General features: G+C 46.7%; 1 protein-coding gene across 1 annotated transcript; it reads right to left on the bottom strand.

Annotated features, from left to right (window-relative positions):
• Positions 1-43,407: 43,407 nt before the first annotated feature.
• Positions 43,408-107,403, bottom strand: GNG5 (G protein subunit gamma 5). Its single transcript, XM_078659273.1, has 3 exons — positions 107,209-107,403; positions 90,693-90,850; positions 43,408-43,544 (listed from the first exon to the last, which is right to left on the bottom strand). Exons 1-2 carry the CDS (start codon positions 107,287-107,289, stop codon positions 90,725-90,727), a joined length of 207 nt encoding a protein of 68 aa, XP_078515399.1. The 5' UTR covers positions 107,290-107,403; the 3' UTR covers positions 43,408-43,544; positions 90,693-90,724.
• Positions 107,404-144,179: the final 36,776 nt, after the last annotated feature.

Genomic DNA, 144,179 nt, shown 5'->3' with positions numbered 1-144,179 from the left:
CTGAAAATCAAATGTAAGAGTTTTTCAAAACCAGGAAATGTAAAATTTAAAAGTACATATCCTGCTTTTTAAATACATTTAACTTTGCTCTTAGGGTAGTCAAAGTCCTACCCTAGGAGTGACTTATATGTTTTAAAAAGGAAGATTTCATCTGGAAGAAGGCTTATTTTGCCAGGTTGAAATGGCAGTTTAAGCTGCACACACCTATTCTGCAATGGGAGGCCTGACAAAGGGCTACTTAAGTGGCTGGCACAATCTGTGATGCAGGCCCACTAGTAGCATTTAATTTACAGACCCTGAGCACATGTACTAGAGGAACTGTGCACTGTACTTGATGTTTATAAGTAAAAATGCCAATTGGATATAAACCAATACTACTATGTTCAAAGAAGCATAGTTCACATTTTCTGTCTGTAAATATATTTCCACTAGTTTTAATTAGGTTTTGTTATTATCATATTCAAGGTAACTCACTTTGATTTTGGAACCTATACATCTGAGGTGTTTTCTTGTTTTAGCTTGCCGTATAATGTTGGGCCTATTACTATATCTTTACTTAAAACTGTAACTATGTGTTATGTAAAACATGTGTAATCTATAGTGGCATGCTCATGGTCCTGCATCTATTTAGGGGCATAAATACACCACACATTATTATTAAATCCTTACATAAGAGCTATCCCTTTTATAAACGATTCCCCCAAAATGGTCATACTTTCTCCTGCATTCTATTTTTTTGTTCCCTGCTGGTGCACATATTGGCCTCAGGCTATATATTGTCAGCATCTCTGAAGTAGCTACTCTAGCCAGAAATGGATACCTTCCTTCATGTCCGTCACAACTGTCTCCAGGAATAACTATCGACCATCATATTTAACTAGTAAGTAAATAAGTAAGTAATTTTTATTTGCATAGTAAATTAAAACCTGTGCAATGCAACCAAGTTTTAAAAAATAAATATAATGCATAAAGTACATAAAACCACATTTAAAATAAATACATATTGAGCAGCCGTTGCGTAGCAAGGGCGCCAATTTATCAGTGTTCCGACTTGGTTGCGTAATGAAAAGTGTAAGAATGCGGTGCATACATAAGAGCAATTGGTGTATTTCCTGTCGACCTGTCTGTTGAGTGTTTATGGTTTTAAGCACCTGGGCAAGGGATATAAAGTACAGTGGTTAGGAGACCAGTTTGTAAATTGCGGATTAGAGGCCGCTTGCTTCCGTGGTGACTACAAACTCTGATGGTGGAGTGTGTTTGCTAGCTCTTGGCATTTTTTTTTTTTACCAGCTCACGAAACTTTGAGCTGTGGAACCTCTGGGTTGAAGCAAGCCAGTACTGCCTGTCTCTGCAAATCCCTCTTGAGTGGAACTGTGATTTTTAGCAGTCAGAACCATTCTACCTTCAGTTGGTTGCAAATTAAGAGCAGGTCTTCAGTGGCTGAGCCGCATAGTTCACAGCAGTTTGAGAACTGATCCCTCTGCCATGGTGGAAGGTGCGGAGCTGAAGGGAGAATCCCCATGCAATGTTTAATGAAATTTCTTTAAATAGCCTAGGCTGGAATATTTTTGAGGGGAGAGTGAGCAGTAGCCGTTGATGGTCTTCCAGGCAGGACTGTGGCCTGAAAATGTGCCCTTGCCGTCTACCAGTGAGAGGCTTTTAATTGATTTCCAAACTTGCTTTTTGAAGGCTGCGTGATTGGTTGGCATATCCCAGGCCTGGGACAGCCCAGTGTTTGTGAGGGATTCCTGGAGGAAATGTTTGGCATGCGATGTGCTACGATGCTGCAACTCTTGCCATAGAAGTTGATTCAGGGTGTTAGGAGGAGCGTGCCTAATCGTATGCCAGCAGACAATGAATGAACCTTGCCTTGCCAAGGACTGTTTTGTTAGGCCAAACTCCAACCGGATCTGTGCCGCCGAGGCATAGTTTGGGATATTAAAGATGAGTCTGTAAACCTTGACTAGTGTACTGTACAGAGTCTTAGAGCCCCTGCTTCTCAGGGCTTAATTTCCATAGGTGATTGTTGGTAGTATTTTTAATAGCGCTACCTGGAGGAGAGTACAGTGTCACTCCTGTCAGCTTCAATTTGAGTTTCCTTAGCGTCACTACCAGTGCCATCCCCTTCCTTTTGATTGCTTCCTTCTGCATGGACAATTTGCCCCCCTCGTCAATTACGATGCCTAGGTAGTTTTTTTTCCTGCCGCCATTGATGGTCATGGTTTTTGTTTTCTTGAGGTTTACTTCCAGGAAACTCTCTGCTCTATATGTCTGCAATGCATTGAGTAGATTTCGCATACCCACCTGTGTGTGGCTCAGCAGGACCACAATGTCCGCATATAGGAAACTGGATAGCGTTGCTCTCCACAGCCTGGGGGCGTGCGAGTTGCAGGAGTTGAGTATCTATGTCAGATCCACCCTATAGAGGTTGAATAGCATGGGGGCAAGCACACACCCCTGTTTTAACACTTTGGTGGTTGGAACTCGCCTGGAGAGGTGAATGCCCTCGCCCAGCTTCACCTGCACCTAGGTGTCTGTGTGAAGTAGGATTAACATGTTCAGCAGTGACTGCGGAATGTTCCAGTCAGCCAATTTCCTCCAGAGCTTAATCCAGTCTATGTTGTCGAATGCTGCTCTGAAATATATGAAGCAAAGATGTAGGGGCTGCTTAGAGCGTCTGTCTTGCCTAGTCTATGAGCATTATCATGGTCAGGATGTTGGTAGTTGTGCCCATAAATTGAAAATCCAGTTTGAGTGGAATGATGGTGTTTGCGGTGCCCAGGATTGGAGTTCCTCTAATAAAGTATGTGTGAAGTATTTTGCCTCATTGTCAATCAGAGCGACCAGGCGGTAGGTATGGGTGTAGATTTATCTCTGCGTTTATGAATTGGAGAAATAACTTAACCTTTCCAGAAGGCTGGGAGTTTCCCCAGGGATCTAATTTCTCGGAATAGAGGGTCCAGGGTCTCTGCCCAGTAATCCCTGTCCTGTCCGAAGAGGGCAGGAGGGATCCATTTGGGTCCCAGGGCCCCTTCTCTCTTACCTTTGGTGTTTTGTTGCTTGATAGTGGTAATATGTGAAGCCTTCGAGTGATGCTGGTTGTGGTTGGTTAGAGAGGGGGTGATGCTGCGCTGTGGGTCAGTGATCGGGGATCTTTCCTCACCATGCTAGTTGGCTTCCTCAAAGATAGCTGATTGAAGGGAGCACTAACAAAGCCGGCCCAAATGTCTTTAGAGCTGTGAGATGTCATACCCTTCTGGGCTGGACACTTTATTTTATGTACCTTTCCCCAGAATCAAGTGCTATTGCTAGAGTGTATGTCTGAGAATAGTTTAGCCCAGAAGTCATCTTCTCGAGTTATGTTGGCATTCCATTTAAATTTTGTCAACAAGCTTCTTTGTTGGTGGAGAAGAGATTGGAGGTAGAAGTCCCCAGATTTGTATCTTAGCAGAGACTCTGTGAAAAAATGGAAGTGAGATAAATTTATAGTCATGAGTTGAGCAGGTGGATGCAAAGTAAAGGAAAGCCACTGGCAGGGAGTTCTCTGGGAATGTTCCATTGTGCGCCCTAAAGTTGATGGGCTACAAATCCTCCATCAGGTTTGTTGTGCCATAGGGACTCCTGCTTTGTTCTCGAATATTCCAGTGTGAGGACTGTCTCTTTCTCCTCCTCAGAGGAGCCTAGAATATGTCAATTCCGATCCCAGAGAGGATGAGGTTAGGAGTATTCAGATTGTTTATATGTGCCAGAAGCTTATCCTCAAGGTGTTCCGAAATTTGTTTTATGTATTTTGGGTGTATGTAGGTGTTGAAAATTATAAGCTACTCATTGTTCCCATCAAATATAAGGCTGATCTTGACTGCTATAATGGCTGCTGAAGGAGATGGGACTTCCTCTGCTTTGGTTGTGCAGGTTAATGACACGTACGTTGCCAGCCCCCTAATGGGTGGCCGTATTGAGACTGCTGGTGTGGAAAAGCACATAAAGACCTGTAGTTGGGCCGGGTTGGCCAGCCAGGTTTCCTGAAACAGGATTATATCAAAGGATTGATGCAGAGCAGAAACTCTGGATCCATGACTTTGCTTGTCAGACCACTGATGTTCCATGCACACCAGCGTAGGGTAGGTTTTGTCTTTTTGAGTGGAGCTCTTGTCATTGGGTGTGGATAGAGCCATTGATGGTTCTGGATATCCATCTGAGATTCAAGTGCAGTTTTAATTTCTGTGGTGGGTGCTGCTTTCGAGATTGACTGTGGTTGGGCCCCCACCTCCGTGTGGGCAACTCACCCCGGACTCTGCTGAGAACCAAACAGGTATTTTTTGCTGCGGTGTGGGATATGTTTACATTGTTGGGAAGTAGTGGGGATGGGTAGCCCATGTTGCAGTGGAGATCAATGTTTATGCTCCACACCTTGAAGGTTTGTTGTTCTGTGAACACTTATTTGACAATTGATGAGCTGCAGGTGGTCTTGGTGACTTCACATCGCGAGGTGGCTTATGGTTCGATGAACTCGATGGAGAGCAAGTCAGTAGACCTTATGTCAGCTCGAGTAGGAATGGTTGACAGCAGCAGTAAAATGTTGCCCCTATTTAGCACATCACAGTTGCCTCTTGACTTGAAAGTAGGATGCAGGAGAATGCCTGCAAGTTGGAAACGGGGTGTATTGTGTATCCTTTCCCCCCTCGGGTGCTGGCTGGCTGGCTGAGATGGGCTCTTTTAGCGAAATGTGTTCCCCCTTAAGTTAGAACGATTTGCCCTACTGGCAGGGTGACGTGGTTGACTTGAGTAGGCCCGGCACCAGCGAACTCTCAGCCATTCAAATCATCTGTGCTGGCGACCCTCGCTAGAAGGCTCCATGTGCTCCCGGGCAGTATATAGGGGCCGGAGACGTGGAGGTCTTCTACAGAAGTAGGGGGTGCTTGGTGCAGACTTTCTGTGCTGTCTGTGGCTCACTGCTGGGCACACCCGCTGCACTGATTGTTCCTTTGGCTGCTACCTGGTTCCTTTCTGGACTCCCCTCCTGTGTTGGTTAATTTGGGAGGGGCGCCAGGGATGTCGTCATGCCACAGGGCTTATGAGAGCTGTTGGCGATCCCGGAGGAGTGACTTGAGGAACTCGAGAACCCTCTATTTGTGTGTGAGGTGATATTTTTGTTCTCCGATTATGTGGTTTCTGTTTCTTCCTGTGTGACTGCACTCCCATGGTTGTGGCTAGGAGAGAGAGATTTTTCTGGGGAGGCTGCCTGGGGGCTGGTATGTTGTGCAGTGGTTGGGGTGCTGGACAGAAGGCGTTGTCTTGTATGTGAATAAACCATTTAGGAAATAGGTAAAAAGTAGACCCATGATAAACAAAGACAATATGTGACCAGAAAAGGGAAGGTATAAAAAAATACACGTTTTATTATTTTTAGAAACCAAGTATGTGTAAGAAATATTTTTATATATTTTATCTTTTTAAATAATAGGTAAAGAGACAACAAATAACATCAATAACAATTTTGAAAAATATACCATTTCTGTCTTGGCCTATGTATTGAGTACAAAAGAAATATATGATTGTTACTAATGATATTCACACATACTTATCCATTCATACATGGCCTAATAATACAGCATATTGAAGCATGTCAAACATGATGTAATTGTAGACATAAACTTATATGATTAAATAAAATTACGACAAAGAATTCAATGCATATATTATTTTAGACAACCAAACAATGTGGTCATGGCTAACATAATTTGTGTCTGTCAGAAGGCGTTGTCCTCCAAATGGGTTTGATGTGGATGGAAGAGGGGATACATAGCTAAATGGTTCATGACTGTTCTTTTGTTCCAGCCCTTCCTCATTTGCATCCGCCTTTGCTTTGAGTTTTGCTTTTCATTTTGCGCTGGGCAGCCTCTGGCGGTGGGAGTACTGTGACGCGGGTTCCTTCAGTGTCTGTCATAAGGAGATCAGCAGCTCCCACGGACAGGCTGCCGGTATTCGGTATCTGAGTGTTGGTCAAAGCTGGTGCCTCCAAGCAAGTCACCCTGTGATCTGAGGCTCTTGAGTCAGATACCCTCCTTGGTGGTGTGCTCTTTCTTGAGCTCTTTTAAGACATTGTTGAGCGTAGAAGGGAGAGTGGACAGCCTATCCACAATTGGGTCATAGCTGCAAGTCAGCTTTGCTCCCACTGTGTATGCTTAATTATTGAGTGTAGGCCCCCCAGCTTCTCATCTGGGCCAGCGACATAGAAAGCTAAGTTGTTTAGTAAGGTCAACTGAATGTCCATCTTGTTGAACTGGTACTGGAGGGCCTCCACAGACAGTTGCATGATGTTTAGCTGGGATGACTATACGTTGTCCGTCTGTGGCGCAGCCGTCCCGCCCGAATTGGCTCTTTTCCTAGTGTCTGATTCCAACCCTGTTCGGAGGTCCTAAGCACAGGCTGAGGGGGAAGCTTCTTTGGTGAATCCAATGTGTAGGAGGTCAGCATTTCTGCCCACTCCAGGGTGCCCAAATATGATAACCCCCTGCTCATCCGCCTGGTGATCCTGGACCTCTGGGTGTTTTTGGTGTTCTAGTTATCATAAGGTAGATCTTGACAGTTTTGGAGCAGTTGGACTGACGTCTAGGTTGGTGAAGGCCTCCTGTGCCTTGGCCATGCTGTCGTTCTGCGACGATGTGAGCGGATCTTCTGAATAGTGTATCTGGCCCATTTTGTTGACTCCTGTGCCGCCCCTGGTTTCCTGTGGTGTGGCTAGCCTCTTGACATTCTTGGCACTCTTGGGTTAACTGCATAGGCTGGGGGATAGCTTGTGCTGATGCTAGCAAACTGCTCTCCCTGGTGGGCGCCTCCAGTTTGTTAATGGATGTAGGGTTCACAAGAGCCTCGCCTGCCTATTTGCAAGCCCTTTGAGAGTGTAGGTGCTTAAGTGGTGGCTGTAAGACTTAGAATTCGCTGCTGGATGTGAAGCCTGTGTCTTTCAAGAACCAAAACTTTGATGAGATTTTTGTTTGAAAGGAATGGATGAGGAGTCTCTTGATGTGGGTTGCCGACTCATCCTGTGTGTCATGTGGCCCGAGTTAGTTGTTGCTAGGGGGCCTGGTGGTTCCATTTGTCCCCTTCCTTTTGCAGCAACCATCTTCTTTCTCTTTGCCCTCCCCACACTGGGGGGTCGTCCCCTTGTCTTCCCTGACCTCATGGAGCTTGGTTTGTCTGTCCCCTTACACCAAGGGACAGCTTGTTGTGTGTCATAAATCTGCGTTTTGACCGTTTTGCTGTTCACTTGAATTGTCCGTTATGGACAAAGGGGTCCCAGACTAGAGAGAATAACTAGTGTAAAGTATATACAAATTGATGGTAGTAAATAGAAATGAAAAAGAATCAGAAGAGAATCAAAGAAAGTGCAGTGTTTTATTCACAGCGCACTGGTATCACCATTTCATGGTTGAACATATTACATCAAAGACTTGACTTAGATATCATTCTCATCGTTTGTTTATGTGCCCATATAGGAAAAGGAGGAAGGAGATTACAGGGTAAAGTTAAGGGTAAGGTAATTGTGACTTCATAAATCTGTAACATTAAACATACATTGAAATTCATGTATTTGTTGTTGTTCGATGGTCCCCATCAGTCAGGGCCTCATAGGATATGCAAAAGTCAAAAACATTATTTTTATACAATCAAAGCTCCTAAAAGGCTGTATAAATCACGCTGATCATAGGAGTTGAAAGGGTAGATAACAGTCTACGTTTCGACCCAATGGTAGGTAGGATGGTTGGTCCTTACATAGCGGGTCTTCGTCAGGACAAAACAGGGAAAGGGCAAACCTCCTAGGGTTAAAGAGGGATGTGAAAACTAATTAGAATTATGGGCTCAAAAAAGTCCTACAAAACCATAGCGGAGAACCACTCGGTATAAAACATTAAAAAACCACTGAGGGCTATATACACACACAGAGAGCCGCATGCTGTGCTCTGGACAATCAGTAAAGCATGATTACCTGCCGCAGTTGCAGGTCAGAAAGCAACAAATATGGGCAAATTAATCCGTTGATAATCTGAAGGAGCGAAAGAACTTAGTAAGGATCAATTACATTACACTGCGTAGCATACAATGCATAGTTTTGGAGCGTGACAGTAAAGTTACCTTATATTCAAAAAAAGGCTCGGAGTATTCAGCAACCCGTATCTAAAAGGGAAGTGAAATGGAAGGACCAGTGAATCTCAGGACGACACCGCGTCAAATAACATTTCCATACTACCTCATATTAACACGGAGTCCCCATTAGAAGCTTACCTGAAAAAATCAGATTTTCTGGACTTAAGGGGAGTCCTCGAGGCTATTGCTCATCTCGAAACCCGTAACCAGGAAGTAAGGGGAGAAGGGGCGTGGTAACATTAAAAACAGTGTGATAGAGAAGGAAAACAGACTAATCTGTAGCGGTTGCCTGGTAACCAATAGCCTTTTGGAAGAAAAGGTCTAGTGTGGTTGGGGTGCATGACTCAGAAATAATTCACAAAGAAAGAAGTCTGGTGCATATCTACCTACTGTCCAAATGACGAAGAAATGCGGAATAAGATTAAATAAATGAAAGCAACACGCTTCTCAATTTCAAATAAACATACATAAATTCGCTCCTAACACAATTTTCTTGAAATGCAAAGAGGCCAGATGAATGCGTGAACCTACCAACAGGGTGGTTTAGACGCCACATGTATCATACATTCCATGGTCGCCCGTCTGCGTGAACCTGCCGACAAGGCGGTTAGACGCACACCATTGCGCAAAATAGAGAGTCAGGACTTAAGGTTAGGATAGAATAGGGTGACAGAGTAGAATTCAAAGGATAGCCAGCTTAGCAAAACTGCTATCAGATTCGTTCAGGCCATTTCGTACAGAATCAAAGTAATCAATCCATTTCAGTTCCCTGATATTAAGAATAGATACTATGTTACCACCCCTAGGACCCAGTTTAAACTGTTCTAGTATGACCCATTTAAGGCTTTCAGGTGAATGATTTTCTTTGTTACAGTGTTCCACAATGGGAGCTCCTGGGACTTTGCACCGGACACGGCTACAGTGTTGTAGGAATCGCATTTTTGCACGTTGTTGTGTCTGTCCGACATAGATTAGATCACACGGACAGATGATGCAGGCAGCTTGAGGAAGGAATCAGCTACAAAAAACTACCGGGTGATCCATCAAAAGGTATAGCTGTAGAGATCTTAAAGGTTACACAAGAGGGTTTGGAACAAGGATTTCTATCGGATCAAGAATTCAGATATTTAAACCAAAAAAGCCCACGGATTCCAACAATATATACTTTACCTAAAGTACACAAGGATCTACAGAAACCCCCAGGAAGACCCATCGTGTCCGGCTGCGGTTCAATACTGGAACCCTTATGTAGATACATAGATTTTTTTCTAAAAACTCTGGCTGAAGAAACTGCAACCTATTTACGTGATACCACTCATACAATCAACATGATAGATGGACGTCCATTTGATTCTGAGCAAGAAATATTGGTGACTTGCGACATTGTGTCGCTCTATACTAGTATACCCCAAGATGAAGCCCTGGTGGTGGCCACACTTGCGCTGGACAAACGAGAAGCACCCGTTCAGGTACCCACGTCATTCATCATCTTACTTCTAAAGATTGCTATGATGCAAAAAAAATTCTTGTTTCAAAAATATTTCTACCTCCAGACCAAAGGCGTGGCAATGGGGGCGGCCTTTGCCCCCGATCTGGCTATAATCTTCTTGTCCACGTATGAAGAGACATTCATACTAAATGATATAAATCCATTCAGATCCAACATACATATGTGGATGAGGTATATAGATGATATCCTCCTCATCTGGGCAGGAACTGAAACTGAACTCACAGACTTCTTCACTTGGCTCAACATGAGGTCACAGGATATTCAATTCACTATTCATTTTGACAAGAAAACAATAAACTTCCTGGATATCTCTATCATTGCGGAAGACGATGTACTGCACACTACTCTGTTCAGAAAGTCGACAGAGAGAAATTCACTATTGCAATACTCTAGCCATCACCCGAGAGGTCTAAGGGACAATTTGCCCTTTGGGCAATTTTTGCGAATCCACCGCAATTGTAGCAAAAAAGAGGACTACATGGAGCAATCAGGGTACCTCATGGAACGACTGATAGAACGTGGTTATCCTAAACGCCTGATCAAGAGAGCCAGAAAGAGAGCGTGGTTTAACCCTCGAGAAGTTCTGTTACAACCAAATGAGCGAACACCTAGCCATGAAAAACGCCTGATTTGTGTAACAACATTTTCTACTCAGAGTAATGCGATTAGGAAAGTTATAAACAAACATTGGAACTTAATCTCAGAAGATCTTGACATCAGTAATCTACCTTCACACTCCTTCAAGAAGGCCAAAAACATCCGCGACCACGTAGTGTGTTCATTCCTTGATATGGACCAGGAACCAACAATCACTTCAATGTGGGACCGTCCACCGATTGTGGGACACTTCAGATGTGGCAGTTGTAAGGCCTGCCCATCGACTATACAAACTAAAGAATTTGTTTACAAACAGCTACGTGTAACACTAAAAACCCACACAAACTGTAACACCACAAATGTGGTATATTGCATCATCTGTCCGTGTGATCTAATCTATGTCGGACAGACACAACAACGTGCAAAAATGAGATTCCTACAACACTGTAGCCGTGTCCGGTGCAAAGTCCCAGGAGCTCCCATTGTGGAACACTGTAACAAAGAAAATCATTCACCTGAAAGCCTTAAATGGGTCATACTAGAACAGGTTAAACTGGGACCTAGGGGTGGTAACATAGTATCTATTCTTAATATCAGGGAACTGAAATGGATTGATTACTTTGATTCTGTACGAAATGGCCTGAACGAATCTGATAGCAGTTTTGCTCAGCTGGCTATCCTTTGAATTCTACTCTGTCACCCTATTCTACCCTAACCTTAAGTCCTGACTCTCTATTTTGCGCAATGGTGTGCGTCTAACCGCCTTGTCGGCAGGTTCACGCAGACGGGCGACCATGGAATGTATGATACATGTGGCGTCTAAACCACCCTGTTGGTAGGTTCACGCATTCATCTGGCCTCTTTGCATTTCAAGAAAATTGTGTTAGGAGCGAATTTATGTATGTTTATTTGAAATTGAGAAGCGTGTAGAACTTGTTGCTTTCATTTATTTAATCTTATTCCGCATTTCTTCGTCATTTGGACAGTAGGTAGATATGCACCAGACTTCTTTCTTTGTGAATTATTTCTGAGTCATGCACCCTAACCACACTAGACCTTTTCTTCCAAAACGCTATTGGTTACCAGGCAACCGCTACAGATTAGTCTGTTTTCCTTCTCTATCACACTGTTTTTAATGTTACCACGCCCCTTCTCGCCTTACTTCCTGGTTACGGGTTTCGAGATGAGCAATAGCCTCGAGGACTCCCCTTAAGTCCAGAAAATCTGTTTTTTTCAGGTAAGCTTCTAATGGGGACTCCGTGTTAATACGAGGTAGGGTGGAAATGTTATTTGACGCGGTGTCGTCCTGAGATTCACTGGTCCTTCCATTTCACTTCCCTTTTAGATACGGGTTGCTGAATACTCCGAGCCTTTTTTGAATATAAGGTAACTTTACTGTCACGCTCCAAAACTACCGGTATGCACTGTATGCTACGCAGTGTAATGTAATTGATCCTTACTAAGTTCTTTCGCTCCTTCAGATTATCGACGGATTAATTTGCCCACATTTGTTGCTTTCTGACCTGCAACTGCGGCAGGTAATCATGCTTTACTGATTGTCCAGAGCACAGCATGCGGCTCTCTGTGTGTGTATATAGCCTCGCGTTTTTTTTAATGTTTTATACCGAGTGGTTCTCCGCTACGGTTTTGTAGGACTTTTTTGAGCCCATAATTCTAATTAGTTTTCACATCCCTCTTTAACCCTAGGAGGTTTGCCCTTTCCCCGTTTTGTCCTGACGAAGACCCGCTATGTAAGGACCAACCATCCTACCTACCATTGGGTCGAAACGTAGACTGTTATCTACCCTTTCAACTCCTATGATCAGCGTGATTTATACAGCCTTTTAGGAGCTTTGATTGTATAAAAATAATGTTTTTGATTTTTGCATATCCTATGAGGCCCTGCCTGATGGGGACCATCGAACAACAACATATACATGAATTTCAATGTATGTTTAATGTTACAGATTTATGAAGTCACAATTACCTTACCCTTAACTTTACCCTGTAATCTCCTTCCTCCTTTTCCTATATGGGCACATAAACAAACAATGAGAATGATATCTAAGTCAAGTCTTTGATGTAATATGTTCAACCATGAAATGGTGATACCAGTGCGCTGTGAATAAAACACTGCACTTTCTTTGATTCTTTTTCATTTCTATTTACTACCATCAATTTGTATATACTTTACACTATTTATTCTCTCTAGTCTGGGACCCCTTTGTCCATAACAAATATTTACCCAGGTCCCCTTGACTCTATGGGTACAACCCTGTTGTTTGTAATATATGTTCACTTGAATTGGCTCACTTGCTTGCACCTTTCCTCACATGTTTTTTTCGATGTGGTCTTAACTTTTCTTTGCTTTTTGTTATGATTATTATTAATATATCCTCGATTTGCCGTGATCACTGGGGAGACCGCCTGCTGTTGAGTCTGTACTGAAATACCAATCGTGGTGAGCTTCAGAGCTGTGGGCAATGCGGGCTCCTTTCGCCCGCTTGTCACTTAAGGCTGCGGTTACTGCCTCTTAGTGTAGGTCTCTCCCTTCCCTATAGGTTACTATAGAGTCTAGGAGCCATTTCTTACTACCATTTTGCAGTGGGAGGGAGGTAAAAGCACGCCCTTCTTGTTTCTGGCCTGGAGGGGCCAGAGGTGATGCGAGGGTGCTGGGCGAACGGGCGAGCTAAGACGCGGAGGGCCCAAACAGCGGTGGTGTGTGGAGTGGATGGTGGATTGGACTTTAATTCGGGGAGAATCCAAGTTGGAGGCAGCTTAGGAGAACATGGGATAGCTGGCTGCATCAAGACCTGGCTCAGCCACCTCCACTGCCACTGTGAAACCCCCTGACAGAGGCCTCCCCTACCTGGTGATCTCATCATGTGGTTTGCCTCCCCTGAACTCCCCCAGCACCTCACCAGCCCTCCCGCAAGATGACCAGTTCTGACCCTCCCGCTCTGCTCCGGTGTTCCTACAGCTGTGGTTTGGTAGTTTGGTGCAGTTAAAACCTGCTCCATGCGCAGAATACTTCTAAACATTTTTTTTTCTTTGGGCCACCGTCAGATGGGTGCTTTTCGCTGCTCTCGCCTCAGGCTGCCTGCTATTGGGACAGAGCTGGGTGGGAAGCAGGACTAAAGCTAGGTCTGGGTGCAAGTCTGGCAGAGTGCCGCGTTGAACAGCTGCCCCATTAATCAGACTTTTGCTGGTCCTCTACCTCACCTTGGGCCGGCTCCCTGCCGCAGCTCAGCAACCACACTGTTGAAGCTCCGCCCCCCTCTGCTGCCATGCAACAATCCTCGCTTCGATTCACTCAGACCGCTCTCTGCACACTGATTCATTTACCTAAAGTACTGCCTTTTTGTACATAAACAAGTCTTAACACTTGAACACTTTCTGTAACTTCTATTGTACAACTACTCAGCAAGCTACAACTTACAAAAACTTACAAAAAAAAACAGGTCATTTATCACATAGGCGAAACCTAGTGCATTTACCAATGCTTGCTTTTTTTTTTTTTATTACTACTTGTGGAAGTGAAACTTTTCCAGAAAAATTAAAAAAAATCTAAGAGCTCTAATACTTATGTCTTGCGTTTGGGTGGGCAAGTTCACCCACTGTTAACCATCTATACATATCCTTTTGAGAAGCTTTGCAAGAAGATTGACTTCAGGCAGCAAGTCATGCTATATTAACTGCATTGTTCACAAAGTAAGACCAGTCCGAATGTCCTGCTGTTTCCCTTTCTCCAAAGATCTTGGCTAGGTCTGCAAGTAATATTTCCTACTCTTTCCTTGCTATTATCTGGCCCCGACTTCTTGATCCTAGCTTGTGGTACCTCCCCCCTTAATCTGCGTTTCATGGCTTTGATTTCTATAATGTATTATGCCTCTTGAATTAACCCTTTTGCATTGTGGCTGTTGCAGCTGGAACCAGGATATCTCTCCAACACCAACTCCAAGACTGACTAGCACAGAAGAAATTCAGATCATCGCATGTTTTGCAGACAAATGGCAGGAACAAAACAGCAGTTTCAGAAGAGAAAAGCACCCATACTCCCATCTCTAATATTCGGCACCACAGAAATAAAATGCAACCTTAAACGTTTCAGTAGTTGTTTTTTCAGTTTCACTTATGAAAAGCATGTACAAGATGGGAGGTGGCCCGCGAGTGAATTGTGGTTTTGGAAATCATCCAAGTTCTCTCTGTACTTCACTTGTTTTTTGCCGCTCAGCGCACAAAATCCGTGTTCATAAAATGTGTCGCTGGCGTCTCAGAAATTAATATTGTTACTTAAGTCTCTGGTCTATGCTTCTTGTGGCAGAGTGCGGAGGTGAATTACAATCCATGCACAAACAGCAGTACGCACAGATTGGAAACTCCGCCTTGTCTAACAATCATTTCACCGCCACTGCTTTTCCTTGACCGATTTCGCTAGGTTAAGCCAGCTGAACTTCATCGCGAAAAAGACAAAACATGCAGAATTTAGGGCCAGATACACGACCATTGGAATTTGCAACTCACAAATAGCGACTCGCAATTTGTGAGTCACAAAATCCAATTTACAACTGTCTGAAACACTGTTTGAGATTCCCAATAGGGTCGCAAATGGCATGCCTCATGCATGTTAATAAGGCTGCCACAATTAGCTACCCCATTGGTAATGGCTGGCACTCTCAGGGAGGGTGGCCTGCTAAGGTCAGCAGACCTCCATGTCTGGGACTGCTCTTAAATAAAGCAGTTTTTTTAATGCAGCCCGTTTTCCTTAACCACTTGGATGCTAAGGTACCTGATATTCTCCCATGTAATTTCCATTGAAATCAATGGAAACTCCATGACGAGTTACCCTTGTCATTAGCATCCAAGTGGTAAAAGGAAAGTGGGATGCATTTTAAAAAAAAAACAAAAAAAACTTTTCAGTCTCATTTTTAAGGGTAGGCACTGGTCCCTGGTACCACTGCCTGCCCTTAACAAATATTTGCACATGCATTCACAAAGGGGGCAGGTTCCCCTGGCGACCCTTCTCATTTGAGAGTGCTTAACCACCCTTCTCTGCGAGTGTTTTTAAACCCGGCCATGAAGAAATTAGCAACAAGAAAAAGCATGGTAGTAGATCTGTTCTGCTCAATTGGTTGCAAGTCTGCATTTTAAGATATTTTATGGGGTTAAGGCATCTTCTGCAGAGGTGACCAGTAAACCTCCAGGAATAATAATAATGGTGCGATAACTCTGGAGGTTAACTCATTTGTTGGAGAGATCTATGTTTTGTGTATTCCCAAATTTGAATCAAAGTATTATAGAAGATTAAGTAGTCTCCTGCAAAACAATCACACAGGGTGGGGGGGGGGGTTCTTACAGGGAATTGTTGAACCTCTATTTTGCTGCTACCCTCTTCAGGTTTGTTATTCATAAAAACACATGGTGTGCATCTTATACAATGTTGTGAGCATAAATGTACCACTTCATTGTGCAACAGTGCTCTGATATGTGTATGTTATAACGTATGTCAACTGAAAATGCAATAAAATAGGTTTTAAAAAAGTGGTCTGCAGCAAAGCACATCATGGAACATGCACAAATCATGTAACATGCAGCTCACAGACTTATTTTATCGAGATAGGTAAGAGCTATGAAGGGTATTTGACTCCTACTCCTTGTAACCCGGACTGTCTCGTAACATCTTGTACATTGATTTGCACACGTACATGATTTATTTTTAATGGATAATGTGTATGGTATGTAAAGCACTCCAACACTCTGCATTGGGATTAGTAGCGCTATAAAAGAAATGAAATAGCTATTTAAATTGTTATTTGTGTAAATACTGGGACAGACCAACCCATCTGATATCATTACAGTGCATGTGCTTATACAAAGGGACTGAACAAAGTAATAAGAATGCATCTCCAAAGCACCCGTGAATGGATAACAAGCACTGTGCTTTTTTTCTCCTCCTTTGCATTTAAGTAGGAGGTTCCAGACCGCTTCCAATCGGACACTAGATCAAAAGGAGGACTGATGGCTCCTTAACTTCGGCTCAGAAGGGGGTGGAAAGAAAAGGCCCCTCGCTGCCTGCCCGTTGCTGCTGGGAATGGAAAGCAGACAACATACAGGCGCTGCAGAGCAGGTCCCGGTGCCGGGACAAGTTCAACATATTCCTGTGGGGCCCAACTTCTTGGCAGGTGGGACGGCGTCCACAATGTGAAAATAGTGGGGGGAATGCCGTGTACCCAGACTCGTGCCCAGGGCTAAACCAAATAACCCAGAAGGTTGAGGTTACGTAGTTTTAGCCTCGCTTTGCTACAGTCTCCATTTTACGTTCAGTCGCCATTTTATGTTGCCTCACTCAGGCAGCACGGCTAACGTAAGGAAAATGGTCTTTTCTGCCACTTTCAGCTGCGCGGTGTTTTTCTTGTCGACAAGCAACCTTTGTCCTTGTGTGCAATACTGATGTCAGGGTCCGGCCGAGTTCGTAAAGCCATGTCTAGACTGATTAATCCATGTCTCTACTCCACTGTTTGGGTCCCACCATTCTTCTCTTCCTTATCTTATTTAACTGGCCTTCACTATTCTCTCCGTGTGTTCTCTTGTTACATAGCTCTCCTTTTGAAGCATTCTACACATGTTTAACGACCTGCAAACTGGATTATGGTCACCTGTGTTGATTAACCTGATGGGAGGGGAGCACACGGGGTCTGAAAGGAGGGTGTGTTTTAGACATCTGATACTTGTTTTCGAACAATTCCTATTCGTTAGTTTTGTGTATTTTGGGAGTTGTCATTGTAAACTTGTGTTGTATAATAGACTGTGCGCCACAGATTGAAGTGGCAGTCTCTTGAGAACCTACCTGTTGGTACTTCTTAGACAACTGTGCTTAGCTGCAGCTAATAAAACTACTTTTCTACGCCTAACGGAGTGTCCAGTGTCTCTGTCGGTCAAGGCAGGTGAACTCGGGGATCTTAGGCGTGCCCTGCGCCGCTTGGCCCGTAAGGCCAGGTTCTCCAATTGGCGGCCCAACGTGTGGGCGACTTCAGCGGTAGTAGTTTTGCCCGAGAGTCGTTAGCTTCGCAGGAAAATTCCGGAGGATTTCGCGAACCACGTGAGTGACCCCTGCATGTCGAAGTGGACCGAAGGTCTTTTGAAGCGTGGCTACTCCTTCCCGACGGCTGCTGACGACTGCTGCCCTGACTGTCGCCCTGCCTTGGCCCCTGGTGATGATTGGTATCGCGAGACGATAGACGGACATCCGTTAGCGTGAGAAAAGCATTTAGTTAAGTATTTGTGGGTAGCGCCCACTCTCTTTGTTTTGTATTTTTGTTATTCGGGTAGCGCGCTAACCGAAGCCAAGGGGTAAGTACGTTTGTGCTGTGACTACATTGTCTAAATAGATCCCTTGACGTTTGTAAGGTTAAAATGCCTGGATTTAGTAAATTTAAGAGATTTTGTTGTTGTGCTTGTTCTGCGGACTCCCGGTTGGAGGATTCGTGTCCGATTCCTCCAGTTGGAACTCCTAATTATGAGTTGTACTCAAAGCACGGTGTGGGTCCTATAGTTTTTAATGACATATGGACCCGTTACACTAAAAAAGACGGTGTTTTACAATGGCCACAACACGGGTCATTTGAAACTGAGATTTTAGACAATCTGGAAGCGATTTTATTCAAGAGAAAAGCCCGGCCGGCAAGGTTTGACTCTTTTCGCCTATGGCGCAAGGAAGCCAAACAGAAAGAAATTAAGCAAATGAAGAAAGATAAGAAAGAGCAGAGTGTGACGATTCTTCAGGCTGCCCAGCAATTTAAAAATGACGAAACTGATCAGATGATTCAGGTGTCGGAAAGACAACATCGTATGGCAGCGGATAGATGCTACCCTGTATTGCCTACCGTTACAAAGAGTAAAAATCCTGATGACGATTCTTTCATGTCCCATTTGTTGACATTACCTCCGCCTTACGTGGTAGGAGCCAATGCACCACCATTACAGCCTGCTGCCAATGCGGCCTCTGTCCTTCCTGCACAAATACCTGTCCCTGTCATTTTGCCTCAGCCTCCTTCGCCGACAATGTCTGTACCCCAATCTCCTTTGCCTCAGCCTTCTCCATCTGTCGTTTTTCGCTACAGATTCTTCTTCCACTTTACAGAATACACTGTCTCCTGTCTTAGTTTCAGATTCTCCTACAGCTAGACGGCGTTTAGTTGATACTGTCGCAGGTCTGTTATCGCCTTTGCTTGGCCCTCTTTTCTTCTCTCCTGCTTCGTCTAGGAGACAATCTCGTAGTCAGTTTCCAGATTTTGAAGAACGAACTAAATTGGATTCCCTTGCTTCTAATTGGATCACGAGTCGTGTACCGTATGACACACGTGACATATTAGATACTTTTCTTCAATGAAACGCGCCCACACAGAGATACGTATTTTGATGTGATGTGCAATACTTTGATTAAAGCGTGGGAAGACGTAGATCTAGACTCGCCTCCTCGGGATTTATTTGACATCCAGGATCAATTTGATAAGGGATTGATCGTGGGTCCTGCTGTGGAACGTGCTGTTCAACAACTTGTTGCTTTTAGGTCTACCTTTTTCTCTCAAAATTCTCCTGAATCTGATTTTGTGGTTCGTTGCAAGACAACACAATATTCTATGCGAGAAGTTCCTCCAATATGGAGAGATGCAGTTCCTCAAGCAGGTAATAATCCAGGTGTTCCTGCTCATTTTCAGCGCATATGGGTACATGACCCGTGGAAAAGAACGGAAGTATTGGCTCTTAAACAGTCTTTACCGGACCCTCGTAAGAATCCTGCTGGATATTATAAGGAGCTGTCCCAGACTGTTGACGCCTGTATTATGAATTTGGCTGATATTGACTTACTCATGGGGAATGTAGTGCCACAAGCTATATGGGCTAAGATTCGTAGGCAGGATCATGCGGCAGCTTTAGGTGGCGATTGGGCTGCCATTGCGGCTGCAGACGTAGGTCAAGTAGGTGGGGCTAAACCAGACGCTTTGATTACAGAATTACCTGGAAGAATCATAGATTTGATGAAGACTCTAATGCCTGCGATGCGTGTTAACTGGGATAAGTTGGCGGCATGTAAGCAAAAGACGGATGAAAGTGTCTCCGACTTCTTTACTCGTTTTGAGGAGACTTTCATCGATCATAGTGGGCAAGACATGAGCACTGGAGGGAGACAGCGATTATTCGTAGACAAATTTGTTTTTAACTTACTTCCAGAATTATCAAACAAACTGAAACAGTCGGAGAGTTCGTGGGCTGTCTCTTCCACTGCCCAGATATTGGCTACTGCTCAATATTATGAGAATAGGGAAAAGGAAGATAAGGAGAAAGCGGAGAAAAAGACTAAAGACTTGAAAACGAAGGTTCTTCTGCAACAGGCTTATCCACCTCGTTCTGCTCAACCTCTATTTTCCCAGCCCCCACAGTTTCAGAGGTTGTTGCAAAAGCCAGTTCCCTCGGGCTCCATTGGACCCCAACCAGTGTGCTTACTGTAAGGAGGATGGTCACTTTAAGAACACTTGTCCGATTCTATTACAACGGTATGGTGGATCGTTAGCGCCACGAGGTCGTGGTGATTCTCGATCCATGTCTAGAGGTAGAGGTCGTGGTGCTCCTCCTCAGGAACAACGTCCCTCTCCTCCTCAAACCTCTGCGAATTATTTTGACCAGCAGACTTCTCAATCTGCACAATACTACAATAATGACTATTGTTACGACAATGAGAATGTTGCTTTCCATACTAGCTAGGACAGCCAGAGACAAAGTGAGGGAGTCATATCAGTTCCAGTAGATCAGGAAGGACCTTATGTTAATGTTATGGCATTAGGTGTTACAGAACCATTTCTCTTGGATACTGGCGCTATGAGAAGTTCTATAATGCGTTCTAAACTCCCTGGGGCACCTTTGTCCGGCTTAACAAATGTTTCTGTAGGATTCTGTGGCGCCCCAGTTTCAAATCCTATTTCTTGTCCCTTGCCCATTTCCATTGGTCCATATGATTTGGAAGCTCCACTCCTTCTAACAACAGTTTGCGGAGAGAATTTGTTGGGTTTAGACCTTTTGAAACGTTTATATGCCACGTTGTATTGTTCGCCTTCTGGTGTACATCTTACATTGGGTGATAAAATGACTTCTCCAATATATGTTTCTAAGGAACAACTGCCACCCGAGTTGCAATCTCTTCCAGCTAAACTTTGGGCTGTGGGTCCAAATGATGTTGGTTTGTTACAGATTCCACCGTATGTCATTACTATCAAAGATAATGTTAAGATGCCACGTGTTCCTCAATATAAGATCTCCAGTGATGGTGAGCGAGCCTTGTTGGCCATTGTTCATGATCTGGTTCAGAAGGGTGTGGTTGAAGAGACTAGAGGAAACGTCTGCAATAGTCCTGTTTTGCCTATTCTTAAACGTACTGATCCTTCTCAGCCACCTGTTTATCGTTTTGTCATTGATCTTCGAGAGGTCAACAAAATCGTTGTCCCTCAATTTCCTGTTGTGCCAGATATCACGACTTTGCTTACTATGATTCCTGCTTCAGCAGTCTGGTTCTCAGTGATCGATCTTAAGAATGCTTTCTTTAGCATTCCCATTGCTGCAGAAAGTCGGGATCTTTTCGGCTTCTCTCTCGGAGGTCGAAGCTTCCGGTTCAAACGCGCACCTCAAGGCTATTGTGAGTCCTTCAATATACAGTCAAGCTTTAAAGTCGCAACTTGATACATTTTCTTTGCCCTCAGGTGCCACTCTTATCCAGTATGTGGACGATCTATTGATTGCGGCTGATTCTGAGACTGCTTGTAAAGCAGCGACTGTATCGCTCTTACAGCATTTGTCTGATTTAAATCATAAAGTATCGTCTTCCAAGTTGCAATATTGCCGACAAGAAGTTACCTACTTAGGTCTCTCTTGTCGAAGGAGGGAAGGCGATTGACTCCAGAACGTATTCATGCAATTGCACGAATGCCTGTACCATTGTCACAGAAAGAAGTGCGTGCTTTCTTAGGTATTACCTCTTATTGTAGGCAATGGATTCCTAATTTTTCCCTTCTTGCTAAACCTTTGTTGGCACTTACACTTAAAGATACGCCTCAGCCTTTGCCTTGGACTGATGAATGCCAAAAGAGTTTTACAGACTTACGTACTGCTTTGTGTTCTGCTCCTGTGCTAGGTACTCCAGATTACAGTAAACCTTTCACACTATATGTGCATGAAAGGGAAGGTTGCGCATTATCAGTCTTAACGCAACGATTTGGTGACAAACAAAGGCCGTGTGCCTATTTTTCTGCAACATTAGATCCAGTAGCGAAGGCATTACCTAGTTGCCTTAGAGCAACAGCAGCAGCGGCCATTTCTATTCGTCAGTCTGCTGGACTAGTGTTAGATCATACTCTTAATGTGATGGTTCCACATGCAGTGGATACTCTTCTGAATAGAACAAAAACTCAGCATTTAACGAGTGCTCGTTTGTCTGGATATGAGTTGACGCTTCTAGCTAGTCATATACATATAAGAAGGTGTAATGTCTTGAACCCAGCCACATTGTTGTCTGTTCTGGATGTTAATAATGTACAAGATCAGCATGATTGTTTTCTTCGCACTGAAGAAGAAACGAAGGGTCGGATAGACCTTAAGGATACACCGCTTGTGGATCCAGATGGTACCCTATGGGTGGATGGGTCATGTTTCAAGCTCCCTAATGGCGAAACAACGGCTGCTTATGCAGTCACGACGTTGTACACAGTGGTAGAAACTGCACGTATTTTGCATAACTCAGCGCAAGCTGCAGAACTGATTGCGTTGACAAGAGCATGTGTGTTGGCGAAAGGGAAAAGAGTGACTGTCTATACTGACAGTCAATATGCGTTCGGCGTTGCCCATAGTTTTGGTCGTTTGTGGAGGGAAAGAGGATTCTTTACCTCCCACGGCACTAAAATACAGCATGGTCAATTGGTAACGGATCTTCTTGATTCACTTGCCTTGCCTATTCAGATAGCGATTGTAAAGTGCAGTGCGCACAAGAAGATTACTGATGACGTGGGTAGAGGGAATGCATTTGCAGACGAGGTGGCGAAGGGAACAGCGAGGAATGTTGAAAGTCGCATGTATGTTGCAGGGCTTGCTAGATGGGTTGCAGAAGCTGGTATGTGTGAAAACACAGTGGAAAGTGTGAAAGCAATTCAGAAGGAGGCTACTGAGAAAGAATTGAGTACGTGGAAAGAAAGTACGGGAATGTTGGATGATACGGGTTGTTGGACGGAATTGTCAGAGTATCAGCGATGGTTGCTACCTAATGCGCATGTACTGCCGGTAGTTACTATGGCTCATGGACCAGCTCATATTAATGCTCGTGGTATATGCAAACTTTTAGCTCCAGTATGGCAGAATGAGGGTATTCCAAAACGTGCAGAAAATGTGGTGAAACACTGCATTGTTTGTTTGATGCACAATCCAGGAAAAGGAACTCCAACAGGTCACTTTGCACCCCCTACATACCCATTTGAAGTACTGCAGATAGATTACATCCATATGGAGCGTTCCAATAATCTCAAGTACGTCCTGGTGGTGGTTTGTGCCTTTTCCAGATGGATAGAGGCCTACCCCCTAAAGGACAATACTGCTTTGTCCACTGCTAAAATACTCTTGAAAGAATTCTTTCCGAGGTTTGGTTTACCGCGCATTGTCTGGAGTGACAATGGAAGTGAATTTGTAGGTCAAATTATGCAAAAGGTGTGTATAGGTTTAGGCATCAAACAAAAATTCCATGCAGCAAACCATCCTCAGTCAGCGGGTCTGGTAGAGGGTTACAATGGTACTCTCAAACTTAAGCTAGCAAAGATTCAGGCCAGCACGGGCCTTTCTTGGCCTGATGCATTACCTTTAGCACTCCTTTCTACTAGAATGACTGTTCATTCTCGTTTGGGGCTTAGCCCATACGAGATTGTGTTTGGACGTCCAGCTAATGTCTGGGGAGTCCCCAGACCCAAGGAGTATTCAGATATCCCCTATCCACTGTTGATTGACTATTTGCATGATCTCACCACTAAATTGCATGTCATTCATCAACAGGTTCAAAACGCTTTACCAGAGGCCTCTTCAGATCCCGGACACACCATCCAGCCTGGAGATTGGGTGTGTCTGAAGAACTTCCAGAGGAAAAAGAATTTGGAACCTCGCTGGGGGCCTCCTAGACAAGTCCTGCTCACCACTCGTACGGCTGTCAAGGTCCTGGGAAAAAGACATTGGATTCATGGTGTGCACTGTAAAAGGGTACCATTGCCTTTGCCTTATGACCAGTGGGTCAGAGAAGGCGTTGGTGATAGTGAGTGCGAAAAGGTACCCAAGTTTATTCCATTTAGCAGTGCACACCTGGATTGGACTAGTTCAGAGAAAGAGGACAATGATGTTTTGCAGGAAGCTGTACCTTCTCATCTGAGACTTAATACAACAGATCCCGAACATTTGTTCCAGGACCAAACAACACCCGGAAAGAGACGATACAATTTAAGAAAAAGATCCTCTTAAGAAAAAGATCCTCTGAAGACAATTAATTCTAACTTTCCTTTTCTTTACATTCTGCTAATAAAGAAAAGTTTTTCCTTCCCTTATCCATCAAGTTGCAGGGTCGCGGTAGGAGTCTTGAGCTGTGACCTGAATAGTGACTAGGTCAACAGGACTTGCAGTGTCATAGGACGGCTAACAATCACAGCCAAGTGATCTAGGAAGATTATCGTGAGCAACGCTTTTAGAGTAATGGATAGTACAGGGAAAGGAAGTGATGCGAAAATATTGAAGAGAGCTCATTATAAGAAGTTATTATTTGGTCGATGTGGCGTAGCCTTATGTGTTTTAGTAGGTCTGAGTAGTTTATTAGCATGCATTGGATGGCTTATTCATGTTCTACAGTTAGTACCTGTTCCTATTTCTGCCCCTTTGACTCCATCTACTACTGTTTCACCCCATAAATTTTACTCACTCCCAGATCACGAGCAAATGAGAAGAATGGAATATCTTAACAATTCGTTCATTCAACTGTTACACCAGCATCAATTGATTGTAAATATTACTGATTGTTGGGTATGTGGCCTCATACCACATAATACACAAAGAGGAATGCCGTATCTAGTTCTCCCTTTTTCATACGAAGGTTCTGCTTGGGCTTATCTGGCCATGTTTTCCAATACATACCAGAATCTACTCGGATATCCTTCTGGTGGATCCTATAATGGTGGAGTGGATTTCAGTCACAGTTCGTTGATAAAGGGCATTGTAACTATGGCAAAGATTGCTGACATCATCAAGATTCCCAAAGATGAAAAGAGAGCGTATGATGGGTGGAATATAACTCGTTATACTCTTAGTCTCACTGACAAGCTTAAACAGCGGAATTCTGCACCTATTTGGGTACTACCCCAGAAAGGTCATTTATGCTTACAAATAAATGGCCAGAATACGAAAACCAAGCAAGAGAGGAGCAACTGTTCCCACACTTATGTCTATACTCCTTCTACTCCCGTACCGTTAGTGGCATCACAAGGTACATATTTTATCTGTTACGATAAAGCTTATACATGGCTTCCCACACACTTTTCGGGAACATGTTATATAGCCTTTCTCCTCCCTCCTACATATACTGCTCCTGCTGATTATCACAAGAAGAGAGTTACTAGAGGAGTAGTAGATTCGGAAGACACAGCAGGGCAAGAAGGAGGGGATTTTCTGAAAGGATTCCTTCCCTTTTGGGGTCCGATGGCCAATAGTAAAAATATCAGACAGTTGGTCCGTGTGGTTGATGCCACAATTAATGTCACTTCTGGAGCATTAAAGAATTTAACTGCTGAGCTTCAGGCGGACCGACTTATGACTTTGCAGAACAGGATGGTGTTAGACATAGTGCTTGCAGACAAAGGAGGAGTTTGCAAATTGATTGGGTCTAGTTGCTGTATTTACATTCCTGATAACGCCCCTACGGTATACCAAGCCATCTCTAAGCTACATGTCATCTCTGAATCCATACACCAAGATACTGGAGATTGGTCTGTGATGGGATGGTTTTGGGGACTATTGTCCACTTGGGGATGGAAAGTACTAACTTTCCTTGGAATGATTCTAGCACTCGTCTTTTCTTGCTGTCTCTGTCTTCAGTGTGGTCCAGCTGTTTGTGGACTTTGTGCCACGATCTGTGTTTCTAAACAAGTAACACAACAGACTGAACATATTAAGAGGATGGTGCAACAGCATCTTAGTGACCTCATGACCATTGACCTCGACTCAGATTGACATGGGTTCCTTTTGCTTTGCCTGAGTATGGCAAAAGGAGGGTCTGAGGTTACGTAGTTTTAGCCTCGCTTTGCTACAGTCTCCATTTTACGTTCAGTCGCCATTTTATGTTGCCTCACTCAGGCAGCACGGCTAACGTAAGGAAAATGGTCTTTTCTGCCACTTTCAGCTGCGCGGTGTTTTTCTGGTCGACAAGCAACCTTTGTCCTTGTGTGCAATACTGATGTCAGGGTCCGGCCGAGTTCGTAAAGCCATGTCTAGACTGATTAATCCATGTCTCTACTCCACTGTTTGGGTCCCACCATTCTTCTCTTCCTTATCTTATTTAACTGGCCTTCACTATTCTCTCCGTGTGTTCTCTTGTTACATAGCTCTCCTTTTGAAGCATTCTACACATGTTTTACCACCTGCAAACTGGATTATGGTCACCTGTGTTGATTAACCTGATGGGAGGGGAGCACACGAATCTGAAAGGAGGGTGTGTTTTAGACATCTGATACTTGTTTTCGAACTATTCCTATTCGTTAGTTTTGTGTATTTTGGGAGTTGTCATTGTAAACTTGTGTTGTATAATAGACTGTGCGCCACAGATTGAAGTGGCAGTCTCTTGAGAACCTACCTGTTGGTACTTCTTAGACAACTGTGCTTAGCTGCAGCTAATAAAACTACTTTTCTACGCCTAACAGAGTGTCCAGTGTCTGTCGGTCAAGGCAGGTGAACTCGGGGATCTTAGGCGTGCCCTGCGCCGCTTGGCCCGTAAGGCCAGGTTCTGGAACTTTGGCTACTACATCAACTACACTTCTTATCTCGACAACCTATCAGTTATTTAAACGCACCTATCGTGAACGGCGATAAAACCACAAATAGGTAACTATTTAACCAAAATATGCTCAGACAGGTCCATCAAAATTACGGCGAGAAAATGCATTACCTCATTAGCGCAGTGAGGCCCTATTGTTGGTAGGACTATGTAGATATGTATCATAAACAGACAATGACAATAGCAACTCGTTTCTAATTAGCTTAGGATTTCCACAGCAAATTTTGTTTTCGATTTGATAACTCTGGCATAGTTGGATAGATCTGCACACAAATGGGCATAAACTTGGCCTTTCCAGCGCATGTTCTTCATTTCAGATTTCGTGAAGATCTGTCAACTGGGAGAAAGCGATTCAGAGTTGTAAGGGAGTTGATCTATGGGGCAAGCTAATATACATAGATGGGACAGCACTCAGTCAGAGACCTTGGTGGGCTAGTCGGACCGGAAGTCCTGTGCGACTCCGGCCCATTTATTATAGCCTTCTGGCCAGAAGGTGATACATTGGTGTACGTGTTTCCGGCTGCAGCCAGGACTTGGGGGGCAAACACTAGAACGCTACATTCCTTCCCAAATCAGACTTTTGAAAAATCAAAACAAAAGACTTAGCATGCAAAATCTGCCAGTCTCTGGCTCGGCCTGGGGTTGGGCCTTAAGTTATATTGTCGCTGTCCCTTCATTGGTACATCCGCTGGGCTGGTTCGCTGTGGTGTTCTTATTGACACAGGTGTCGTGGCAGGTGAGGGTGCCGGTGACTGAGTGAGGAAACTCTGCTGGATCATTTGCAGTGCTGCACCCCGCCAGGGGCTCACTCGGTTGCTCCGTACAGATAGGAGTAGATGGTATTCATTTGAACCACAAGATGTTCCTCGTCACTTCTTCACCTTCACGCTGTACCGTGATGGCAGTACCCTTGGTTGTTCGAATAGTCCATGGGACTGCTTCATATGGGGTTCTGACTGTTCCACCTGGTGTTCTCTCTCAGGTGAGTACAGAATCTCCGGGAACTAGTGCTCGGTTGTGAGCTCTCCGTCTCTTGCTGGCCCTGTCGTTGATCCTCGTCCGCCGGGCCTGAGTGTCTTCTGGGAGATAATGATCCGGTGCCCATTTCTCCGCCATGGGGAGCAGATCACGCCTTGGGCCTGATAGCATGAGCGACCAGGGGGACCTCTGGGTCGTACTGTGGGGTGTGCTCCTGTATTCATGGAGGAAATGTTGGAGGGCCTCTTCTGGGTTGGTGCCCTCCGCTGTAGCTATTCTTAAGATCTTGTTAATTGTTCGCATGAACCGCTCTACTTCTCCTTTGGCCTGGGGCCATTGCGGTGTGATACGATGATGCTTCACTCCTAGCTTTTGCAGGAATTCCTTGAATTCACTCCCTTGAAAAGGAGGGCCATTATACGTTTTCAGTCTGTGAAGGTCTTGCTCAAAATGGGTTGGAGGTTAGTGAAACTGGTGGACTGTGCCAGTTCTACTATGGGATATTTCGTATAACTGTCCATCAAAACTACTGTCGCTCTCCCATCCGGGAAGTTACCAAAGTCCAGACTGACCCACGACCATGGTGATGGGGCGGGGTCTTCCGTGATGATTGGTGCGGGAGCTTCTGCAGTGCTGGTTATTGGACATGCTCTGCAATTTTGTACGACTGTATCAACACTGCTCTCAAGATTGGGAAACTATACTTTTCCGCGCATTCTGGCCTTCATCCTTCGAGTGCCTTGATGTCCTTCATGGGATAGCATTGTTGCTTGGAGCTGTAGTGCAAGAGGAATTACCACTCGATGTCCTCTTAATATGAGTCCATTCTTTGCGAGGCTTAGTTCGTTGTGTACTTTCCAGAGTTGACCTAAACGCAGCCAGTCATCTTCACTCCATCCCTGGACATTGCGTAGAAAAACTTCCCAGGATCCTGTCTGTATAGCATCTATGACTCTCCTCAGGACTACATCACTATCATATTGGGCCATGATTGTCTCTGCTGACATAGCTTGTGGACAGGCCCACTGCGACACCATGTTCACAAACTCTTCCGTTTGCCTGTCCTGGTCGAACTCAAGCGCGGTATCCACGGGTGGGTGCCTAGATAGAAAGTCCGCGGGGTTCTTTGATCCAGGTCTGTATACAAGGTCCATTTGGTTCTGTTGTATTTGAATGGCCCACCGCTCGATTTGTGGCGGTGGATGAGGAGCAGTGCCTTTAAACAGAGGTATCAGTGGCTGGTGGTCTGTCACCATTCGAAACAGTTGTCCAGTTATGTAGAGGTGAAAATAATTACAGGGCCACTTTACAGCTAATGCTTCTCGTTCAATTTGAGAGTATCGCGCCTCAGTCACAGTGAGCGCTTTGCTCGCAAATGCGAGTGGAGCCCACACCCACGGTTCGGTTTCTTGTGTGAGCAGGGCTCCTAGCCAGACCGGGCTGGCATCCACTAGTATTTCGGTGTGTCGCGAGGTTTTGAAGAAGGCCATGGTGTTCCCATCTAGTAGTGCGGTCTTCACTTTGGTGAAAGCTTCTTCTTCAGAGTCTGTCCATTTCCATGGGTTCTCTTTTTTCGTCAGATTCCGTAGGGGTTCTGCGATGGTGGCCAAATTAGGGATGAATATGGCACAGTATTGGGCCATTCCCAGGAAACTTCTCACCTCAGAGGCTGTTGTCGGGGCAGGGGCATGTTTGATCGCCTGCGACTTTCGGGGATCCACTTGGACTCAGTCTGCATTGAATACATATCCAAAGAATTCTATTGACTTCTGGAAAAAATTTACATCTGTCCTTGTGTAACGTTACTCCGTGTTCAGCCAGCCTTTTGAGTGTTGACTTCAGCCGTCGATGGTGTTCCTCACTGGTCTTGGAGTGTATTAATAGGTCATCGCCGACGTTCAGTACTCCTTGCAGCCCTGAGAATATTTCCTTTATGGTATTTTGGAATATTTCGGCCACTGAGGATATTCCGAAATGTAACCTCTTGTACCGTCGAAGGCCTAAATGGGTCGAGAACGTTGTTATGTATCTGCTTTCTTCAGCAAGCCTCAGTTGGTGGTATCCTACATTCAAATCCAGTTTCGAAAACCACTGGGCTCCGTTTAAATCCGTTAATATATCATCGACTGTGGGTGTGATGTGCCTTTCCCTCTTTATTGCTCTGTTGCGCATTCGCAGGTCTATGCAGATACTTATCTTCCCTGGCTGTCGGGGTTTCTCTGCTATCACCATGGGTGACACCCACGGTGTTGGGCCTGTCACTTTTTCAATGACGCCTTGTCTTTCTAGCTGCGCTAGTTCTTGTTCGACAGCAGCTCTGAGATGGAACGGGATTCTCCTGTGTTTCATCGCGATGGGTTGCACAGCTTTGTCAATGTGTAGTTTCACAGGTTGTCGTTTGATTGTCTCTAACCCTTCGAACAGCGATGGGAATAGTTGCAGGATATCTGAGTACTTTGACCGCGTTGGCGAATGCAATGAGGTTGAGATCCTCTGCAGTGTGGCTCCCGACCAGCAGGTCAGCTTCTTTGTCAACAACGTGAAATGTCGTTGTTACTTCCCAGTCTTCGGCTTGGACTTGTACCAGCATCTTACCTCGTAGAGGGAGGGGCGTTTGACTGCCATACGTCAGGATTTGGATCTTGGACGGTACCAGTTTTGGTCTAGTGTTGAGGGTCTTGTAGTGTTGTATGCCCATCACATTTACTGTGGCGCCAGTATCTATTACTCCAGTGACCGATGACCCATCGATTTGTATTTGGCACTTAAAGAGGAGGCGGAGGCCCCAACCTAAGTCTTTTGTGAAGGATACGAAATAGCATTCGTCATCCTCTTCTGTGGATGAATCGTCTAGACGGGGGTGTCGTTGGTGTCGGGTCATCGTCGGACGTGATGGTTGATCTTCCTCAAGGGCTAGTTGTCTGACTGTACTCGTGAGTGTCTTTCTTCCTGTTGGATTCCTTCCACGGAACCCTCGCCGGCACACACTTGCAAAGTGGTTCAGCACACCACACTTGGAGCAGGTTTTCCCTCATGCCGGGCAGCCATCTTGGTTGTGTTCATCTCGTCCACAGTAGCCACATGGCTGTCGTCACAGCATTCTAGTCGGCCATCTTCCTTGCCCACTCCTACCTGGAGTGCTAGCGGCGTCCACTCTCTGTTTTTATATTGCTCCCAGTGTCTGCTTGGGGATTTAGGGCGGCTTCCATCACTGTGGATCAGACATCCGATAGCTCATGCGAACGCGCAAGGATTAATATCTCATCTAGTGTGATGCGTGGTTGACGCAAGATTAGTGTTCTCAGTGTCTTGTTTCTGCATCCTTGTATTAGCTATGCGGTGACTTCTTTTGTTTGGTCATCCTCTGTACATGTACTTGCTAATTCTCTCAGACGTGCATGGAATGCATCCATCGTCTCTCCTTCTCTTTGCCTTGACTGACTGAATTTGAAACGTTCATAATGTGGGTTGAGCTGAGGGTCAAAGTGCGCATTTAGTGCCCGCACAGCAGCGTCATAGTCATTGGCAGCTCCGGTATTTGGAAGTTGACCGAACAATTTGTAAATTTCAGTGCCTCCAAAATGCAGTAGCAACGATCTCTTGACCTCATCGTCTTTCTCTCTGGTGGCTACAAAGTAGTTGTTTAGTTGCCCAACCCAGACTGCCCACCTCTGTGCTGCTGTTGCCGGATCAACTAGCTCGCTAAATGGTGGCAGTGCTTGGATTTGCGAGTGTGCCGACAACAGCATTGGTGGTCCAGCAGGCTGCGCTGGGAGTGCTGCTTGTTGTTGCGCCGGGACTGCGGCTTGTTGCGCCAGGACTGCGGCTTGTTGTTGCGCCGGGACTGCGGCTTGTTGTTGATTTCCTGCCGCGGCGCCTGGTTGGTTTGACATTGTGAGGTACTTGTTGTTAGAGTATCCTTCTCATACTTCTTGGCGTCTGGTGCTCAGTCATGCAACAGCTCTGAGACCTTGGTTCTGGATCTTGTCACTGCTTGTTATGTGGCTTCACTGTTTGCTTTGCCAGTGCTTTCTCTTTTTTGTAAACTGCCTGCTATACTGTCCCACCGTGTGTGGCTGTTTGCCTTGTCAAAGTTTATTTGTTGGGCTACTTGTTGGGTGCCTCCCTTGTTCTGCAGTGACTCTTGCAAGTGCTTGTTTATTTTTTAGGGCGCTCTTGGGCCGTCACTTTCATGCCTCTCTGATCGGGGCTTCTTCCCTTCCTTCTCCGGTCGGGTCTCTGGCGCTCGCGCTGGGCCTCTCCCCTTCTTACCGGGCATTGAATCTTCTGCGCATGCGCGCCACCTGCACTCGGCCGTCAGGCCTTCTAGCGAGCAGGCACGCTTCTCTGTGCACGCGTCTTCCTGCGTTCGCTGCACCGGTGCCCCTACGCAGCTCTTGCTTCTCGCTGCTCACCGGTGTGGTCGACGACGCCGCCGCCGCTTGCTTCCTTTCGCCCACCTGTGCAGTCCTAACGGCGGCAGGCGCCTCGCCGCGTCGCACTGCTTCACGAGGCCCTCAGGTACGGTCACGCTGCTCTCTGAGATATTCACAGATATCCCACCCTCGTCGCCAGTTTAAGGGAGGTGATCTATGGGGCAAGCTTTATATATATATATATATATATAGAGATAGATGATGCGTACAGCACTCAGAGACCTTGGTGGGCTAGTCGGGCCGGAAGTCCCGTGCGACTCCGGCCCATTTATTTATAGCCTTCTGGCCAGAAGGTGATACATTGGTGTACGTGTTTCCAGCTGCAGCCAGGACTTGTGGTGGTGGGGGTGGGGGGGGGGGGGGGGGGGGGGGGGGGGGGGGGGGTTGGCAAACACTAGAACGCTACAGGTGGGATATAAAAGTACGACTCATTCTGTAGGAATCGTTTCTCCAGCAAACCCTGCTGGACGTCGTTACACACAACCTGACATTTCAATTAACTGTACTCCAAATAGGCCCCTTTCATGGTTTATTCTAAATCAATAAAGTAACTTGAGAAAATATGTGGCAGAATAACTTTGAAGGTTTATTCGCTTTTTCTTTGTTTTTTTAAACAAATCCGATTGGCATTTTCATAGCATTACAGTCACATAGGTGGGCCGGCAACATGGGACGAGGCAGACATCAGGTCTCCTGGCTTGCAGACTCGCTCCACTCCCATACCAGCCCAGGCCACTCCAGCGCAGCTCGGAGGAAGCACTGGCTCGTCCCTGTACCGACAAGGGATGGGAAGCACTGCTGCAGGGTCCGATCCAAGTCTCCCACAACGCCAGATTCCTCCTTATACAGTACTATATCATGCATAGGGCATCTGTGACTTATGTAAAAATAAAACGATGTTTCCAGCGAACGGCCACTACCTGTAGATGCAGACCTCCTGCCCATGCTTTGGGGGTGCCCACGCATGCAGCATTACTCGCAGAGGGTCACTACCCAGCTGCCCACCTGCACAGAATGCTTGGAGCTAAACACCTGGGAGATGTGCATCCTCGGTCTCTATCGAAGGACTAAGTAAAATAAGGTCAGATATCACTTCTTTGATCTAGGGAATAACAGCCAAACGCCTCATCACTCGTCGATACAAGGCAAAGGCGCCCCTGATGCTTGCGACTTGGACACAACCTCTTGACTTGGGCTCAGAAGGAAAGTGTTGCCTTGCACAGGGAAGACAGTTTAGGACTACACAAATAACTCCTAGTGATCAACTTGGATGCTATCCTGGTTGACCTGCGGGCCAGTGATCGTTCGGCTTCTGGCATTAACTCCCACCACAGCAGACAACATAGTTCATCAACTGGTTTAAAAGCAGCTGGGGCTGTTTGGGGTATGCACCACCTGCGCTACACAGGGTTCACAGCTAACATCTGGTTACAGCACCTCCAATCGTAATCTCTTATTATGCATCAAACCGCATTACTACAGGGAGGGCCAAGACGGGCAAAATGACTTTTTTGTTGTAGTTTCTGTTCACCTGTTTATTGCTGGGTACGCAACTTGCCTCATTGCCGTGAAGTATTGGTTGTAGCACATTGTCCAGAATAGTAAACTAAATTAACATCTTCATAAACGTTATTACCTGTACATCTCATTGGATGTAACGATCACCTGATTATTGTAACTCACTGTACAACAGGTGCCTACGGCTTGTAATACCGTGCTCATGTATACTATGAAAATTGTTATACCAAATGTGCAAATCACATAGGATTGTAAAACAAAATTTCAATATACTGATTCAAACAAACAAAAAACGGTAACAGGCAAGGTAACCATTGTCAAATGTTCACATAAGACACCATCAAGCAATTACCCTCCTCCAGTTAAGGACGAGCAACCCTGGGCTGCCCCCGGGTTGGATGGACAATTTGGTGCAACCCTACCCAATGCCATTGGTCACACCAATGTCCCAACTACCCACCCACCCACCCACCCACCCCATTAGCTGTAACCCCCACAACCACCCCACCTCGTCCCAGTCTATTCAGCTTGGTGCCCAGCAGTGGTGCAAGACAATGGAGCTAGAGCAGTTCTGTCAGCGAACTGTGGCATGACTCTCAAAAGTAGGCATGCGCGGCGTCCATGGAGCTCAGGCGTGCAGCCAGGCAGCCTCCACAATCTCCAACCCAGGCGAGTACTCTCCAGACGTTCGAACCCAATGCCCCAGTTCTTTGAAGGTTTATTCTTGTGTGCATTTTGGCAATTCATTCACATATAAGAAAATCTGGATTGGAAGATAAACGTTTACAAATAGTCTAATGTTTCGTCAACAAACCTTTTTTCCTTCAACCATTTCGGTATTTGCAATTTCTGCATAGATATGCCTAGGTGAGCTATCTTATTTCCGTACTAACTTCGGGAAATGTTGCAATAGGATGCAAGGAATCCGCAAATATATATGGATCCTGCATTGCAGAAATTGTGGAGGACAAAGAGCAACCAGCAGTCAAAAAAAATAATAATCTGGAACCAAGAAATCATGGCAAGTGCCATCATGGATCTGGACGGAAAGATGAAGAAGAAAAAAACAAAGTGCGGAGAGGGGCACCGAGAGCAAGAACAAGCCACTCCAATTTCCATTTACAGCGTTTTCAGGAGCAATATACATAACCTGCAGCACCTATCAGATTACCATGCACAGGCTGGGGACTGGGCATAGGGGATTGGCCCGAAAGCATGCCCTGTGACCATTTACTGCTCATGACATTTACAGCAGAGATGGCAGGCAGAAGTTCATACTTATATCATCACTCATAGCCAATCAGGGCACCGTCCAGAGGCATCAGCAGATTGGACTCCACCAAATTCCCCAATGGCAGCACTCAGGTTTTCAGAAGGTGGCTCAGGTCTGGCGTTAGATCCGCTACATGCCAGGCAGTTTATCTTCTTCCTCCTTTACAGACAGCAGCAACATCGTCTTCTGCTGAGTACAAGGGTATATTCCCTACTGCTCCCATGAACACCGCTAAAGTTCCTGACTCTGGTCTCACCATCCCTTTGCAGGGAGGCCTTTCAAATAAAATATGAACTCTGAACAACAAGGGTGTAGTTTATATCAAGAAACTGGCCATCTCATTCAACATGTAGACGGCATTCGACTGTCAAGTGGGGCTCTCTTCAGAATGTCAGAGAGACAGGCTCAGCCACGCTTTTATTGTCAAAGTGGCTATATACCAGTCCATGAATCTACTGTAAAGGCTTCCTCTCTGATGCCTTCACTTTGGTAAGACAGGGCTATCCTCTCTCCCAGCTATTGATCCTACTTGCTCTGGAGCCTTTACCAGCAACTATTTGACAAAAGCAAATACTTTAAGGGGTGTGGATAGTGTCCCGGTGCTCCACGATTTTACTAAATGCGGATACCAGTTCTAATCAATCCCAAACTTCAGCTCCCTAACTCGATAACTCATTACCAGTTCTCAACCTTTACATTCTATAGGATTAATTGGGACACAAGTCTAGTACCATCTCTTTCCAGGGGGACTACGAGAGTGGTGATAGATGGTTTCAATTTTACATGGCATTCCTCAAACCGAATATACCTGCTAAGTATTGGTCAACAGAGGTCTACTTAACATGGCCTCTGACAATTTGCTAGCCTCCACCTCCCAATTGTGATACACAAATAATTATGCTAGATAGTCCTCTTCGCAATTGTAAGGCAAGTGAGAATGTCAAGATGGTTGTGGCACCACATTACAACTTTGCTCAGCATGCTTCACCTCCTGGTTCCCATATCCACACTACAAACAGATGACAGCTAGATTAGAGCATTTTTGGCAAATTCAAGCCTTCCAACTTCATAAACACCTCTGCTACTTCATAAGTGCCAAACTTATGAGACACATGCTTTTATCACCTAGCGCACAGTTTCACAACTGATTTATATGTCAGGTCTACCAGGCACATCGTTTTGGACAGCTATTCAATGCTTTTATCTTGGGGAATAACTAGTCTTGATGTATTGTGAAAGACTCTTACATGACGAGCCACTGATAAACTATGAGGGGCGTGATGGATATTCTTGGGCTGCTGTCCAAACTAGTGTGAAGGAGTGTAGACACATGAAAAAGCCCACCATTTGTTACAATACTGGCCTTTCAATCAGAGGTACATTTCGTTGGCCTGCCATGTTTTCCATTGGGGTTAACAGATGGAGGACATCCCAGGAGTGGAAGTATCCACAACTTTCAGTCGTAAGAAAGAGTTTGTCTCAGTTCTTGGTTTTCTTCATCCCAAATTCTCTTTCAGCCAATGGCAGGCTAAGTGAAGGAGTGGATTCAGCTATATACAACATGCTGATTACGAAGCTGTGATTGGTGACTGTAGAACTACGGGTTTAAGAATAAACACTTGCTTCAAAGCTACACAAAAGAGCATTGTTGCATTCCCACAATCTGGATCAGGGAGGCAAAGCTCAAGTTTGCATATTTTAAGATTTTACTTAACTGGTACTGGACACTGGTTGCTATGCAAAATCCAGTTTACTTGTGAAAGACCAGTGCTGGAGAGGGGGGGCTTTAAACTGCAGTTTGAAGCACATATTGTGTTCATGTTCCATACTGACAATACTAGTCGAATGTATGGCAGCTGCCGAGACCAACTAGTGACACAAGTTACTTACTTTCGGTAACGATATACCTGTAAGAAACCTAGGTTAGTTATAGATTCCTTACCTTAGAATAACCCATAGGCATCAGACTGGATCGGGAAAGTTTGGCAGCAGTACCTCTGCGCGTCAGAGGGTGGCATCGGTCAGCTCCACGTCAGTCATTGGTGTTGTGTCGCCGAAGTGACGTCGCAGTAGCTACTTAGACGCCGCCCTCGCACATCAGTTCTGTACACTACTTTCCACGCCAGAAACAGAGCCATGCAAGACACAGAGCAATGGTGCACAAAACTAGGGCACTGAAAAGAGATCCTTAACCCTAGAAATCAGTTTGCAGAACGGGGAGGATGGGTGGGGCTGTAAGGAATCTAGAACTAACCTAAGTTTCTTACAGATATATAGCTACCAAAGCTAAGTAACTTGTGCATCTGAAAGAAACAGTTAAGTTATAAATTACTTACCATAGAATAGATACCCCAGCAATACCAACCCCGGAGGTGGGTCTGCGAACCAAGTTTACACCAGAAAGTCCTGGAGAACAGAACGGCCAAAGAAGTAGTCTCTCCGGAATTGGCTGTCAAGGCAGTAGTCCCATAAACGTGCGCAGCGATGCCCACGTAGCTGCCCGACAAAGGTCATTAAGAGGAACTCCTCGTCCCAAAGCAGTAGTGGCTGCTGTCACCCTGGTGGAGTGAGTGTGCAGCCCCACTGGAGGCTCCTTCTTTGCTAGAGAATAGCAGGCTTTGTTACACAAAACGACCCATCTGGAGTTAGTCCGCTTGTGTACGGCCCGACCTTTCTTGGCACCCACGTAGCCAACAAAGAGCTAGTTATCCACCTGGAACTGTTTGATGCGATCCATATAAAAAAAGTGCACGTTTTGGGTACAGATGGTGGAGCCTCTCTTCCTTTCGAAGGATGCAGAGGCGGAAAAAAGGTGGGCAAAGTGATGGTTTGCCCAGTGTGAAAGGCAGTGACAACCTTGGGAAGGAAGGTTGGATGAGTCCGGAGGACAACTTTATCCAGATGTACAGACAAAAAAGGAGGCTTGGCTGAAAGGGCCTGGAGCTCACTCACTCTTCTGGCAGATGTGATGGCCACCAGGAATGCAGTCTTAAGAGTTAAAAGCCTTAAAGGACAGTTGTGAAGTGGCTCAAGGGAGTGCACATTAAATAGGTCAAGACCAGATTCAAGTCCCACTGAGGCATAACGAAGGGAATAGGAGGAGAGTTATGCCTTTTAAGAAACTATTTACAACCGGGGACTTGGAGAGAAGGCTGATCAGGAAGCCGAAGAAAGGCAGAAAGATAGCCCTTGATAATGCTCACAGCAAAGCCCTGCTGGGACAAAGAGAGAAAGAGCAAGAGAACCTCAGAAAGAGGCTCCTGAGATCTAAGATCAAAAAGTAGTGGAATAACCACCACAATCTACTTCTGGGACAGGAACGCGCTCGATGGCTCCCTTGACCAGGAGAGCCATAACTTCCTATTGGAGAAGGCCCAGGTGATCCTCCGACATACGGCGGTCCTGGGTTGGCATGGCTGGAGGGGTAGCCTCGAAGGGGAGGGAGCAGGCCCTTCGGACTATCTTCAAAATCCACCTGTCCGACCTGATGGTGCACCAGGGGGGGGGGGGGGAGGGGGGGGGAGGGGAGGGAGATGAGGTCGAATCCTGCCACCCACAGGCATTTGATAGGCCTGAAATATTGGACTAGGAAGGCTGAGAGGCTGCTGGGGAGGAGGAAGGGGGAGGGGGGGGGGGGGGGGTTGGTGGACTGGCCTACCCGCTAGCCCCCTAAAACACGACGGTGGTTCCCATGTCCACGGCCACGCGAAGGTTGGGGGAACTGGTCAGCCTACGAAAGGGGCAAAAAGCAGACTGCGCAGGGCGGCTGGAGAGGCCCAAGGACTTGGCTGTAGCCCGCGAGTACTAGAAACGCTCTAGAGCTTTGTCACCAAAAAGGCGACAGCCATCAAAGGGCATGTCCACAAGGGTATTCTGAACATCCCCAGTCTATCTCATCCAGGCGTATCGTTGAAGGGCTACAGGTGCAGCGTTGAAGGGCTACAGACGTGCCTAGAGAGTCGGCGGTATGCAGCCCACAACAGACTGTAAGCTTCGCCTCATTCCTCCCGGTGGCCATAGCCTGGGAGAGCACTGTCTGGGTCTCCTCCGGACACTGAGGCAGCACCTGCGCAACCGTATCCCACACAGAGTGGGAAAACAGCCCAATAGACATACAGTGTTTACCAACCGCAGCCCTAAGCTGGCTGAAGAGAAAATCTTCCAAAGATGATCCAGCTTCTTGGATTCACTCTGGTGGAGCGGGACAGAATGCACTCTTGGAGGTAGAGGCTTGAAACACCAAGCTCTCAGGGTTGGGGTGTTGGGAGAGGAAAGTGGGGTCGCCCAGAGCCAGGCGGCGTCGAGCAATCATCCTATCCACGGGAGTCCCCGTGTTGGGCCTGGACCAGGTGCCCAAAAGGACGTCGGTGAGGGCTTCATTAAACGGCAACAGGGGCTCCGAATAGCTCGCTTGTGGTTGAAGCACCTCCGTCAGGAGGTTAGTCCTGACCTCCACTGTAGGGCGCTAGAGGTTGAGAGCCTCGGCCGCCCTACACAACACCACTGCGTATGACACGCCCTCCTCCGTAGCCACGGTAGTAGGAGACAACATGCCAAGGTCAGTGGCGGTGTTCACACCACTGGCACCCCCCCAGTTCCTCTCTCCAGTCCTGTTCACTGTCCAACTGGTCAGTCAGAAGTCACCTGACCCCTCCCAGTCCTCATCCTCATCCTCATCCTCTGGGTGCCAATCTGACCTACAAAGGGGCCCCAGGAGTGAACAGGGGCAAATAAACCCCTCTTGGTGCTTGATCCGGCGTTGGATGATGCCGGACTGGCACAGAGTCCACATCAGAATGGAGGCCGGGGTCAACGCCGGCTGGGGGCTCGACAGACGTCTAAAGCAGTAGCTGTGCTGGAGGAAGTAGCGCCAGTGAAGGCATAATAAGGTCAACCAGCGCCGATCCGGATCCAGGCCTGAATCCAAGGGGGGCCTGCAGCGCCGGAGCCACCAGCGGAGAAGGCCTAGGTCCCCCAACCGAGTCCGCAGGCCCGACGGCACACCGACGGGTTCAGGCTGCCCAAAGATGGCGTGCATCACCTTGTTCTACTTACGAAGCTGGGCAGGAGTCGCTCCAGGTCCCGGGAACAGAGGGATACTCAGTCGACTCTTCAGGCTACGCACACGGAGCCCAAGGAGGGGCACCGGCCACATCCCTCGTCGAGACAGCCGACCGACAGGGAGAAGTCGAAGAGTGACGATGCTTCTTAGACTTCTTGTGCTTAGACTTACCTGACCCAGAGTGCTAAGAAGACTTAGAAGAGAGGTGATGGCTCAAGCGACCAGTCCTTCGACCTCCCTCGCGACTGGGACCTCGAACGGCACGGACCGCTCCCGCAAAGACTTCAGACCCATGGACCGGCAGTCAGAGCATGACTTTGGGTCATGGTCGCGCTCCAGGCAAAAGAGGCACATGCGTTTCGGATCCGTAACAGACATCAGTTGAGAACATAATCTGCAAGCCTTGAAGCCGGGCATCCCTTCGTGGACCAGGAGTCGTAGGACTCAAATGCCGTTGACAAAAGTCGCTCAAAAAGTTCAGTCAAAAAGTGACTGGAGGTACCGCTCTCGGGATCTGCGCTGGCTGGTGCCGAAAAAGAAAAGAGTGGACGAAAGCACGCGAGGGGGTGTCTAAGTAGCAACTGCGACGTCATCCCTGCGACAACGCCAACGACGTTTGCGGAGCCGACCGACACGCAGAGGTACTGCAGACAAAAAAACTTTCAAGATAAAGTCTGACACCTGGGGGTAATTCTAAGGTAAGGACTCTATACCCAACTGTCTCTTTCGGATTGACTGTTTCAACCCTCTTCCAACCTAGCTATGGATACCGTGGATGTTTGTGATCTCTCCTCACACTGGCAGAGATGGGTGCCTATATTAGTGTCCTGGCAAAGATGTCCTTTGACCATGCAAATACAATCTCTTTTGGTTCTTTTCCTATTGGCATCATGCATATTATGTACAAACTACTTGATCAGATACAACTTTTTGATCACATCTTGGTCCCTCAGCCAGATCTCTATGTAAAAAGATACCCTCATCAGGTTATGAGAAGTGCTTCAGTTGGATATTGTTCTCGCACCATCATGCATACCACATTGCACTTTAGTTCCCGCTTACTTCTATACTCTCCCTGAATCCACAATACGAGATGGCCTCAGAATGATGGTCATGTGAGATCGTCCCGCATTTTGCCTGCCCATGATGGAGAGATGTGTGCCTAATGCTTTCCAACACTCCCACTTGTGTGGAATGCTGCTGGTCATCTATTTCACATGTCAATCTATCCAACACCGTGAATTTACAACCCATCTACATATACCCACCTCTCAACCCCACGCATAGTTGCTCCAATACAGATATTAGTGCTCTACCCACACACCAATGTTAGCAACAAGTTTGCTGCAGATTCAGGTAATGAGGACTTTGTTGGAACTTGCAAGAAGTACATGAGAAGTGGGGTAATACGGTCAAACCACGTATAATGCACACATTACATGAAATCAGAGGACGCAGTCAAGACAGACTACTCAAGTTTACACTGATTGAGTAGGCATCTTCCTATTGGGGCACAGATATTAACCCAGAACCAACTGTTAGTTTCGTTGTGGCCTAGTCATGGGGACAATGATAACATGATAAAAGTAACATCACTTTTATGGTAACCCTATTGTCTACAGTTAACATCCAAAACATAGTAGCGTACCTGTCGGGGAACTTATGACTGGAGTCTCTTTGCTAATAAAAATGTACCCAGTCAGAAAGATAAAATGAGCAAGCAGGTTATTAAACTGAATCAGACTTTGGACACAAATGTCACTCAATGGGAATAATCTGAGAGAAAGGATTTAAAAAACACAGCAAGCCAAGATCATGAATTATACTGATGTTCTGGGTGGTGTCTTGGTCAACTGTGTCAAAGGCAGCAGAGAGATCCAAGAGAATTAAACTGACTATGCCACAATATGCCTCTTACATCGTTCAGCAATGCAATTAACAAAGACTCGGAACCCCAGTTGGGTGGGGTTGACAGAAGGATAATCTTAAAGAAATTTAAAATGTATTTGCTTTAGTGATGTCAATTTTTTAATTCTATTGAAGAAAGGTGAGGATTAAGCGATCTATTTTACTTTCTTCACTCCAACAGAGTCAGAAAACTTTATTCTGACAATGAAAGGCTTTGAAAGTTAACTACAAATCCCGAGAGACAAAAACATTCACATTATCCACCAATCAGAGATCATCTCTCCAAGGCCTCTTAGTTATTCAACAGGTCCTGGAAAACTTCCAGGCAGTCTTGCTTAGAGTCCAAGCTGTTAAGGCAAAGCCAAAAGATTGGACCTGCACAAGAAATAAATAACCATTTACAAGAACAAATCCAGGTTCCCACCAGAGTCCAGTGGGAATAATCCTCTCCCCCATGTCCTAAATAAATGTATCCAGTCTAAGGTGCACTGCTGTTTTGAATTTTGTTTGGCACTTTGCCGTTGTAAAATGCTCAGGGCATCATTCACTAATGGCTATGTGTATTTAGATGTGCACAGTTTCTTAAAGATGCAACAAAAAATCTGGGTCCTTGTCTAAAGTCTTTACAATGCAATATTTTTGGGCGTATGCATTTTAAGTTCACAAAATTGATCTCCTGACTCATTAACCTCATCTTTGAGTACATTTGGACTCTGCTAATGCAGTCTGTTCTGGAATGGTTCTTGCTGCTGGCTTCCGCATTGTAGCATCCAAAGATGTTGCTACATTATCGTTTTCTTTCTGGTACAGCTGGGGAACACATACAGTCGCCCAACTACTACAAAGAATTGCCCCCAACAGAGAATAGACTGCTTTGCCAGTATTTATCCTTTCTTTGTCTTTTTCGACCCAGTAACTAGTTGTTCCTTCAATACATTCATTTAGCTTTTCAATTTCAAAAGTCTTTCAAGTTGAAGGATGGTGAATCGCTTCTGAAACTGGCACAGATTTTACAAAAAGGATATATCACATGGGCACCAAAAGAGGTAGTCACATTTTCGATGTCTTCTTCCTCTTCAGATTCTAAGCATTGAGTTTGTTCATCCAAGCTACTAATCTCAAAGCAGTACACGTCTCAGTCAACACATACCTCTAATCTTCAGCAAGCCCAACATTAAATTTGTGTCCATCCATACCTCGAACTTACACAGGCTTTCAGTTCTCGGCTTATGGTCATCACTAAGAGTCTTACTTCACTTATGGTCAAAGCCCAAAGCTGAAAGTCCATTGGTAACATACATTGTTCCAGATCCCAACCTCCGGATGGTGAATATAGAATAGGTTCCCACTGTATAAATAATAACTGCCATTCAAGCCGCTGCGAGGAAGCTGGTAAACAATTATCTAACAATAATCGCAGCTTTGCCAGCAGCACGATCCGAGAAGAAGGCTAACATAGGCTCCTCATGAGGAGGAGAAGAGAATGGTGTTGCTTTGTGTACTACCCTGTATTTGGAGGGGGGGGGGGGGGGGGGGGGGGGGGGGGGGGGGCGGCTTAGAGAAGAAAAGGAACCAGCGACAGAAGTAAGCATTTAAATGTAGTGTACACACGTTACGAGCCTAATAAAAGGATCTAGGACTACAGACTCTGGATATCAGTTAGAGAGGAAAATCCACATTAGCAAACAGCTAGGTCACAAAATTCAGTAATTACACTCAAGGAAGCAAAGATAAAACCAAATATTTTATTGTGGCTTTCAAATACCAGTGTATAAAACAGTCCCTTGTGTAATAAGGAAACAGTATTGCAAATACCACACAATTCACTGAAAAGGGAGAGGTAGATGTTAAAAAGGTTTGACAACAGTCGCAAGTTATCAGATGAAATTGGCACATCATTTCAATGCTGAGCTTCTGTACAGGTTTCAAACCTGGCCACCCCTTGAAAAGTCACCATTTGTGACGGCACACGTCGGCAGATATGAATATTAGTAAACAGAGACCTAAAAAAAGGAAACAAAAAAAGTGATTGTAAAACAATTTGTGAAACTATACTGCTTCAAATGCAATTGGAGGGGTAACACAGAAAAGGAGAAAATAAACAAGGTAGTTTGTTAAGAATTTAGTCCCTAGATTCTTTCCAAGTACAGGAACAGCTACCACCCAAGATAATACTCATACGATCTGAACCCTAAATACACACTATTACAGAACCAATTCCGCAGCAATTGAACGAGTTACTTACCTTCGGTAACGATGTATCTGGTAGAGACACAGTCTAGCCGCAGATTCGTTAACTTTTAATATCCCCAGGCGTCAAGACTGGATCCCGAAAACTTTCCGCAGCAGCACCACTGCGTGCCGGGGCGGGGCCGCATGGCTCCGCCCTGACCTCGTCCACGGACATATCAGCGGAGCCATATATGCCCCTCCCGGCGCTCTGACTTCAGTTTTCGTTGGAGAAACTTTTCCGCGCCACAACGCAGAGCCACCACCAAAAACTGAGAATATGGAACAGTGTGCAAAAATGATGAAAGAAATTGAAAGGTGAATAACAGCACCATAAAGTACAGTGCCAGGCACTATTTTGAAAAGTCAAAAAGGGAAAGACCAGAGCACCGCTCCGAGAAGCAACCCCACAAAAGTTTAGGCCAAACCACCTTCGGAGGTAGATGAAGTGAAAAAACAGCATGGCAGACAACAAAGTCTGCAACCATAATGTAGAACTGTGAAGGATAACATGTTCGGAACACACGATCAAGCTTACCAGAAGACGTCACCAGAAAGAGAAGTCGTAACCCCAATAAGAGACCTATAGAATGTGGCAGAGCCAATAGACTTGAACCAATGGGTCGCAGGGGTAAGAGACCCCAAGGCGATAGAGAAGGGGAGAGCGGGGGTGGGAAACATGAATAGATTTCACACTTTACAATCCAGGCATTGGGTTGGAAAGGACACATGACATGAGCATACTTCCCAATACCGAGAATGGGCGGAGTAGAGCAATGAAAACATAATGAAGCATTCTGTGTCGGAGTGAAGAGAAAATGTCACCCTGTAGAAGGGTCAAGCCACCCGGAGGGAGGAGAGTATAGAAATCCCAACCTGAACAGGTCCTCGCAGAACGGGGAGGACGGGCGGGCATTAAGGAAACTGCGGCTAGACTGTCTCTACCAGGTACATCGTTACCAAAGGTAAGTAACTTGTTCATCTGATAGAGACATCTAGCCGCAGATTCCATAACTGAGAATAGATACCAAAGCCATACCCATAGAGGATGCGGGTCTGCGATTGAACCCAATCAAGTTCCCTGAGGGAACGTAGGCGTCAACAAGGCGACGAAACACGGTGAGGACCGCAAGCCAGCGCAGCGACACCGAACCATGAAGCTCAGAAAATAGCGGAAAACATTGGGAGGCAAAGGCACTACAAGCCGTCCAAGAACAGCATGAAAACCCCTGTATGTATACCGGGTGAGAGGAAGAAAATATACTAGATATGTAGGTGTGAAAAGGAAAGTTCATGACTTCGCAAAGAAGTGGAACTGAACGTAGGGTCGGACAGATCCGCAGGATCAGGCGTCCTGGCCTTAAGTAAGACCCAGAGAGATGGCAACTGGTATGACAGAGTCAGCAAATACTGGTCCAGTATGCAGAACAGCGGAAAGAAGCACTGTTGAAACCTGCACCAGCTAAAATACGTGTAACAGCATTGGCCCAATGCCAACCCAAGGCCAGAAAGTGCCGGTAGTACTAGAAACAGAAGACACACCAATATATAGTTTGTCAGACATGTGAAAGATCCGACGGCAACCAGAAGAAGTGCCCAAAATAGGTACAGTAATAATAGTCAAGCGGAAGACTGGAAGGTACATAAGCATACTTTGTGGACGCTAGAACAACACAAAGTATAGCAAAGACCCTCCTGTAGGGTAGTGTGAGCAACCCAGATGCGAGAGACGCAACAGCAAGAAGACAACCAGCAATTAGGGCACCAGGCAAGCCGGATACCCCCATAAAATTGCAAAAAACACAGTTGATGGACAGAATGTAGAACAATGTCATACATTCACCCCAGTACAAGGATCTGGGCCTAAATCCATCGTTTTTTTGCACTCCACACCACCCTGGGCTAGACACTGGCTATATGCAAATCAGCTCTGACCCTGTGCCTCATGGGAACAGTCCAGTCCGAACTACCAAGCCATGTCTTTCCCAGACCGGAATCAAGCATCCAAGGACTGGTTTCTGGCTATCAGCCTTCATCAGCCTGGATAACTTGACTCCAGTAGTGTGGAGAGCCTGTCCATCACCTGTTTTGCATACCCCCATAAAAGCTCGTAGTACAAGCAGACCGGGTCAAGGACCAAGGACACCGCATGAAGGAACGTTGCCTGCACGATTCCCCTGTTTCAGAGCACAGAGAAGATATAGAAGAAGAAGAAAGATGCTCAAAAATAAAGTGTAACAATAATGGATGGTTACGGGTAAAGTACCAACAATCGTTTGGAAGCAGAACTGGACAGGACAATATCCAGGCCCGTAAGCAACATCCACCCCTCGCCCGGGAGGAGCACGGTCCCCTGAAAGACAGATGAGGGGGTGGAGCTATGCACAATAGTGGAAAAAGTAAGGACCAACCTAAAGGTCCCGGAACCCAAGAAGCGAGTACCAGAGAACAGAACACTCCCCTTGAGAGTGTTACAGTATGAACCCAAAGCAGAAGCGTAGAAAACGCCTGTGTGGAATCAGCAGAGAATGTGGAAAAACTGCTGTTGGGAAAGTGGCCAGATAACGAGGCCATAAGAATGTACAGCAGATACGTACATGGTAAATCTGCTACTTTGAAAGACAAGCCCAATAAGGGCTGACCATAGAAGCACCAACACAAACACCATATGATGGCAGACATACCAGGGTGCACCCAAGTTTGCGCTAATTGTACTAAGTACAGAGGCTTTTGTCCCTGGTGCAAAACGAGGACAGGGCATCAGCCCTGAAAAAACTGTGCCTGAACGGAAGAGAATAAGGGCCCAAGAGACAGTGACCGTTAAAAGAAGAGCAGCCATCATAGACCACAGGAGCAGTGCAACGCTGAAAAAACAAAGACCTCATCAAGGCAGGCGAGGTAGAGGCCGCACGGCAAGGAACCCATGCCGCGGCCTAGAAGCACAACAGAACTGGAGCAAATTGCAACAGAAGTGCATAGAGCAATGCGAACGTCAGGATTGCAGCAGAAATATAGGACAGCCTGACCCCCAGAAGGACGTCCGTAAGGAAGCCTCCATAGGAGCGTGCTAAGGCAGTTACCTAATAGCCAACAAATACCCCACATATGGTACGTCTCAACCCCTGCAAGGGGGGTCCTCTTGGGCAAAACACATTCAGAGGACTGGAAGGAAGACAGAACCAGCCATCCGGCTGTACTGAATGGATACTGAAATGGCAGAACAAACGCTTACAGTATCCGGGCACTATGCAAGAAACCGGGTTTGTGGTTTTTTTGAGAAATCAAACCAACAAGGCAACATCGCCTATGCAGAAGAAAAATATATCACAAGGCAGAAAGTAGTGCCGCAAGATTTACGGTAGCCCAGACAAGAGACGGATAACTGCAGAATCAGCATGGTGGTCAAAAAGGTCCACGCCATTGTATGGCAGGTCTCTAAGAGCATCCCGAACATTGTCTGGGAAACAGCTGTCGCACAGCCATGCATGGCGGTGCAAAGCCACAGACCGAGCAAGAGCCCGTCCCACCGAGTCCGTTGAATCAAGGGTAGATCAGAGGGAAAATTGTGCCATTCCCCTGCCATCAAGCAGAAGGCGAAGTAATTCTGCCTGCGGCCCTTCTGGAACAGAAGTAAGAAGGTTCTCGACCAAGTCCCAAAGGGCAGAGGATGCACGTGCGAACACACAAGCCGCATTTGATGCGCGGATGCAAGCACCGACTGAGGCGAAAAGCTGGCGAACACATGTTTCCAACCACCTAGACTCCCTGGTGGGAGTTAATAATGGCAAGGTGAAGGAAGTCTGAAAGTCAAAAGCCGCCTGAACATCTAGGCCCAGAGCTCTAGGGTGAAGGGACAGGCAGAGTGGATCATCCGGGGCAGGACGGTGTCGACGAGCAATCGCCCGAACAACCAGAGGAGGGCCTTGCCCATGTGCCAAGCATCATGTCAAACAAAGATGCCCCAAAGGGCAGCAAAGGCTCCACCTCAATATGTGGAGAAGATCCAGTAAAGGATCATAAGGCAGGGAAACCACAGGAGGCTGAAAATCGAACAACTGCCGCCTTGTGAATAGCCCATGCGTAGGCAGCACTAGCCTCAGTTGCCATCCGAGGAGGAGACCATAAACCATCGGTAGGAGACGGTTGGAGACTAACCCGTCCACTAGACAGCAAAAGTGGAGGAGCCGGAGGCTGATCCGAAGGCCACGCAACACTTGGTACCTGTATCGTGGACTGAAACAAGCTCAGATCTAGGGAGTCCAGAGAAACGTCAACTCCTTGCAAAAGAGGAGGCGTAGGCGTCGACCGAAGCCGTGTGGGAGTCGCATCGACGTCCGAGAAGTCAGGAGGAACAACCTCATGCAAGAGAAGGCATGGACGTCGGCACGGGTATTGACTGACTCAGAGTCTGAGTCGTCTCGACCTCCAGAGGGGACACGGCATGGGCGCTGTCCGACGTTTATCCCACCACAATATGCAGGGAGGAAAGAAGTAGACAAGGTGTCGAGCTAGGCGCCGCCTCAGACGTCAGTGCAGGAAGCCGCGCAAGGCTATGCAGTGACTGAAGGTAAGGTAAGGTAAATTTATTGTGCATAATTAAAACCAGTGCAAACATTTTACAAAAAAGGTTTTAAAATATCATAAAAAAATTTCTTAAGCATCATTAAAAAGGGCATACAATATAAAGGCCGATCTAATGTCCAGGAACAGCTCTCTTAAGGCAGGAGAGCAGGTTTCCTTAAGTTCTGATTAGCGCCTACATATTTCCTGTGTCAATGGTCGGAATGTTTTTTTAACAGTTTTTGCTCGATTATCGCAAGGAACTTTACAAATCTGCAGTTCAGTTCCGTATTTGCAGGGTTCAGGCTAGCCAGCACCGCTTGCCTTCTAGTGAGAGTTCCTATCTGCTTGAGCTGGTCCTTTAAGAGCTGTTGGCAGGCTGGTCGAAGCTCTTGACAGAGACAGGTCATATGAAGTATGTCACCCTTCTCTGTATTGCAAAAGGGGCAGGCATTATGGCCATCGCTCCTGAGCCATGGTGGAAAATGCTCTGATGGGCAAGACCCCTAGTCTGTGTTTCAAGAACTTCAGTTTTGTTGCCTTGGGATAGCCCTGACTGAAATATGGTTGTGGTGTCAGGGATTTGTAGGAATTTAGAATCATCCATGCATGATTTCTTTTGGCAAACGTCTTTGTCCTCTAATAGTGAAAGGGCTTTGACGGTTTTCCAAACCAATTTTTTTTTAAACACATTATGCCTGAGTTGCATGTCCCAAATCGCTGATAGGTTAGTGGCCCCCAAGGCTGTCTTCAGATAAGATCTTGCCTGAGATACGTCCCTGCTTTGAATGTCTTGCCATAGAAGCGAATTTAGAGTGTTAGTAGTAGCAGAACGAAGTTTGTGGCAGCAGATAATATAAGCACCCGTCTGGCAAGAACTTGTTTTTGTAATCCAAATTCCAACCTGAGTTGGGCGGGCTATGTGTAGGATGGGAGCGAAAACCTTGATCAGAAGGCTTTTGTCTGGATTATGTCCAGGTTCTTGGAGTCTCTCCCGCGTAGTGCCTCACTGCCATAGCAAATGGAAGGTAGTAACTTAGCCTGGATGACTTTCAGATAAGGAGTCAGAATTGGTCCCGTCAGTTGGTTGGCTATACTATGTGGCGGCAATGCAAGACCCTCTCCTTTTTGCTTCCTGCTTTTGCTGTGAGAATGAACCGTCTCTGTCAAAAATGACTACCAGATATTTATAAACGGATGCTGGCTCTATTTTTTGGCTGCCCAGTGTCCAAGACTTCTGAAGCTTTTTTGTATATTTATCGACATGGTGCGTGTTTTGCTCAAATTTATTTTTAGTTTATTTTCCGTGGTATACCTATGCATTTGATTCAGAAGCTGCTGGAGGCCGATGTAGGTATGGCTAAGTAACATCACATCTGCGTACAGAAGGTTACTCAGATTTCCCTCCCAGCCTCGGGGAGTTATGTTATGTTAAATGAGTTTTGTAAAGCGCGCTGACACCGAAGCTTCCTGGCGCTGATAGACAGAATAGATGAGGGGGGAGCAGAGATGGCGAGATCTAACCAGAGGTGGGGAAGAGGTGGGTTTTCAACATTTTCTTAAAGTTCAGGAGGGAAAGGGAGGATTTGATGGGGAGAGGGAGAAGGTTCCAGAGTACGGGAGCCAGGTGAGAAGCGGCGGCCGCCGAATCTCTTGGTTTTGCTCTTGGGGGTGATCAGCAGATCGCGGTGAGCTGATCGAAGATTGCGTATGGGACAGTGAGGGCGAATGAAGGATTTTAAGAAAGCGGGACCAGGGCAGTGAAGTGCTTTAAAGGTGAGGCATGCCACCTTGAAGGCGACCCTTCGATTGACTGGGAGCCAATCAAGGCGCATGAGCAGAGGCTTAGCTGATTGCCATCTGGGGGTTCCATGATCAGCCTGGTTCTGGACAACTTGGAGGCGTTGTATAAGAAATTGCGGTAGGCCGTGGTAGATGGCATTAGAAAAATCCAGGCGGGAGAGTACCAATGAGATAACGGTTTGGGTGAGTGCCGCCGGGGGAAGAAGGTGACTGACTTTGCGAATCCTCCGGAGTTGGTACATACAAGAGGAAACCACCGCTCCAACTTGAGCTCTGAGAGAGAGCTCGGTGTTAATGGTGACACCCAGACTCTTTACTGTTTTTACAGGGGTGGGGGGGGGTCCGAACTCTGGCGGCCAGAACTGTGGACCCCAGTAAGCGTGACTGAGCCCAGGAAGAAGGAGCTCAGTTTTACCGGGGTTCAACTTCAGTTTGTTCTGGTTCATCCAGAGTTGGATGAGAATCATGGCTCCGTGAAAGGTTGACAGCGTGTGGTGAGTTGAGGGAGAAAAGGATTTGTAGATCGTCAGCATAGTTGTAGGTGACGATATCCCATTTCGAGAGTGACTGAATGAGTGGCCGGAGATAAATATTGAAGAGGAGTGGGGAAAGGGAAGATCCCTGGGGGACACCGCAGGACGTGGGGGTTTGTTTGGCGGTGTAGGGGCCCAGACGGACCGCCTGTGTTCTTCCCGTAAGGAAGGATTTGATCCACTCAAGAGCAACGCCCTGGATGCCTGCCTGCTCGACACGGTGGAGGAGGATGTTATGATCCACCGTGTCGAACGCGGCCGGCAGATCCAGTAGGACGAGGGCCTGGGGGATTACCGCGTCCGCGCCGCTCCTGAGTGTCAAGGACTGCCAAAATAACGGCTTCAATGGAGTGGGCAGGTCTGAAGCCGGCCTGATTCGGCTCGAGATAGCAGGAGGATTCTATGAAGCTGGACAGGCAGCGGGTAACATGGGCTTCCATAAGTTTGGAGAAATAGGGAAGGAGTGAGATGGGGCGATAATTGGACGGCTCCGACATGTCCGCCCCTGGTTTTTTTTAGGCGAGGTACCAGAATGGCATCCTTAAAGGCGGTAGGACAGATGCCGCTGCAGAGAGATCTGTTCATTAGATGTAAGACACTATCTGGTAGATTGAGACAGATACTCCGCAGGACGGAAGGTGGGCAGCAATCATTCGGAGAACCAGATTTCACACGAATGGCTAGTTCTGACAGGGAGGTGGAATCTAGAGCAGGGAAGGAAGTGAGGGTCGAAGGGTTGTAGGAGGAATTATCCTGTAGTAGCGATTGGGAAAGTGGAGGGATAGATTTTTTGATTTGAGATTTTTTCTACGAAGGAGTTCAGAGTGTCACAGGCCTCCTGAGTGGGGGTCTGGGCTGGAAGGGTTCTGTCATCCGTGGTTAACTCATTCAGAACTCTGAATACCTCCTTGGATTTATCAGTTGCCTGGAAGATCCTGTTGGCAAAGTGTTCCATTTTGGCAGAACGGATAGCGGTTTTGAAATCTTTACGTGCGGCCAGATAGGATTGTTTGGCTGAGTCCGAATAGTCATGTCTCCAGGTGCGTTCTAACTGGCGTGTTATTAATTTCCGGGCTTTAAGATCGTCGGAGAACCACCTATGAGAATTCCGATGTCTAGTACAGAGAAATTTGACGAAGGGGGCAAATCGGTCGCTAGCCGACTCTAGCCAGGAGGCAGTATCTCGTTCTAGTCCGTCGATGTCGTTAGGATCGTGGATGACTGGGCATGAGTCAGCCAGGGCGGCAAGGAAGCCCTGGGAGTCGTATGAGCTCCATTTACGGGAAAGCCATCAAAGGGGCGGGAGTCTGACCGTCAACTGTGATGATGGTATCCACTAAGTAGTGATCAGACCAGGCACATGGCGATATGTCTGGTGGGGACAGTGCCAGATTGCAGGTCCAAATCTGGCCCAAAATATGTCCCTTGATATGGGTGGGTTGGGAGACCTGTTGGACGAGGTTCAAATCTCCAAGAACTCGGTGGCATGAGGGCCAGCGTTGGTGTCGCCGAACCAGTAGTTTAGGTCCCCAAAGATAGCGAAGCGGGAGTGCAATGTGAGGAGAGAAGACAGTTGTTCACTCAGTGGTGGAAAAGGATGGCATAGGGTGTGGGGGCCGATATAATAGGAGGAAGGTAAGAGGGCCGGTATTCGTTTGCACACTCATGAGGAGATTCTCCACCTCAGGGAGGGGGAGAGAATAGGAGGAAATGGCATTCAGGCGTTTGGATATGATGGCCGCGACCCCACCCCCGGGCCGGTCGCCAGGTCGGTCGGCGTGAAGAATGTAATAGTCGGGGGGAGAGCCGCCAGAATGTCTGGCAAAGATTCAGAAGTGAGCCACGTCTCCGTGAGTAGAAGGATATCGGGATTGGAACTGGAGAGCAGAATGAAAATGTCCTCAGAAGGTTTTGCTAACGAGCGAGTATTCAGGTATGATACCCTAATGGATGTGGAGTTCCTAGTCGACGTGGTTGGAGGTAGGCATCCGCCGACAAGGGATTGGTCAAGGCGCGAGATACCAGCAGCAGAGATGTGTTGCAAGACCGTAGAAGAAGGTAGTGTGACAGAATTCTGTAAATCTCTAAGTGCTTGGGGGGGAATATCTGATGAAAAGGTCAGCATGGCGTGCCCTGTGGCCCGTCCTGGCGCAGACGGGCTTGCCTTTGGCGCGCCGCCGGCACGCCCGCTGCGCGGACGTGGAAGACACATGATAGAAGTAGGAAAAAGCAGGGGGCGTGGCCTATTGTCGGGGCGTGGCCTATTGTCAGGGGCGTGGCCTGACCAGGCTTCCCCACAGTGATGATGTCACCAGGAATGGCGGCCCGCGACAGCGTTTAGATCGGCTGTGCAGGGGAAGTGCTAGCGAGGGTAGGTGAATACAGTTAAAATCACAAGAAAAATAAAAATTTTAAATGAAAGCTCGTTGCTCCCGGCTTTCCGCCTCAGTAGTTCTTTCTGGGAATTGCATGTATTTAGTATGCCTGATAGATCCGCCATGTACAGATTGAACTTGGCTGAAGGGGTGGGCTAGACGGGAGACTGGGAGGGCTCCCTGGGCCGTGTCCCGTCAACATCGTATCGGCTCCAGAACCGGAGTCGATGCACACAGCCGGCACGGACGACGAATCTGCCGGCGAGGACCAAGCATGAGTGACTTCCACCTCTGTGGGGCCCGAAAGCGCAACAGGGGGAGGGGGTGACCCAAAGTAAGAGTGGAGTTTTTGGACTTGGCCCTTTTGGCAAGTTCACCTCTAAACTTTTAGCTTTTTATATGTGACCTGGTGTTGGTTGTTTTTGGCTTCTGCGCACTTTAACACTGTGTCCCAGTGTAAAGTGCGTGCGCACTCGGAGTGCATGTGGTGAGATTGGCCTGCCCTCCCATAGGAATTCATGGGGATATGTGTCTCCATGGTAGTTCCTGATGTGTGGGGAGTGCAGGGGCGAGTTTGGTATGTGCAAACTCGTGAGATTAAATGCTGCGTGACGGTGTGCACAGATTTAATGTATCTAGTGTGGAAGCGCCACTTCTAGAAGTTGGCATATCTGTGTAGTAAATGTGAATTGACTGTCTGGCTTGTGATTGGCTGGAGCTGGCTGGTGTGCCTGGCTCCAGGAGTCAGGATGGGTCTGCCCCGGTGGTGAATGGAGAGATTTGCATGTTGATGACAGGGAGGAGTGCACCTGGGACGTGAATAGGGCTGGGCCTTCCCTACACAATGCTGACTCCGCCCCCTGTGGTGCGACTGATGTCCCTAACCTGTCCTGTGAATGGGGAGAGGGGCTGAGCACAACAAAGTGCTCAGGAACCAGCAGAGTCTGGTTTTCCCCCTACCCTGCACCCTCCAGAAAAAGGAAATCGGTGTACAGAAAGGGGCTCAGACCCCATGCAATTGTTCTCTGGATCCTGACTTAAAGGGGGGGGGGGGGGGGAGCGCTTTATTTCTACTTGCCTGGGCGCGCTTCATTTCTCCCTTTTTCCAGGAGCCCTGTATTTCTGGCCCCCAGAAGAAGTGGAGCGTGTGGGGGCATCGGAGCTGCATTTCCTCCAGAGGGAATCCCGGGCGCTTATTTGTGGAATTGTGGTGCCCAGGTGCCCACCACGCCAGGGACCTCGTATCAAAACAGGTGCCTACCCCGTATCACCGCCGCTGGCCCCAGAATCCCCGGACTTACTGGCGCCGACGTCACGAGGCCGCCACGCTGGGATTGGTCCCAGCCGTGGGCGTTGCCTCGCAACCAAAGTGCTCGCCAGAAACCGGAAGCCAGCGCCGGCTCGAACAGGGCTCCCCTGAGGGAAGGGAGAGCCCCGCGTGGCACATAGTGGCCGGTGGCAGAGTGAAGACCCAGGCGGGAGCCTACCCCGTGCTGAGCCGTACCGGAAGGAAGTCGCGCAGCTGCCGGGTCGGGAGCAGAAAGCAGATGAGTCGACCCCGCGCTCCTGTGTGTGCCCGGGCGGACGTGCGGGAAGGACTACAGCTGAGCTCCTGGGCTCCTGTCTTAAAAGGAGAGCCCCGGGTGGCGCATGTGGACCGGTGCCGGAAAGGAGTCAGCCCGCAACCCAGGAGCGAGACGCCGCCCAGGAGTCCCGGTGAGTGGGGCTCTGTGTGAGGCGGTTGGGGGTGTGTCGGGGAATGCTTTCGGTGCCCGCCCCCTAGACCTGGCGCTCCTTCCCTCACTGCCCCGCTGAACAGTGGGCAGCGGCAGCACCTTGGGAACAGTGCTGCATCTCCCTGTTGGCAGTGATTCCTGGAGTCCCGGAGGGGATCTCTAAAGTCACAGCTGTGCCAGTTCTCTGTTCTTGTGAGGGGCCCCGAGATAGAGCAGCCCCGGTTGCCAGTGGGCCGCTCCAGCGTGGCCAGGAATATTTAAAAGGGGCCAAAGAGGCCCATGTTCTGCACGTGGGAGGCCTCAGTGAAGGGGGCACATTAGAGTAACAGTGCCCCCAAAACAACGTGGGAGCCTCGCAGGCTCTAATTCACACTTAGGCGCCACTGTGCCCCAAAGCCCCTCTGGTACTGTTATTTCTTTAGGAGCCCCAGAGGAGAGCCAGGAGGCACACTGGTGCCAGGCTCAGTTTCCTCAGCTGCCCAGCACTTCGTGGGCAGCTGCAATGTTTAGGTGGTGCCCCTGCGCCCTGCGCATTGCGCATTGCTGCATTTGCAGATTGTAGCCCCGACTATTGCTGGACATAGTGCATTTGAGCCCCATGAGAGGCCAGTTGGCCTGGGGACAGTTTTTATGTGTTGTGCCCTTGCTTAGGTTACATGGTTCTTCCTAATGTGACTTATGCGTAATGTGCAATGCTTTATGCCTGTGATACCTCTAAATGTGTTTTCATGCTTAGGAGGTTGTTTTGCCTAGTAGAGTTATGCTAGCCAGTTTATATGTCCCTGCGTGATCTATGCCTATGGGGATTAGTATTGCGTAGTGTGTTCCTACCTTTTACCAGTGGTTGTGTTCTACACTTGTTATTTGGTGCTACAATTATTCTATGTTCTACAAAGTGCTATTTTCTACTAAGTGCTATTTCTGACGGTGGCCCATGTGGCCCTGTCCTGTGTAAATAATCCCCTGTAAATACTGCCCAGTGCCAGTTGGCACAGTGTATCTGTCTGATTATGATCTAATGTGTTTATGGTAATACAAAGGCTATTTTTTATATAATCTTGTGTGGAGTTCCTTTCTGTGGTGTGCCTAGTGTGTTGCTGCTTTGTGTGTTGCGCAAACCCTTTACACATTGCCTCCCGGATAAGCCTTACTGATCGGGTCACGCTACCAAGGGGGTGAGCAGGGCTTATCTTGCCGTGCAGCTCCCTTGCCCTGACTATAGTGGTGGTTTCTGCCTTAGCTCTGGCGCAAGCCTCAGCCAACCAGAAATCCCATTTCTAAAAGGAGTGCTTTGGAATAAGCCTCCATTTGGGCCAGAGTCGCTCCAACTCCCGGAAAGGGAGGGTACGGAGAAGACTGCCGGTCGCCTGTGCCTGGCAGGGAGTGAGAGGAACAGGCGCCAGTGTCATACGTATGGGAGGAAGACCTCCGAGACTTACGCTTGTGCTTTCCCGCCTCTGAACGGCGTCTGTGGGAACGACCTTGGGAACTGGGCCAATCCCGAGAGGGAGAGCGGCGACGCGAAGGTGCAGGACCGGACAGCCGTGCGGCCAGCAATTTGATACGACGCTCCCTCAAGGACTTAGGTTTCACTTGTGGACAGGCGTCGCCCTCTTTGGAGTTATGGTGCACTCCTAGGCACCGCATACAGATGGCGTGCAGGTCCATGACAGACACCTGACGCGCACAGGTCTCACACGCCTCAAAGCCCGAAGGCATTGCACACTGTTCCTTGACGCCAAAGGCGTTGAGATGGCCCGAAAAACAGGCAAAGGAACAGCTGGTTTTCCAGGCTCTGCGTTTGGGATGCGGTAAAGAAGAAATCGGACATTAGCGGTGGGAGGGTCATATATAGCTCCCCTGACGTAATGTCTGTGCAACGTCAGGGCGAAGCCATGCAGCGCCGCCCCCCATGCGCAGAGGTGCTGCTGCGGAAAGTTCCCAGGATCCAGTCTGATGCCTGGGGATATTCAAAGTTAAGGAATATGCGGCTAGATGTCTATCAGATACACAAATCAATAAAAATACTAATTACGTAATATTTAATTTAATTCACAAAGGAACTAAGACAAAAATTCTATATTTTAATTTTATTGGGAAGGTTGGAGCTTTAATATTGGATATTTTCAAAAGACGATGTGACGTGCTAGACTTATCCCCATCTTTATTGATCTTATTACAATATCTTTTTATTGGTACATACCAGTGATTCTTTTGAACCACTAACTGCCCAAATATGTATTTTTTTTCTGTACTTGTGTTGCCTTCAAGAATAAAGCCAAGAATGCCAACTTTATTTTTAGGTGCCAATTTTAAAGTTCATTCACATATTCAGAGAATTAAAAAATATATATTTTGCTTTATTTACACATATATTCTTTATTAGGCTACAAAAATTATTTCATTTTCTAAACAGTTGCGAACTCTCATACCAGGTGTTGCAAACCTTCAGACCATCACACCTGGACACCCCCCTCGAGTCCACAAAATGCAGGTTAAGATCAAACACGTGCTTAATTTGGGCCGGCTATAGCAACACAAAAGTGAAGGACGGAATGCTGATCATATTCACCCCAGTCACAGATCTGGGTTATATCCATCCTTTTCTTCTCCCCAGGTCACCCCAGTTTGGACCTAGCCTTATGCAAATCAGACTTGACCCTGCTCCCGATGGGAGTCTAGCCGAAACAGACAGGCCATGTCCTCCCTGAACCGGAAAACAAGCATCCTGGGACCGGTTTCGGGGTATCGTCCCTCTTCAGCCATGCTAACTTGAATCCAGTGGTATATTGAGCACGAGAGCCACAACTGGGCATACCCTTCCCATTAGAGCGACTATAGCAAAACAAAAAGATGATAGATTGAATGCTGAGCATGGTCTAACATTCACCCCCCAGTCAAAGATTTTAGTTACATCGATAGTTTTTGGCTTGGTAGTTCAAACTAAGGATTTAGGCACAGATCTCTGTACTGGAGGTGAATGTTGGACAATGTTAAGCATTCCGTCCATCTTTTTGTATTGCCATAATTTGGGCCGGCGGAACTCATTTCTGGGGACTGGTCTTAATCAGATGGAAAAAAATGTCACAAAGGGAGACCGTAGTAACCTGCAAGAGTGAGACCTAACAGCTGAGAAGTGAAACGTGCCGAGAGGGTCGATGCCTGCGCTGTTGGGGCCAGGCACAAGTCAAATCCAATAGAATACCTGGCGGCTGAGGACAAGAGAGGCTATACACCTGCATGGCAGAAATTTGCTGGTGACTTGTGGATGGCCAATGTTGCAGGTGGTGCGGCCGGACATGAACTAATAGAATAGGGCTGGCAGAAGTGAGTGCAGCCCAGTTTAACTGCAGCGCAAGACTGCACAACTATAGCGAGCCTCAGCAGGGTCATAGAAAGTGGTTCCTTGAGGCCCCCTGGGCCAGGTGCGCTGGGCACAGAAATAATTGCTAGTGTGGGCATGGGCTCTGCGAACACAGACCGTAAGCATATGTTGATGGGCAGCAGGCCAGGCTGCAAGTTGGTGAGAGATGGGAGCCCAATACCTAAAGAAAGAGTGTTCTGCCGCATTAGACAAGGGAAGAGAGGCCAAAAGATATGTCTAACCAGAGCCACAGAGCAGACAGGGTATGGGGAGCACTGGAATACTACAGGCCCAGAAGTGTATGTATGCAGATCCTACCCAGAGATCTTATGGTGCAGCCTATGAACTGCAGAAAGAATCATATGGCTGGTGAAACTTCCAGACCTGGGAGGTGTAGGCACTGATACTAGGAGGGCGGCGACAGGCCCATTAATGCTGACTGGATGGTAGGGGCTATAGAACTGTACAACAGCCTATCATAGGTCTACCCTGAATGAGTTGAACAAGGGTTGCAAAGAACCCGAGATATCTGGGACTGCGCCACACGAGGCCTTCCTGACCTACCCGCTGTGGGGGATAGGCACTGCGATTGCCAACGCCTCCCCAGGGGTGCCTTCTAGGATAGTAGGGGGCTGGAATAGCAGGGGTCGGCAGAGGACCAGCACTATATGTGGAAGAAGTGTGGCGCAGCCGCCAGGTTGCCCGACTCCGGATCACAGGGTTCACGGTTCCATGCCCGGCACCAGGTTAGCCCAGCACCATGCGACTCTGGGCAATAGCTTACTTAATCTTCGACAGCCCCAAGTGCTGGGACACCTCTCCGGAGGTAGCTGCGCACTTAAGAATGCTGTTATTTCATTTAGGTTAGTAGACCAAAGCACAGTAGTAGAAGGGTCAAACCACTTAAAGTAAGGCCATCCAAAATGGAAAGCAGCAATCATGGCTCACCTCCGAATCCAGATGTACTGCAAGGCCCCAGCAACATGTATTATCGGATTCAGAGCTGGAATTAACATCTCAAGGCGCTAAGACTTTGAGGAACACCTTGAGAGCCATTCAAGAGAGTTTGCAATCCAGGTCAAAATTGACCCGCTAAACTCAGGGATGGATTACATTGTGGCTAATATGGACAAGCAGGTGATGCGTCTTGGTGAGGCAGAGCAGCGCATTTCGATTGCGAAAGGTGGATTGCAGTCTGTCACTGCTAAGTGCTTAAATATGGAAAAGGATTTAGCGATGATCCAAGCTATAAATGAGGACTTGGAGGTGTGCTCCAGATGCAACAATCTTTGTATTACTGGCACACCGAAGTCCACCAATACGGGCACACTAGATCAGCATGTGGAAACCATGCTCAAGGGGCTATTTGGGGCCGAGCACTTATCTGCAATTTTGATTGTTGAACGAGCATATTGGTCCCCAATGGGTCGTTTGTCCCAGGGGGGCACCACTACACCCAATTATCGCCAAGCTGCTAAATAACAGCGACAGGGACACAATGCTCCGCTTGGCACGTGAGAAGCAGACATTTGGCTATCACAGCAATGATAAAGCCTTTTATCCAGACTTCACGGCAGTTCAACCAGCGCACAGAGAATTCCTTTAAGTGAAGAAGCTACAAGAAGTGGACATACCATATGCAATGTTATATCTGACTCGCTTGTGGATCAGTCAGAGGCACACAGAGGATAGTCACAACACCCAAAGCCGCAATGACTAGTAAAACAACTGCCCATATCAGCATGAATCAACAGGAGACAGTGTCGGCCAATAGTCTGCTCTGAGCTGCATGGTGATGGGGCTTGTGCCTGTCTGGGGGAGAGAGAACTTAGGCGCTAGGAAATGATGCAGCTTTGGTGCTCTGGCACAATCCTGCCTGAAGACAGCTGTACAGAACAGATATAATCCAAATAACCAACAAGGTCCATATCTGCTGCTCGCAATACTGCACATGAGCAGATTGCTTATTAATAGCCATATGTGCTCTGTATTGATTGCTGTGAGGGAATGTGCATGGGGACTAGTGGCTGACAATGATGAATCCCCTATTCAAAATGATGGAATTTAAGAGTCTACTGATCGGATGCCTGGCCACCTCTAACCACAGGAAGTTTGAGTCTGCCTCTAGCAGACCTCAGAGGGTACACCCCTAATGTCCCTACATTGCGTTATTACAACTATAGTGATGTGCTATGTTGTATTGCACATGTTTGATTGTTTTCACTTTTCAGTTCTGGGATGGGTTTAGCATGGTTGGGATGCTAAAGTGGGTGGAAGGAGGGTCTTTGTTGCTTAAATGGTATGCTATCAATGTATCTCTATATTGGATGTTATTTACTCCGATCGAAAGAATACGGTTTATCACATCTATGACTGAGGAACTATGCACTACTCCGACAACGGACTGCATACACATCCTTTACATGGAATGTTAGAGAGCTAAACAACCCTTCCAAAAGAAAAAAAAACACGCCTGGTTCTTACTATTTAGATCGACATCAGGTGCAACTCGCACTAATACAACAAACAGCTCATGCAAACCACGGAACAGGCCATAGGATTTAAGTGGGCAAGTGTCAAAGTAGCTGCTTCATACTCCTCGTATTCACGCAGGGTAATCCTGATCAAAAGGGATGGGCTCTTTGTGCTTGCCCACTCCAAGACTGATGACCAAGTCCTGTACGATAGTACAGGGATGCCTACGCAGCACACTAGTACCTATTGTTAATACTTATGGCCCCAATATAGATGACCCCAAGTTTTATATGCAAATTTGGAGCCGCCTACACCCTCCACGATTATATCAGGAGGCAATCTAATTACATACTTTGACCCTTATTTGGACTATTTGGAGAGTGGAGTGTTAAGCAGGCTGCCAAATTGCTGGGGGAGAGTATGACAGATTATGATTGATCCTTAGAGGCTGAGCAACCCGGAGAGCCGGGGGAGCACTTTTACCTCTTCAGTATAAGGTTCATGGACTAGACATGGTAATTGGCTGGTGATGCTGCAGGTAAATGATTGGAAGGTGACATGCCAGGAACATTATCGGATTATGCACCAGGACTGCCCTTGGTTATTAAACCACCCATATCAATGAAGGTTGCAGGCCACCTCACTACTAGACCAGGTATTTAGGGAGGGAGTGAGGACAGAGATACTGGAGTTCTTCGGGGGGGGGAAAAAATGTAGGAATCATGGAGGGAGCGGACACTTTATGGGAAGCGTTTAAAGTGACCATTCGGGGGTGTGTGCATAGGACTTCAGGCAGGTGTATTGGGGTCCACATGCGCTCAGCTTTGATCCATAGACAGCACCCTAGGACAGCTGGGGTCCGAGTACGCAGCTAACCGTAGGGGCCAAGCTCGCAGAAATGTATGAGCAGGTCACCAACTAGAACAGCAGCGGATCAGGAGGTCAGACATCTTTCCCAGAGGAGGGTCACGAGGGTGTATGGCGAGGGAGGGAGGAAGGTGCAGCCGCAGCATGGCTGCCACACTAAAGGAATCCTGGGCACAAGCACACATGTAGTTGAGGTGCTGGCCGAGGATGGTGCGGCGTGCCATAACACCGGCAATACATGCAGCTTTCATAGACTTCTAGGCATGATTATCCAGTAATCGTGCCTTAGCTGACGTGGCTATCCTTAGGACAAATTGAATTTCTAGTACAGCAGATCACTATTGAAGAGATAAAGGAGGCTATACGTACACTCCCTAACGGTAAAGCATCTGGCATGAATGGCTTGCCGAGAAAATTCTACAAAGAATTTGCAGACCATGTAGCCCTACACCTACATGCTATGCATCAGGAGGCATATGTGAATTCTATCGCCCGCTGTCCCTCATTAATTTGGCCACCAAATTAACATACTGGCTCACCAGGCTCTAATCCCACTCGCATTTTTGGTCCTGCCAGACCAGTCAGGCATTGTGCCCACTCGTTCCACTGCTCAGAATCTGGGTATGCTCTTCATCAGTTGAACCCCTCTATCTCAGCGGCGGTCCTTTTGGATGCCACCAAAGCATTGGATTCTACACAATGACCATATAGGTTTGCAGTATTCCATCGTATGGGAATCCCGCAGGCTTTCCTGCGTTGGGTACAGATATTGTATGCTGCTTCAGCAGGGACGATGAGAATTAATGGGCACACTTCTGACACATTGCAACTCTATAGGGGCACCAGCCAGGGGTACCTGCAGTTGCGATACCATTTCCCCTCGGCCTTGGAACCTCTGGCATTTCTGATCTGGCAGCAGCACCAGATGCATAGCTAGGCTTTTACCAACTCCCCTTGGCTGTCTCACTATACACAGACGACATGGGGCTATATATCCACACCCAGTCTTCGCATTTGGTGTCGCTTATACGTGAATAGGTCTTCAGGGCTTAGTATCAATTGGTCATGGAGTGTAGTATGGAACCTATCAAATATCTGGGGATATATGGGTGCAGAGAACCTGCAACTAGTCGTCAGATATAATTATGGCAGAGCAGCCTCGGAACTCTGGGATCAAGTGGCCCGATGGTCCAGGTTGCCCCAATCTCTGACAGAGTGGCTATTATGAAAATGGTAAAATTCCCAAAGCTTCTTCACCTGGTCATAAACATCCCCATTACATTGGGCACAGGCTTCTTTTCAGAACCGTATGCTCATACAGGATCATGCCAACCTGGACCAGCAAGAGGCCTACAATTAACTGGGACGCACTCATGCTGCCGTATACCGAGGGGGGATTTGGTGCCCCAGACTTGCACCATCATCACCTGTGCGCGCAAACCTGGTTTGCACCCTATTGGTTTTTCCCACCAAAATACATGCCACAAGTGTGATAATGTCTACCCAAAACCACTTACGGCCATGATACCGCATGCATGTACAGAACTAGGACATTAGCACAGTATATTGCACCAGTTGGGCATGGAGGCAGCTAAGTGGTCAGGCGGCAGCAGAACCTGTATATGCACATGCATAGCCACTGTTACACAGGAGTCTAGGTCACGGACTATACTGGAAGAAGCGAGTTTGGGTAAACAACTCCCCCATTTCCTCAGAGGGAAACTTCACACCCCTTGCTGAAGTACAGCAGAATAGACTGCAGACTCCACTGTGGACCTTTACATATAACCAGCTACGTGCGGCCCTTACAACCAGTTCCAAACCACGCCACAGACACTAGGGATGCTTCAAACACTGCTCATAAGCATCATACATAAGTATCTGGATTACTATGCGGAGGAACTCCTCCGAGCATCGCAACAAAGGGGCATATGGGGTTCACATATGTCCTACCGGTTGTCACTTCCAGGTGCACTCTAATGGACTGTACCCACCCATGCCCTGATCAGGTAATGAGATTTTGCAACTTGTAGGGATCATTCTATGCGATAATGCACAGCAACGTTCATATAGAACACTATATTTGACAACAGATGGCACTGCATGTTACATTGTTGTACAAGATCGAAAATTCAATAAAACAAATCGCAATGAAGTGGATTAAAAACTACGCACTCAGTGTGCCAACATTTAATATCACTGGCCACATGCTTCGGAGCAGAGCTTTTAGCATAAGCACATTTTTTTTTTTTTTTTTTTTTTTTTTTTTTTTTTTTACAAATGAAGCACTCCACCGGACCTAGATAAATGGTGGTAAGACACTCAAAGGGTGATGCTTAATTTTTAGCTTTGTACCGGCACAAGCAACAACTGGAAATCTACCATCTGAACATGCTTCTGGAAGGGAACAAGAACGCAAATGTCAGACCAGTTTAAGGGGGGGCAGAGACGACCTACTGGGCCTCAACCATGGAGGTTGTTTGCCACTAGTTTTTCTTGAGTCCATCCCAATACGACTCTGCAAACGGGACAAAGAATAATTTCTTCCACACTTGACTGAGTAGTGAGGATTGAGCAGTCAAAGGCTTATTGGGGACGAAGTGAGGGGTGCATGAGCTCAGCACTCAAGGAACCAATAATTCTTTTGTTCATTTTTAGTAATACAAAAACTATTAGAGATAAAAACAAGGGGGGTGAAAAAGCAATAATCAAGTAAAATATCAGCAGGTGTAGGCAATTTGGTAGGAGTTTCGACAAGGGATTATAGTTTGAGGTTACAAAGCTTGTGTGTGGGAGGGATGTAGCAATAGGCTGTACCTGATATGGTTAGTCTCAAGGGGAGCATTGGTAGCATATGAGAATCTTACACATCATTGTAGGTGTGGTCTGGTTCAAGAACTAAGAGGAGGGAGAGGAGAGGAGAATCTGCCATGTGATTTGATAGGAAGGATAGATAACATTTTTATTGTATCAAGTTAATTGAAACCGTCACACTATACAAAAAAGCAATCTAAAAGAAAAACGAGCATCAGACGAATCATAGTTTGATCAATCGGTACTTGTAGCAACACTCAACTTCATTAAGAACCAGATCCACTAAAGTGCAAGGTTTGATTGGCTGAAAGCTGCAGTTTCACACCCGTCAGATATGAAGAAATAGCAGTGTTGTATTGTCTTAGGCACAGTTTGCGGAACAAGTATTTCAGCCAGTAACATTTAAAACAAGCATTTACAATGCAACGGTTTCGCCTTTGGAAAACTTTGAGCTATTGGCATTGTAAATGACAAAATTTGTATTTATGTGTTGGTTTTGAAAACAGATAAATAAATGGCATTGTCATTTACAATGGCAATAGCTCTAACTTTTCCAAAGGCGTGCCTTTAGCCAACAATTTGTGCAGAGTGATACATGCAGGCACGGGGTAAAAGATGATAGGGAAATAACGGAATGGGACTCTTCCCAGTAACATTGCAGGTTTACGTATTGGCATGGGGTTTTGTGGCTAGGTTAGCATGTTTGAACAGGAATCAGACTATCACAAGCAAAAGGGGCCGAGAAGATATTCCATGACCAGCAGGATCAAGCGCTTAGTCTAGTAAGGCAGTGAAGTTCTTGAGAGCTTGTAAACCAAAGTGGGGGCCGAGGCAGTCAGTAAGGCACAGCAGCTGTAACAAAGTGCATGGGAGTCATGAATGTATGGCCACTAATGTCAGGGTAGGAAGAAAGAGGAGCTAAAAATCTTCAAATGAAGAACGGTTTATCTTATTAAGTGGTTTTCCAGGTGGCGTAATATAGGGTGGCCCTTTTTGAGGAAGAGATGCAACACTGCATATCAGAAGGGTTCCACCGGAGAAAATTGGAAGGTATCCAGCTTGCAGGCAAGAACATAGGAAATCCAGCAACCTTGCAGAAAGTCACAGTGTTTGGCTCTATAGTGTCGGCTTATGCTTTTTCTGTGTACAGATAACGAATCAAATCATCCTGTTAGGGCAATGTAGACAGTTGTCACTTCTGCAATATCCATGCATTTGTTGGGAAATAAATGCATGACTTCTGTGCCAACAACATAACTTGTGTTTTCCATTTTGCTTCTCTCATGTCGGCCTCTAAAAGGAAGGTAGGACTGGGGAAGTAGTCAGTCACATAACAGCCAAGTGTCTCCATGTACATACCGTGTGTAGTGGTAACCAAGCCCTGGTTTCTCTGTACAAAAGCACTTTTCATGCGGAGACTTTGAAGCACAATCGTATTATGGAAAAAGCAAACCTGCAAGTTCCACTAGACATGCTGCTGGTAGAAAAGCACGAACTGGCTGAAGGTGTCACCCAAGACATGGGACAACTTGGAGGCTCCACAGAAATGTGTCAGGATCGTCTCCGGAAGGTAGGCAGAGTATGAAGAGCGCAAATCAAAAGGTGAAAGGATGGAGAAACAGTACCTGTGAATTACACACCAAGTCCACCAGTAAAAGGACAGTAGGAATGGGTAAAGTTAGTCACATGAGAGACTTTGCTCGTAAAGTCAGATTCAGGTTCAACCAAATAACAGAACACTGACATCACTTTGAAATGGCCGACTGGATTTTTGAAGATACATAAGTCAATGATGCATGTGAATGAGGACTGAGCTGGGGGTAAAGGCAGACAAACACCAAGCATCCTCTTACATCGAACTGACTCTTCCACATCACTATTGTATCGCATGGTGAAAATTAAAGTATGTAATACTATTGACAAACTGAACTACACTTCTGGGTCAGAACGAATCACGGGTGGAAGATGTGGGAAGGGTGCTTTCAGCTCAGAAAACTGGGACTGTTTAGCAGAAAAATTGGGCCGACCAGGGCCTATCGTATTATGGGTCAAGAAAGAATGCCGAGGTACATCAAGGGGAAGAATAAAGGAAAGCTTGTGTTACTAGGCCCATCTCACGTGTCTTTGATGAACAGTAGGTGAACTAGGACAGTTATTGTGGCGGCATAAATGGTGCCTTGTGAGGCCCGGCGGCTCCCGAGTGATCGGACCTGCGGTGCTGCGGGGGAGACTCTGGAGGGCATCCCAGAAGTGTGAGCACCCCGGGCCAGTCGTCTGCTTGTGTCCGCACCCAACATCCAGCACAATGGCTGCGGAGGGGTTGGGGGGGGATTTAGTGGGGAAGCGCTGGAATGAGAGGCCGGGGGCATTAAAAAGAAAAGTAAAAAAAAAAAAAAGAAAACTTACCTGACTGCCGACTTCAGAGTCTCTCTCTTGCCTGTTTTCGCTGATGGGCACAGCTGACTCGAGTTGCACGAACGGGAGGGGGGCGGGAGAGAACACGGACGACGGGAGGGGACACGGACGACGGGAGGGGGGCGGGAGAGGACACGGACGACGGGAGGGGGGCGGGAGAGGACACGGACGACGGGAGGGGGGCGGGAGAGGACACGGACGACGGGAGGGGGGCGGGAGAGCACACGGACGGCGGGAGAGGACACGGACGACGGGAGAGGGGCGGGAGAGGACATGGACGGCGGGAAAGGGGAGGGAACAGGAAAAAACGTAACTCCGCCCTGGGAAAAAATGTCGGGAACGCCCCCGAATCTGGTCCGGCCTTGACGGACAGATCCGGCACTCAATGGCTAGCCTCCATTTATGGAGCTAGCCAATGAGAGCTGGGGGACGTTCCCGAAGTGCTTATTGGGGACATAGGATTTCACCTGCGCTGAAAGGCTGCGCAGCAGCCTTCGGCAGGCGAAACCCAAAAAAGCTTCATCTGTTTTCACAATTGTATATGTTCAGAAATATGTGATCCGCAAAAAAATAATCACCAGCAGAAAATTCTGAAAAAACGCCTTACATTTTAACTAAACTTCCAGCCTCCAAAGTACTGCAGAGGAGTGTAAGGGCCACAGTCCCATGGCGCAGGTGTCTCGGGGCTATAGCTCTCAAACACAGAGAAAAACGTCCAATGGTCTTAGCTCTTGGTCACAGCGACAGAGGACCTAGATCTAAGTCGCAGAGGCCAGGACATAGCTCTTGTCCAGACAAACAACATTTCTTAGTACTCGCCTCAAAGGAAGGAGAGCCAGGAATGCAAACATGCCACCAACCTTTGCAAAGGATGTTTCTTTTTTTTTTTCGTTTAAATGACGTAAATGACAAATCTACGCACAAGCATCTTCAGAAACCACTCAATACAACAAGGCACATCTACCTACCGAGCAGCAGACCAAGCCTCCTCAACGTACCTTCCTCAGAAGAGCTAGGTACCTCTCCAGCTACAGCCCAGCAAACTCAGGCCTCAAAACCAACCTCATTGCAAGCCAAGGGTCGCACATCCTTGTCTCTCAAAAAGTATTAAGAAATTTGTCAGACGTGCTGCTCAACTGCCATGCCAAGACTTTGGACGAATAATATAACGCAGCATAAACGTTTTAGGTTCAAAATGGGTACGAGTCCACCCATCTGATGAGGCTTAGCAGGGGAGTATCTCTCTCAGGGGCAGGGTAAATCAGATGCCTGAAGCAGTTTGACAGGGAACTGAACTTATGACATTTCTCATTACTTTCATCATAGAATAATAAGGAAAGGCAATAAAACTATAGATGCGAGGACCAGTAATTTAAGTGGTAAGAATGTCCATTGTAGGACAGAGAATGCCAGGGTAAGTTAGTGATGATTCTAAAACTGAAGTGTTTCGCTTCTCTCCTAACTGATTGACTGCTCACCCTTCACCACACCAAAATCCTTTTGCACCACCTATCAGGCTCAGCCGCACAACAGGCATCCCAGTATGAACTCTGTATAACGACCTTGTGTCTTGCCTATTACATTAATCACCCACCAAAGCATAGGAAATGTAGTAACTAGTTACCATCCCAAACAAGGCCTTGGGGTCCTTTGACACCTCAAGTGACCCCTCCCCCCCAACTGACTCTGGTTAGGCAGAGGGTCACGTACCTGCCCCCCCTTATGATACACCCCGGAGAGGCAAACCAACCATATATCACAGGTTAGGATGACAGATGGCAAAACCAACCTTCTCCCCTGTGGACCAAGAGAGCAATTTGTGAAAGCGATGTACAAACAAGCATTTTCAATGCAATAGGTCTCACATTTATGAGAGTTTGAGCTATAGGCATTATAAATTACAATGCCTTTTATTAAAGTGCTGTTTTTAAAACAAATAAATAAAAGGCATTGTCATTTGCAATGCCAGTAGCTGAAACTCTCGCAAATGCAAGACCTATTGCATTGCAAATGGGTGCTATAACATTTTTTTTAAGTGTTAGGAGAGAGCGTGCCCTGCCTGCAACAGCAGGCAGGATAAAGCTATTTAAGAAAATAGTGCTTGGAGGCTGTAATTAAAGCCTATCAAGCAACAACACATGTAACGGGGGTGCTACCATGGGAGGTTACAAAGTGAGACAAGGTGATACTAAGGAGTGACTACTAAGCCTTTTGACCTAGGATCAGACACAGTTTACAGTGGACAATGACATAAGTCAATTAAAAATGTGGACGGAGAGTGGGCAGAGCCTCAAGTCCCAACCTCAATACAGCATGCCTCGACCTACAAAGAACTGTACTGTTGTGAAAGAGGAAAATTGTACCAGAAAATTTCTGCTAGGTCTCAGAGTCATCTCCTGACTATGTTATTGGGTTTGATGCCTTTGGGTTGGTCTGCGCTTTACAAATTTCAAATCAAATCAAATATAGTAAAGTTCCTTTTCGGTGGAGAAATAACAATGCTACATTCTCTTGTAACGCCCTATTTCAAGTTTGGGGACATAGTTGTGGGAAAGTGAACACAGCTTGCATTGAACCAACTTGTTGATTATTTCAGATAAAATGGGACATTTCCATTTCCATTCACTGTCCGAAACTGAAGCTTAAAGGTGGAGTTTAAAGCTGAATGGCGAAGATGGGCAGTAATATTGATGGGAGAGAAGGGGTGCATATTGTTCCAGCACATGCCCTATGAAACACGGCCAGAAGATATTGATAGAACAATCTGTAGGTTTACCTTAAAAGGGTGAATGTACTTAATGAAACTTAGCCCCAACCCTCAAGTAAGGGGTGTCCGTCACCCAGGTGTTGACTGGCAGAGTGTCTTTATTTCGTTAGATAGCTCAGCTGGCTGAGTGCTTCCAATGGATTTCCGTTAACAGGCAGAGCCTGGAGTTTTCATGTCAACTAGAGGCTGGAGATTTGAATATCTGCAGCGCCGACACAAGGTTTCATCTGTCTGTGTTTTTACTTACCGCCTGGGGTTCTACATGAAGATCTTTTGCATGAATAAATAACGGGAGGCAGATTTTATGCGCTAGAAAAGTATTGAAAAACATCCTTTAACAATAAGTAAAAACGTATACTGTTAAGAGGCTGAGACTCCGATAATATACAGCCCTAGGTCGGTGATGGTCTTGTAAAAACCTCAGGCCAAACACTGCCAGTGTAATAAAACAGACCGCAGCTGTAGAATCTGCCCAGGGCAGTTGGCTACCACCGTCCAGAGGATGACTCCCAACCACAAACCAAGCAGCACTTAATTAATTAGGCACTGAAATGCCCTGTGAGCCAGCAGGTCAGATGTCAAACTTGCTAAGTGAGGTCAGGCACGTGTCGCAGTAACGCACACCAATGACCCCCGGGTCAGCCGAGAAGCACAGGTCATCAGGAAGGAAAAAGAGAGTAAAGTAAAATATCCCACTTGCGAGGCACGGCAGGGTGAGGTAGCACCTGCAGGCACGGCCAATCGCTTTCTTGAAATGTACACAGAAAGCATTTTTCTGCACACAGGGGACCTGGGGGATTGTGGGGAGCATACATACCGATTCTGCAGGTCTGTGGGCCTAGTTAGGAAAGATGATTCTGCGTGGCGACTGGGGACGTCTGGGTGTGAGCAACTTTAAGCAGCTGGCATGGTTGTGCGTGGCTGGTGTTGTGGGAGGTTGACGTGGCTGATTCTGGGCAACTGGTTGAGAGTGCCCTTCTGATAGGCAAATGAGCGCGAGTGGCTGTTTAAGGACGTCTGGTTGTGCATTTCCCTGCTAACAATTGCCGTTGGTGAGCACGCTGCAGCCTAGAATTTCCACTAAATACCACACAAATAAATTTGCAGGACCAGTGCACATAATAGTTTGTCTGTCACATAGTAACACGGGGGCTCCACTGTAGCAGTAGCGAACATAAATAAGGCTTTCTGATCGGATGGCATGTAATAGGCTTATCAAAAATTGCAACGCAAGGCCAAAGTGCCTTGTACCTGGCACAGGCTGCAACCGCTCGCTGTCTCCAAGGGTGTGTGTCGGGCAAGCACAATGAAAGGAGCCCAGTTAACCAAAGTGCAGTACGTCACGGGTCCGTTGATATGGAAGGGCAGTACAGAGCAACATCACACTACGTCTGACACAGGCATCCAGCCAATCAGGCAAGGACGGTGCTTTAAGTAGAATGAAAAAACGTGGGGGGTTCAAAGGGGCGTCGTCAATGTAATTAAGGGCGTGTCATAAAACACGCAAGCTAAAAATGTGTGCTTAGCATACATAGTGTGCCGCCCGTCTTGTAGTTTGCTGCTTGTCATTGCATCCAAATATGATACAACACGTAAAATCCTACCTACAACAACTCAGGAGCATTTCGTTTTCGCGATGGTTGTTAGCTGAATAAGATAAATAAGCAGCAACTATGGCTGGTTTATAATATTGAAAAAGCTTCCACTTACAGCCCTGGTGACACCACGACAATGTTGCTGCTCCACACTTTCAAAAAGAGAAGGGAAATACAGAGAGAAAATGACTCTCTTTAAAAGGGTTTCCCTTCCCCTAGAACGCTAACCTGGCATGACGTACCTTCTCCAGAAGTGAGTTGTGAGCACGCGCACATGGATGTGCCTGCTGTCACTGAAGTCTGGGGAAAAACGGGCGCCTGTGCCAGGGCACAAAACAGAGCCCGATAGAGGCCCGTTTCGAGGCCTCCTTTAAAAAACTTCCGGTGCGCAGCACCGGTGATACCCGGCCCGCTTAAAGCCCTGGGCATGGACATGTGGGGCAGGCTGCCAGCACGAGTCGGGCACCGTAGACCTGCACGCACCTCATTAAAGATTCCCGCCCCAAAGTAGGGTTACAGACCCGTGGAAGGAGGGTGTGAGGGACAGTTGCGCACCATGGCAGGGGCAGCGCATCAGCAGACCATAAAGTGCTGAGCAGAGGGGGGTCAGATAGATGGCGCCAGCAGCTCCGACACAACGTGCAACAACAAAGCTTAATGTACGAAGAGGCAGTCAGGAACAGTTGAAAGTACCTGGGCTCCGAAAGACCAGGGCACCACAGCAACTACGTCTGTAGAACTCATTCAGGGGAGGAAATATTCAGAAAACACAAAAACGCACAGCTTTAAGTGCTAAAATTAGGCCGACCGTGGGACGGCGCTTCTGTCGTTGCAGAGACTAAAAACAAGTCTGTGTCAGTATATTTACCAGAAAGAGACGCATATTAATGTGTGATTCATATAATGGGAACAAAGCGATCCCGAGCCATGGCTGCACGCCGAATCCACAAAAAGGCAGAGAAGCCTTGCTAAAGAACACCTCAAAGGGCAGCGGGGCCTAGCGGAGGATCTCGGGAAGATCCAAGTAAGAAGAGCCTCACCGAGCTGAACCTCAAATGGTAGGGGATCTAGCTGGTAATCACGCCGGGGGCATTAAAAAGAAAAGTTAAAAAAAAAAAAAAGAAAACTTACCTGACTGCCGACTTCAGAGTCTCTCTCTTGCCTGTTTTCGCTGATGGGCACAGCTGACTTGAGTTGCACGACGGGAGGGGGGCGGGAGAGAACACGGACGACGGGAGGGGGGCGGGAGAGAACACGGACGACGGGAGGGGACACGGACGACGGGAGGGGGGGCGGGAGAGGACACGGACGACGGGAGGGGGGCGGGAGAGGACATGGACGGCGGGAAAGGGGAGGGAACAGGAAAAAACGTAACTCCGCCCTGGGAAAAAATGTCGGGAACGCCCCCGAATCTGGTCCGGCCTTGACGGACAGATCCGGCACTCAATGGCTAGCCTCCATTTATGGAGCTAGCCAATGAGAGCCGGGGGACGTTCCCGAAGAGCTTATTGGGGACATAGGATTTCACCTGCGCTGAAAGGCTGCGCAGCAGCCTTCGGCAGGCGAAACCCAAAAATTCAAGACTGGGCGCAGGCATACTACATGGGAGGGATTTTCCTTCTTATAGTTACATAAGCGGCAGTGCTGTTCCATAGACCCGGTTAGCCACCTACAATAGCCTTTTAAATAAATTAGCCCTCATTTCAGCCTCAGCAAATCCTTTTTTGAAGTCCAGTTTTATAGAGCAGGTTAAGTACGCCGCTTTCCCCGGCTCCTGGTAAAGTGAGTCATAGAGGATTGAAGAGCTGTGTGTCAAGGTCTCTCAGCGCAAGCCACATGGGATTGTTTTTTTCGGCCGTGCACAGTGAGCAGCCCAGCGTTCGGGCATAACACTATCAAAGCAGAAAGTGCAGCTCACCGGATGAACATAGCACGATGGTCCAGTGTCGCTGAAAGGGCAAGGGTCCACAGTGCCCGCTCGATAATCTTTAAGGGAAGGCATGCGGGTGCCTCATGCATGCTCCGGTCAGGACGCTGGTCAAGTAGAAGACGCCGCCATTATAGCAGGCGCAGCCTTCATAATCTGGTGTGGGGCCTCACAGCAGGATGTCTAGAAAGTGGTCATGGCCAGTGGGATAAGGCAGCACAGCGGGAGCTCCAAACGAAGCCACCATCTTGCCAGGCCCGCCAGAAGACAATAATTCTAAAGTCCAGCCAAGGACTTATCTTTTCAAAGAAAGCACTTTTAATTACAATTTTACTGAATACAATGCAATGAGTTACACAGGTTAGTGTCCCCGGGTGCAAATCAACTTTGTAGCGCTTCACTCTCCCCAATCAACCCCTCACCATGTCGTTCCTTTTACTCTGCCCACCCCGCCCCTTTCAGGGAAATCAGCAAATAAATGAAAACAATGTGCTGGTGCAGCCTTTCCTTGCTCACGAACACTCCGCGTTTAGTGGGACCCAGAGACTGTATTAAGGCACATTCACATTGTTCGTAGCTCTTTGCTGGTTTGGGGAGCCATTCTGTGTCACTGAGGAGGAGGAGCTCAACTCCACCCTCAACCACGATGCCCCCACCAATTCGACCAACGCGAACCTCGCAGCCAAAGAACTACACAGATGGCTCTCCAACTGCGCAGACAAGCTTGCGCCCCTACGTAACCCCGACAGACAGCACCCCAGGAAGGACACCTGGTTCACCGCCGACCTCCAAGAGTCAGGACGCACCTGCAGACACCTCGAACCGGAGAAACAGTAAAACGGACGAAGACTGCACCACCAACAAGAAAGCCATGACGGAATATCTCTAACGCATCATATCCACCAAAGGGCTTCATGCAAAATGATATACTCGCCAACTCCAAGGAACTATTCAGTGTCATCCAGAAATTGACCAAGCCCTCTAGTGAAGCCAAGGCCATCACCCCTTTCCAGGACCTCTGAACTAAGCTCGGAACCTACTTCCATCTGAAAATCAAGAGCCTTTACGACAACTTAAACGTCCAGACACTCCTCCGAAACCACTACCCTCTCCAGCAACGCCAGCCAGCCCACCATCGCCTCCTTGACCCCAGTCACCACCAAGCACAGTAAACCATGAAAGGCATTCACCCAGGGGCTCCCACAGACCCCTGCCCACCACACATCTTCCAAAGAGCCAACACCCCCCCCCCTCGCTCCAAAACTAGGACGCACCATAAATGCCACCTTCAAGACCGGCATCTCAATTTCCAGGAAGGAATGAAGGATGTTGTACCCTGGAGGACCAGCAGCTGCCTGAAGCTCAACTCTGAGAAGACAGAGGTCCTCCTCCTTGGACCCTCCCCCTCTGCCTGGGACAAACACCTGCTGGCGCACTGCCCTCGGCAGCCCGCTCACCCCCATCGACCACGCCTGGAACCTCAGCATCATTCTCGACTCCTCCTTCTCCATAACCCGACAGGTCAACACCGTCACCTCAAGCTGCTTCAACACCCTCCACCTCCTCCGAAAGACCTTCAAATGGATTCCCCCTAATCAAGAAAGACCATCACCCACGGACTCCTAACTAGCAGACTCGACTACAGCAACGCCCTCTATGCCGGGATCAACAAGTCTCTGCTCCGCAAGCTTCAGACCATACAGAACACCGCAGCCTGACTCGTACTAGGCATCCTGTGACACGAACACATCACCAAACACCTGCGGAACCTCCACTGGCTCCCAGTCGAGGAGTCACCTTCAAGATACTCACCCACGCCTACAAAATGCCTCCAGAACACCCGACCCCAATACCTTAAAAAAAACTATCTCCTTCCACCTACCCAAAAGAAACCTCTGATTCACCAACCTTGCCCTAACCCCTCACATCTGAAGAGCCAGAATAGGTGAGAGCCTTCTCCTACATCGCTGTAAAGACCTGGAATGAGCCCCCAATCGAAATCAGACGCTCCCCCTTCCCTGAACATTTTTAAGAAGACACGAGACCTGGCTCTTCAACTAAACATAGCTGCTCACTGGAGAGGTCCACAACCTCCGATAGTCAGTGACAGACTTTGGGCTCTGCGCCTAAGGCCTGTCGCAGCCTTAGAAGCATGGCCAAAATAAAAGTCAGATATTCATGCAATTGGGGTTACAGCACCTTCTGACAGATTGTACAGCAAAAAAAGGTATGCAGCAGAAAAGGTATGCAGCAGAAAAGGTATGCAGCAGAAAAGGTATGCAGCAGAAAAGGTTAAGAGTTTGCGGTCACTAAAAGCTATGGTGCTAAATTGTAAATTGGCAATTTTGGAATTCTACTGCAGTCGAAATTAGTTTGCAAAACAATGCTGAACTGTCTTCATACAGGGACACTTACTTTTGTAGGTCCTAGTGGCAGATATGTGACACCGAGGAAGGCAAGATTAGGTTATGACTGCAATTGTTCCTGAACCGAACAAAGCATAAAAGCACTTGGCAACCAGCCCATCAATTAGACACACATTCCTACCAATGTACAGGGTGCTAAGACCCTGAGACAATGTTCTGGACTTGTGACACTCTAGTAAGAAGGACACCAAATTTTGAGGGGCTAAGTTTAACTCATGTTCGTGACAGGCTACTGCTAAATAAATCTCACCATAGCTTTTGTTTTTATAAACAAGAAGGTGGATAGTCAAATTGCTAGTGTTCACTACAACCAATATCCTTTAGAAGGCTAGGAAAATTACTTTGAGTGAAAAGAAAACACTTTAGTTACACAAGTTAATGTACCGCTTCTGGTAGTCTCAGTGGTGACAGGATGTGCATAATCAGATGTCACAGTAGGTTTTCTAACTAAAGTCGGGGATGGTTGTCCAAGATTAAGAAGTCGCTGAATGATGCCCATTCTGAAGATTCAACATCTTAGAGTCTTCTCTACTCCACCTGTCCCATCCTGCCCCCCGAGGTACACGGTCCAAATCTGCGAGAATACTTTCATACTTCCATACAATCGGAGTGAATGCATCAGAAGCAAAGCCTTTCTTTGAACCAGCAAACACCCTCCCTCAACCTGGAGAATAGTCCCTTGATTATTCAAAATCTTCTCCGATTGGCATGCCTTTACCCCAAGTTTAACCCCAATCTATGGGCTACATACCCCCAGATACTACTACTTTTTAGTAAAAGTACAGTATCAGTTTTGATTGACAAATGAAAACTCCAGATTTACATGGGTCTGTTTTACTAAAGAGTGGAAATGGCTTGGTCAAGGGAGGGGGTTGTAAAAAAAAAAACAACAACAAAAAACAAATACACCCTTTAGGTGTTTAAAACACTGCCAAATCTTGAGGAGAGTTTGTTAATTACAGAATGGCAACCTGCACCATCACAACAGTCTGCACCCCTAATATGATGCATGTAGTTGTGAAATTTTATTTTGGAAGATGGTTAAGAGCACGAAAAAAAAAAAATCACCCAACAAGGGGAGTTTTGATAACCGTTTATCAGCAAAAAACTGAAAAAGAAAAACATCCACACTTACAGAATACCACCTGGTCTACACCTACATACATAGCAGTAGGACTGTTCAAACAGGTTGTAGAGTTTTTATGAAAACTCTGGGTAGATGAAGGTCCAATGGATCAATTTAAGTCAAAATAGCGCACTGAAATCAAAGCTGGCAAAGGTGCCAACATATAATCAGGTTTGGATTGGAAATAGAAGCATGTAGAAACTCTTATTAGCACCATACCAACATGTTTACCGAGTGGCCAGTTCCAGCTTCCCAGCAACGCTGAAATCTCACTCGTTATTCAGCCATAGTTTTGTTCCTTTGTCAGTTTGCTTATCATTAACACTGCCCTTTCACCTGTGTTCCTTGTATTCTTGATACTCTGTTAACGTTACGTTTTAGCCCCTCGTAGTTTCCTTTTACACTTCTGCAATGTTTAATTTTGTGGTTCTTCTTTGTAGTGTATGTTCTGTTACTCTAACAGTCTGCAAGAGTGCTGTCCCAGTGTTTTCCGCCACTCACTCCCTTATCCTGCCGTTTAGCCCGACCCTTCCCGCCTCATGTCTGCCCCGCCACGCACCACCTCCAAGGACCCACTTACGGAGGCCGCAGCACCGCCCCATTGAGCAGGTTCTCGGTGCCAGCTCCTCCACGCTTCTGCTGTCTCGCTTGCTATCCAGTCCTGGTTTACTTATCGTTAACATGGTCTCCCCCGAATAGCCTTTTCACCTATGTTCCGTGTACCGATTATTGTGACGGTTTAACTCCCCCTCCTAGACCTTATTTTTACACTTCTGTGTCGTGCAATGTTGTGGTTCTACTTTGTAATTGCTGTAGTGTAGTTATGTTACCAAAACAGTTTGCAAGTGTGCAGTCTCTGCGTTTTCCGCCGTTCAATTTTCCCGCCGTTTGCTCAGACCCTTCCCTCCCACCTGCCCCCACCCGCCACCTCCCAGGACCTACACTGCAGACACTTGCACTCCACTCCGCCTTCCTCCTCCTAGCTCACGCCCTCTGCATCCGCCGTAGCAACAGTGGAGGACACTTCACAGACCTCGCTGTGAAGTCCTGAAAGACCTCCCCATTCACTTCCTGGCCTCTCTGCTGGAATTCAGGAATGGACTTAAGACCTGGCTGATCAACTAAACCTCCTCTACATCAATGTTCGCAGCACCTGGATATCTTCACAGGTGATCAGCCACAAATCTGGATTGAGTGCAAATTATACAAAGGGGCTAAACTCTGCTTACATCTGTTTAACCCAGTATTCTCACAAAGCAAGCAAATACTTTAAATACGTATTGCTGCATAGCAAAACGGACTTTTAGTAACAGTCACGCAATAACATTTAAAAGTCCAAGGATAAGGAGGAATTGTGCTTTCTGCTTATAGAAAAGTTCCCGCTACCCAAGTGTTGGTCCAATATGTAAAAGGCTTTCTAGTTTCAGGACTGCAGTATAATTACAACCAAAGTTGCCATGCCTCCATTTCTGACATCTTGGAAGGTTATGGATCCAATAAACAGAGTGAGCAGGCGTGACTTTGTGTCCTCTATCCCTACTTGCGGAAGCACAACTAGAGATATTGGGTTTTTCATGGTCTTAAAATACGTGACATGATGAATAGTAAGAAGAACTTACTGAGGTCGAGATATACTACACGTTTTTGTCAGAGTACACCAGTTATTTTATCTGTCATATTTTGGCCTATACAGATTCTAGCAAAGGCAACTTCATAGCATCAAGTCTCGCCTAAAAAATGGGCAATACACTGGCCCATGAGAGGCTAAAGAGAAGGTATTAACCAAATTGTGGCCTAAACTAGATCCCATAAACGTTTCTGGAACAGTTGATATATATATATATACACAGAGACCTGAGAGTGTGAGGGACTTAGGCAAAAAGAGCTTATTAAATTGACAACATTAAAATCAGGGAGTCAATGTATTTTCAGGACCGATTTCATACTTTGCTATCTCAAGCTGCAACAGCAGTCATATAATGCTCTTTTAACTAACATGCACAGTATAGCTTGTAGCCTTAACACAACTTTCTGCCCAAGTGCATCCTAATATTTTTGACAGAATGTGCACATCTGTCAATGTATGATCACACTTAGAGTTAAAAATAACAAAAATATACAAACCCTAGACTTTAACCCATTTGAAAACGGAATGCCTCAATATCAGGATGGACACAATTAGGTTTGATTTAGGCAAGTGAAAGCAATCAACTTCAGATATTTAATCAGATTTTTATTTGCGGAATCCACGGTTGTCTACCCAGGCTCCAGAACTTTTTTCTCCCAAGTTCCTCATCTATATTTCTGGTGGCATCAGCACATTTAATAATCCACAAATGGCTCTCATACCATTGGGGAAAAAACTTATATAGAATGAATTATACTGGAGAAGAAGTCAAGGACAGAGATTGTGATGTAGATAAACAGGGTTCATTACTGGTTTATCTCGGACTAGCCAACGTAGTCATGTCTGAAATAATCAGTGTTGGACGCTCAGGATGATAGAGCCCAACAGAGCCATCAAAGAAGAACATCAACCCTGAGTTTTCACGAGGGCCCAGTACAGACTTACGTTTTTGGGGTCTGCGGGTGGGAGGGAAGGTTTATCACAAGATGGAAAATGATTTAACTTCTGGGTTCAGAGTCGGCCTCTTTGGCCTTCTCGTTTAAAATTAAGACATACTAGTTTCAAATGAGGGTATCTAAGGAGGCATGCATGAGACCAATACTTCCAATTAATCTTTGCTGCTCGCTGGTTTGCATGAAGCTGAAGACTGCTTTGTCTTTTCTTAATTAACTTTGCCAGCTCCACTGCTATTATATGAATACAATTAAGGGTCCTCTACTGAGTGAGCCCTTAGGGAGACACTCCTTTTCCTCCACAACCCTTGGTCCGACTGATAGTTCTCCTTGATCCCCTCAGAAGAGGCCCGGGTTAGCAGCAGCTTTTTATAGCATTGAGGGTGGGTAGGTGAACGCAGAGGAGATGCACAATGACGTCCTAGTGTCAGACTGTCCAGCAGCTCTGGCCCATTGTCATCCCTTTATTTTAAATACATTTAAACACAATGTTCATTTACGTTAAGTAATTTTGGCATAACTCACTGCAAATAGTAGGAGTGAAGTATTGGCAGGCAGCTTACAATTTTAACTAAAGGTCATCAAATGTTCGCCAACATCTGTTACGCCCCTCACAGAAAGCATCAGTGACTTAAATGGGCTGCCTGAGAGGTGGAGATTCAGAAAGACTAGCACTTGTTCCAGGTTAACATTAGGAAAAGGGAGTCATCTACCCTCACTAGCTGTTTCTTGGATCATAAAACCACCCCGAAGCTGGAATCTTACTGGGACATAATAACTAAACCATTGGACCAAAAGTTGTTCTTCCAGTTCAGGGTGGGAACGCTCCCGGTGAGATCATTTACTGCAAAATGGTCAGCTCAAGAAGTATTAACACAGCCCGGGTTGTGGAACCTGTAACGACTCCCTGGCCCACATCTTTTTGTCTGCATTGCTTATGCTGCCCCGCGTCGGGCATGGTTGCTCCCAATGTGCAGGCTCCTGGGCTCGAGGCGCGCAGCAGAAGCAGAACGCAATCTGCGGACCGACAGCTCACCGCCCATTGAAATAGCCATGGCAACATTTCTAGGGTGGTCATGGACTTTGAGGGCTCACCTAATAACCCAGAGCGAGAGTAAAAACTGAGAGGCTCTAAATTAATGATTATATCACGGAGTAGGTTCTGGCGGAATATAGCGAGTGATCCACTGTGCTCGATTTAGTTGCACATTGCAGAAACAAATTAATTTATAATGGTACAGTATTTAGTGAGGAGTCTTGTATATATTTTAATTTTTTTTCTGTTGCCCTCTAATGAGAGTTCAATAACCAGGACAAGAGAACTCATTATACTCGAAACACAACTAGCCCACAAAAGAGGTTTGCTTAAGAGTGTAATCTACAATTTTAATCATGAAACAAAAACTGGAATGTGAAGTAGTTTTATTTATGTGTTTTAACGTATGTCTTTTATGATTCATGTTTTTATTTAATTAATTCCATTTGTATTTTTGCTAAATATTTTATGACTGTAAATTGTCGAATAAAGCTTTTGAAATGGAAGTGGACTAGCACACTCCTATCAGTGCCAAATTTGATTTTTTGATTAATTTCTTTATTGCTCCCTTTACCTTGCTGGTCAAACACTTGGCTGGCCAACCAGCTTGCCAAATTCAGTGACCTTTGTATCGCAGCCTCAGCGCAGTAGCCCATTTGGTGCATGACACGCAGAGTTGAGAATACTCTGTTGCTAACCAAGTCCACACAAACACACACACTCCTCATCCCTTACTTTACCGGTACCCGTGTCATTACTTTGCAAATGTAAGGTCACAAACCTTAAGTGATGGCAAAAACGCGAAGGAATAATTTTGTGGGAAGATGGTTATCTTTCATTTTAACAGTCTTTGATAAGCAGTGAAACAAATTGTAAAAATATAGCAGTTTTTTTTATCAGTATGCTACTGAATTAATACTTTGTCATTTCGTTTCTATATCTGTTCCAACCTTTGCAAACACTGAAACTCTGCAAGCATTAGCCGACTGCAAAGAGTATATTTAGCCAGGAGCCTTTCATTCTTTACTGTACAGTGCTTACACAGCTGCTGAACTGCTGCATGCTACACACACAATGTAAAAAGAATGGGTAATCTGAGCAGAAATTATATACCTGTGTTGCATTATTGTATTGTGCCTTCTGCTGATCTGAACATAAATACGTTCAAGATAGGAGATATGTGAGAACACAAACTTGGCTGAACACCGTTTATTACTGTGCTTGAAAGCCGTGATGCAATGTATGGACAAAACCCACATACCTTGTTAAACTTAGGACTGCTCACTGAATTGTTCTCCTCCTCCAGATTACCTTGAGCACCGAAATCGGAGTTTATTCCCATTTGTAGAAGACAGCCCCACCCCTTATAATTATTCACTGCAGGGAATCAGGTATGAGAATAGACAATTGGAGGAGAAGACACGAGCAAAGTATACCAAAACTTGGTCTATATAGAGAAGAAATGGCTTTTGCACTGGTGCCCACTTGTACACCGGGCATAGGAAAGTACCATCATCGAGCACTGCAACTCTCCTCCCCCCCCACTTTCCACAGGCCAGAGCCTACATCCTAAACTGGCACTAAACAGATGCACTTTCTCCCAGCTGTTGCTGTTCTAACTCAATAACTATGTTATGCAGGGGCGCAATTAGACCCCAACTTCACACCTTCATACTCACACTATTATCTCAAACATTTAAATGTTGGCACATTGCTTAACTGGATTCAAATTAAGGTCCTCAAAGCTCAGGAATAGATCGAATCTCCTTCCTTAGTTGATGTACTGGAACTTTCAAAAAAGCTCTAATCATTCAATTTTATCACACCATGTGAGCTCTCATGTTCTACTGATGTTTTAACATAGCCATTAGGACGTATTCCTCATGCTGTCTAGTGAGTGAACCCAATGCAAATTGTGGCATTTAGGGTTTATACATGGGGTAGTACCTAAATGAGTTGTTACCTAAACGAGTTGCCTCTTGTTTAAGGTTGAGTTGTATCAATCTGCATTTACACAATGGTTTGAAGTAAAGTACATACAGAGCATGCATAATGGGTAACTGTGTAATGTGTTCCAGTATTACCATTGAGTGGTTCTGGTGATATCTTTGGCTTTGCAGTTTATAACGGTCACCAGAAGTCTGAGATGGCAATCTATTTTTTATATTCCAAGCCATTTTATTCAAAGTGTGTGAGAAAGTGCCCTCTTTCTGCATGGTTGCCCCCACATTTTGCTGAACTGCTGATTTATTTAGACTGAGTGCGCCCTGGGCTCCTGCTAATTAGGTACCAACGGCCTATGTTCTTTCCCTAAAACTGTATTGAAGCCTAAACCCAAATAGCATCTCTGGCCACAGGTCAGCCCCTGATAAATGGTCCCACAGAGGTACCCAGGACACTGACCAGAGAAGGCCTTTAAGGGCTGTAGCACTTATTGCATCACCCTTAAAGGTCCTGAACCCTAACACTCATACACTGCCTTTGCAGGCTGCATGTCTTGGCGCAGAACAAAGTGAAGGGTCGACATGGCACACATTGTGCCAGGTCTACAATCCACTACCCTGGCACAGATCAGTCACTCCTCTAGCTGGGTGCCCTATGCCAGTGGTGAGGGTACAGGTGCATGAGCCCTGTACCCCTACATTGTCCAAGTCCATTCTTAGACTTGGTAAGTTCAGTGCTGCCATTAAGAGTATATGGTGCTGGTAGTTTGTCATTACGAACTCCACAGCGCCATAATGGCTACACTGAAAACTGAGAAGTTTGGTATCAAACTTCTCAACACATTAGACCCACACTGATGCCAGTGTGGGGTTGAATGAAAAATGCACACAGAGGGCATCTTAGAGATGCCTCCTGAAAACTAACCTACCACAAGTGTCCAGGCCAAGTTTTCAGCTGCCAACACCAGACATGTTTCTGGACCCCTGGGTCCTGGGTCGAGAGCCTGCTGCTCTCTGGGGCCTGAAACAATGCACAGCTTGGGACGAAGTGCCAAGCCTCCTCCCCCAGGATGGGCAGGGTTAACAAAGGGGAAGCTTCAAAGGCTTGCCGCCTTTGTGAGGTTCTCTCAGCAACTGATCCCCACTGGTTAGGCAGGAGAACCAGCGGGACAAACAACAACTGAGGAAGAGAGGTGTGCCCACCTCTGCCAACTCCACCCCTCAGGTAGGAGAGGCGAGGTGAAGCACAACTCTCAGTCCACGCCATCTTGAAGATGGGGGGGGAGGAACTCAGCCAACCAGGGACAGGCTCATGCCCCCCTCCCACTGGAGGGTGGCAGAATAGGGGGTGTACCCACCCCAAGGAAGGAACCCATTGGCCTCTGCCTTTTACCTACCTGTAAGGTCCCTAAATCTAGTATTTAGAGACATCCCTGAACTTTGCTTCCTCAGACAAGAACCTGCAAAAAGATGGACCGAACAGCCGTGCAGCAGCTAACAAGAGGAAGATGCCCACTGACTTGACCCCAGTCCTACCGGCCTGTCTCCACCTCAAACCTGCTCCTGCGAAATCCTGGTGTGTCCTGCAGCCAGCAACCTCGAAAACCCCGGAGGACCTGCCTGCCTTCAACCACAAAGACTGTATCCTGTGAACACCGGATTTGTTAATCTGAAACCTCTGGCTCCGGCCAGGCACCGCGTATCCTCCGTCCAAGGCCCGAGCTTGAGTGGGCAAACACCACGAGGAGGTCACCAAAGCGATCCGGACCAGAGATCTGGCGACCCCAGACCTGCCTCAAGCTTCCAGCCAACGCCTGCAGTCTAAAGCCAGAAGGCTCCCCCCAACCGCCACCAGGAGCTTATAAGATCATCCGATCACAAAAGGCACCCCTGCACCAGACACCCCACGGCCTTGTGTGCCCAGACCGACGGTGCCTAACCAACCACTAACTTTCCTCTCTGAGTGGTCGCACCCAGAAGACCGTAGTCTCCCTACCTGCAGTGCTTTTGCAAACCGGAGGTTCTCCATTGAAACCAACAGGGTGCCCGACATCGAAACAGCACTCTGCACCCGGCCGCCCTAGTGCCGCTGAGGGTGCACCTTTGGTGCTAATTTGTTTCGCCATATGCCCTGAGCTAAAGTCCAGGAGCTTTGATCCCACAACCCAGTGGCCTGCTGGTCAGCAGCCACCAACCAGAGGCCCCTTATCCCCCATTGGATAACATTGGGCCTCAGCACCCAGCCACCCTAGTGCTGCTGAGGGTGTAACAAGAGTGCATCCTCGACCCGGGGAACCTCCGAGTCTACCCACAGAACCTCAACTCTCACTACCAAATACTTACCTCAAAACCGATAACACTATATTCCTTCATAGGATAACATTGACTGTTTTTCTGTGAAAAGTTTTTAAGTGTTGAGTTTGAGAAACTAAGAAATTCTTTAAAATTGCATAATCTAACAAACGATTTTACGTACCTGTTTTCAGGAAATGTCCCGGAGTAGCATCTAGGTATACTGCTCTGTGTGAGTTTAGTAATCTCAAGTTACTTACCTGCTATTTTACTAAAAAGCCTATTCAAGTCCTTGGAACTGCATTTACAAAATATTGCATTTCTCTGCATCCAAACTGTAAATCAAAGTGCATATACAATTATCATTCAAACTGTATTTCAATTGCATTACTACTGTAAAGTACTTATTGCTTACCTGTGCCAGGCTTGCTAAAACTAAAAGAATATTTTTTTTATACAAAAATAATTGGTCTGAAGTTCAGTCTTTTGGTGTTTGAATTCATTTGCGGAGTGTGTACAACAAATGCTTCACATTGTCCTCTGATACTGCCTTACTGTTCGACCACACTACCACAAATAGAGAGTAAGGTTCTAACTTTACATCTGACTACTTTGGGGTCCCACTGGACTGTGCATATTATACCTCACTTTGGTATAGTATATACAGAGCCAGCTTCCTACATTAAAGTGCACTAACAATAGGCTTTGACTGGAATTAAAATGTTGAGATTTGACCTCTTGCAAATAAATCCTTGATAAATCTATAGGCAATGGTGAGATCAGTGGATTTATGGGACTGCAGAGTTTATAGCCTTATTATGGATTTACTAAATTTGCAGGTTGTGCAGGACTCTGGCATATGTACGGTGGCAGTCAGCAGGATTGTTTCATGTTGCCATCACACATCCCAAGGGATGTCATGCTTCATCATAGGGCTATTGCTCCTCGTTGGGCCTGCTCTGCAATGCCCAACGGGTCCCCCAAAGATTCACTTTGGCGGAGATATTTTGTTGGTATGCCATATGATGAATGCAAGGTAGAGTCTAGGTGGGGTGGTATCGTGTGACGATGAGAGTTAAAAAGGGCCAGGAGGTCAATCAACTGGAGCACCCAGTCAGAAAAAAAGACCTTAACAAGTAAATGCTACCGATGGGGTCATAGTAACCAGGTAGTCCGATGAAAGTTCCCTCTCCAGGGTCCAACTCTAGTCAGTCAATATGTTTCGCACCCCTAGTGGTCAAAAGGAACAGTGGCGGTTCATTAGGACAGGAATAGTGAGTGAATTTTCTTACCCCACAAATGTGAGGCCCTGTGAGTTGTACCTACTTATTTAATGTTGGTTTTCCAACTGGTCAGACGAGAAAAAGGAGACAGAATTATGTTCCTGGCATAAGAGAGTATTATTGACCAGGATGTCCACTATTGTGGACCAAAATGTAAGTCTGGTGCTGGAGTAGCTCCCAGACATGTAAAGACATATGTAAGACACACAACATAAAAATAGGTAAGGTGAAGAGCAGATCTTTGAGAATAGCTCGCATTTGGAATTTTTCAGCGGAGCTCCCAGCCTAAAGAGTTAGAGGCTGGCACCCCCGTACACCAAATTGGCTGAAGGTCACAACAATAACTGGAATGCAGTATGAGAGAGGGAAATGTCACTGTGTAAGTGGCACACTTCCCTGCGAAAGTTCTAAACGCGGGCAGTCGCTACTGCTCTCAATGAGAAAAACATCAGTTTGTGTTGAGGAAGCTGCTGCTCGAGTAGAACTTCTACTCGAGCTGCGGAAAGAAGCTGCCACACCCTAGGGACTACTTATATCTCGAGTTGGAGGCAAGATTAGGTGCCATACGATGTAGAAAAAAGGGAAACCATGGAAACACATCCATGCTCGTTTGTAATACTGTGTCCATTTTGGAGATAGCAGCACGCATTATGGAGATCTCTTGTGAGGGTATAAAACAGTTGGCTGCTACACTGGCAATCTACACTATTTGCACAGTGGCATCGTATTTATGAAAGCTTGTTCCACTTACACTATGGCAGCACCCAAAAAAATCTCACTAGACCTGCAGATCTAGTAACGTCAAAAATATCTACTCGACCTAACTAATGCACTTGACCTCTGTTAGCAAATGTGACTTGTTAAGATTTAAAGGCCTTTTTATTGCTCATTCACTTTGTGAGCTCGGCTAGTTCCTAAAAACTCCGCTGCGCTGAGTTTACTCGCTCGTGCTTGCCATCGGTAAGTTTGCAAGCACGAGCGAATAAAACCTGTGCTAGACCACTTCCCTGCGAAATTTCTAAACGTCGCGGATGGTCGCTACTGCTCTCACTGAGAAAAACCAGTTTGCGTTGAGGAAGCTGCTGCTCGAGTAGAACTTCTACTCGAGCTGCAGAAAGATGCAGCGCCCTCTTGCACTGTGCGAGATGCTGCTTGTGCAGATTTTATAGCGCAGGACAAACACCTGGCACTAAAAATCAGTGAGACTGGCGCAAGGTAACCCACTCCGCCGCATGCGGAGCTCCACGTAGCTTGGCAGAGTTTTTTTGGTCACTTCCCGCCCTCTTGCACTGTGCGAGATGCAGTTCCCACTGATTTTAAAGTGAGGGACAAACACCTAGCACTAAAAATCGGTGTGACTGGCACGAGGTAACCGAAAGCCCAGAATATAAAAACTTTCACACAATGCAACACAGCAGCCAAAGTTGCTGCGTTGCATGAGAGGGAGAGAGCAGGAAAGCGCCATATCTGCAAAGATTCAGCACTATCCTGCTCAGTCCCGTGAGCCGGCGCACAATTAGGCTGCTGAGTGCCTCACAAACACCTTTGCCCCATAGTGCAAAGGAGTCTGCATAATATAGCATAGGTTTTGTACTGGAAGGGTGCCCTTACAGTACAAAATATTATGCTTTGAAATACTTTAAAACTTGTGCTATACAGTGCAGTACACAGGCAAAGTGGGAAAAGTTAGGAGGAATGAAAGTATTTCTCCTTATTAACGTCTGCTTTCAAATGCCGTTTACTTTGACACCAAACAATCTACTATTGTTAGTAGATAAGGTTTTACATCAAAAACCATGGTTGGTTGCATGGGAACGCACAGGCTCTACCCACTGAGTGCCCCCTTGAAGCAAAGTATCACAAAGCTGCGCTTTGCACTGCTTTCGTTACTTTCACGTTTTGCACTAGAATGTAAATTTAAAAAAAAAAAAAAAAAAAAGTGTGTAGTTCATCACTTGGGAGGCAAACCCAGAGCAAAATGGTGGTAATCTGGGTCTAAATGTGAGAGGGAATGAGTAGGGCAAATTTAGAAAGAAATGGGGTAAACTCTGTGGTGTTCTAATGTATTGCTATGTATTATCATACACTGCATTTCAGGTCTCCTCTTTCCTCATTTATGGTATGGAATGTTGGGATCATTATGTCCTTATACTAAGGGTTATGCTGTAATACAATGTTGGTCTACTGTGGATGAGAACATCAGCTTCAGTTGGTGCTGATCCTCTGGGCCCGTTAGACCTGTATACTTTCTGCAGGAATAAATCTTCCTGCTCTTCTCTACAGTGGTGGATTCCCTATTTACAAACTCCTGGGGAGTATTACGCCTCACCACTTTCAAAGATCACCAACAGGCTCTAAGGCCATTACTTAGAAGATGTGGCCCAACAGCCTGAGCTGTGCCAACATTGGGAATGGAGGTCTAAATACCAGCATTCGCTCAACATCCTGTGATACTGGGCAAATTACTTAATCTCTCTGTACTTAAAAAAATTAACTCATTTTGCGTAATGTAATCTGGTGTTCACGTAAAGCATCCAAATTCCTTTGGTCCAGGTTTGCACTATACAAGACTGCACAAATAAAAACGACAGGCAGCCATAACATTTTACCCAGAGGATTGGAACTGCTACCCACTGGCCCCCTTTGCTATCCAACCACTCCACGCCTATTTTGCCAACATCATTTTGTTTGTTGGTATGTTTTGGCACTTTACAACCAAAGCAACAAATAGCCAATTGACAGAAAAGTCTGGACTGCTGGATAGTCACTGCATTTAAAAAATATATATATTTTTTAAAACGTTCCTTTTTAGCATTCATTTACCGCCTATTACCCCTCACATGAGTATTTGCAATCACATTTATATAGTGCTTACTAAAGACAATTTGGGATTCCTGCCTGGTTTGCTGGGAAGCACAGTTCGATGGTAGAGACTGACTTTAAAGTGCAGATATGGGGTCTTGCATATCAGAGTTAATGGGAAAGCATCGTCTCTTTAAAACAAAGTGTCATCACAAAAGTACATTGCCTTGCACAATTAGAACCCCCACTGTTTTTTTTGTCCTAAATGCTGTTAATCACCTGTGACCCCCCCCCCCTCCCTCCCCCCTCCCCATCGCCTGCTTTGAGGACACCACAAGCAGCAAGTTAAGCTGAATGCCTCTGTTGGAGAAAAGAAAAAATGTTTATTCCGACTCTCTTCTCCAGCCGTACTCCACTTTCTGTATTTAGCAGGAAAGGCTAGTGGATACAGCATTTTGTTGGTATCTCCTTGAAGATCGGACCCACAGAGGATACATAGTAGCCCACATTCTTGCCAAGTGATTACATGGTCTTCATTATTTTGAAACGAACCTATGGATGCACACTGCTTGTCCTTCCCCTTTCCATTTATCAACTCTACAATTCTTTGGTTTTCAGCAATGAGTGCATCACCTCCCACTCACGCTGGTTGTGCCCATCTAGCGGACATTCCTTGATCTTCAATACAGCTAGGCAATGGAACTTACTTCATTCATGTGATGCAGTGGATATGGATCTCAATTCGTGCCCTCCTGAAAATTCAACCTTCCCTTATACTTATTAGGCTACGATGCTCACTAAATTAAAAAATATATCTGTTACTTGCTGCTGTACAGATATATTAAAAGGGAAGTAGTAGCTGCCCCTTGATTAACTCATACACCCCCCCCCCCGCAAACATGTCTATTTATTCATGGTCTCAAGTCCCATGAAGGCAACAGAAGGAACAAAAACAAGCATTGGAAATGCAATAGGTCTCGCATTAGGAAAGTTTGAACTATTGGTCTTATAAATGACATTTATTTTATTTATGTGTTGTTTTTTAAATGAATAGCTTTGTCATTTACAATGCCAATAGTTATAACATTTGCAAATGTGACACCTGTAGCATTTGTAATGCAACATGCAAGAGTGACAGAAAAGGAACAGTGACGGCGAGCGAGAGAGACGGTCGATAGAAACAGAGAGGGGAGAAAGTGATGGAAACGAGAGGAGAGGGAAGACGGAAGAAGGCAGACAGTGAGGGAAGCAGGGAGCGAGATACAATGATGGGAGATTGAATGAGAATAAAATAGAGACGGTGCTCAATTTGTTAAAAAAAAAAAAAAAGGAGACACGGCCTGGAAGGAGAGAGAGGGAGGACGAGAGGGAAGGAGAGAGAGGAGAGGGAGTGGAGTGAGAGTGGGAGAGAGAGGCAGGCACTGAAACGGAAGAGAAGAGCAAAAGAAACGTGCTGGAAGCCGTTAATCAAGTTAAAACAAGCAATGTCCTGAGCAAATGGTGGGGGCCTGAAGCAGTGGAGTGGGAGAGGTGAGGGGGGGAAGTCACGGGGAGATTAAGGGACAGAAGGCAAGCAGATTTGCAGACCTGTTGAGCGAGGAGGGGGTGCGAGGGATGAGTGAGGATGGGGGCACGGCCGGCCGGCCGGCCGTGAAAAAGCCTTTGATGCAGCAGGGGGCAATTAGGGGAGGAGAATGGCTGGGCTGAGGCAGAGCGCAAAGCCTTTGATGCAGCAGGGGGCGGAGCGGGAAGACCTGCTGGCGGGACCAAGCTGACGATTTGATGCTGTGCATGCGCATTTTAACTCATTGCGCTTGCGCATTGAGCTAAAAGCGCACATGCACTGCATCAAATCGCCAGTCTAGGTAAACTCTGTTTAAGCCCCTATAGTCTCGCTCAGCTCAATGCGCATGCGCATTGACAGGCGAGACCTAAAAACAGCACGGATATTGGAGGTTCAGTTTACACTCAATACCTTTCCTTCAGCCCCTCAGCAGAACGTAAAAAGTTACCAAGATACCAATTTTGGGGCAATGGGTTAACTTGAGGCTTTATCAGGGGCATAGAGTATATGACATCACTTTCACTCCTAAATAATCATGTGGCTTACAATGACAAAGAACAAAGGATTGAAATAAATAAACCTTCCTGCAATGCTATAGAAATAGCTTCACAAAACAGTACCATGAAAGTAGTAACTTACCACTGATAAAAAGAAGAAAGTATTTCTCCAAGTTATAAAAATGAACAAACTTTTGGAGGCCTGAAAGGATTTGTACTAGAAGAGACTCCAGTCAGCAAGGGATCGTGTTGGGCATTTTGAAGGCAGAACTGCTTCAAGTCGGCAGCAGCTTGAGAAACCTGTGTAAGACAAGCAAAAAACTCAGTAATACTATCCACAATTTAAGGTCCAGTAAGATGCTCTTCCAAATTAACCCCTTAAATAATTAAGGACATCAACCACCATGCACTTATTAAAACCTTTATGAAGTAACAGGGACATTGTATTGGCTTTATCTCCACAGAATGATGGCAAGAGAACCAGAGTTGCATATTTCACAGAAAATTGCATTTCTTGTCTTAATCCAAACGACCCAACTCCACAATGGTAGTCTTCCAGAAGCATATTTAGTCACTTGCGTTTCTGACCAGTACCAGAAAGTGGATGTTATCTTCTGGTATCCACATTAAGAATAAAGAGTGTTGATGCAGATTATTAGTTGTCCAGAAAAGCAAAGAAGTCAAATAATTTACACTACGATGATTCCCGGGGATAACTGGTCCTTCACTCCATCGACTCACAGCTGCCCTTCAAGAAGGCCGGAGGCTGTGGGTCCGGAGAAGTGTAGCAGGGATTGTGTTCTGCTGGCTAGCTGAGGAAACAGCCACCCATAAAGGAGAGAGCGGCAGGAGTCCAGACAGAGGAGCTGTAAAAATCAAACTCCAAACCAAGAGCAAACTATAGTGGCCTGAAGCCTGAAGGAAATGCTCCGGGTGGCTAGTGTTGGCCACCTGGCGCAAAATGAGACCCAAAGAAAATTGAGATTAGCCCTGCATGGCCATAGCTATTGCCAATTAAAGCTCAGTACCCAAGAGGGCAGAGCAGAGAACAAAGCATATGGCACTCTTTAGTCCCTATCTTAGAATTCCCCCAGAAGCCAAGCCCCGGTGGGTCCCTCAATCTTCAATTGAAATTTCCATGGCGAGGGGCGTGTGTGGGGGCCCACTCCTTTGAGCCATCCCTCGGGTCTTATGACTTCAGAGATGTCCCGGGGGTTGCCCAGTTCCCCCTGGGGACGTGGATGTTAGCCCAGTAAGCGGATAAGGCGTGTGGGGACATTTTCACCCCCTCCTCTCCATTTCCCCCACTCCCCAAGCTCTTAGTGCCCCTTTTGGGGAACAAGCAACGGAGACACAGAAGTAAAATGTCTGTGCTGGGAAGCCGCTATCAACTTTTTCATAGCCCAAAAAATTCATGAAATATTTTACCTGACCTGCAGGTCTAGTGTCTTCAATAGTCTACTGCAGCCAATCATAATGCTCCTGACCCATAAGCAGGTTTCAAATTGCATGATCCTGAACAAATATTTTCTTTCACTGAGCGGACTTTCCTCATTATCACATATGCGAGCTCAGCGGGTCTGTTGTACAAATTTTTTTTTTTTTTTTTTTACTCAAGACTAAACTTTTGCTCAATGTACAATGCGAATCTACCTCACATATAGGGTATACATGACTCCTGCCTGCCTATTAGTTCACTAACAGCAGCATCATCATAAAAGGGAGGGTAGGAATGTTGCTCAGTTAACGTTTAAAAACTCTCACTTTTAATAAATATAAATAAAGCATGATGTGATGGTGCATTGTCATTTACAGACAGCATTTTACATTGAAATAGCCACAAGATTTCCATGGACATGCAGTTTTACTGATAAAACGATATAGCTTACAAATAAACCCCTATCTATCATTTCCACAACAAGTAAAGTTTGATCCTATAAAAATCTTTGTCTCCATTATACTTCTGAATTACAATAAAAACGCTTCCCTAACTGCTGATATATTTTGAAATATTTGTTCCGTTCATTTAAAAGCTATTTAACTGCTGTGTGTCAGGGAAAAAAATGACATCCTACAGCCTTTAGATTTACACTTCCTGATCCCCAGGACAATCGTCAGTCAGTTCACTTAACACAATCCTCTAACTCTGCAGTCAGGGAAAGAAAAGTAAACCCCAATTTACAGGATAAACTAGTAGCAATTTAAAAAAGACATAAGCGGACATTTGACCCGTCTTTGCACAGAAAATGTGACGAGATAAAAACAAGATTAAACAAGCATTTGCAATGCAATAGGTCTCGTATTAGGAAAGTTTGAGCTATTGGTATTGTAAATGACAAAATTTTTATTTAGGTTTTGTTTTTGAAAATAGCGAAATTAATAGCTTTGTCATTTACCATGCCAATAGTTATAACTTCGCAAATGTGACACCTATATCATTTGTAATGCAATATGTGTTGTATTTACGTGACTTACATGTATTGATATTACAAATAACAATGGTTTTTAATTTTTTTAAATAATTAATACTTAAATAAAAGTTATTGTAATTTATGGCAATCGCTTAAACTTTTGTAAATAACATTTATGAAGATTATGTTCAGTGTATTTTATTGTGACGAAAATCCAAGAACATATGTCAAATATTAACATCTTTTTGTTACATTTGTAATAAAGCTTGAAACATTGAAATAACATATTTGAACCAGTTGTTGTTGAATGGTTGCACAGATTGATGCTGTGGTGGAGCTCAGTGATGTTGTGGTGCCTCTGAGTGATGCTGTATGCTATGCTATGTTTTGTTTTGCTATCCTAGTTGTGTTTTGTTATGCTATGCTATGCTATCCTATGTTGTGTTGTGTGTTTTGCTATCCTATGTTGTGTGCGGGTGAGTCAGGGTGAGTCAGGGTGAGTCAAAGGGTGTGTCAGGGTGAGGGTAAGGGTGTGTCAGGGTGAGGGTAAGGGTGAGTGAGGGGGTGAGGGTGCGAGGGTGAGGATGTGAGGGTGTGTGATGGTGAGGAGGGGTGACCAGAGACAGACAGAGGCCACTGGAGACAGTCAGAGAGCAGCCTAGACAGGGGAGAGAGAGCGAAGAGTGAGGGGAGAGAGAGCGGAAATAAAGTGGTACAAAATTGCCACATGTGGAAAAGGGAAAAAATCTAATTACTCTTCTCAATCCGAGCCCCTCTTCGGGGTAAACAGAGTGAGGCAGCCAGGCACAAAGTAATCTGTTTTCTGAGACACAACTCTAGTTTGTGTATTTAGTAGTATGTGATAAAAGCGCTAACAATTTCATTGTAAATACAATTTAAACTGACACGATCACATGGTGCTACTACTTACTTTGGCAGCGGTGTAGAAGAAAAACGTGTTTAGAGGTTTAAGTAAAGTAGAAGAAATGCGACACGGCAGGCAGGGGAGGGGGCCGAGCGACGGATGGAAGGCAGAGAAGAGGGGGGAGGAGAAATGCGACACGGCGGGCAGGGGAGGGGGCGGAGCGGCTATGAGGGTGTGAAGCAGCAGGGGACTTTGAAGTGAAGCTAAGCTTCACTTCAAAGGTGTGGGAGGAGTGCGGCTGAGGGAACAGACAGCGATTTGGTGATGTGCACGCGCATTTTAGGTCAATGCGCAAGCGCATTGACCTAAAAGCGCACGGGCACAGCACCAAATCGCCACAGTTAGTTAAACTTTGTTTAAAGCCCTATAGTCTCGCTTCTCTCAATGTGCATGCGCATTGATAGGTCACGAGACCTAAAAACCTGAACGCCGTCCTTACTCCCCGGCTTCACCCAGTACGGAATGACCTTTGGTATCGGAAACTCTCTTTTCACTTTCAAACGCACATAAACGGACACCTACACCTGTCTGCAGTCTCTGCCGCTTGGAGTCCCATCAGAGGGGCAACGGAGTAAAACGATGCATGCAGAAAGTCTGCTAAAAGGAGGCGTGCAGGGTTCAATCACAAGCAAACTCCACTCGCGCACTTTGGTGTACATTATCAGTTCACAGGACGAGATGCTTGCGCCATAAAAATGCACCTGGCTGCAAGAACGGAGGTTAGTTTGGCTGTGCTTAAAAATAATTTTTTATTAAAAAAAAAAAACACACTAGTCACCCACGGTGGTATGCCACTGAACCTGCACACGGAAATATGCAAGCAGAAAAATTTTTCAATACTTTAACTACATTTAATTAACTTAGTACCCGTTAGACAACAGCGTGTTACGTTATTAGCGGCAACTGCTGTTATAGCATCACAAACTGCCCTCCATCTGGGCGCGTTTGCAGATCTGAGAAGGTCAACCACTGACACGGGGTGGAGAGGTCTATGCGGATTACAAAAACATTTAGCAGGTCTGACCAACACCAGGGTGGCCACAGGAGGCACCAGAGCACACCCTGTGACCCCTGGGTAATGCGTAGTGACAGGCAGCACATGCACAGTGACTGCCACAACTAACCATGGGCTTAAAACTTCGCTACGCTGACGGAGCATGCAAAGTTTGTACTAATTCGCACTTTGCAAAGTGCACGTAGTACAGTACCAAAACTGTGCTTAATCACGTAGCAAAGCATCTAAATGTACAATATTCTCAGATGCTTTTTCACATGCTTAACAGCATAAAACCAATTCACTAAAATGAACTTTTACAATGAAAACATTGGGTAATGAGAGAGCTGATGATTTTGCCCCCCTCCCCTAACCTAGGGGGAGCACCAAGCAGATGCCTTGAACACAGAGCATAAACAAAAAGCACATTTTGTTGAACTTCCAGTGGTGATGCCATCATTTTAGGACCACCCCAAGCACAGTTATTGGCAAAAAACAATCCCAACCAAAGGCCCTGCAAAGCATTATGGGACAAGATTAGCAGTGGCAGTAAATAATATAGTATCCAATATCAAAATAATTCTACAAAGAGCTGCAGTTCCACTGGTCGTCCCTAGATGTCCCTCACGAGTGAAATGCAAAACCATGAAACCCTTTCATCAAGCATTTGCCTCGTGAGGGACATCTAGGGTCGACCAGTGGAACTGCAGCTCTTTGTAGAATTATTTTGATATTGTATACTATATAATATTCACTGCCCACTGCTAATTTCATCCCATAATGCTTTGCAGGGCCTTTGGTTGGGAATGTTTTTTTGCCAATAACTGTTTGGGTTTGTCCTAAGAGGATGGGACAACAACTAAATCGTTCAATAAGATGTGCTTTTTTGTTTTTTGAAGGCATCTGTTTGGTACTCTCCCTAGGTTAGGGAGGATCCCAAAATCACCACATCTCCGACTGCTTGCCAATTTTTCAGTTTCACTATTGTGAAAGTACTATATACACTTTAGCATATAAAGATAGAAAAGCTTAGTTTCTCATATCTAGTCATGTACAGGAAGCTTTATGCAATTATTTTGCAATTTTAGCACAGTACAGACAAGTACACAGTGTCTTCAGCTATGATACGCAGACTAAGTGCACTACGCAAAGTTTAAAGTATACTACGTGAAGCTACGTGTAGTGCTGCTGCGCAAACTACGCCCAGGCTTAGCCACAACCACGCACACTAACCGACGGGTCACTCGCCGCCCTTGGACTGCCCAGGGCTTTAGAACACTTTGGAAGCAACACAAAGACTATGAAGACACAGTGCTTAATTTGAGCCGGTGTCTGCCGGCACTCGTTTTTGGGGACCAGCACGGACTTCTGTTCATCAGACTTTGATCCAGAGCAAGAGAAACAAGCGGCGTCTGAAGCGCTGCTTTCAGATTTCAAAGGGGCGGAGGGGGGGGGTTCCACATATTGAGCAGGGGCTCTGGATGGCAGACAACTAACTGCAGGGAATACATACCTAGCTCGATAAAAAAGAAAAAACAATATCTCAGAAGCAGACCCTGCCCCGAGGGGGAAGGGGGGGGGCTAAGATTTAAAGTCGTTTATAAAGTAATCCTTCAAAATTAGCGGAGCAGGAACTGCCGTTCCATACTAGTAAAAATAAATAAATAGAATAAAAGAACATTTCAAACAGTGAAATCAACAAAATAAGCTGCCTTTAAAGTCGCCTTTTGATCTCGCGAACACAACCCGGTTTTTGCTGGTCATTCAGGCAGGACGGGTATTTCAAATGACGAACCTGCTTTAAATGCACTAATTACCGAGGCATATTGCCTGCCTTCCAAAGTGAAAATTATTAAGGAGACCTGCGCCCGAGGATTACTGAGGCGTAAATAACCCAGATAGGACAGCTCACATCGGCAATTTCAAAATTAAGGGGCCGGGGATGTGTCTTGGCCTCAAAAGTGCCATTTTCCGCCCCAACCTCGTGCTTTTAATCTTCCGAAGGACAAATTGGGCCGAGATTCAGCCGGCAAAAGCTGTAAGTGAGACCTGTTTAAAAAGAGCAATTAACTCTTCCCAAACGAGCCTGGCAGCGTGTACAGGGGAGGCCATTAACTGCCTTTAGTGGCCCGCACCTGACCAGGATGTGACCAGGGGCCAAAGTGCAGGGGGCAGGGTTTAGCCTGAATTTATAGTACAGTAAGAACAGGCACAGGATTAAAGCTGGCACGTGAGTTAGGAGCGGCCTGTCCACTCCAGTCTCTATTATTTGTACTCTTTTCGGTGCCTTACATTCCGAACTACACGCCCAAGAATGCAATGTTTAAACACAGAGCTGGGTCAGATACTCAGCCCTGGCATAGGAATTTAAGCTGCCTGGTGAATTTGTTACCAATATCTAAAAATCCTCCAGACCAGTTGTGAGTAGAGATTCAAGAGATGCTATTTTGCTTTGCATTATGGGACATGTGGTCCTTCAGGAGATGTAAAGAAGGGTCAGTGCAGCGTCGCTGCTCACACCTAGTCAGGGACCACTTGTGATGTCGAATGTTAGATAGAGCCTGCATCGATCGAGAGGCCGGGTATGGCATAATGAAACAGTACCTTGACCGCCCCCTGCCCTCTTCGGACAGTGCTTTAGTGCCTTTCACAAACACATCCGCTATCCACGGTGCAGTGAGGCTATTGAGTTCAAGTGGGCACTATTTAACAATTCAAAATGTGGATAAAGCAAGACACATACTGTTTGTTGCTTGCTTTCTGCTGCTTCTGCCACACACCCCAGTGTCCCGCGCACTCGACTGTAAAATCACATTGTGATGCAGAAGCGATTTAACGTCTAGTGGTTATGTTTTGTTTAGGCGCGTTTAATGTTATCAAACCGGGGATGGGCAGATTATGTGATTTGGCTACGATCACACTTTTCTGCCAAGAGAGAAAGTGCACAATTATTGTGCAAGGTCCTCAGATACCTTTTTCTTCCTCGCAACTACTGGCCTCATTGCCATATTAGATAGCGTTGGTTGTGTAGTATTAGATGGCCCTAGTTGTGTTGTATTAGATAGGGTGGCTATGTGGTATTAGATAGGGTGGTTGTGTAGTATTAGATAGTGCTAGTTGCGTAGTATTACATAGCTCCGATTTGTAGTATTAAAAGGCGCTGGTTCTGCAGTATTAGATGGTGCAGGTTGTATAGTATTCGATGGCGCTGGTTGTGTAGTATTAGTCCTGGTTCTGTAGTATTACATAACGCTGGTTGTGTAGTATTAGCGCTGGTTCTGTAGTATTAGATAGGTGGTTGTGTAGTATTCGATGCCGCTGGCTGTGTATTAGATTGTGCTTGTTGTGTATTAATATATAGCGCTGGTTGAGTTGTTTTGATTAGGGCTGGTTGGGTAGTATTAGGTAGTACTCCACATACATTTCTGTCAGCCACACTGACACCGCACAAAATGCCTGTGTGTGGTAAATATCTTTCAAACCTTTTTGTCTCTACTGAACACCATGTCTGAAGAAGGCAGCTCTTTAAAAAGCATCATTGTGCTTTTGTTTAGCATTCTGCAGAACAGACCGTGTGAGTTTGGCTGCTTCTTCCAGCGCCTAGAGGCGGGGGAGAGCAGTGAACAGTGCAGTACAGGGTCCACCTAATGTGAGTGCAATAATGAATCACTGTTATTTCTGCTCTTGTGCTGCATGCACAAACGAGGGAGCCTGAGCCGGACACCCAGGCCACGCCCGCCGGACATGCAGCAAGCGGTCTGCGGGGGGGGGCGCAAAGAGGGGCTGGGTCCCCGCCGTGATTGAACCTGTGCACTGGAAACACTTTGTTGTTACTCCTCATCCTTCCACTCCCCCAGATTCCTGGCAGCAGAGTGACCCGCACATATCCACCCTGACCCCCACGGCCAGGTGCGGGTGGGGGCGAGGCCTGCGAGGAGGCCCATCCAGCACAGGAGAGTGTGATCTTGTTATTGTTGTAGGGAGGGGGCAGGTCCAAGGGGGGCTGGGGGACAACTTCCGTGCAATCCCACTAAAGATTGAATGATTATTATGGAAACTAAGGACAACGGTACCGCCAGCACCACTATTGTATTGTAATTGCATTTATATAGCGCTTACTACCCCTGACGAGGCGTGGAAGTCCTTTTTCGGCGAGTAGCACGCTACTCCGGGACCCATAGAGGATTAGTGTTGAATTAGTATAGTGAAACATGCGAGTACATTTTAAGTGGTGGAGAGGTTAGTCAGTGATAGCAGAAGGATAGAGGACAAAGGTTTGTATTTATGTAGCGCTTGTTGACGCACGCTATTCAGGAAGCCTACAAAGAATTAGTGGTGAATTAATATGGTGAAATATGAAGTCATTTTAGTGGTGGATATTAGTTAGTTACTTGGAGTGAGAAGGATAGCGGAGGGATAAAAGGGGAAGAAAGATTTGCATTCATCTAGCACTTGTTACCTCTAATGGGTGTTAAAGAGATGGCAAAATGTGACATTAAGTCGGCGTTTCGGTTGCTTCCAGTCCATCCAGATGATTGGGATCTTTAGGGAATCCATTTCAAGGGTAAATGGAACGTGCACAAAGCATTACCGATGGGTTGCTCTATGTCATGTGCTTTATTTGAATGTTTCAGCACTTTCCTGCAGTGGCATTTCACGCACCACACAGGCCACACGTTGGTAACACAACTTGGACGACTTTTTCGTTGTTGGTTCCCTGGGCTCTGCGGAATGCCAGATAGCTCTGGACACTTTCCATGAGCTCATGGAGGAACAAGGGGTGCCTTTGGCTCCCGAAAAGACAATGGGACCTGCTACAGCCTTATCCTTTTTGGGAATTGAAATTGATTCGGTGGCAATGCGGGCTCGATTGCCAGAAGACAATGTTGTTGGACAGAATGTTGTCAAGGCAGAAGGCGACGGTGAAGGACATTCAAATGTTACTGGGACATCTTAACTTCGCTTGCAGAGTGGTCAGGGCAGGGAGGACTTTTTGTAGGCGGTTGGGCCGGGCATTAGCAGGTCAGCACTTGCCTCACCACCATGTCCACTTGTCAGCAGGGGTAAAGGAAGATTTGCGTATGTGGTCAGTTTTTCTAAATTCCTTTAATGGAGTGCCACTGGCCAGGGAGGAAGATGTCCAGTGGGATGTTCAAATGTTCTCTGATGCAGCAGGCAGTGATGGTTTTGGCTTATATTGGCAGGGCAGGTGGTGGTCAGAGAAGTGGCCACCAGAATGGAGGGATGGGGACAGGAGTATAACATTTCTAGAGCTCTTCCAGTTACTGGTGGCTTTGGCCCTTTGGGGTGAGGAGTTGGCACACAAGAAGGTGCTTTCCCGTGTGGAAAACATGGCAGTGGTGGAGATCGTCAATAGGCAGTCAGCGAGAGATGAACAGATTTTGAAGTTGTTGCGCGTGTTTGTGCTGGGCTGCCTTAGACATGACATTTCATTCAGAGCTTTGCACATACCTGGAGTGGACAATGACATAGCTGATGCTTTGTCTCGTTCGCAGTGGGGGAGATTCTATGGGCTGGCAGGTCACCGAGCCCAATGCCGGAGCACCTTTAGCATGTAGGCAACGAAGGGTATAGTATGTAGGCCACGTAGGGCTAGTAACGAAAAGAACATCTGTAAAACTAACAGGAAAATAAAACACGCGCTCGCACAGCGGGTGGGTGTGTGGGGGGGGGGGGGGGGGGGGGGGGAAGGGGAAGGAATCGCCTGACATGCACGCGTTGCCATTGAAGGCAATGGAACGTGTGCACGTGCTTGGCTGAAAAGCCAAAGCGACGGGAAAAGGTGTTTTTGCCTTTGCAACGCGGGCACGTTGCAAAGGCGAGACCTAAAATGGTCACCCAGGCCCTCGTCCGAAGCAGGTTGACTATGGAAACGCCCTCTACGCAGGAGCCTCTGCACGCTTGATCCTCAACATCCACCGCCATAGCCACATCACAATCCACCTGAGACCTGCCCTGGCTTCCCATCAACAAGAGTATCACCTTCAAGCTCCTCACCCACGCACACAAGGCACTCCACAACACCGGACTGGTATACCTCAGACAACTTACCTTCTACACCCCCAACTCCACTCCGCCGACTACACCCGCACCACTGTCTCCCGCATACGATGAGCGACCTCCAGTGGCAGATCATTCTCCCACCTCGCCGCCAAAACCTGGAACACCCTCCCCATCCTCCTTCGGCAGACCCAGGACCTACTAGCCTTCAGGAGACTACTCAAGACCTGGCTATGCGAGCAGTAGCAGCACCCCGCACGCCCCCCCGAACCTTTAGACCCTCTCTGGTGAGTAGTGAGCTCTACAAATGCTCTGATTGATACCAATTTTTGTGGGTGGTCCTAGCACTCACGATTTGAAAAAGCTAAAAATAACAGACATTTCAATTTTCCCACTGAAACCACCCTGTTTTTGCAATCTGTGTACCTGTGAATGTTGGGGCTTGTCTATCCCACGAACCAGAGAAACCTACTAATCTGCAGATTTCTGCAAAACTAGACAATCAGGGGAGCACAGGGGTGGGTGACCTGCATGGCTCTCACTAGATAATTTTACCGGAAACCCTTGAAACCTCATCTATACTACTAATATAAAGCGAGAACTGGGAACCTTCGAGGCGAAAAACTCGGGAACCACAGCGCCAATCCTAACACCCAATACATCATTGGAATTGTCAGGGTAAGCAGATGGACATAGGCTATATATCATAAAAAAATATATATGTTGGAAGGGCAAAGTATTTTATTTGGAAAAGTAGTCCCTTCGAAGTAGCGCCATCTCGGAGGTGGGCGTGTGCGCTAACGACGTGCGTGCTGACATCAAGGACAGGAGCGCGGGGAGGAGCCCGGAAGAGGCACCCTGCGAGATCCAACATGCCACGGGGTACGAGCGTACACGAGCGAACCGGCACCCTGCAAGCTCCAACATGCCATGGGGTACGAGCGGACACGAGCGCGGGGGAGCGCGGAAGCAACACCCTGCGAGGTCTGCCCACCTTTCCTGAAACCATTGCTGGGGTTGACTCGCTGCCTCTCACCAACGTACGCGATTGCTGGGGCTGACTCGCAGCCTCTCACCAAGGTGCGCGGGGCCTGCGTACAGCACGCTGTGGCGGCAGAGGAGCCCATGATGCACTGCAACGGTGATATAGAGTGCCTGGTGGCCATCGGACAGTGCCGCTGCCAGCCTGGTTACGAGCGGGTGCTGCAAGCCTGCCAAGGTAAGACCGCTTGGCTTTTGTGTTGGGTAAGCACAATGATGAAGGGTCCTACACTCTGGAGGGGGTGCATTGGGAGAAAAAGGAGGATGGCAGAGGCAGGTGAGGTGCATAGAAATGGGAGGCCATGAATACATTCAATGACATCCATGTGGCTGCTACACAGGGACCATTATTGTTTAAGGAAAGGCTATATTAATAACAAAAATGTACCACGAGCGCGGGGAGTAGCGTCCACATCCAAATGCAAAGGGGTGCAAGAATGCTACTGGAGTGCCCGTGCCCGGGGTGCACGATGCTGGTGAGTACCTTTCACCTCGCAAAGCCTTCCCGGACAAAGTCAGGACGGGCTGCTAGTTTTAGCTAAAAACACACACATTTTGCTCAAATTTCTGTTACAAAGTTCTGGAATCAGTAAGGATCAACAAATTTTCTAACACTCCGTTTTTTCCCCCCCCAAGCTTCCCAATACAAATGCTCTTCACTTGTTTGGTTAGGCCTAGTGCCCAGAACAGGCCAGGCCTTCAAAAGCAATATAGATGCATCAGTTTTTCACTGAATACTGACTTTTTTTTGCAATGTGGGTAGCTGTGGATTTTAGGCCCTAGCGCAGCCGGCACTTAGGTAAACCTGCACATTTTTTTTTTTTTAACTAGACAACCAAGGGAGTTAAGGGGTGCTTTGTGTAGCTCTCACTAGTTAATTTTACCTAGAAGCCCTTGCAAACATCAAACTTTGGTAAGAAACACTTATTCCTCACATTTCTGTGATGGAAAGTTCTGGAATCTGCAGAGAGCCACAAATTTCCTACCACACTGAGTTCCCACACATCCCCAGATAAGAACAGCACTTCACTTGTGTGGGTGGGCCACGAGACCACAACACAAAATACCCTAGAGCATTATGTTGAGAGATACACAATAGTAGTAACTGCGGTATTTGAGGCAGTGTTGTGGCACAATCCATGCAAACCTACGAACCACAGACATTGTTGAAGACTAGACAAACAGGGGATTCCAGGGTGGTGTGTCTTGCATGGATCCCACAAGGTTTTTAACAATGCCCTGCAAACCTCAAACTTAACCTGAAATCATTATTTTTCCTAACAATTAGGTGATGGAAACCTCCGGAATCCACAAAACTCCTACCACGCAGCGTTACTCCACATAATCCGATAAAAACGCTGCCCCACTTGAGTGGCTGCCATGTGTCCATGACAGAAACGCATCAAACCATGGTCAATACCCTTGAATCAGCTCTACATGTTCTTGAAAGCTGGGAAGATGGTAACTTTAGAACAGGATATAGTTTGTTGAGGCCATTTTTAGGAAAGGGAGGGGTAGAGACACTTATCCAGAGTAGTTTTTTTTCTATATTTAAAAAAGCCCTCATATTTTACCTTCTTTCTTGGTCCCCACCTGGGGAGTTCACAAACCCTGGATACCTTTAAAATCCACAGAATGCTGGGGAGAAAAAAGTGGATGCAAATCTAGCATTGATACCTAATGTGGACAAAAAGTTATGGAGGCCCAAGTTCGAACTACCCCAAATAGCCAAAGAAGGGCTCAGCACGGAGGAGGTAAGGGGGGTTGGAAGGGAAAGTGGGGAGGGGTGCAGCAGTTATGGAGTTGAGTCAAATTGTGTGTCTTTTATTTGGGATTAGTTTAAATTTTAAGTAGAGAATGAACAAAGAAGGTGTGTTTAAATTTCTTTGAGGTGATAACCAAAACATTGGAGCACACAGAAAGACATGCTAATTCAAAGTTATTAACACAAACGTTTGTTCCACATAAACAGGAAACAGCAAACACGTTTCATCCCAATGACTTTGGCAAAGCTTTTATAAAAAAAAAAAAAACTTGCAGTAGATCACAGAACGTATAGAAAGGTTGATGTCGAAGGAAGAAGTAGATTTAATGTTTGTGGCTGAAGGTGTGTTCACAATCAATCAATCAATCAGTGAAGTAGGTTAGTACCGGTGTCGAGTAAAAAAGCAAGGATGTCAGACGTCCTGTTAGGTTTGAAGGCAATAAGTTCCAAAATGGTTTAAGAAAATGGCTGGGACAGGAAGGTAGGATCGTTAGTTGTTATTCAGCTGACTTTCCTAGTAGGGCTGAGCCGTACGTAGGACTTGGAAATAGTATTTCTTTCTCTGTGCTGTAACGTTTTGCATATCTAGTTATGTAGTGGTGGCTTCTGACATACACTATGACACCTTTTGGTAGATGGATGTTTTGTTGTAAGAGCACCAGTACCAGTTATCACCTTTGCTTTGTAACTCTTCAAATTGTAATATACTACTGAATCCTGTCTTTAGAGGATGTGCAACACATCTCCACTGTAACAATTGTATTAGCAGGACTTCAATTATGAGGCATCATGAGTTAGTATTGCTAATGACAGACTCCGTTAATTTGGCAGAGGATTCCAACATTCCACGTTAGCTATGAGGCGTGTAAACTTAAACACAAGATGAAGGAAAACCAGCATTGCCGAAGCCAATCGGTCTGGCATTGGCAACTGTCTTGTTTGTCATAGGTTTTGTAAAACATTTTGTTGGGCGAGCTGCCAGCACTCATCAATATTTTTGAAAAACCTTGGCTAAACACACACACACACACACACCTTTGGTCTGAAAAACAACACTTTGCTGTGGCTGTGCTTGCCACTCAAGGAAGCTACTTTGTTTATGGATGTGCTCCTTGTCAAAGAGCAGAATACTGTCACTCTTAGTGAAGTTAGCTAATGGCTGAAGAGGGCTGACCCATTGTCCAATGGTGTATGCTGTAGTGGGCGGAAGAAAAATATAAATAAGAAACAAACCAGTGAATTATGACAGCTGACAAAGCTTCTAAATGTAAAAATAGTAAGTAATTATATTAATATCCGCAGGTTCTACTCATGCAAAACAGTAAACGCAGGCCTTAGTTTACGCACAGTTATGTATCTAGTCCAGTCACAAGAAAGTGCAAGGATAAAGAGAAGTACAAAAGCACAATAAGGTATGTGGGTCGCGAGCAAAGAAAAAGGTGAATACAAACAGAAGCAGTAACAAGTGTGAAACCCTGCAGTCGTTATTTCAATATACACCATTTAGCAAAAAGGTTTAAAAGGAGGAACTTAATAAATCAACCAGTCTGATCTATTCTAATTACACTTCGAGAAGGAGATTTCGGCACCAACTGTTGTAGTAATGAGGATTGTGAACATCAGTCCGAAAAGGGCTTTGCACAAAGAGGTCCAACGTAGCCATTCCAGTTAATAAACATTCTGGAGCTATTTTGATATCGCACTGTAAAGTTGCATTCTGCAAAAGGTGGAAAAGGCTGTTCTGTGATGAACAGAACACAATTCAGGGCCAAATAAGGGTTTTTAATCCGTGTGCCATAATTTAAGCATTTGCATGACCTCCCACTATGATGGACCTGTGTTCACATTATAGACCCAGATTTTCAAAGGTTTTGCCTCGGATTTTCATAATAGTTGTAATGCAAAGCAGACCAAAACATCCTAATTGATATTCTTAAAGCAACCTAAAGCAATACAAATTACTATTTTCGTAGCTTTGTTGAAAAAAAAAAAAACACATTGTGCTGCCTTGCTTTACTCTGTGCCTGGTAGGCGGTCTATGGCGGGTGCATAAGTGTTCACCTGCATCAATCAATGGATTCTGACAAATCCATATGCGTGTAAACACTGATTTGCACCAAAATTGTGTGCCTGTCTCACTATTTCCTTACTGCAAGTGCGCTGCACTCTGCAGCACACACATGCCAACATTTTAGGACAGGGACGTGGGAGATCTGAAATAAAAAAAATCGGGAGAATGAAAATTCCCCATTGACTTCTATTGTAGAAAATGCAATTTCAGGTGGGAGACAGCTAAAATAAAGCCATTTTTGGCTTGAAAAATCGGTAGTCTCCCGCCTGAATCGGGACGGTTGGCATGTATGCACACACATGAGGAAATAACCTAACATTATCGGAGGTTTTAATGCAGGAAGACACCCCTCCCTACACAAAAGCAATCTGGACACACCAGCACCATGGCACAAGACTGACTGTGTTGGAGTTAGGCAGCCACAAGTGCGCCAGCACATAGAGAGCGCATAACTCATTTCAGTGAAGAAAATGCACGGTTCTGCCATCTCCTGCTGACGCTAAGCAGAAGTTTCACTTTCTTCGCTCTTTGAAAACATATTCCTCAATTCATACAGATCCATGAAATAAATGGCTAGCGCGGTCGACACCGTAGCTGGAAGATTTGTGCAAGGAGTGTGACAATGATGGGCAGATATATTTCCATTGTCACTGGAGCACCAAAGACTTCCAGGCGACTCGTACTCTCTGAGGACCCATGTACAAATGTAACGGCCAGAGGAAAGTAACAAACGATAGCGCGCGTTGCCAGGACACACACCAGTTGCGTTCAGAGCCCTGCTGTTCTTATGTGCGTAGTAGAGCTTGTCATTTCCACCAAACACCGTTTTTTTTGGCATATTTTTTATATAGCGCCAACTCGACCCGGAGGTACTGGAGCGCTTTACATGAGCACCGTATTTACATTACACATCCAGGCACGGGGAGAATAAGTGATTTGCCCACAATCACAGGATGTGTACACAACCTTGAGAATCGAACCCTGGTTTCCAGCACCAGAGTCGGGCGTTTATGCCGACGGCATCGTCCACTTTCCTGTACTAAAATGATGGCATGTATGTGATTGCAACCAAATAAACAAAAAAAGTACACTTCTGCAGAAGGAGGAGCTAAAAACTGCAAAGGAGATATCCCAATGTCCCATAGTTTTCAAGTTCCTAGGGGTAGCGAGGCCAGGGGAAGCACCGGTCTTCCGGGTATGGCTACAGTTTGAGAAAACCACGGGACACACGTTGACATGAGCAGAGCAAGTGATAAACTGAACTGCACTGACAACCCGTACTTTTCGTCAGCTACAATACACAGGAACCATCCTTAAGACTCCGTTAGAGAGAAGTAGTAAACAGATAGTCTCGGAGTCTTCCGAAGGGCGGGGCAGAAACCCTCCCCTTGCTCCCAAGTTACCGAGGCGTAGAAAATGGTGTCTCTCACCTTCACACGATTTAGGCTGGCCTCCAATCGCAGCTGATGCACCAACTTTTTCATGGTCGTAACGTTTGAAGCCCCCGACATTTTTGCGCTGGCGGAACGGGAATCTTCTGCAGCTAACGGTGGTTAAACTGCAGCAAACTTCTCCTTCAAGTTTCCGGTCCCCTCTTATCAAAGCACCAGTGCGCAGGCGCGATAGATACGCCCAGTCTACTGACGCCTGAACTGATAGACACTGAAGTAGGACTAGAACCAGTGTGCTTGGATCCTTTGATGCGGAAATGGTGTAATTAAAAACATTTATGTAGAAACAACGGTTTTCTTGGGATGGTGCTTCTGCCCATACTAGTATAGCCTTTTATGCGCATGCTATGCAAATACTTGCATGAGCTGCTGTTTGCTGGAAGCGAGCGTCAAGGAGCCGCAGGTGTTCCTGAGAGATGCAGGTGTTCCTGAGAGATGCAAAAAGAATTATGCTATGCTTTTAAAATTGTTTGTGATGTTTAAGAGGTGGGTTGTATGGGGATAGGTTGGAACGGTAAACCGCAGGCTCCCTGTGGACTGAAGTGCAATAATAGAGCGATCATGTTTAATGGTTTGGCTGAGACAAGCTTTAAATACCCAGGAGCACCGGATGTCCCCCAAGGAGAATATGCCAGAGGCTGAAATATAGCAGGTTCAGGATTTATTAACATCCGATGAGCAGCATTACACCGGCATCCAAGTATTGAATGGCGTTGTTGTGTAATATCAGGTATCCCCCTGGGATCGTGTATCCCCTCCACTTCGGCCGTCTTCGGAGAATGAACTCAGCCCGGGCAGGATCAGACAGAAGCAGTCGATCTCTGCTCGGGCTGAGTGCAGGGATACACGATCTCACGGGACACCAGACCGAGCACACGCTATAAATGACTTGACGTTTCGTTTTCTAATGCTGGAGCCACAGCTGCACAAGAGACAGGAATCAAATAAAAGTAGTTAAAAGATTGAGAGCTTAAATAAATGAAAAATAAATGCAGAGACGCAGTGAAACAGTGGAATGGTTATTTTCCAACCAAATCGCAACTGGCACAAAGAAGGAGAGATTAAATAAATACACCCACGGAGTTGGAGTGAAAGAATGTTCTTTTTTATGTTTTAGACAAATCCTGTCTAGTTCAAAGAAGGACAGATGAAATTAATGAAAATTCACTTAATGAACGAGTTATGCTGAGGAGAGGAGTTGGCCTAACAGCTAGGGCGCTCGACCTCGTACCTGGGGATCTGGGTTCGAGTCTCGGTACCGACGCTAGAATGTGTGTCTGTCCTCTTCGAGTCTAGTTCGCGCTATATAACACTGCAGTGAAAGAATTGCATTTTTTTTAATTATTCAGGCAAATCCCAACTAGTACAAAGAAGGAAAGGTGAAATCAATGACAATTAAATTAATGCAGGCAGGGACTGGGAGTGAAAGAATGGCATTTTTTTTTATTATTTAGGCAAATCGCAAGTAGTACTAAGAAGGAAACGTGAAATAAATGAAAATGAAACATACACGAAGTGAAAGAATGGAATTTTTATTTTCAAAGAGATGGAATGACGTAAATTAAAACATGGGGAGAGAGAAGGACAGAGAAGGGAATATAGCTTGCAAGGTTTTATATTGCTATGTGTGACATTCATATAATTTCAGTGTAATTATGAGTGATATTTCAACAACAATGAGTTACACTTTCTGGAAAGCAAAGTCAAGTAATAAAGATGAAAGAAGCATATAAATATCAAAAATTACACCCATTTCACGAAAGAGAAAGTCTAAGAAGATCCTAAAATTACTGCAAGTCACCAGTTATGGAAGAGCACTAACCTAGAACTCGCAAACCGCCCCAGAAAGACCAGGGCAATTGCAAGGCTCAGGACAGTGAGGCGCAGCCTTTACAGCCAGCCAGAAAGCTGTTGATTTCAAAGACATTAATCAATCCGAATAAAAATGATAACTGAGGAGTTTAGCTGAGTGGTGTCAGCCCAGGTTGGCACACCACTGCCTGCCCCACCCCGTGGCACCAGATCACACCAGCAGGCTACAGCTGTCACAGACCTACTAAAAACAACAGGCTCGTAAGTGACAAAGCCTCTACTCGCTTTACCTGGGAGTTGCTGCAGAGTTGCTACACCGTTTCTTGCCGGCCACTACGCCACGCCTCGCGGCCCCCGCTGCGCGGGCGCCGCTCGTGGTTTGAGGATTCTGCTGGGGATATTGTTTTTGGACTTCGCCTGGCCACTGGAGAACCCACGACCTCGCTGCTGACTCTTTGGCCCACACACACGGTCGGAGGCGGGACTGCGAGGACCAGCCTGCTCAGCGGCGCTGATCGGCCGCAGCTGGTCCTCTTCCCGCCCCTCCTGCTGATAAAATCTTGTGGAGCGTGTGTTGGTTGGGAGCCTCTACTCGCTTTACCTGGGAGTTGCTGCAGAGTTGCTACACCGTTTCTTGCCGGCCACTACGACACGCCTTGCGGCCCCCGCTGCGCGGGCGCCGCTCGTGGTTTGAGGATTCTGCTGGGGATATTGTTTTTGGACTTCGCCTGGCCACTGGAGAACCCACGACCTCGCTGCTGACTCTTTGGCCCACACACACGGTCGGAGGCGGGACTGCGAGGACCAGCCTGCTCAGTGGCGCTGATCGGCCGCAGCTGGTCCTCTTCCCGCCCCTCCTGCTGATAAAATCTTGTGGAGCGTGTGTTGGTTGGGAGCCTCTACTCGCTTTACCTGGGAGTTGCTGCAGAGTTGCTACACCGTTTCTTGCCGGCCGCCACGCCTTGCGGCCCCCGCTGCGCGGGCGCCGCTCGTGGTTTGAGGATTCTGCTGGGGATATTGTTTTTGGACTTCGCCTGGCCACTGGAGAACCCACGACCTCGCTGCTGACTCTTTGGCCCACACACACGGTCGGAGGCGGGACTGCGAGGACCAGCCTGCTCAGCGGCGCTGATCGGCCGCAGCTGGTCCTCTTCCCGCCCCTCCTGCTGATAAAATCTTGTGGAGCGTGTGTTGGTTGGGAGCCTCTACTCGCTTTACCTGGGAGTTGCTGCAGAGTTGCTACACCGTTTCTTGCCGGCCACTACGCCACGCCTCGCGGCCCCCGCTGCGCGGGCGCCGCTCGTGGTTTGAGGATTCTGCTGGGGATATTGTTTTTGGACTTCGCCTGGCCACTGGAGAACCCACGACCTCGCTGCTGACTCTTTGGCCCACACACACGGTCGGAGGCGGGACTGCGAGGACCAGCCTGCTCAGCGGCGCTGATCGGCCGCAGCTGGTTCTCTTCCCGCCCCCTCCTGCTCCTCCCCTTGATAATGTGTCATAGCCTCGCGAACGCGGGACGCGCGCGGGACTAAGGCCGGGGCGAAGACCGGGCTAAGAGCGGGCCGTTTGAGGCCGTTCGAGGTCTAAGAGGTCTGGGCTGGGCCATTTCCCTTGGTTGTTGACTATTGCGATTAACTTAACTTGTGTCACAGTATCTTGTTAAACATTCATTATGTGTACACGTAGCAAAACTGCTAAGGGCCTTAATAAGCCTAATGGGACCTTAGATGACTTCCTCACAAAGACCAACTTGGCCATTGACGTGGAGATTAGTAAAATGCAGCATAGGGTCTCTTTAGAATTAGAAGCTGCCCGAAGACTCTCCCTTACTTTAGCTTCCTCCAAGAAATCATCTTTAGGTAACCTTGCTCTAGCTTTAACCCCAGAGCGTATGTCAGGTCCCCGCCCCTTATTAACATCGGCAGATATCCATCATCCACCAGCGACATCCCTACCCGAGCCTACTCTGAAACCTATATTACCACTTTTTAAGCCCCTGGAGGAGCATGCACCGCCTATCCTTGTGGCTGGTGTAAGCTTCCCATCTAAAAATGTTATACCCAAAACTGTGGTAAATCATAAGAAGGTTGCCCCACAAAAGAAGAAATGCCTCGCTAGATATAGATCTAATTATGCTCGCAAAAAGGCAAAAATTGCGAGATCTCAGTTTTTTAATAGTAGACGACCCTTGGGCACATTTGGAGAAGGGGAAGAAATAGCCAAAACTAAAATTGCCTTACCGGGTAATGATACCGTCCTTGATTTAAACCTTGTAGTGCTTGATCTCCCGGTGGTAACTCTCCCAGAAAGGAGCAAGGAAGGGTCAATAGAGGGTGGGTTGAGTGTGGTGGAGGGGGATAGGAGGGGGGATGAGGAATTTTTTTAAACGGTCTGGGACACACTAAAACAGCTACTCACCCCCCTGGAACTTAGGCTCTCCCGCATGGAAAACCACCTGTTAGAAATGGATAGGACTATAGTTACATTGGCGAGCTTTAGTCTTAAACAAATGGAAGTTAGGCTTTCTCAGGGTGAGGGTTTTACCCCTCAGGTACAGGAGTCAGAATCCCCGGCCCCTACACCCCCAAGACTTAAACCCATACCAAAACCCCGTACTAAAGTTGGTGTTACTGCTGTTACCACTTCAAACTCTATTATCCCCAGCGCTTGTCCCCCCCAGAATATAGTACCATCTAAACCTAGGCCAAAAGCTGTCGTACACCAGTCTAATCAATGGGCAAATAAAAAATCACCATTCTATGAATCTAGCCGCTCAAACTTTCGTGGTGGGTATATTGACCTACCACCCGAGGCTAGTTCTTATGTCATAGTATTAGCTGGTGTACCTACTCTCGACCCTCAAATTAAAGAGAATCATTGGTCGTTAAAAAATAAAGTCATACATTGGCTTAACGCTAATAGACAGCTCCCTAATCACCAAAGAAGTTGGGTATTAATGGTGCGCAGAGTACCATGGGTTGGCCCTACGCACAAATCCATTGATGGTGACTGTATAGTGGTGTCATTTGCAGACCCCCATACAGTACAGCATCTTTGTTCATGGGCCCCTTGTGAAGAAGGCCCATCTGTTGCTGTTGTTATTAGACCCCTCACCTTTTTCTATCCTCCTCGACAACAGTTTGACATAGAAGGGCCTTGGTCAACTGTCCAAAAATTTAGACAGGGGGGGCGTAGGAATGGTTGGCAAAACCAAAAAAACTGGTGGCAAGGGGTCCCTACTACTAATATGTTTGGTTGTCTGGATGAGGTTGACTGACTCGGGGGGATTGATGCCTCGATACAGTCAGTGGTATCAATTTCGATTGTAACAAACAACCAACCAGTATCCTGTGTGGATTGTTCTATACCAAGAGAAGGCCAAAAAATAACATCGGACCATGTTTATACTACCCAGTTGAGTGAGATAGGGGCTCAGGGACAACTAGAGCCTATTCTCATCAGTAGTCCGGTTAATGAAATCAAGGTGGCTGTGACAGGGGTTCAGGGACAACTAGAGCCTATTTTTATTAGTAGCCCGGTTAATGAAATCAAGGTGGCCTCATGGAATATAGCAGGATTGAGGGGTCGCCTGGATAACGACGTTTGGGTAAATTTTATTACTACACATGATATCATCGTCTTCCAGGAAACCTGGTCAATCGAGCCCCTATTTAGGGTAGGCTTCCTAAACTATTTTAAACCAGCTATACAGGGCCCCAGGGGTAGGGCTTCGGGAGGTCTTACTATATGGATTAGAAACTCCCTGGGCTTCAGTATCAAGGAAATCCTAGTGGACAATGCTGACCTCCTTTGTATTTCCTTGAGCAAGGACAATTGTAAGGATATTGTTCTAATTAACATCTATGCTCGAGGGTGTCAGGGTGGGAGGAAGCAACCCATTCTTAATGACCTGGAACATCTCCTGAATGAGTATATAACTGGTCATCTTGTCTTAGTAGCTGGTGATCTGAACTGCTCATTCGAACCCATCCTGAGTTTAACTGAGGATGTGGGGATTGATGAAGACACCGCCTGGAATATCCCCCCGCTAGCTATAACTAAGGGTGTTAGGGGAACGGAGGCTGCCCTTCACTGGCTGGGGCTCTGTTTGGAATGGGGGCTACGGGCAGTGAATGGCCGTTGTCCGTCTGACAAGGTAGGGAAACCAACCTTCGATAATGGAATTAGTACAAGTCGCATTGACTATATATTGGTCAATATAGAATTCTGGTCACACGTAACTGATATGCTAATAGAGACCAGGCCAGAGAGTGATCATAATCCTCTCTCCCTGGGGCTTAGGGTTCCTGGACTAGGTGTCCCCCATGCAGAAACAGCCTGTATAACATCAGACCTAGTCCTGTGTGACAACAGAAGACGGGTCAAATGGTCAAGGGTCTTAGCTGACTTAGAGCTTATTGGTCAAATAGAGAAGTTGGTCCTAGATACAAGAAATAGGATGACTGCTTCTTCTCCCATTGGAGGGGTAGAATCTATTATTGTTGACCTCCATGAGAAATGTTTTGCGGCTTTAAAAAAACTTCTCACTAGGCCATCTAAAATTCAGAAGGCTAACCCACATAAAAGATGGTATAACAAAAACTGTAGAGAAGCTCATAGCAAATTAACAGCAGCTGTTAAAACCAGAATAACCGCTGACATTAGGAAAGCAAGACAGTCTTATAAACAGACCCTTTGGGAAGCTAAGAGGGACTGGGACGATTCGTACTGGCTAGACCTCCTCAAAGCCTGTGAGTCGTCTAACCAAGTAAAATTCTGGGAGATAGTTAGGTGGGGCAGGGATTCGGATTCCCAAACCCCTGTAAATCATGTTTCAGCCACGGATTGGGTTGAATTCTTTTCCACCCAGTTCGAAGATACAAGCATTGAACAGGAGCTGGCAATTGAGCCCATAGTGGGGATAATACCAATATCGTCTGGGGATAGCCTTATTTTCAGTACCTCAGAAACTGTACATGCCCTTGGTTCTATTCAGTCTGGTAAAGCCCCAGGTTTAGACGCCATACCTGCGGATCTTTTTAAACTGAACCTTGATCTGTGGGTTCCATATATCACAACTCTAGCAAATTCTATTGCAGCGGGGGCAAGGGTTCCGCAGTCCTGGAAAGGTGCTGAGATACTTCCAGTTTATAAGAAAGGGGATCGGTCTTTACCGAAAAACTATCGCCCCATCAGCCTGATTGACACAATTCAAAAAGTTGTATCAAGAATGGCCCTGGCAAGAATACAGGGGTGGATTGAGCAGAACAACATACTCTCCCCCATGCAGGCAGGGTTTAGATCAGGCACCAGCACCTTAGATCAGGTGTTCCGACTCACCATGTTGTATTGGAAGGTGGTTTTCCTGGGCGGTGGGGTCATCTATGCCGCCTTTGTTGATCTTAGGTCGGCATTCGACATGGTCCCTAGGGCAAAACTATGGGAAGCACTCAGACTCATGGGTTTCCCACCTGAACTTTTAGAGCTAGTCAGGCGCTTACATGAGGATAATTTCGGCCAGGTAAGATGGGGGAAACAGGGCCAGGTGACCAACAGCTTCCCAGTTCAACGAGGGGTGCGGCAGGGTTGCGTGTTGGCCCCTACCCTGTTTCTCCTGTTCATAAACCAGGTGGTTACATTCTTTAGTGATGTGCAAACAGACGCACCTTTACTGGGGGGTTCGAAATATCCCATGTTAATATTCGCCGACGACACCCTGCTCCTTTCTAAAACCCGGAGCGGGTTACAGGCAGCCCTGAATAAATTTGCTGAGTTTTGCACTAATAACGACCTAGAGATCAACGTTGATAAAACCAAATTCATGGTTTTTAATAAAAACAAATCAATTAAAAGTTCAGTTACATTAAATGGTGCCCCTATAGAACAGGTCAAGGTCATGACCTACTTGGGCGTGACTCTTGACCATCAATTTACCTGGAGCCCCCAGTTGGAGGTTTTAAAATTAAAATTTGTTCGCCTTACAGGATGTTTACTTCAGGAGCAAAAAAAATCCTTGACCAAACGCATTATACCAGCGGTTAAAATTTATGAGGCCAAGGCTAATGCCGCAACCCTGTATGGAGCGGACATATGGGGTTACAAAGATTTGTCAGCACTAACCACAGCACAGAATAGGTTTTTGCGGAATTTGGTGGGGCTTCCACAATCATCACCAATAAAACCATTGCTTTTAGATTTAGGCTGTAGACCTCTGAATGAGATGGCGCAGTATTGTCTCGTTGCATTCTGGCGTCGCCTTTGGACGACCCCAGAGCTTAGTCTTTTCGCTCATGAATTGGGCGAGGTCATATTGTTGTGGGGTGCTCATAAATTTCCATGGCTCCGGGAAGTAAAACAAGTTTTGTATTCAATGGGCCTCCCCGAGTTATGGTTACATCCTGAATGCTCTAGGTTCCCATCTAAACAAGAATTCAAAGATCATTTTTGGGCTGCAAGGAAATTTATTCTGATCTCTCTTTCGTCAGACAATAGCTTAACGGGACTTTTTTTGACACATAAGGTAACACCGTCCCTTGAGTCCTATTGGGACTTGATCTGCAAAACCCTAGACCGTAAGCTGTACCATCAGTTTCGGGTGGGGACTTTGCCGATCAACTCCTTTACTGCAAAGTGGGCAAAAAGGGCAAGTAATAAATGTTTTTTTTGCCCTGACCAGGTGGAGAGTATTGGTCACCTGTTTTTTGCATGCCCAGCATATCGATCGCCTCGACTGAAATGGTTGAAACCTATTTGCAAAACCTTGAACTGTGGGGGGAATCGTGAAGCCCTGTTGAAATTACGCGATATACGTATTGAAATATTTGTGATCTGTGTAGCCAAATTTTTGGGGTGGGCATGGCTAATTCGTGCAAAGAAATTGAAAGCCCTTTTGAATTAATTATTATGAAATGATTGTATGTCGGTTGAGACACATTCTTTTTTACATTGGGGGCTTATCTTAGGATGTTTTTTAAATGTTATATTATGTATGTAGTCTTTTATGAATTTCATTCGAAATAAAGACATAATGAATTGAATTGAGAAAGCTGCTGGCCATGCTGAAAGTTGGACCAGTATCTTTACCACTGCCCCTGATTACAATAGTATCAAGTTGTCGATGCTAGGGGCCGGAGTCACTTCGCTAGGCATGCGCCAACAGACTGAGGCCCTAGGGAGGCGGCATCTATCCTGGTGACTGCTTCCTAGGGCTCACCTTCCAGCTTGTTTATGTGTAGGCCGCACTCCCCTGCGGCAGCCTAGTAGGCACAGGGTGTACCCAGGCAGTCCTTTGTGGAAGGGAAGTATGGAAGCAGGGATGCTGGGTGGAGGGGGGGGGTGAGTGTATGGGTTTCTCTGGTGTTTTTGGAGGGCGTGGGGTAAAGATTCCAGTTGCAGGCAGGTGTCTCACATAGGGTCCCTTACGTTCTGTGGTGCTGCAGATCACTGCCATTTATATGCTGTGAAGCGCCGGTGGGGCATCAAGCCATTTGCGGGGTTAGGTGCTAAGTGCAGACCCTTTCATCCCAGTGGCTCCCATTACCTGCTGAGTGCGTGAGTACTTGCGCTGCTGGCCTGCTCTGTGAGAATTCAAGACCAAACCGACCGGGGAAGCTAGTACTGGCACACGTGGAGCAAGATTAAGTGTCATGGTGGGGGCACGGGTTCCATTACCTGCTGCTGGTGTAGGCTCACCCTCTCCCTCCAGGGTGCTGCTGTCTTCAGAGTTGGCTGCAGCCGGGCTCCTCCAGGAGTTGAGTTGACTACTCCTTGCCTGCTGCGCCACTGCATGAATTCTGAGGTGAGGCTGCCCGGCTGCAGCTAAGTGCTGCCTGTAAGAGACCACCAATCCCATGGCTGTTTAGACTGGGACGGGACCGGCCATGTGGCACAAGCCTGTCACATTAGTCAGTGACTGCCGCATATCCCCCTCGCACCAAGCTGGTCCGCCAATGTATAAAGAGAGCATGTCTCTTGATAGAAGCTGTTGGCCATAATTTTAACACGGACTGTGAGGTGCCATCACGTGACGAGTCTCACAGTGAGTCACACAGTTAACCTGAATGGATTACCGGTGTCGAGGGGAAGTGTATAAACTTTGTTACATTGTAGCCTCTGCTCTCGCCTGCCTAAGCAAGCCTAGTCACGAGCTGAGCCAGCCGCCCAAAGCCGGCACGAGCAGCGCGGACCGCGCGCTGCAACCTAGATTTCAGTTTCTAACAGAGAACTAATAGCACTCTGGCTTGATCCTGAGGCGCAACAAAAGCATGACTTTCAATTTCAGTGCGGTGATGCGGTGAACCACACTGAAATGTGTTAGTCCAACATCTGATGCGTGGTACTTGGACCTGCCCAGCGGACGAGGTGGAGAGCACAGGGTTGCGTTCCCCACCCGCGACGAGCCTTCCCGAGAGTTCCCTGAGCTGCCCACGGCTCCGGCGAAGAGTCGGCCATACTGCTGCACCTGCTAGGGCGCATCGGAGCTGGAAAATGGCGGTACGGCCCTGACGGCGGACGGCACAAGATTCACCCTGCCCCTTGTACTGCTGGGGGACCTGTGAGCTGATTTCGCGCCCTCGCCCCGGACCTAGCGGGGCACCAGGGCTTAGTGCAGTGCTGCGGAGGCGCCCAATCCTGACTCCAGAAGAGGCGGCGCTGTTCTACGTGATACCGCCAGCTGGCTGAGATTGCCGCCCCGGGCCTGCGGCGGTGGATGGCGCTATCCGGGACTTCGTGAAGCCAGCAAGTGTCCCGTTGAGGGCCCGCTCTGTTTTCCTGTGCCCGCGGGGAGCCACGTCTCTTTATCCCCCTGCTGGCAGTTGGCTTGCAGCCTACGTGAGGCCTACCTGTGGTTTGCTGTGTAACAAGGCGCTCCTGCGCCCTGAGGAGGCCTCTACCCGTGGCAGTTACAGGCCTACGGTGCACATCACAGGGGGGTCTCCGTGGATTTGCGGTGAGGGTCGCCTGCTGGCCCCCCGAGTGTTTGACCGACCCCCTGCTGATTTCTTGGGGACTGGCCTGTGGAGGGCCCGAGTGGTACAGTAGAGGGACATTATTCCACAGCATCGCAGCACAACAGAATTTCAGCCTGGGCCGCCCGGTTGATAATCCTCTTTAGCAAGCGTTTTACTAGGGATTAGAGAGGAGCTGCCTGGCTGATATCATCGCAGGAGGTGTGAGCAGTCAATGGCGGCTGTGGTGACAGGGGGATGGCTGGGTCTTCTTGCTGCTACTACTGGCATCAGGCGCTGTTGCCTATATTGCCCGCTGGTTGCCGTTCCAGCAATGGCTGCCGCTAAAGGTAGAAAGGACAGGTCGGTGCGGGATCTCCTACTGAAAGCTGCGGGAGACACATCGGGCTCTGGCTCAGCATCGGCGGAGGGCAGTCCGGACAGCGCTGTCACCCGGGAGTTTCTGGAGTCTCTCTTTGCCTCTCAGAGGGAGGACATCCTGGCCATCAAGACAGATTTGCAGGCAGCTCTCTGGGAGGTCAGGCGCGATGTGGGTGCGGTTGGGAGAACCCGTTGCTGCCTTGGAAGACTCCACGGCGGCAAGGGATGAGGAGATCACAATGCTTCAACAAGAAGTCCTGAGACTGAGGGAACAACATCTAGACCTCCAAACGCACACAGAGGATTTGGAGAATAGATCTCGGAGGAACAATGTTCGCATCTGGGCGGTCCCTACGGGGGCGGAGGGTGGGGACCTCGTGGGTTATGTGCAGGATCTCTTCTGCAAGATTTTGGGCTCTTCATCGGATTCCACCAATAAGATAGATCGATGCATTCGGGTTGGCCCCCCCGCCAGTCGAATCATCCCCCTGTGGACATCCTGATATGCGTTCATAACTATATAGTGAAGGTGGAGATTCTCAGAGCGGCACATTCCATACAACCTCTCCATTTCAGGGATCATACTCTGCAGCTCTTCCAGGACTTAACTGCTAGCACACTCAAGAAGATGTTCACCCAATAACAAATCATCTCCGCTCACAGAACATTTCTTATGCCTGGGGCCATCCTTTTCGCCTCATTTTCCATCTAGACGGGAAGCTCATACAGGTCTCTTCCATTTCTGAAGCTTGCAGAGTGTTGAAGTTGTCTTCGACGAGTTGCCCTCTCCTCCAGATGCTGCAGTTCAGGGTTCACAGAGATCTCGAAACCGCGGTCCTCGGATTGCCTGGACTGCTGACAGCCATTTCCCTGACCCAGACACCATCTTCAAGGAACGTTCTGCTGTTCTTCGATCCCTGATGGGCACCGGGAGGGATTTGTTGGGTGCTAATGACTGAGGGTGATGTGTCTGGGGTTTCTACCACTTTTGTGGGCCTGGTGGGGGAGGACGGGAGGTTTTGTTCACCTGGTGCAGATGACCCTTACTTCCTTGACAGTCTCCTCTGAATACTGCCCAACCTTCACGTTGGACCATGTGCTGTTTTGGTTGTCTGCAGTTTGTTCTTTTTGCTGTTCTGGGGGTGGGTGGGTCCTTCCTATGGTGAGCTTTTTAGTCATGTACACTGAGATGAGTTTTACCTGCCTACAGATATACCCTTTGTCCTTGCAGTACTCCACTCCTTACTGGGTCTCTGGGAACTTCACTATAGCATCTAACGGTCCTTTCCCTACTGATGACAGTTCAGATTGTTAGTTATAATGTCAAGGGCTTTGATAATCCCACTCAAAAGAATGCTGTGCTATCTTTACTTGAGAACACGCGGGGAGATGTGTGCCTACTCTAAGAAATGCACCTCCTCCACAGTGAAACACATCCTATGCAACACAGGGCGTTCCCGGTACAATTGTGGTCCTCGGAGAAACGGAAAACAGGAGGGGTGGCCATCTTGCTTTCCACGCATTTTAGAGGCTGGGTTGTGGGTACAGTCGCAGAAATTCTGGAGCAATTACACGCAGAACGACTCTGTATAGGGTCCACCACTATCACAATAACCTCCCTCTATTCTCCCAATGTTCACCAAGAGGAATTCCTGCTTAATGCTTTGGCCGAAGTACTGCACACACCTGACTCTCTGGTGGTGATAGGAGAGGACCTGAATTTGGTTATGGATGCACAGGTAGATCGCTGTTCCTCATGCACAAGTGGCGCAGGTGCTCTTTCGGGGGTGGGGAGGGCTTGGCTGGATGATTACGGGCTTAGAGATGCTTTGCGGTGTTTGCACCCTGATGAAAGGGACTATACGTTCTACTCCGCGGCTCATAAGACATATGCCCGATTGGATTATTTCCTTGTCACTCGTGCTGCATGGAACTGCATTCAGGCCTCCTCTATAGAAGCCCTATCTCTGTCGGACCACCCTCATATCACCCTCACACTAAGCCTTCTGCTCACACAATCGCCCTCCCCTCATTGGCGGCTACGGGACTCTCTCCTGAGGTCCCCGTCAGTGGTGGAGAGCCTCCGTAGTCAACTGAAATAGCTCCCTCTTGACCTATAAATACATTTTTCATTGGAGTGGTCTCTCAAACACAGGGCATATACCAACGAAATCTACACCAAATGTGAATTATTTTTCATTTTATTCCTTTTCAATACAAAAATCACTTTTTTTCATTTTATCATAGTTTTCAGATGTGTCAAATATAAAAATATATACATATTACAATAAAGCTTCACAAAGATTATTCTTCACCATGTCGAAGCTATGCATATATGTCTATTCCAATTCATAAAAACATAATTAAATATATACAACACAGGTAAAGAGCCACACACGCACACCACATATATACTTACTAAACATACATCCTATCACATAAACAACAGAAATTGTGTCCTATAGCATGGAATCTGGTGTCCTCTGCATGACCCAAGTCAAGTGATTTTAAAAAAGGAAGGGAGAAGGTCGACGCGTTTCGGTGGAATTAGCAGGAGTGCGGACCACCTTCATCAGGACCAAGACAGATACAGTGCGATATAGGACCTCTAAACCTGGGATGTAATTCTCTGTCAAAAACGAACATATATGTAGAGATGTTTTTTGGGAATAATAATACTCTAACACGTCATCTGACGGTTAGGCGTAGTCAGATATGAATCCTTTTAGGTAGAGTAAAACAAGTAGCCAATAGCTTTTTAATATGGAAAAATAGCTGACCACGGCAGGGGGCGGCTTTTAGTAGTCAATCAAATAGATATTTTTTCTTTTTTCAATGGTAAAGAGGGGACGCCACCTTTTTCTATGTCAAACACTGGCAGTTTTGAGTCTCCTGGTCGTCATAAGGGTATTCCAGTGCGGAGGTTGTGCAGCAGGATACTACGCACAAAGCGGTAGTTGGGGCACGTTTCCCTCTCTGAACGGTGCTGCACACACCTGACTCTCTGGTGGTGATAGGAGAGGACCTGAATTTGGTTATGGATGTACAGGTAGATCACTCTTCCTCATGCACAAGTGGCGCAGGTGCTCTTTCGGGGGTGGGGAGGGCTTGGCTGGATGATTGCGGGCTTAGAGATGCTTTGCGGTGTTTGCACCCTGATGAAAGGGACTATACGTTCTACTCCGCGGCTCATAAGACATATGCCCGATTGGATTATTTCCTTGTCACTCATGCTGCATGGAACTGCATTCAGGCCTCCTCTATAGAAGCCCGATCTCTGTCGGACCACCCTCATATCACCCTCACACTAAGCCTTCTGCTCACACAATCGCCCTCCCCTCATTGGCGGCTACGGGACTCTCTCCTGAGGTCCCCGTTTTGGTGGAGAGCCTCCGTAGTACCCTGACAGATTACCTGAAGCTCAATGACAATGGCTCCACTCCCCAAGCTTCCGTTTGGGAGGTGTTTAAGCTAGTTGCGCGGGGGACTCTTATCTCTAGGGCGGCCTACGATAATAATATCAGGCGTGAGAAGCGTCAAGAACTTGAAGGCCGGGTGAGGGAACACGAAGCCATTCACTAGCGCACGGGTGCCCCTTGTATCTGGCGCCTGTTGGAGAAGGAGCTGCGACAGCTGAAGTGCTTGGATCTGGATAGAGCCGAATATGCGGTACTACGACTGAAGCATAAGTATTATGTTTGTTCTAATAGGGGCGGCCGCATGCTGGAACACTGTCTTAATTGCCAACACCAGACCCAGGCAGTGAAAGTGATCCCGAGAAGCCCAGGGGTCAGAGGCAACAGATGATCTTGCTATAGCCACAGCCTTCTGGGCATTTTATGCAGGGCTAAATTCTGCCAAGACCTCAGGCCTTCTAGATCCTCTAGAGTATGTATGAGGTGCAGCAGTAACCCCCCTCCCAGGGCAGGAAGCGGAAGGACTGGAGGCCCCCATTCGATTCGATTCGAAGAGGTGATATCCGCCATATCTCAGTTGAAACCTCTGAAAGCACCTGGCCCGGATGGGTTTAGTTCCCTGTTTTATAAAACATTTTGTACGGAACAGGCACCAGTGCTCACCCGACTGTTCAACTCATTCTTGGACACAGGCACTCTTACGCCCTCTATGCTGCAGGCCACGATTTCTGTCATTCCCAAATCAGGGACAGACCCAGTGCTTTGCAGTTCCTACCACCCCATCTCCCTGCTAAATTTGGACTCTAAACTGATCTCAAGCATCTTAGCCCATAGGCTCAACTCTCTTATGCCCAGCCTAATAGACCCGAAACAGTCGGGTTTCATCCTGGGGAGACAGTGCAGGGATGACACAAAGAGGATCTGCCACTTAATTTATAAGCCTTCGACCGAATGCATTGGCCGTACCTATTTGCCACGTTAGAGCGCTTTGGCATAGGACCGAAATTCCGTAAGTGGGTGGCTAGTATCTATAATGCCCATTCAGCGCAAGTCTGGGTTAATGGCATACTTTCCAAACATTTTAGGGTGGAGAGAGGCACCAGACAAGGCTGTCCGCTCTCCTCATTGCTTTATGTTTTATATATGGAGCCCTTTGCCCAGCGGCTTTGGGACCATCCACAGGCGCAGGGGATTCCATTCGGTGTGGATCGTCACCTTATCAGCCTCTACGATGATGATGTTATCTTTTCACTGGCACACCCACAAACCTCTATGCCGACCGTAGTGACAGCTCTGCAGGCCTTCAGCCAGGTCTCTGGTTTTAAAATAAATTTACAAAAATTGCAGGTACTGAATCTCACTGTGGGGCCCTCTACAGTGGCGTATCTGCAGGCCCACTTTGATTTTGACTGGGTGACGGGGGGCATTACCTACCTCGGACTGACTCTGCACACTTGCTTGGTTAAGACAGCGGAAGCAAATTACGCCTCCTTACTCTCTCTCATTAGGAAAGACCTCGCCCACAGGAAATGGCTACCCCTGTCTTGGCTCGGCAGACTGGCTATGATAAAAATGAATGTTCTACCCCGGGCTCTCTATTTATTTCAGACCCTTCCCCTGCTGCCCCCGTCAACTGCACTCACACGAATCCAAGCAGAGATTGAGCACTTTATCTGGGGTCCTATGTCACCCAGGCTGCAGAAAACCCTACTACAACGTCCTAAGAAGGAAGGGGGGTTGGCCTTTCCTAATCTCATTCATTATTACCAAGCCTCGATTTTGTGTTACCTGGTGGAGTGGAACCGTCCCATGATGGAAAAACACTGGGTATTTATGGATCAGTCAGTAGCTGGTAGGCATATTTGGAGGGAGTGTTGGTTACCTAGGTCGGCGTATGCATGGGGTCTTTACTCCTCACCAGTCACTCCCCTACCATGTTAGCATGGGACAAGGTGTCTCGGCGAGCCAATCTCACCACTATCCCCTCCCTCATGTCTCCCATCTTTTCGAATACTGATTTCCCTCCGGGCATGGACAGACGTGCAGGCTCTCGCTGGGTGGAGGGAGGATGTAAGCGAGTGGGGCAGTTGCTTGATTTGGATGGCCATATCCCTTTTAAGGTACTCTGTGAGGACTATAACTTAACAGACTCAGACGATTTCCTCCATGCCCAAATGTGCCACTGGACATCGGGCCCCATGGTGCAGCCCTTGGTCAGTAGGCTGATTCTTCCATTAGAGAAGTGGCACTTCCAGAAAAATGATGATCACAGGCTTATTGCAGAGTTCTACGCCTTTCTCTTGCCTTGGTCAAAGGGGACCCGTTCTGTGGGACAGAAGCGGTGGGAGATAGAGATTGGCCGTACCTTGATAGACAAGGAGTGGGAGAACATCTTCTACAGATCACATCATTTTGCACACTCAATGGGGCACACAGAGACTGCATATAAAATAGTTTCCTATTGGTATTATACCCTGGCTTGACTGGCTACGTGGAACTCCCAGAATGATGGCCTCTGCTGGCGTGGCTGCGGAAGTCCCTGGACCCTCCTTCACCTGCTATGGAATTGCCCCAAACTAACACGATATTGGGACAAAATCCTCGATGAGATTGATGGAGCCTTTGACACTACTATTCCGAGGTTTCCCGCTTACACTATACTAGGACTTCCCAAGGGCTTGACCTTCCCCTTGCATTCACTTAAAGGCAAGCAGATTACCCTGGCCTTGAATGCTGCGCACCGGGTTATCACACTACATTGGCTACCTATAACCAAGAGGGTTCTTTTCAAAATATTGATTATTACCTTCAGAGCCGTCCACGCCTTAGGTCCAAAATACCTACAGCGGAGATTTGCCAGATACCACCCAACACGCACCCGCCGCTCTTCCAATGCGAACCTGTTGTCGGTTCTGACCTTCAGGCTTAGCAGAAGAGGTGGCAAATCACTTCCAGTACTTGGAGCAAAGGCCTGGAATACTCTCCCCCCTTTTCTACGGGCAATAGAAAAGGAAAAGGATTTCAGAAAGGGATTGAAAACCTGGGTCTTTAAGTTACAGGATACCTGCGCTAGGGCACTAGTGTAATAGTTGGATGAACTTTCAACAGTATCCAACCTATTTCCTACATCTCTGGATCAGTAAATGGCGCCTAGATGCTCCTTGGAGCGATAGTTGCGCGATATAAAAAACCAATTACATTACATTACAATTACATCCTGGCGGCCTGGAAGACTGACAGGATCCCAGACCGTTCCTAGTAGCTGCCCCAGTTATGGTCCCTACTAGGTACGGAGCGTTTATCCATGGCTTTACTAGAATAGATACTCCAAGATTTGGGCTCCTTTCATAGCGATTTCGTCTTTTGAATTTCGGGAACTAACTTGTCCTGTCTATTTACGTCTCCTGAAATTGATTCCCGAGGGGACCGCAACGGAGCAGGGCGACAGCCCCTAATTTTATTATTTATTTTATTTATTTATTAATCTTATATAGCGCGACAGCTACCCGTAAGGGTTTCCCGGCTCTGAAAGACAATGGTAGCAGAATACAATCCAGAGGGAAATTTATTGGACAAAAAGCCAGGTCTTTACGGCTTTACGGAAGAGAATATGACAGTTCTCCATACGCAAGTCCAAGAGAAGGGAATTTCAGAGTTTGGGTCCCAAGGTGGAAAAAGAGCGACCACCCACTCTGGAGAGCCTGAACTTAGGAATACAAAAAAGGTGTTGGGAAGAAGAACGGAGAGAACGGGCAGGTATATAACATTTAACAAGGGACTGAAGATAGGAGGGGGCAACTCCAATTTTGATCTTGTGCATAAAGCACAATGCCTTGAATTTTACCCGGTTGTCAAGGTTGAGCCAGTGCAGTTCCTTAAGACGCTCGGTTATATGATCGCATTTTCGACAACCACAGAGAAGCCGTGCAGCAGCATTTTCAACTAGTTGAAGACGGCGCATGACCGCCCTGGTAGCCCCCAGATAGAGGATGTTCCCGTAATCCAATCTAGAGGTCACCAAGGCCGTCACAACGGATCTCTGGGTGTCGGAAGGCAGAATCCAGAAGATTTTTCTCAGCCACCTTAAGATGGTAAAACGGGTGGCTGCAACTTTGTTGGCCTGGTCTTTCATCGATAGATCCCTATCAATAATGACCCCAAGATTGCGCACTCGTTCAGAAGGAATGGGTAAGGAACCCATGGTCGAAGGCCAATGTCTCGAGCTCCATAGATCAGGTTTGTTTCCGAAAACTAACACCTCCGTCTTATCGCTATTTAGTTTAAGAAAATTGCGATTCATCCAACGGGAGATTTCGCTAAGACCCGTTTGCAAAGATGAAGGAGAGGTGGGATCAGCTTGGGATAGAGAAAACACAATCTGAGAATCATCAGCATAGGTGAATAGATTTAGACCAAAATAGTGAGCAATATGGGCCTAAGGAACAACATAAAGATTAAAAAGAAGAGGACTAAGAATAGAACCCTGGGGCACACCATGTGGAGAGAAATAAGTGTTGGACGTAGACGTATTGGAAAAAATTTGGAAAGTCCGGTCGGTGAGAAAAGACGAAAACCAACGCAAGGCTTTATCACTAATACCAGAGGAGGCAAGATTGTTCAGGAGGATACTGTGAGATACAGTATCGAAGGCTGCACTGAGATCAAATAATATCAGTGCAGCCGATTCACCTCGATCTAATAGTAGGCGAAGATTCTCATTCACTCCCAAAAGAGTGGTTTCTGTTGAGAAACCCTGACGAAAACCAGACTGGGAGGGGTGAAGAAGATTGTTAGTTGTAACAAAATGTGATACATGCAAATGAATGTGCCTTTCAAGAATCTTAGAAAAAGCAGGCAACAATGAAATGGGGCGAAAATTTGACGCAACATTGGGATCCGCTGTAGGTTTTTTTAGTAGCGGAGAAACCATTGCGTGCTTCCAACAGTTAGGGACCGTGGCCGAGCTAAGAGAGAAATTGAATAAAGTGCAAATCATAGTGAGTAGAGGGAGCTCTAGCTTACGTAGAATCGAAATAGGTAGGGGATCAATGGGGGAACCAGACTTAATATTGTTTAGGATCTCCAGTAGAGTAGTAGGTGAGAGATCAGGCCAAGTCAGCAATGAGGCCGAAGATAAACAAGATTTAGTGAGAGGCAGGAAAGAGTCTGCATCACTATTCATGGTCGAAGATGGATTTATTAAGATATTAGTATTGTCATGGGCAGTAATATCCTGGTAGATGTTTTCAATTTTAGAAGTAAAATACTGGGCAAGTTCGTCACATTTACTGCTGGAAAGAGGTGGAGGTATAGCAGTAGTTTGTGAGCTTGTAGTTTGTGAGCCCCTAACATATCCGACCTTTTCTCAAGGGGACTGTTCTTCTTCTTAAAGGCACGCATGTGTAGGCTTTAGGTAGTGGGTGGCACACCAGGGGGAAGGAAGAGCGGGGTGGGGGGGACTAGGTTTAGATGTTTCAAATTTTGATTTGTTCTCTTTTTTCTCCTTTTTCCTTTTTTCCCTTTTGTTGTTCTTATCCCTTAAAGGTAGGCATACTTGCTCTGCACGTGCAACGGAGTGTTAGATTGGTGCTTTTACTTAAGCAGGTGTGGTGCCCTGGGCCGGGCATTGTTTTTATCTTTACACTGTTAAGCTTGCTAATTCTTTCAGGTTGTCTTATGCGGCCGGCGTAAGTTGGGTTGTAGGTGACATACTGTGCTACATAAAGTTATAATTGTTGGTTGGACCATGTACTATGCCCTCTACTACATGTTTGTTAATTTGGCGGCCCACAGGGTTGTAGGCGCTAACGCTCTGTATTCTGTTTTCTGTGTGTACTGCCAATAAAACGATTTAATTCTAAAAAACCTAAAAGGGTAAAATAAATCAATATGGAAAGAATATTAAAGTGTGAGGGTGTTGGACTTGGCCCTGCTTGCAGGGTCATCCCGGAACTTTTTGCCTTCCCCCTAGTTTTTTTAACCTAATATAGAATTGGTGGTTCGAAATGAGACACAATAAATATGTATGTTTTGTGGTTGCACTAGAAATAATACATGCTGCGCAATGGTGTCCAGAGGTTTAACTTCACCATGGAAGAAAATGTCACTTTTAAAATGGACGCCATTGCTGTGTGCTTTGTGCCGCCTGCCTGAGGAGGGTTGGCGGTCTAGTGTTCAGAGTGACAGGGTGCCCTACACCTCCCCACAGTGACAGTTGGGACTGGAACTGCCAGGAGCCTTCTAGAAGGTTCTGCCCTGTCTGGTAGGTGGGGTGAGGGGGGTATATATAGGGGGGCTGTGCCTCCATGTGCTCAGACTGAGCATGGACTTGATCGATAGGGGACACTCTGCCAGGACGTACCACCGCAAGGGCCTGTTTGCTGGCCCCTGAGCCCATCTGTACCCTTCTGCTGTCCACAGGGCCAGTGAGAGCTTTTGCTGGAGTGAAGACTGCTATGTCATGAGGAGTGCCACTTTATGGGAGATGACTGCTTCTAGGAGCTGCTGTCCTGTACTGATGAGTGCCCACTGACTGCTGATCTGTCCCAGCATTGCCTGCCTGCGCTCCAGCCCTAGCGTCTTGTGAGTGCTGCAACTGCGCCTTGGAGGTGAGGAGCGTGGGCACTACTTTACTTTATGGGACCTAGCACCGGGGGAGCGCCACAGCTTTACCCCAGCATGGATTGTGCTCTGCCTGCTGCCTAGTGCCTGGGAAGCGCTTCGTCTTCGCTGCCCAGGAGGTGCGGAGCGCCTGCCCCCTGCAGCGCTGTGCTGCCAGAGCACTATGTGATCCTGGGAGGACTCTAGCGCCGCCAGATCGCTATATTTCATGATCCTAAGGAAGAAGGTGCGGGGGACCTGTAGCGTGTGCTGCCAGGGAGAGCTGATTGTTTAAGAAATACAGCAGAAGCCTAACCTGCTGCTGTGTGACCCCCGAGGGGACCCCCGGCGTGGGGATCCCCCTGTGTGCAGGAGAAATGCGGGTGCCTACCCCGCGTTTGTGCCGTATTATAAGTGTTGCCTGGGTGAGCTGCATCTCTAAAAGCACAACGGGAGCCTACCCACAAAACATACAACTGACACTGTAAGCACAGGAACAGTGACAGTCCTGGCATTCGAACAGGCAGTACTGAAGGAAATTCAAACAATCGACTCTCAGAACATCAAAGTCTAACAGAACTTGAAGAAAGGTGAGACGAAGGCACTCATGGACCTGAAAGAGAATGCTACACTTGTCATTAAACCAGCTGACAAAGGCGGCACAATCGTTATCATGGATAAAAACATGGATCACGAAGAATGCATCAGATTGCTATCAGATGAAAACAGCTATGAAATCCACCGGATTTACCCTACTCCAAGACTTGGGAACAAAATCAGAACCTTGGTGGATGAGGGCCTGATGAATGATTGGATAACCAAACATGAGGCTGGGTTTCTGGTGGGTGATAATCCCTGCACCCTCAGATTCTATACTGTCCCCAATATCCACAAAAAACAGGATGTCCCCACCAGGGAGACCTATAGTGTTGGGAATAGGTTCAGTTCTTGAACCTCTTTCACAATTCTGCGAGACCTATCGCACAGTCGTCTACATCTTGCCTAAGACACTAAAGATGTCCTGTGCCTACTTAGAGACCTCGAGATCACCCCAGCTGAAGATTTTTTCATTACCATGGACATCGAGGCATTATACACCAGCATACCTCACAGACGCACATTGAGCGTGGTAGAACACATTCTCCTGGAAAGAGACTGGCAGTTCATGACGCTTAGACATTTCATCATGGAGTGGGCAGAATTGGCTCTCATGGAAAACTTCTTCGAATATGAAGACACAATATACCATCAGATCAGAGGCACTTCCATGGGAAGCTCTTTTGCTCCAAGAATGGCGTGCCTCTATGTACACCAATTTGAAGTGAACCACATCTTCCATCAAGGCAACTCGTTTGCAGTACAATTGAAAGTATGGAGATGATATATTGTCATTTGGTACGGCAACCAAGATGAAGCTGAGGACTTTGTTAGATGGATCAATACTAGAGATGAACATCTGAAATTCACACATGCAGTCAGCACGGAGGGAGCTGTTTTTCTGGACCTAGCTATAAGCATGACAGCGGAATGGATCCAGACTAAAGTTCACAACAAGAGCACACACAAAAACAGCGTACTACTTTTTGAGAGCTTCCACCCCAGATCACTGGGGCAAAATTTGCCAGTAGGTCAATTACTCAGGATCCGGAGGAATTGCTCTCGTATGGAAACCTATGAGGAACAGGCTGAGACTGACCCTGGATTAGCTTTCTTTGGTACCCACTGTTTCCATTGGAGAATGTTTGAGGGGGAGGGAGGACTACAAAGCATTTTAAGGTGAACTACACAATGCTTCTTACATTTTCCAACAACTCCGCACTATAGCTTAGAGAAATAAGGCATCATGTGCGTTAATAGTTACAGCTCTGAAATGACGTACAGGATCACTTCTCTACATGCAGTCTATTATCACAAGCAAGCGAGGCACAGAGGGCACTCAGTCTAAATCTCTCAAGTAACATTTCTATTTGTCTTTTGTGCTTCCAGTCACTGGTCTTCCAGGTGTAAACATAAGACCACATTGGCAGGTCCCCCCCACGTGACTTACAATCACCGTCTGTGAAAAAGAAAGGAAACCTAAACTGCAATAAGATCGCTTGAGCAGAATCATGCCAAATACACAGAGAAACGTGTAGCGGTCAAGATACCTGTCTGTTTGTAACATGCAATTTAAAGTTCAAATGCATCCATGCTTGAAGTTGAAGCTTGATGCACCACACAGATGAATAGATAAAACACTGCATGCCGCGCTGATCAAGAGGGAAAGAGCAAATGAGACGCTCGTTGCGATGGACAACAAGGAGGAAACGTGATAGCCAATCCGAAGGAACAATTAGTGAAATCGCCTGGGCTTGAACCAAGTACCCAAAAAAGGGACAATTACAAGCAATGCTTTAATAAAAAGACAGCATTTTTGATAGGAACAAAAAAGAACGAATGGCAATCGATGGCCTTGGTTAAAGCCCATATTGTAGATACATCATGCTTCACAGGGCAGCACATGCATGCTGACTCTAGGCTTTACCTAAAAAGGAGATATGACACAGCCGTAACCCTCTTTTTTAATTGCTGGCGGGGTAGGAGGGAAAGTTGGGGATACAAGGAGGGAGGGATGAATGGGTGTCGGGGGCAACATGGACAGTGGAGGGGTTGGGAATTAAAGCACCTTTTTATTTTTTCAGTCTGGAGGTACAGCTCTGCCAAGTATCATGCATCTGTGGTTAGACCAATGCAGTTTAGCGTGGAAGTCCTCATCCCCACACTAAAATGCTTAATCATGCATTTATAGCACCTCCTAACACAGCGGCATTGCTAGGCATAAAAAACTGCGAATAGGAGCAGACCATTGCAAAAGCGCAAGCAGCCGGCTGCCTGCTGGCAGTGCTGTGCAAACTGTGCTGCCAGTGAGCCTGCAGTATACAGTGCCCCCTTCAAGGTTGAGTTTCTTCACTAACAATAATGAACACAAATTGTCATCACACGGAATAATGCAGTCTCAGGTTCAGACTGCAGTGCACAATGAATCAGAGCATCTGGTACTCAGCCACGTGACATGCCATGGCTAAGTCTGTTAAACTGACTGACAATTACCAGTGGCGGCTCCTCGTGGGAGTGCTTTGCAGCGATGCAATGCAGCACTCGCAATGAAAATCGATTTATTTATTTATTTATTTATTTATTAACAGAACTCCGTCCGGCCTTAAGCTGGAGTTTACTACCCCCACCCTTCCCCTCCCACACCTCGCCCACCACCCTCCAGAACTTCCATGAGGGGCCGCCACTGATAATTACATCCTCCCTGGAGAGTAGTAATAACACTGAGACTAATCAGCTGTGCACTGCCCCTGGCTCAGACTGAGGCTGAGAGTGATGATGCATCCAGAGGATGGCAACTTGCCCTGTTGTATTTTGAAAACTGATGCTTCCTGCACGCCAACGTCAGTGACAGTTAATTCAATTCCACAAAGTGAGCGATTGGATGATTGGCCAGTGACTCGGCAACTGATGGGCAAAAGTATGTTTTTACGTTGCTACACGTTGTGTGCTCCTCTGCAGGCATAGAGTGAGTGGGGCTGTTGGGACCTCTCAGACCACACATCGCTACAGACCCCCAGCCTCATTAACAGTGCTTTGTTTGTACTACCTTGTGAGCTAGTGTGTCAGCACACTGAAGACTGGCACCAAAATGTATTTTTCAAAATCCTCCTGCCACTCCCCAGGAAGGCATTGCTGCGAGTGGACGGGGTCCATGGGGCCCACCTAGTGACACTATAAACAACAAATCGCTCATGTCACACATGCTGCTCTCAATAGGCATCCGCATGTGGGAAGGCACAGGATGGCAATCTGTTTGTGTCCAATCATGGCAGGGACATGTGCCACGCTGTAATGATTCAAAAAGCTGGGGCGGCTGTCAAGTGTGGCAGACTGTCAATGCGGAGGGAGTTTTTCCCCGTCTACACCCATGGGAGAGAGCACAAGGACTCCACTTACTCTTACTCCACATCGTCACCATCAGCACTGAGCAGCAGAACACGACAACACACTAGGCAGCAGCATCTCTGTACTAGTTGAGTATCAAAAAGCAGACGGTGTGAGTCCACACACAGGAGCAGCTATAACATGAGAGTCAGCATTTCTCCGTTGGATGTATATTACCCCCTCAAGACTCCACAGGATAGACCCTGCCAGATCACACCATTGTACTACATGCAGTGCTCCAAATGCAGACTTCCCTCATCTCGCTTGGACCTGTCCGAACATACATTCATACTGAGTAGCTATACACAATTTGGTGAGCGCAATGATCAAGGTTCCAATGACCCCCCTACCTGAGATCGCCCTGCTGGGTTATATTAACCAGTTCCCACAGGAAACTCGTAGGTTTGTGGCCATTAGCTTACTCCTGGCCAAGAGGGAAGTAGCCATACATTGGGGGGATAAAACAGCACCCTCGGTGAAAGCATGGCTGTGGAGCATGGCATCCTGCACCACAAACTGTGACATATACGCAACAACACTCCCCCCACCTCCAGGCCCAAGGATATTTAGGGCCCTTTCAGGGATTATCTACTGGCGCAGCAGCGAGACCCCCCTGCACAGCAGAAATAGGGCATAGATCCTACTGGAGTCGGCTGAATTGTCTCAAGATTTGTGTCGTTAAACGCTTGCACTAGGAGCTGTACATTCTCCTTGTCACTATTTAGGAACTTTAGCTAGGTATATCTTAAGGTATAGCTTATGCATATATGGTTGCAGCCCGCTAGCGTCTTTTTCTATAAGGAGAGAGCCTATCATCCTCCCCGACCTTGCAGCTGCGTGTATCTTCGCTTGCTTAATCTTTCCATTACCGTGTGGTAAATAGGAAAGTTATCAACCCGTTATCGGAATATGTTCAGTCATTACCTATCTAGAGCGCTACTTCTGCAACTTTAAGAGAAATAATCTTGGCATAAATCCGTGAAAATAATCGCCTATCCTGCCATCTACGCCTACATTAAATTAACCCTCATCATTTGAACATGGATTTCTTGCTGTATGCAAGCCTGTATTTCTCATATGTGCAATAGACGGCTACCTGATGAAGGCACGTTTGCCGAAACGCGCGTAGTTTGGTTTGACACCTGCCGCACTCCTCCGTCATCTTTTTTCGTTTATCATGTATTTTCTGATTTACAAATGTGTAAAAATGTCTCAATGCATTTATATATAACAAATGAAAATAATTATAAATAAAAATTATATTTTGATATCTAATTTTGTGTATATCTAGTGTCACTCGATAGGGTGATACCTTAATTGTTTTTTGTCTTTTTCACTGCAATATGAATAGTATCTTAAACATATACCTAGCTAAAGTTCCTAAATATTCTATTGTTCCCTATTTTGGCTAGATGTTAGATAGGGGTCCCCTGGTTTCTTAACGATACATTCTCCTTGTCACTACAGTTGTTGCGCCCTCACTGCATGCTGGGGTAAGCCACCGCGATGGTTCGGTGTTGGAGACTGTTGGGGTCAGAGTAAGGTTGGACTCTCGGGGATCCGCTTTAAGTCATGTATGATCATAATGCGTCACGGACTGAGCCACCTGTGATGTATGTTTTTGCTGCCTGTGCATAACTGACTTTGTCCCAGTGTACTGTTCTTATTATACCTAAATGCAAAATAAAGTGTTAAAAAAAAAACCTGAGAGTCAGCACGCAGAAGGCCAGCAGTGGGAGTTGCTAAGTTTCAGGCAGGGCAACCATTAAGAGAAATACAAAGTGATCTGTCTGTCACTGTGCCATTTGGGGGGATCATGTTTGTATGTCATATTGTGGTTCTCTAAAACAATTAGAAAAGGAGATTTAAAATCTAGTTTCTAAGTTGTGATAAAAGATGTGTTTATATAGCTAAATTACATCATGGCCCGACAATTTTGCACTTTTCAGAGACGGTAATGCCATTATTTGTCCATAGTGCTGCAAGGGTAAGAGCTGCCCTGGTAAGTAGTGGCCAGTCCAAGAGTTTCTCACATTTTTATAGTGGAGGACGGTTGTGGTAGTAACCTTCCATTTGAGGTACTTAGCAGCTGTTTCAAGATTGTTTTAGAGCTTTTCATTACTCAAAAGACTGTCATTTCACTTTCCTTGCACTTCAGTGCTTGGTTTTACTCAAGAGAAAGTGTCACTCTAACTGTCACATATTTGGTCATTGAATGTCACTCACAAGTACATTTAAACCATTGAAATGTCACACATAAGCAGCCTGCATTATCAGCTATGGAGGTAACTTGGGTGTGTGGATAAGTAAGGGGCCAACACAGACAATGGATGATAGAAGGGAGGGGCTCAGAGCAGGCAAATTGACAATGCATGGTGGGAGAGTGGGTAGAAGCAAACACTGGCAGCATCACGGACAACAACAAGTGGGAGGGTTGGTGGGTGGATTAAGGTACAGAACAATATGGGCAACAACAGAGAACGGTGGGTGGGGAAAGCAACAACACAAGAAAAACGGAAGGAGTTAGGGTGGGTGGGATTGCAAGCAACAACACAAGGAACAATAGAAGAAGGTAGTGTAGTTGGAGGCAAGCAACAACAAAGGCAACAAATGAAGGAGGGTAAGTGTTGAAAGCAACTACACAGGCAACAATGGACAAATTGAGAATTGGTGGTGAAAGCAACAATAACTGTTGCAACAACGGAAGACGGGGGAATGAGGATGGAGGTGGATGTTGCAAGCTGCAACATGGACAACAATGGAAAGAGGGAGGGTGCAGGGCACGCAACAACAAGTGCAACAAAGGAAGTAGGGTGGGCAGGTAGAAGCAATCAATAATGCGGACAACAATGGAAGGAGGGAGGTTGGGAGCAAGCAATGAACAACACTGGCAACAATGGAAGGAAGGAAGGAAGGAAGGAAGGAAGGAAGGAGAGTGGGTAGAGGAAGCTACAACATGGGCAACAACGGCAGATGGGAAGGTGGGTGTAGCAGACAAAAACACAGGCAAAAACAAAAGGAAGTTGGAAGGGTAGGGCAAGCAATAACATGGACAACACTGGAAGGAGGGAGTGTGGGTACACAACATGGATGAGCGAGGAACCCTAAGTGGGAGAAGTACATGAGGGAGCCAGCTGAACAAGACGCACTCTAGTATAGCGCTTAAACACAGAAAAAGTAAGGATAAAAAATCATGATCAGTGGAAGGATACAAGTAGTGTGTCCATGCCCGAGTGGAAGGACAAAAACGCAAAAACATAGGAAGCCTACTGAATCTTGCCAATAAAAAGCAGTCACCTTAAAGCCAACAAATGGTAAGCAATGAGCGGGCTCTAAGCCCACTCTTGGAAAACAAAAGATCTCAAATTCACAGCGCTTGCTCTGCTTAGGTGAGAGCTCCAAAGCAAATGTATACAATTCTGTATGTTTTCTTTTGACATATAAACCGAAAACAGCATGTATGTGAATAAATCATTTAAAAGTGTCTATTTTTTTAATACTTAATAAAGGAAATGGAGGCATGATTTTTACTAATGTGGACTTACTATTTTACACAAATTTGTTTCCACCTACTAGCTCTTGGCTGTTCCAAAATAGCAAATGTAAGCAAATTATATTTTTTTCTAGTGTAACCCGATTATCAATTATCTGTATGTCATGTGAGATTGCAGTCTTCACTTTTTAATTACACCATGTTGCATTCTGGGACTGGAAATGTTTCTCTTTTAGGTTTGACAGTACAGGTGAAAAATGATAGCAAGTAAAGAGGTAATGTGGCTAAATGAGAAGGACATTGTATATGCTTTGTGGCCATCAACAGTGCATTAGTCAACAACTTGAAGAGAATCAGTACTTTCCAGGCACCTGCAGTGCAAACCTCAGTCAAACACAAAATAGCTACAGGTACAATAGTACACCTGTGCACTGTTACAAGCACAGGTGTACTAGATGACTTCCTAAGGAGCCAAGAGAAGTGCATACGAATTTGAGGGAAACATTTCAAAATAAAAACAAAATCAATGAGAAAAAAATCATTAGTCTAGATCTCTTGTTGGTTTTTGATGTTGAATGCATTGTCTATTCGGTTTGCTTATGGTGCCGTGTTATTTAATGGCGGCAAGCCTGGTTGCCACAGGTTATAGCACACACTTGCCTTGTACTATAGCATTGAGTATTTGACATTTTGCAAAAATTCAAAATTAGTAGATAACACAACGTGGCCATATAAGCTAAGTTAGCAGTGTGCCAAAAAATGGCCCATACTGGCTGTATTTAGTAGCACCTACGTACCAAGTGTTAACACTTACTGGCATAGAATATGACAAGCTATTCACTTGTTGGCTAATTTAGCAGAGTATTTATCTGTCACGTCACACCCTTCGTAGTAACTTCCACTCTGCTTTATAGGAATACCAAACATTATGGATTACACATTGCTATAGTATCTTGTATCGCCTATTATTCAATGGTTTCCTTTTAGCCATTGACCATTTGAAATTAGTTTTTTTTTATTTTAATTGGCATCGTCTATCAGCAGGTCTATCTACATTTGGTATTTTTAATGAACCCTCACATTCTGTTCTTGTGGAGGATACCTGTACGCTGCTGTAATATTTTGTTTAAAAAGTAAACGCTCATGCTTCCCCATACAAGTCCATACATACTGTTCTTAATATCTTCACAAATTTTGGGAAATACTTGGGGTATGCCATTAACTGGGGTAATGATTCAGAAAAGGGGGTGGTGATGAACAGAGTGTCTGAATTAAGCAGACCACTCTTACCCAGTCCAAAGATCAGGGCTTGATCCATCACCGTTATTTAGCTCACTGCCCCATCCCAGCTCAGAACCTGGCTATATGCAAATTAGTCTGTCCCTGGCCCAGTGCATCATGGGAACAGGGCAGACCAAACTACCAAGCCAATTCTTCACCAGAAAGGAGACAAGCTACCGGGGACCGGTTTCTGGCATTTCAGCCTCGTCGGCCCGGCTTGCTTGAATCCTGATGGAGCAGTGAGCAAGGGACTCATGTCTGAGTATACCCTGCCACACCTATAGTGGCCAAAACGATTCAGAAAAGGGGGTGGTGATGAACAGAGTGTCTGAATTAAGCAGACCACTCTTACCCAGTCCAAAGATCAGGGCTTGATCCATCACCGTTATTTAGCTCACTGCCCCATCCCAGCTCAGAACCTGGCTATATGCAAATTAGTCTGTCCCTGGCCCAGTGCATCATGGGAACAGGGCAGACCAAACTACCAAGCCAATTCTTCACCAGAAAGGAGACAAGCTACCGGGGACCGGTTTCTGGCATTTCAGCCTCGTCGGCCCGGCTTGCTTGAATCCTGATGGAGCAGTGAGCAAGGGACTCATGTCTGAGTATACCCTGCCACACCTATAGTGGCCAAAACGATTCAGAAAAGGGGGTGGTGATGAACAGAGTGTCTGAATTAAGCAGACCACTCTTACCCAGTCCAAAGATCAGGGCTTGATCCATCACCGTTATTTAGCTCACTGCCCCATCCCAGCTCAGAACCTGGCTATATGCAAATTAGTCTGTCCCTGGCCCAGTGCATCATGGGAACAGGGCAGACCAAACTACCAAGCCAATTCTTCACCAGAAAGGAGACAAGCTACCGGGGACCGGTTTCTGGCATTTCAGCCTCGTCGGCCCTTCTTGCTTGAATCCTGATGGAGCAGTGAGCAAGGGACTCATGTCTGAGTATACCCTGCCACACCTATAGTGGCCAAAACGATTCAGAAAAGGGGGTGGTGATGAACAGAGTGTCTGAATTAAGCAGACCACTTTACCCAGTCCAAAGATCAGGGCTTGATCCATCACCGTTATTTAGCTCACTGCCCCATCCCAGCTCAGAACCTGGCTATATGCAAATTAGTCTGTCCCTGGCCCAGTGCATCATGGGAACAGGGCAGACCAAACTACCAAGCCAATTCTTCACCAGAAAGGAGACAAGCTACCGGGGACCGGTTTCTGGCATTTCAGCCTCGTCGGCCCGGCTTGCTTGAATCCTGATGGAGCAGTGAGCAAGGGACTCATGTCTGAGTATACCCTGCCACACCTATAGTGGCCAAAACGATTCAGAAAAGGGGGTGGTGATGAACAGAGTGTCTGAATTAAGCAGACCACTCTTACCCAGTCCAAAGATCAGGGCTTGATCCATCACCGTTATTTAGCTCACTGCCCCATCCCAGCTCAGAACCTGGCTATATGCAAATTAGTCTGTCCCTGGCCCAGTGCATCATGGGAACAGGGCAGACCAAACTACCAAGCCAATTCTTCACCAGAAAGGAGACAAGCTACCGGGGACCGGTTTCTGGCATTTCAGCCTCGTCGGCCCGGCTTGCTTGAATCCTGATGGAGCAGTGAGCAAGGGACTCATGTCTGAGTATACCCTGCCACACCTATAGTGGCCAAAACGATTCAGAAAAGGGGGTGGTGATGAACAGAGTGTCTGAATTAAGCAGACCACTCTTACCCAGTCCAAAGATCAGGGCTTGATCCATCACCGTTATTTAGCTCACTGCCCCATCCCAGCTCAGAACCTGGCTATATGCAAATTAGTCTGTCCCTGGCCCAGTGTATCATGGGAACAGGGCAGACCAAACTACCAAGCCAATTCTTCACCAGAAAGGAGACAAGCTACCGGGGACCGGTTTCTGGCATTTCAGCCTCGTCGGCCCGGCTTGCTTGAATCCTGATGGAGCAGTGAGCAAGGGACTCATGTCTGAGTATACCCTGCCACACCTATAGTGGCCAAAACGATTCAGAAAAGGGGGTGGTGATGAACAGAGTGTCTGAATTAAGCAGACCACTCTTACCCAGTCCAAAGATCAGGGCTTGATCCATCACCGTTATTTAGCTCACTGCCCCATCCCAGCTCAGAACCTGGCTATATGCAAATTAGTCTGTCCCTGGCCCAGTGCATCATGGGAACAGGGCAGACCAAACTACCAAGCCAATTCTTCACCAGAAAGGAGACAAGCTACCGGGGACCGGTTTCTGGCATTTCAGCCTCGTCGGCCCGGCTTGCTTGAATCCTGATGGAGCAGTGAGCAAGGGACTCATGTCTGAGTATACCCTGCCACACCTATAGTGGCCAAAACGATTCAGAAAAGGGGGTGGTGATGAACAGAGTGTCTGAATTAAGCAGACCACTCTTACCCAGTCCAAAGATCAGGGCTTGATCCATCACCGTTATTTAGCTCACTGCCCCATCCCAGCTCAGAACCTGGCTATATGCAAATTAGTCTGTCCCTGGCCCAGTGCATCATGGGAACAGGGCAGACCAAACTACCAAGCCAATTCTTCACCAGAAAGGAGACAAGCTACCGGGGACCGGTTTCTGGCATTTCAGCCTCGTCGGCCCGGCTTGCTTGAATCCTGATGGAGCAGTGAGCAAGGGACTCATGTCTGAGTATACCCTGCCACACCTATAGTGGCCAAAACGATTCAGAAAAGGGGGGTGGTGATGAACAGAGTGTCTGAATTAAGCAGACCACTCTTACCCAGTCCAAAGATCAGGGCTTGATCCATCACCGTTATTTAGCTCACTGCCCCATCCCAGCTCAGAACCTGGCTATATGCAAATTAGTCTGTCCCTGGCCCAGTGCATCACGGGAACAGGGCAGACCAAACTACCAAGCCAATTCTTCACCAGGAAGGAGACAAGCTACCGGGGACCGGTTTCTGGCATTTCAGCCTCGTCGGCCCGGCTTGCTTGAATCCTGATGGAGCAGTGAGCAAGGGACTCATGTCTGAGTATACCCTGCCACACCTATAGTGGCCAAAACGATTCAGAAAAGGGGGTGGTGATGAACAGAGTGTCTGAATTAAGCAGACCACTCTTACCCAGTCCAAAGATCAGGGCTTGATCCATCACCGTTATTTAGCTCACTGCCCCATCCCAGCTCAGAACCTGGCTATATGCAAATTAGTCTGTCCCTGGCCCAGTGCATCATGGGAACAGGGCAGACCAAACTACCAAGCCAATTCTTCACCAGAAAGGAGACAAGCTACCGGGGACCGGTTTCTGGCATTTCAGCCTCGTCGGCCCGGCTTGCTTGAATCCTGATGGAGCAGTGAGCAAGGGACTCATGTCTGAGTATACCCTGCCACACCTATAGTGGCCAAAACGATTCAGAAAAGGGGGTGGTGATGAACAGAGTGTCTGAATTAAGCAGACCACTCTTACCCAGTCCAAAGATCAGGGCTTGATCCATCACCGTTATTTAGCTCACTGCCCCATCCCAGCTCAGAACCTGGCAATATGCAAATTAGTCTGTCCCTGGCCCAGTGCATCATGGGAACAGGGCAGACCAAACTACCAAGCCAATTCTTCACCAGAAAGGAGACAAGCTACCGGGGACCGGTTTCTGGCATTTCAGCCTCGTCGGTGTTGGATCTAGCCCTGATCTCTTGACTGGGTGAGAGTACTCTGCTTAATTCAGAGACTCTGTCCATCACCACCCCTTGTTGTAAATTATTTTGTCCACCCTAAGCGTGGAAGGGTATACTCAGATGTGAGTCCCTTGCTCATTGCACCATCAGGATTCAAGCAAGCCGGGCCGAAGACGCCTGAAATGGCAGAAACCGGTCCCCGGAAGCTTGTTTCCTTCCCAGTGTAAGAATTGGCTTTTGTAGTCTGGTCTGCCCTGTTCCCATGATGCACTGGGCCAGGGACAGACTAATTTGCATACAGCCAGGTTCTGAAACTGGGATGGTGCAATGAGCTAAAAAACGGTGTTGGATCTAGCCCTGATCTCTTGACTGGGTGAGAGTACTCTGCTTAATTCAGAGACTCTGTCCATCACCACCCCTTGTTGTAAATTATTAACTGGGGTAAGTCTGTGCTGTTCGTGTTCCATGGGCAGACGCCACGTCTCCCCAAGGACTGCACGCTAGTGGTCGCAGTAGATGGTTTCATAAACATGGGAATCTTTGTTACATCACATCCGGCCCTCTTTTACAGCCATAATTTGGCAACCCCGCTGGCCAGACTGTGAGCAGACGTTAAACATTGGAGGTCACTGCCCCTGTCTTTGGTGGGCCGTGCTGCCCTTTTTAAAATGTTGGCACTCCCGTTATTTGTATATATCCTCCAAAACTGCCTGCACCGAATTCCAGATGCATACTTTGTAGCGGTTGAGGGGGAGGTACACACACTGTTATGGGATGGTAAGGCCCCTAGAATAGCGCTTCAAAAACTAACAAAAGGATGGTACGACGGAGGGATAGCGTTGCCTGATCTCAGGCTATACTACTACGCCCTGGACAGATACCAGATGGATTGCTCGGGCTATCTGGGCGCCCTGTATTCCCCACTAAGACAAAGAGATTTGTTGGTCAAACACAAAACACAATACAAATTTGGCATTTGGCGAACTCACAACTGGGATGGGCTGGCGTTCTCACCAAGGCAACACCTTTGTGGTACACTCAGAAACTAGGCATGCTATTCTATCAACCAGGGTTTGATATGTGGGATATGATCGGCATCTCAGCAGTGAAGGACTTGGTTAAGAAGGGGGCAAAATTTGAAGACCTCCAAAAGAGTTACCAGATGGCTCCGGGGGAGGTATTTAGGTACATACGAATAAGGCATGCCTTACAGGCGGCCTTCCCGAACTGCAAGGACATACCAGACTCGTCACCACTAGAGGATCGCTTACTTGATGACCCTCTGCAGTCTAAAGCAATATCCTTGATGTGCAAAAAACATAGTAATAATTTACCGGATAGGTTTGGCAAGCTCAAAGAGCAGTGAGAGAGAGACCTGGGGCTGATCGAAGAAGAAGATTGGTGGGAGGCTCTTATGTCACCTAGGGAGGCAGCCATCACGCTCAGATTTAGACTGATACAACTCAGGATCCTCCATAGGTCATATATGATGGGAAAAACTCTAGCAAAAATAGGGGCAAGGCAGGATGATTTATGCTTGAAGGGCTGCAAGCAGCCGGCTACCTTCTATCACATGATATGGGAGTGCCCGCTGATACGCAGTCTCTGGTATAGAGCCACAAACCATATGCAGTCGGCATTGGTAAAGACTATAGACCTGATGTCCCGCCTGGGCCTGCTAAACATATGGGCAGACTCGGACCTGACTGAAATTGAACAATAACTGGTGACGCTGGGTACACGTTGGTTAAAAGAGAACTGGCAAAGGGATGGGGTGGCGCGGCACCGCCTGCTGTATCGGTGGCTGAAAGAATTGGGTAGGTGTATGATTGCGAAGAAGGAGGTGTTTGTAACAAGGGGGTGCCCGAAGAAATGGGATAAAAATGGTCGAAATGCAACATTTACAGGGGAGAGATCAGTGTATCACCCATGGTGGTACTGGAAATGCGTAGAAAGGTGGACAGAGGCGTAACTATTTGAAATATCTGTTTTTTTAACCTCTGTAACTTGCATGCTGATGGATGTCATTTGCGAATCACATGTGTCACTGTTGTATAATTGTAGGTCGCCAACCTTTATCAATAAAAACAACAACAACAAAAAAGTAAACGCTTACCTTGATAAGATTTGAAACAGTTTTATGTTGGCCTGTTGACTACTGTATTTTTCTGCCAAGTCACACACTTTTTTGTGTTTTCCAACATCTTCTTCTACAGGGACACCAAATATTGTGGCTAATGTATTTCTTTTGCTTCTATCCCCTACATTTCAAGGCTTACCTTTTAGTTATTAATGAACTGAAATGGCTTTTTATTTGATAGGAGATTACAGTATCTTTTAGCACTTTTGATACCATTCCACAAGCGTTTCACTTCTGGTTTCATTAGGGATTACAAAATATAATGGCTCATATGGCCTATAATATTTGGTATCCCCTGTTTCTTGGGTTAAAACGTACTAGGATTTGACATGGTCTTGAAGTGCTTTTCTGACACATCACATCCTTGTTTATAATTTGCACTGTCTCTTTTAACAGGGATACTGAACATTATGGAACATGCACTTGTAATTGCATAACAAAAGCCTCTACCTTCTGTTCCTTAGGAGGATATCAAATATAATGGGTAATAAGGGCTGTAATCTTTGCTATTCCATATGCTATTAGAGTTAAAGCTTACTAGGACAACATTTGACATGTCCTTAAGTTGGCAGGGTGAACAGAGTGTTTTCAGCCATATTGCAGCATTTTTTGCGTATTTCAGAGTCTCTTTCTATATGAACATCAAATATCACAGCTCATGTTTTGCTATAATATGTGGTATCTCCTACTTTCCAAGGTTTACCTTTCAGCAATTAACAAGTTGTAATGGCCTCTTATTTGAGTGCAGATTACAGTGAACTTTACAAGCTTTCACATCAAATTCATTTAGCATCCCCTGTGTTTCTTGGGTTAGAACTTGGCAGGTATTTCTTGCACAGTATTTCTATGCCAAATAGTACCCTTCCTTTTGCTTTCCAAAATTGTTTACAATGGGGATACCAAACATTATGGCTCACACATTTCTGCAATACCTCGTATACCCTACCTTTCATGCGTTACCCATTAACCATTGGAGACTTGAAGATGCCTTTTATTTGAAAGCAGACTACAGCATCTTTTCAGATTTTAAAATATTTCCTCAAGATTTTACATCTGGTTCGCTTAGGGGATACCAAATATAATGGCTTATACCGGCTATTATATCTGGTATCCCCTGTGTTTCTGGCGTTAGAACTTACCAGTTTTCAATTTGACATGGTCTTGTGTTAAATGGATGAGCCCAATATTTCTATGGCAAAGAGCACCCTTCCTTTTGCTTTCCAACATTGTTACAAAGGGGATGCCAAATA

Source organism: Lissotriton helveticus, chromosome 1_1, assembly GCF_964261635.1.
Source record: "Lissotriton helveticus chromosome 1_1, aLisHel1.1, whole genome shotgun sequence".
NCBI classification, from domain to species: domain Eukaryota; kingdom Metazoa; phylum Chordata; class Amphibia; order Caudata; family Salamandridae; genus Lissotriton; species Lissotriton helveticus.
The sequence above is the reverse complement of the archived record's forward strand: the minus strand, read 5'-3'. Positions and strand labels throughout refer to the sequence as shown.

What these genes read in the sequence shown, in the direction of transcription:
- GNG5 (XM_078659273.1), bottom strand. Translation starts at nt 107,289, where the DNA reads ATGTCGGGGGCTTCAAACGTTACGACCATGAAAAAGTTGGTGCATCAG. An exon ending in CCAGCCTAAATCGTGTGAAG is followed by an intron (nt 90,851 to 107,208) that starts GTGAGAGACACC and finishes TGTCTTACACAG; the next exon opens with GTTTCTCAAGCTGCTGCCGA.